General features: G+C 48.7%; 1 protein-coding gene across 2 annotated transcripts; it reads left to right on the plus strand.

Annotated features, from left to right (window-relative positions):
- Window positions 1–13,600: 13,600 nt before the first annotated feature.
- Col15a1 (collagen type XV alpha 1 chain) lies at window positions 13,601–116,447 on the plus strand. 2 transcript variants are annotated; one of them, XM_052176461.1, is made up of 40 exons: window positions 13,601–13,701; window positions 13,785–13,873; window positions 49,855–50,402; window positions 51,989–52,063; window positions 53,622–53,702; window positions 58,636–58,780; window positions 61,953–62,062; window positions 63,468–63,602; window positions 64,654–64,782; window positions 66,497–66,940; window positions 67,350–67,478; window positions 73,486–73,578; window positions 74,649–74,774; window positions 75,288–75,350; window positions 83,470–83,505; window positions 83,880–84,011; window positions 84,197–84,262; window positions 84,853–84,888; window positions 84,982–85,065; window positions 86,579–86,644; window positions 88,836–88,871; window positions 91,352–91,414; window positions 93,769–93,837; window positions 93,946–93,981; window positions 96,282–96,335; window positions 96,433–96,492; window positions 97,173–97,241; window positions 97,356–97,397; window positions 100,055–100,100; window positions 101,858–101,938; window positions 102,419–102,468; window positions 102,911–103,003; window positions 103,630–103,774; window positions 107,391–107,455; window positions 110,044–110,172; window positions 110,326–110,385; window positions 111,208–111,267; window positions 113,709–113,894; window positions 114,129–114,244; window positions 115,423–116,447. In XM_052176461.1, the coding sequence occupies exons 1-40, from the start codon at window positions 13,691–13,693 to the stop codon at window positions 115,634–115,636; spliced, it is 4,272 nt and encodes a 1,423-aa protein (XP_052032421.1). In that variant the 5' UTR covers window positions 13,601–13,690; the 3' UTR covers window positions 115,637–116,447. The 2 variants fall into 2 exon arrangements, with proteins under 2 accessions (XP_052032421.1, XP_052032422.1); XM_052176462.1 differs by lacking the exon at window positions 64,654–64,782.
- Window positions 116,448–133,689: the final 17,242 nt, after the last annotated feature.

Genomic DNA, 133,689 nt, shown 5'->3' on the forward strand with positions numbered 1-133,689 from the left:
ACTCTATAAATAAATAAGCAGACAAACACAATAAACAAAGGCTCTATCAGTCTACAGCACCACCAACACAGAGGACCTCCACCTTCACACTCTTTTCTGCAATGGGTCTCCTGCCCATGTCCCTCCTGTTTACAGTTTCCACCCACTGGACGTACTTAAAGTGATTCTGTAGTGTGCCCTAGATGGTCCCCAATCACTTTGCCTTGAACCTGGGCGGCCTTTAGTGCCCTTCTTGATTACTGTTGTGGGGTGGAAGCAAACATCTTTGACGACTGAGAGGAGAAAGCAACAAGGAACCTTGATGCTCCTGCCCGGGACGGTTGGGATGCTCACTGCAGGGCTGGCAGCCACCATGCGAGGGGAACTGCCAATCTGAGGATGCTCCAGCAAAGCCTTGGTCTCCTGCTGGTTGTCACCTAGTGTCCTCAGATGCCACAAAGACCAAGAGAACCACCCGGCTGGGCACCTCCTGACCCTTGATTGCTTAGCCTACATCAAATGTATCCAAAAACTCTGGGATTTTAGGGTGCTTTTGTTAATGCAGTGGCAGATAACCAGGAGAGAGATCTTTATTTCCCTCCTCTTAAAAACAGACAAAAACAAAACAAACTACAAAACAAACAAAACAAAACACTGCTTGACTGCTTGATTGTGGCACTTGTGTGGAGGTCAGAGGAAAATTTGTAAGATTCAGTGACCTCCTTCTACCATGTGGGTGCTGGGTATTGAACTTGAGTCATCAGACTTGGCAACAAATACTTTGCCTGTTGAGCAAACTTTCCTCCAGCATTGTTTAGTCCTGGGGTAGAACTCTGACCGCCTCATCCCTGGAAGACCCTCTACGTCTGCCTTCTGCCTGTGTCACTGAACTAGAGCTTCTATGGAGGAGATTTCTACTCCAAAGCTCCCTTCCTGTTCCCTCCGTCTCCAAAGTTCCTAGATGAGATCTTGGACTTACTTCCTACATTCAGTATCCACATCCAACTGATGAAGGCACAGAGAATGCTGGGGATGAAACAGAAACTCTGAGACACTCAGCATCCTTTCAAAGCTCCCTGACAAAAAGGTCCTTGTGTGTGTCTCCATAGCAACCAAAAACACAGAAATAAGTGATTGGTTAGACACGAGATGGGTTCTGCAGTAATGGAATCTGGTGTTTTTGTGCCTAGAACAAAACTACATTTAAAAATATTTCCCTTTTTTTGCATACATTCGTATTTACCTCATTTTAAAAATTGGGTGCGTTGAAATGACGATTAAACATGGAACAGGCAGTTTTTCCTCCCGACTTCTAATCTTATTATTGATATTTTTCCTGGATAAATCACTAACAACATCCATTGCTTTTTCTTACAGAAATTTCAACTGTTATGAAAAAGTGGAGATAAAATAAAAGGGAAAATTGAAAACAAGGTACAAATCCATAAGCCTACCACTTTGACACAGTGACAACTACATTTTTACATTTCCTTATTGCTTTTACAACATGGGTGCATTTGAATATTTTTCCAGGAGTTTCCACCTAATATTTTATCATAGGCATTTTCTGTGACCCTTCATGAATGTTATACCTCTCATTTTTAATGGCTATAGAATATTTCTTCAAGTTTTAGACTTAACAGCCCTCCTTCTCCTTCACTGAATATTTGGGTTGACTCCAGCTTTTAACTGAGTAGCTCTTTGATAGATATTTTTCTGCATATGGCTTTTACCATATTTCAGGGTATTTTCTTAGGCTAGCTTCCCAGAAAGGGATTATTGAGTCAAAGCCTATGAACATTTTTATGGCTTCAAAGTATCTTTTGAAGAAGGTAGGTGTTCCATTTCATGAGGTCCCCAAACATGAGAGAGGAAATTTGGCTTACAAAAAAAATCCCTCATCACATGTGCATGTAAGCATTTTGGCAAAAAGGCTGCTCTGATAATTTTCTGAGTAATTAAAACTTGCCTTTCTCAATGAAACAAATATAAAAAGTTATGTCTTATTTTATTTGTTTCTGGGGGCAATCTTTTCTGAGACACTTTGTGCTTCTGAGTTTTTTCTAGTGCTCCAGAAGCCCTGTTCTTTCCTAGGTACTCATAGACCACAGGCAGGTTTGGGCATGAGGGTTGGGAGGGGGTGGGGGCTGACCCCATTCCAACCACAAGATACCATGTCAGTCTCAGTCCCTATGGGATTCTTTGGATCCAGCATGTTGGTAGAAAAACTCCAAAGCTGTCTTTCCTAGTGCTGTGTGGACAGTGAGGTGGACCCGGTCAGTTCTGTTGCCCTTCTGAGAATGCCTGTGAAACAGAATGAATGAAATAGGAACAGGAAGGCAGAAGGCTCTGCCCTTTATCCACTAACTGACTCTGAGAGGTTAGTGTTATTGGCTTCCTCATCTCTGCCACAAGGATGGGGGCACAGCTGTGCTGATCCTTTAAGCTATGGATGTCCTGATGGTCCCAATTATGTAAGCCAGCATCATCTCATATAGGTTCTAAGAACAGAGGCCATAGCAGAACCAAGGCCTTCCTTTGCTAGCTTGTTGGTGAAGAAGACATGAAGTGGGGGCACTTGACTAGGACAGGGTTCCCAGGCCAGAAGTGGGAGAGAGGGTGGGGATTGGTGTGTGCTGCAAGCATGTGGTAGTGCCACACAGGTAGTGGCACAGGGGGCGGGGTCAGGCAGTATTTTTGAGTGGGCTATCTGTATGGGAACACAGTCACAAGAGTGAGGAAGCCAAGCCAGGATGTGGGGGCTGTCCAGGGTGAGGAGCTGGGCTTCATTTTCTGAAAGGGTATCTTCCAAACATGTTGATAGAATGCTTGTTGAGAACAGTGTTACAGAGACATTGGGAGGAGGGATGAGATCAATTGTGATAGAGACTTATGGCAGCAGATTGAATGTTGGTGGCGAAGGCTGGGAGATCTTAGGGACAGAGATGGAGACCACCACCCAGCGTGTCCAGGTTCTTGTTACTGCTGGGCAAAGAATTTAGAGAAAAGACAAACTAAGGAATTGGGAGCCAGTTTACCTCAGAGCAAAGGGCAAGCTCTCAGGGTGACAGGGAGTAGAGATTGTGATGATGGGGAGGTGGTTATTCATGCATTAAGGTGGGGAATCCCAGAAGTGAGTAGGGATTTTTCCAGAAGAGTGTATTCTCGTTCTTGGATGTGACATGGTGTCTGAGGCACGAAGGGAACACACAGTTTGCAAGTCTGATGATGTGCAGATGCCATTATAATGAGGCAAAGGGAAGTTAGTGGGTCTCTCTGTTGGCCACACTGCCCCCGATGATCTGTTTATTCATTCATTTTGAGGGGTGTGTGTGTGTGTGCGCACGCACATGAGTGAGGTGCCCATGGAGTCAGAAGAGAGCATCAGTTTTCCCAGAGCTAGACCTATATGTAGTTTCAAGCTTCTAAACTCTGTAATGCTGGCACTCAGATTCCTGACGTCTGTAAAAGCAATGGGTACTCAAGTGCTGAGCCATCTTTCCAGCCCTATGAAACCCTGTGACTTTTTTTTTAAAGTCAAGCATGAAAGCAGAAGAGTGATTCTCATCTTGAGAATTGCCGAACATTCTTATCCAAAGGCTGATTAAATACTTTGAAATCATCACATGGGTCATTGCTTATTTGTGGGTCATGGAAACAATTTAAGGGGTGGGTGATCGGCTGATTTATCCCTTTAATAAAATGGGGCAGAATAAGGTAGAAGATCTCTGAGAATTATGTGGTAAGGAGAAGTGTTTCTGCATGGTGAGTGCAGATAGGATTGTGATCCTGATGGTCTCTATCAATAAAGATCGACAGCTGCAGTCTGTGGGCATCTCTCAGTGAGCACCTCTGCTACGTCCTGCTGAAATATTTCATGTTTGGGTAGACTACCTCTCTCCTCACAGAATATGGCACCTTTGGCCTAACAAGCATTTATAGCATCCAGTTTTGTTGTAACATAAGAGATTTCCTTTAGCATACCCCTTCTCCACTTGTGAATGTGCTGAGCACTGCTGCGTAGGCTGTAAACCTTTGAACCTGTAGGGCTGAGGGAAGAGGAAGCTACAGCCTGCTGCCAATCCCAGGGACTATTTTCTCTTCCCAGTGGTACCCAGAGGAGTCAGGTTCTAACAGCCAGAGACGAGAGATAGTGTCAGACAAGGTGTGGGCAGAGAGATGGCATGCCGCTGCCCACTCTCAAAAGCAAGGTGAGGCTATGCCATTTATAAAATACCCATCACTTTGGATCAATGTCCTGTTCCCCTCTCTGGTTTAGTCCAAGGACACATTTGACAACACTTATACTTGACGCAAAAATAGTGGTCCCACCTAGCTTATTCATATTTGCCACGTGCTTTTATAGTATTCAAAGACTGGCGGCCATTGTCTGTGTATTGATGGGGGAGCCGTGTAGAAGGGAGGGCAAGACGCCTGAAGGTGTGGGGTTGTTTGCATCATATTACACAGGCTGCTGCCCGATGACAGCCAGAAGATTCTTTGTCTCTTTTAGTCCTAAGTAGATTTCTTAGATCCTAAGAGCCTTAGTTCAACAAAATGCATTATTTTCTTATTCTTCCTAAGGTGGGCGGGTGATGGACTTCATCTAGAAGCAGTACTAGCAGCGTGTCTAGGCTGGAAACATTGCTGAGACACTTTTTGAAACCTGAGTGTATTCTCATGTGAGCAATTTTAGGACAGAGTTCAGCAAGCAGGTGCTGCACAGTGACTCTAGACCATCCGTGACTGTGCACACGAGGCCTCGGGAGAGCTGAGCTCTAACTCGAAAGCCTAGCATGAAGCTCCCGCCCTGATTACACAGAGACTGGGAACCTGGACTTCTTACCTTCCTCCCACAAAGCAGTTCTGAGGCAGGCACTGCCCAGCCTAGAAAACAAACCAACCGTGGCTGTCGAGTGCTGATTGTTAGAGCAGAACCCTCTCTGGCTGGGTTTAACAGAGCACATAGAACCTTAGGACATCTTAAAGGTACAAAGCATGCATTCTCAGTTCTGATGTGCAGCGGCCTTGACACCGCGTGTGAGAGAAGTGGGCAGAGAGAAGGGCGAAGTGGTCAGGACTTTGGATTAACTGTGATGCTGGACTCGTCCCTCCCACTCTGGATGCTAGTAGAGCTGGTGTTGAGGGTCTCTGGGTATTGTGCTTGAGTTGCTCTTCTATGTCTCTGAACCCAACCCTATTATTAGTTTGGAGAGACCAAAGCATGCAACGATACAGTTGATACACCAAAATACTCACTGAATTGTTATGTGTTTGAATCACTTAATTAGGGGCTTCTGGCACTTTCTATTATTATGACTACTTTTTCCAATTCATGGCATTTGAAGAGCAGAGAGTACTAGTAACTTTCCTAAGGTCACACAGCCTATAAGGGCCTATATCTGAATTTAAAAGTCTGTAGTCTAATTTTTGGATACTTTACATTGGTCATCCATCATAAAGTTCCCACTATCTTCTTGGAAATAACCATCGCCTTCCTCTATTCTATGGCTTTTGGAAACCCAAAATCATCTTCAATATTTAAGCAAGTTCTCAGAGGCCAGTATTCTTGTGCCTACCTTGGGTGCTGGCCTCCTGTGTCTGGTAACAAGTTATAGACATGGTCCCCGAGAGTACAGTCTTCTTGCTTCTGGTCCTGGTTTTCGCTCATCGAAGTGTGTGCTTGTTCTGTTTTTTGTTTTTTGCTTTTGGCCAAGATACAGAGATAACTTATCTCTCCATTAATGCTGTAAGACTCCATCGCCCTAACACATCTCTATGTTGGGTAGACCTAGCAAAGTCACAAGGTTGTCGATTCTGGAAGAATTCTTGGGAATGGAGGGGCAGTAAACTGGGAAAGAGGAAAGAGAAAATGAGCATCTGCTACCAATCGGGTTGTCTTCCTCACGCCTTTAAAGAAGCTGCTTCTCGGGTCTCATCCGGGAGAGGAAGGGGAATATATTTATTCATCCATTGTTTCTGCTTGCCATTGTTCGAGGTTGTCCACATATTATTTCCTGTGCCTTTGCAAGGGGCTTATGTGTGCACAGTAAACGAGCCCCCCCTCAGCATCCCGCACTTCCGGCCTCATGAAGTCCTGTGGCAGGAAGGAGAGGTGGCTGAGAGCTAAGGCACTGTCAAGTTGTGCACATGGCAAATGGTGGGTACTGCGGTGACCTCAGTCGCCAAGGCTCAGTTACAGTGGCTGATGGCTGCCTGGAGGCAGGAGATGATAAGGTGGGGGGGGGCTCCATGAAGCAGACGAGGCCAGAGCTGTGCACCAGGTCATCCTGTGAGCTGCGCAGAATTGTTCCCAGTCAGGAACAGATACTGTTCTTGAACAGAGGTCCTCAACTCTCTGTGCTGGTGATTTTCGCAGTTTCAGGTACCTGCAGTTAACCGTGGCCCCAAAACCTAGATGGAAAATTCCTCAGCTTCCATTTCACACTACCCTGTGCACACCATCTACCTCACTTCCTGTCAAAACAAGACATTGAACCATTCCATGTCATCCAAAGAGAAAGATGGAGTATGGACTAAGGAGAGAGCAGGGGAGAGGGAGAGGGTAGGGAGAGGGTAGGACAGAGAGAGGAGGGGAGGGGGAGGGGGAGGGGGAGACAGAGAGGGAGAGAGGGAGCGAGGGAGAGGGAAGGCTACACCCGCAGGCTTTTATTGGACGTGTTGATGTAACTGCTCTCACTTTATCTTCATTTCATGCTTTTGACTCTTACCGTGCCTAATCCATATAGTACATTTTTTCAAAGTCATACATTTGAAGAAAAAAAAGAAAGAAAAAAAACAAGAAAAGACAAATTGTGTGTAGAATTCTGAACCATCTGCAATTTCAGGCATCCACTGGGGCTCTTAGAATGTACCCTAGAGATACGAGAGGATGGCTGTACTGCTACACAGGGCCTTTAATTTTATGGGAACACATTGTTCTTCACATGTTTAAGAAAAGAGATGAAAGTCAGAGTCCCTCGTGAGACCACAGCTGACTGACATCTCTGCAAAGCCAGAGAGTAAAGGCGACTGCATCCCCAGCTGAGCCTCCCGCCTCCTCCTCATCCTCACCCACTCTAGATTCCCTTTGTTCTCAGCACACACTTCAGATGCTCTGGCCAGCTTGCCTGGAGAGATGGTCCAGACTTCTTCATCCTTTTGAAGTTTGGTCTCATGCTTCCTTTGACTGCTCTTGGGCCACCTGGCCTTCATCCTGAGATCCAGAAGCACCAGAAATCCTCAAGGTTGTTTCATTATCTATACGTGTCCCTCGCCTGTACAGAGTAGCAGCTACACTGGCTCCTGGTGTCCATTCCTCCCCCTGCTCCCCGCCAACACACACACACTACCTTTTGCCTCTTTGTCCACTCTCATGAGAAACTCAAAATGGTGCAGTCGAGCCATGACTTCAAGATTCATGGAAGTACCATTGCATTGGAAAAGCTTTTCTGCTGGATACCAACACCCTGACCTGTGATAGCCCAGGCTTTCAGTGCTTCTCTGGACAAGGAGAAAAGGCTTAATCCCAACACCACCCCTTGATTTTCAGACGCAGGTGTGTTTAACCCTTCTATCTGTGGGTTCTGCACCTGGGGATTCAACCAAATGCAGGTTAAAACCAGACATTCTGACTGTGTACTATGTGCAGACTTTTCTTGCCAATATTCCATGAATGAGAGAGAGAGAGAGAGAGAGGGAGAGAGAGAGAGAGAGAGAGAGAGAGAGAGAGAGAGAGAGAGAGAGAGAGAGAAACGCATGTGCATACATGTAGCAATAATAACTAGAGACCATGAATTTGAGAGGAAATAAGGAGAGGTCTTGGGAGAAGTTAGTGGGAATGGAAGGAAATGAGATAATTAATTATATTTTGACTTTTAAAACTAACTAAATGAAATATATAGTAGAGTTGCATAGATATGCAAGTATTATGCCATTGTATATGAGAAACCCAAGCAGTTTTGGATTTGGGTATCAGAAGGTCCAGTCATCTGTGGATACTGAGGGACAACTAAATCCTGATTCTTGAGACACACGGACCCATCAGTGACTGTGTCTCCTACATTCTGCAGGTGAGTACCACAACTCTTCACTGGGCTGTCCCTAAGCTGGCCCGGTCGCTGAGCCTTTAACAAACTTTCTGCTAGCGGTGTTCTGGTGCCCTGGCGCATGCTCACACCAAGGGGTTCCTCAAATGGCCGTTCACGGTCACGCTTCTGCCATAAAATGGTTTTTTTTTACTTGAACAGCATCCTCTGGGCACAAGGTGGACGAAACAGGCACTGTCTGTTTGGGGATATGGCGGAGCAGGCAAAAGGTGCTCAGCCAGGGAAGGCAAACCAGCTGCTTGGGGATTGGTGAGGAAGACTCCCTCCATCTCTCTGTTACCAGGGTGATGGCTGGGCTTTCTGAGGGGCATCATGAAGATCTCAGTGTGGACATTTGTGGCCAGTGGGATACACAATCAGCATCATCAGTGGCTAGACATGCTTCAGAGGGGAGGAGTCTATGCTGTTGGACAAGAAGGAAGACTAACTGACCTGCTCAGGACTTGGTTGCAGAATTGTCTTTGTGGTACATAGTGTCTAGTGAGCAGTGTGAGATGCAGGAGGCGTTGGGCTTATATAGGTCAGTCCACATCCCTCTTCCCTATGTTTTCTTGTGTGTGTGGTTGGGGTGGGGGCTGGTGGTGTCTAAATGTATGCTTGCTTGTGTAGAGATCAGAGATCAACTTTGGGTGTTCCTTATTTTTTGAGACAGGGTCCCTCACTGAACATAGGTCTTACCATTTGCTATTTCGTGTAGTCTGGCTGATCAACAAGCTCCCAGGATCTACCAGCCTCTGTGCTGGGGTTATAGGTGCTCACACCATGCTGGGTTTTTATATGGTTTCTAAATTCCAGTCCTCAGGCTTATACACCAGGTACTGGAGCTGTTAACGTCTCCTCGGCCCTCCCTGGCACTCCCTGTCCTGAATCAGCCATCCCTGTCTTTCAGATTCCTGCCCATCATCCAAGACCTGGACCAACTTCTCAGACCTCTCTCTCTAAGTGGTCTGTAAGGCCACTCCTCCCTCCTTCATAGAGGTGGGCCAGCGCACAATTTCGGGGTGCAGCTAGAGGGAGGGTTCTCATTCCCTCTGTCCCTCACAGTCACTACAGGACTGTATGTCTACACTCCATGAGGAGGGCCTGCATAGCACCATCATTTACCTGAGACATGTCTTCCCTCTCCCCTTCTCTTGTTCACAGGTTACAGAAAACCACCCACAAAGCTGTAGTTGGGAATTAAATAAGGGTCCTTGGTGTAAAGCAATAGATGACAGGAAGAGGCTGCCTACCTGTTCCCATGGCTTACCTGTGTTTTCTGTACCTTTGGGACCTAATCTCAAGTACCTCTATACCCTGAGCTTCCGGCAGAGCCTTTACATCAGCAACTTGACTTCTGTAGGAAAAGTCAAGTGGGCATTCTTGAGACTACTTTCCAACTTTGAGATAGCAGAGCAGAAGCAACCCAGACCCCAGGAAGTACTGAGGACATCAGAAGCAGCACCAGGACTTAAAAGGAGAAGGTGTACGAGCCCTTGGAAAAATCCAAATGGACCGTGGCATGCGATGGCAGCTTGTCCTGAGCCTGGTAGCATTACTGGCAGCTGCAAGGCAGCTGCAGTGTATTTACTGGAACTGATCAACACAGACTTTGGCAGTGAGTTACAGTATGATCCAGAAAGCGGGGTCTCAGGGAAGGTTTCAGAAAGTGTACTTTCACATGGTAAAGATGAGCATGCACTCTAGTGTTTTATCCTGCAGGTACAAGAATGCTTCAGTGTGTGCTATCATGTAACCCATAGGAATGCACCTCTGTAATGTCTGTCCCTCTTGTATGTTGATAACATCTTGCTAACCAGAGCCTGTGAGCAGTGAGTGATAGGCACCTCAGATACTGGGGCGAGGTGCATGAATATGTAACAGTGTGGAAGAGGAATTCCCTTCTCTCATCCTAGGCTATCCAGACCACAGAATCTGGGATGAGTCTTAGGTGGCTCTGTATAGTGAGAACCATCCTATGGAACAGGGGTGAGGGAGAGGGGCATGTGGCAGGGAAGGGGAAGAGCCTGGAAGAGGCATTAGCTGTGTGCATTCTGAGAGCACATTCCAAGTGCCTTAAGAAGTTCCTTAAAATCTGGCTGGAGGTATAGCTCAGGGCAAGAGTGCTCACCTGCTGCGTGCCAGGCCCTTGGAGTATTTCCTGTAGGTGGGGAGAGAGGAAGAGACCGAGAGTGAGAGGAAGGTTAAGAACGTACTGTTTTTGAAACACAGCATCTAGAAGAACAAAAGAAGTATTCGCCATTTTCCATTGGCTAAAAAACTGATAGAATTAAAAAAAATTTAATTCTATCATGCTTGTAGACAGAATAGGCTCCAGGGCTAGAGAAAGCATTCAAGTAAAGGGATGTAGGTGTGGGCAGGGAACAATGGCCACTATGCACATAAGTGACAAGACAGGGGCGGTAGGAACACATAGACAGGACACTGGGTGTGTGCTTAGGAACCCACTAATGCACCCTCTCTCCTGTTTTCTCTTTTCCTGCTGGCTTGTCAGATTTTCAAATCCATCGTGATGTGACATGCTGAGCCACAAGTCTTCCAAGCCTCCTTTGCATAGACACAGGCAAGGTCTCGCGCAGTCATGGTTTTCTCTTCAGTATCCACGAGGCAGCCCTCTTCTCTGGCTATTTTCATAAGGTCACTTCCAGCAGGCTAGTCAAGTCTGCTTTTTCTTCTCATTAATCAGATACACAAGGCAGGCTTTGTGTATCTCCTGTGAGATACCAAAGACACGTCCTACCCTCACACTGAAGAAAGTCCAGTTCAGAATGCCATGTACTGACTGACTCTTGGTAACCTCTTTCGGAATCAGGTCTGGGCTGCTCCTTCCAGGTCCCAGTGCCCTTACGACTGCTGGAGACAGCCCGAAGAATGCCCTTGGATACAGAGCCTCCTGGAACATTTGGCTGGATTATAGGAAAATGGACAGTCTACTCATTTAGTCAAGTTCTGGAGAATTCGGGACATTAAATCCCCAGTCTCCACACGTCCCAGTCTTGCAGATTGGCCTGAACCATGGTAAACAATTTAGACTAGCTGGGGTATGACATGATGCTTCCTTTTGGCTATTTCTACAACTCCACATTGAATGGAAGGAAATCACTTAAGCCCTCACAGCACTGTCTGGCAGGAGGTGGAACGCCTGGCCTGGCTTCCTGCCCCATCAGTCCCACACCCACAGGGGACCATCTCCTGCCTCCCCTCAGCTCCTAGGCCTGAGATATGCCCTGTCACAGGCTGTAACTCCCACCTTCAGGCCAGATTTCACCACAACAATCTTGCTTGTCTTTTCCAGGTGACAGCGAAGCAAATCAGCAGTCTCGCACAGCTTCCATTTCCAGTCACCATGTGAGAAAAGACCCAAGGGGACGTTTGTCTTCAGATTCCAAGGAGTTGGGTCTTAGGCGCTTACCTAGAAACAACAAAGTCATGTGTCCACTGGACTTGTCTGAGAGGATTGTAAAGGAATCTGCTGCATTGTCCAGCATTGATGAGTTGAACCACAGTCAAGTCCCCTCAGCTGAACACAGGTATACCGTCATCCTGCAGGCAACACAGAGCTGGGGCGGGCCAGGCTTGTGGCATAAAGTCATCTTAAATGTATACCCAAACGTTATCTGTGTGTTAAATATATGCTTCTCTCCATCTTCATTCAGACATGGCTTCTCTCTCCACACGCCTTCTGTTTGCCCCTGTGGAACAGCATGGTGGGCTCTCAACCCAGTTCCACTCTGACTTAGGAGCAAAGGCAGACTTCAAGTGTGGTATTAAGTAGGACTGGCCCTTTGTCTCATTGTTGGAAGAAACAGGAAAGGGTGGCAACCATGGTGAACTGGAGAATATTGCCTCAACTTGGAATACTGGCCTCAATTCCAATAAAATTTGACCTCAAGAATGCAGGTCCCATGTCATCAGGTCTACCTGAATTTTAATAATCCACAAATTTGGGTTTTAAAGAAAGGTTTATAAATTTGTGTGCACGTGTATCTGTGTGTCTGTATGCGCATGCATGTAGGAGTACCTACAGAGGCTAGAGGAGAGTGTGAGGTTCCCAGGAACTAAAGTTGCAGGCGATTATAGGCCATGCTATGTGGGCGCCTGGAACTCAGGTTCCCTCCAGGGACACTCTATGCTTTTAACCTCTCAGCCGTCCCTCCAGCCCTGCAGAATATCGATCTCAATAAATATTTCATAATTACAAAATACTGCGATTATTAACCTTTTAATTTGGAGGCTATCACCAACCAAACTTACCTGTGGACTACGGAGGCCCAGGACACCAATTGATAACAGCTGGCTCTAACTGTCAAGCAGAACAGCCTTGGGTACTACAATCTTCTAAGGTAAATCTATCTAGGAAGTCAGTTACAGATCTGGCTGACGTGTTTTGCGAGTAATAGAGAAATCCAGACCCAAGAAAGTCAATTGCTCGTGGTTAGTAAGTTGTAACCAGTGTTACGCCCATCACAGAAGTCACAAAAGGGGAGAGTGAGAGTTCAAATCCATAGACAGCGTGAACAGATGTCAAAGCCACCTTAAGTGGGCAGTGTCCTTAGAATGCCCCTATCGTCCTTGTTAGTTCCTTTGAGCCCTCCTAGCTCCTGGTGCCTCAGTCCCTTAAAAGCCTATCAATGGCCCTGCCTGTCTTGTGGTCTGAGGATTCGATCAGCACAGTGCCGACAGCAGGGAAGACAGGCAGGGAGCACCGTCCTGTGCTGGCCATGCTGAGCATTATCTTCCTGGCCTGAGAAGGGACGTGTCCTCACCCATACTTTTCCTGCACTGCACTAGTTAGTAACTGCATGAGCTCCTGCGGATAGCATGCCCAAGAGCTAAGCTCCCAGTTCCTGCCTTCTATGTTGCTTGTTAGTTAAGGGGTGTCTTGTCCCCAGCAGGCAGGTAACACCACCTCATTCTGTGTGCCCTGGCCAACACTGAGACTTGGCTGTTTTCTCCGATGTTGGTTCTCTTGGGTGGATCACTGGGTGGATTCCTTGGTAAATTGCTCGCCTTCTCTGGGCCTCAGTTCCTTCATCATTAACTTGAGGACAGGCAGGAGGAGACTAGATCGGGTTTCTTAAGGCTGTGCCCCTTGGTCAAGATTTTGGGATTCCAAAATGTTCATGAGTCCTTCAAAGTCTTATCTCTATGCGTGACTTCTGTTCCCACAAGTGCGACTCTGGGGCATGTAAGCGGTATTCTGGCTGGTCTGCTGGGTGTGGCACAGCAACCAGGAGCGACTTAGGCTGTGTGGCTTTGGGACACTGCCACTCCCCTCTGAATCTCAGTAGCCTAGTCTGTCACATAAGGAAACCCCAGGGATCCCAGCCGGCCCTGGGTTGTGGAGCTCTGTGTCTGCAAGCGGGGCTTTCCTCGCATCTTACATAAGGCTCTGGGGTAGCGGGAAGAAGGGGGCGTGGGGAGGCGCGGCGGGGACCGGCGGCGAGGTGGGGCACCGCGCGTGGGGGAGCGCAGGGCGCGGCGGAGTCGGGTTTCAGAGCGCGGGTGACTCAGGCGCGGGCGGCAGCCGGGATCCCGCTGTCGCTGCCGAGCGCAGCCTTTGTTCCGTGGGCAAAGTGGAGCTTGGGTCCAGCGGCTGCACCATGACACACAGGTAGGAACCGCACTCCGTGCATCCTTAGCCTTGGCCTTGCTGCCCGGCCGCCGCCTCACCTTCTCTGCCACCGCTTCTTGCAGGAGGACCGCGCAGGGCTGGCGCTCGAGGTGGCTGCTCTCCATCATCTCAGCGCTGCTTTCCTCCATCCTGCAGACGCGCGCAGCGACAGGTAAGCCCAGCCGCAGTTTGCACGCCGGGGAGCTGCGGAGCCTCATTCCTGGACATAAAAGGGAGTGCTTGCTTGGCGCGGCGCATGGGCGTCTTGCCCTGGGTTCTCCCGGCCCCCCAGGCTCCTAGGAGCTGAGGCCATTGCCTCAGCCGGGGCACACAGAGGATCTGAGCTGGATGTGGCTCAGCAGAGAGGGCAGAGAGGGGCTTTAGCTGTACAATGACACCACACTGCCAAAGTTTGCCAAAGCGCAGGGGACTTCCGCGCTGAGGTCGTGCGCACTGGGCTGTGGGATACACAGATCCCATGTATTCTTAGTCCACGGGAAACCAGGTCTCCGGCGGGGCTACCTTGCTAGCCTGGTCGTTCCTGACATAACCGGACAGAGTCGCTAGCGCGTTTGGTTCAGCGTTTGGTTCACTAGAGGTCCCCCATCCCTGCCGGACAGAGGCGCAGTGGATGATGTACTAAGCCTGAGAAACTGATCTTTCTTTCTCTTCTGTGGGTCTCAATTTCCCCTGACCTGGACTTAGTCAGGGAAAATTGAGTTGAATTAAAGTGGGTCTGGCTTAGAGTGGAGTTGCCGGTGTGAATCGTGCCTCTGTTGTGTGACTGTGGGCAATGCTTTTCACTCTCAGTTTCTTCATCAAAGAAGAAGGGTTAACTAGACTCTTCATAGTTCCCAGAAATGTTGAGAAGTGTAACAGACAGATGGGAAATAATGTCCTTGGCATGCTTCTGAGTATTAGCAGGCAGAAAATCAGTGACGGAAAGATACCTTGCTCTTCACAGAAATGCCCGAGTTGGAAAGCACAGGTTGGGAGGCCTAGGAAGTGGCAAGGATGAAAGACAGAGTTCAAACCCAGTTGGGCAGGTTCCTGTCCCTGCTCAGCATTTAGCAGAACCAGGCTTTTGGAATAACAGTCCTCACCCCTTTGGACTTAGAGGAGTAGCACATAGCCCAGTTGAAAACAGTGAAGGCTGGGAAGCAGCCTATAGTCCCCCAGGGAAGCTGGGCTGGCATTGGTGGTGTCATTTCACTCCATAGGTACTTGAAAATGCTTGGTGCCATGCCGCCTGTGGTCTGCAAGGGGATGAGACGCAGACGCAATGATAGCTTTTCCTGCCAGGGTGCCCAGCCTGGTGTTTCTTGCAGATCAAAGGGCAGTTGGAGCCGAGTTCTGGCTTCTCCCAAGGATAGCCAGTGTGGTAACCTTGCAATTTCCCATATGACACAGGGCTTTGCCAAGTCAGCAGCAGAGGGCAGCTGATGACATCCAGTGCCCCTTTGGGATCTGAAGAGAGATCCGGAGCCCTGAGATGTACTGATCTTGCATGCAGTTTACATGGCTAACTTTCACCCAATCCTGCATCAGATGAGGTTTGAAGGGTTTCTATCTCAGTTGCCATCCCAGAAGCTGGGGATTCAGGACTAAAGATACCCTCTTCTGAGCACACAGAATCCAAGCCATAGCTTTCTAAGTGTCTAGAGTAGGATTTGATCCAGGTACCCTTGCTCCAGAGACTTTGCTGTCAACCATCAATCAAAAGAGTTTCCCAGATAGAGACGGGATCAGAGATGATTGCGACACCATCTAGTGACTCTATTTCTTTAAGGTCCCCTAGGTCCCAATGAATGCTGTACTGGGAGTGTCCTCCTCATGACAGGAGCCCAGTGCGCCTCCAAAGCTCCTATAACCAGCTGTGCTTTGGGTCATCTCCTTCCTAAGAGAGGAGGCCCAGGAGGAGCTGCAATTGCCTTAAAGACACTCAGTTGTTACAAGGTAGATCTGTGATAGCTTGCAAGTCTGTGGGCTCTGGGGAATATTCCTCCACGGGGCCACTGTTCAACTGGCTGTTAGGGAAAGAAGGAAGGAAGGAGGGAAGGAAGGAAGGAAGGAAGGAGGGAAGGAAGGAAGGAAGGAAGGAAGGAAGGAAGGAAAGAAGGAAAGGTTGTGCTGAACACAATGGCACCTATTTGTAATCCCAGCATTTGGAATGCTAGGGCAAGAGGATTGTAAGTTCAAGGCTGGCCTGGGCCACTTAGCTAGACTATATTTCATTGGACCCCCTCCCCAAGACTTTATAGCTTTATAGGAGTCAGCAAAGTTCACACCAGCCTCATAGACGTGGCTTCACAGACAACGATACCGAGGCAAGGTCCTTTGTCCATGAGCTCACGGCCTTCATTGGTGGAAGTCCAACTCGAAGAATTTATGCTTTTGACCACTAAACTAATGGCTAAACATGTTACATTCCCCCAGTAGTTAGGCAACTTCTTAAATACTAAATATTGATTGCACCACCATCTAGTGACTCTATTCCTTTAAAGTCTGTTTAAGTGAAAGAATCTCATAGGCCCACTCAAAAACTTTTGTGTAACTGCTACACATAATGGCAAAGTATAGAAACAAGCCGGTTCATCAACTGTTGAACAGATGAATAAATCACGATATACCCATTCCACGAAATAGTATTCAGTGATAAAAAGGAAGGCAGCACAGGACCATGCTACCACATGGTAAGTGAAAGCAGCCAGATAAAAACCTGCAAGTTCCCCGAGCCCACTTAAACACAGTTTCTAGAAAGGAAAAAGCCACTGAGATGGAAGGTATCCTTAACTTCTTAGGCCCAGGGGAAAGGTCAGAGGTGACTAAATTGGGCAGTTGGGGCCTTTGTAAGGAATGACCTCAGTCTGGAGTACGGTGGCCGAGGTGTCACACAGAAGCATTATCTCATGCAACTGTCCCCACCACGAGCTGCACATCAGGCCTTGGCAACGCTGCTTAGAAAAAAAAAAAAAAAAAAAAAAAAAAGAATGCACTTTGCAGCGTCCAGCCTCACATGGGTGAAACTTCTTGTCTGGTTCCCAACAAGCTGGACACGGAACCTGTTCATGGCTGGCCACTCCGAAGCCATGCCAGCCCCACGAAGTGCTGGCTGCCCCAGGAAGGCTGGTCTGAGTCCTGGCTGCTCCTCTGGGTCTCCAGTTCTATTGTCTGTGCTGTCCCTGAATGCTACCATGGGCAAAGCTCCTACGGTGGGGGTGGAGCACAGGCGTACAGTAACCTTCACATAGTGGGTTTATTACAAAGTAGATCTTTGTAAGCTTCCTAGTTGCCTCTTGGTGACCCAGTTTGAGGATGGGGAAATGCAGGCTTCATCGTGGACCCGTTCTTTCTGTAAGCTGCGATGACTGAATTCTCCTTCCGAGCCTCTACTTTCCCATCTATGAGATGGGATGGCAAGATTTGCTCAGCTCTGTATTTCTTCTAGTTTTGAACACTGGGAAGTAAGACAGCATTTACCCAGCTTGAGACTTACAACATCTGACTCAGCAAACAAATTGAGCACCCAGTCAGCCAGGTCTCCATCAGACTTGGGTTAGGAAGGAGCCAGGCCCAGGTCTCCCCCAGGGGGGATCTGAGTTCACAGGTAGAAAGAAAAGGCCGAATCTCACTCCATATTTACCTCATCCTGAGGGCACTCACTGTCCTTCTCCTGCATCAGCCATTGTGGCCCCTTGTGTCTCAGGGTTGGCTGCTGGCCAGCACAGCAGGTTCCCCTCCTAGTGAAATAGCTGGGTTGGAATGGCTGCTGTCTTGGAGGGTGAGCGCTGGTGCTGGAGCAGGCGCTCCTGTGCCTGTTAATAAGGTACCGCTGTGTGCAAGTCATCTGCTGCTTCTGCTCTATCCCGAGGGAACACCTTCACTCTAACGAGTGCGCCTTGAAAGCCCAGCCCGGCAGGCAGAAACAGAGCAGGAAACAGAACACCCAAGGTTTTGCTCTGCCTTTGTTAGGGGTGGGCTTCCCTATCTCTCAGGGATATAGTCACCTGGACTTTTATAGTTGTCAATTCTGCTCATTCAAAAAAGAAGAAGACAACTTAAACACATACCCCTAAATCCCTGTGCTCTATAAGCCTAAAAGACTTTGAGCCTTTTCCAAGAAGGATGTATTTTTCTGTTTCTAGTTTTCTCTGAATGTTAAGGTTTTGAGATTCATGCGTGAGGCACATAGTTTATTTTCTCTGTGGTACAATAGTCCCCTCCGTGACTATACATACCGTGAGTTTTCCATTTTCCTCCAGCAGCACGTGAGCTACTGTACCTGCGGAATCCGACAGTGGGGTGTGACTGCTCTCGTGTGCATGTCAGGACACACGTGTAGGGTCACAGGGGCGAATATCTCCATATAAGCAAGCACTGCTGACACGCCCTCCTCTGTGTTTGTACCAAAACGTGTGGGCATCAGGAAGTGAGCACCCCTGTCCTCCTATCCTGGCCAGCATCTGGCCTCATCACTATGCTTAATGTCAACATGTCTAACAGGTGCCGCTTAGAATACTAATGAAGCCTTTATTTGTATTTTCCTTACTTGTGCATAGGGTAGGTGTGTCTCTTCTGACTGGGTGTGAGTTATGTGCATGTCTGTGCACACCATCACCTTGGTTTTTAAGACACGGTCTCTCACCTGTTAGTGTAGACTGTCTGTCCACTACACTAGCCCTAGGGGCCTTTCCGCCTCCACCTGCCCACTACTGATCTTCCAAGAGCACGCTAGGGTCAGCTTCTAACACAGATGTTAGGGACGTGACTCAGCCCCTCAGGCTTGTGTGGCTGGACTCATGAACACATCACTCCGGTCTTAGTTGATCAATATTTCGTATGTTTATGAACCATTTGTATATCTTGATAAATGATATTTTGTATGGTTATGAACCATTTGTATATCTTGACTGCTAAAAGTTGACATGGAACTATTGTAACTTATGGACATGGGGTCTCTTACTGATCCTGGAGCTCAGGGATTAGGCTAGACTTGCTGGCCAGCAAGCTCCAGGGATCCTCCTGCCTCAGCTTCCCAGCACGGAGATCACTGACGTGCACTGCTGCCAGGCCTGGCTTTTACGTGGCTCTGAGGCATGAGACTGTGAAGAGAAGGCCAGGTAGCACCGCCAGACACCACCTGCCTCAAAGGCTGTGATTTTGAACATTTCCCAAACTATTCTCCGTGGTGGCTTCACCCGTTTAGGTTCCCACCAGCAACGCGTGCGTGGTTTGCACAGATCAGCGACACTTTCTCTTCTCTGCTTTTTTGTAACCACCTGAGTGATGCGGAGCAGAACCTCGCCGTGGTCTGAGTGTGTGACGTGGTCTGGTGCCCAGCTATGGTGTGCATGAGTGGCATGGTGTGTAGCCTCACTGTGGAGTGTCTGGGTGAGATGGCGTGGACTCACCCACCTGAGAACAGAATGAGGCGGATGGTTCTTGGATATGCAGATGGATTCATGCCACTCTCTGCTTTACTTCCCCTGACTGTGTCTAAGATACACTTTTGCTTCTTGCTTGATGGCCCCATGTCCTCCACAAATGAGAACCCATTGCCTTAGGCTCCTGATGGACAGCTATAGGTTCTGAGGGAGATGTCTGATGCCGACATCTTTCTCTTTGCCCAGACATTAATCCCCGTTTGAACATGCTTCTGGCAATCCACGTCTGGCAATCCATCTTCCCTTAGGATTCTGCCCTGGGAGTGGCCCCTCTCCGAGTACCTCTCAGTGACAGGGAACTCAGACTGTATGGTGACCTTTGACAGCTCCTGCATCCCCTGCTGCACAGGAAGAACCATGAGACAGAGCAGGCCTTGTCCAACTCTGAGTCCCAGAATCTAACACAGAGCCTGGCACAAGTGGATTCTATTTTAAAAAATGGAGGCGGGAGTGAATACATCTGACTTTTCCTCTAGTACCATATCTTACCATGCCCTTCACGGTACATAAACCATGCCAAACCTGTACAGCCCTGCCAACTGTAGAGTGGCTGAGTGATCAGAGACCCCTACGGGACTTGCAATCTCCTTCTGTAACTTTCATAACTAGGCTGTCTGGGATTTGAACTCATATCAGCCTGCTCCTTGCCATTTTTGAGTATATAAGCTAGGTGACACATTTATTTGCTGGCTCATTTATCCTCTTATTTCAAATGGTCACTGTAGTCAAGGGCAGAACAGGCATCTACCCTCTTCAAGCTAAATTTCTGAGTTTAACTTTGATGACTACCACCCAGTCCATTTGAAACGGGCCAAAGATAAAGGTGTAAGCTGAAGTCAGTTTTATTCAACTTGGGAGCCAGGATTCCTAAGTCATGGAGGGTGAGTTGTTGCCCCATTGTGTTGTTTCCTTATACACTTTCTAAAAAATTTAATAATATAAATTTAATTCAAATAATAATATAAATTTAATATAAACTTCTATATTACTCTTAATTTTCATTCAAAAACATGTGTGCTGCCTGTGTGTGTGTGTGTGTGTGTGTGTGTGTGTGTGTGTGTGTGTTCAAACCCACATAGCTTTTATGATTGTTGTCGTAAAGCCAGATGAGGGAAGTCATGTGTTTGTTTATTGTGCGTGCATGCGCACATGCCACAGAGTGCATGTGGAGGTCAGCAGACAGCTTTTTTCTTGGTTCTCCCTCCATCCTGTGAGCCCTGGGGATGGAACTCAAGCCATCAGGCTTGGGAGCAAGCATCTCTACCCCGGAGCCATCTCAGCGGTCCAAGCCATGAATTCTTGAGTAGGTTGGTTGTTAGACCATTGCATCAGGAAATGATTGGGCTCCTGGAGTGCACTGGTGTGGGTAAGTGAGCGCGGACAGAGTCAGCCAGTCTTATACAATTCAGTGAGAGACATCAATAGCTGAGGAAAACGTATAAATGCAGGGCTGTGTACTCAGAGCACCTGACTGAGGGGGTGGGAACTGCTGCTGTCAGCAGAGCCCAGAAAAACCAAGATGGTGTCAGAGGTCTTCTTCAGAGGAGTCAGGTTTACTAGCTGACCAGATTCTGTTCCTCATTAATGAAGGACACGCAGTCTAGGGTAAGAGTAGAACTTACAAGAAGGTCCAGGCCTATTCCTGAGCAACATGCAATGAGGGAATGATGGAGCCAGTAGATTTTGGGGAGCACAGCCCACATGACTTCTCCATCAAAACTTAGTCAATTCTACTCAACTAATCCCAAGCAAACCCCATCCAACAAAACTAACCAATTCTTCAGTCCAACTGAATCAGCATGGCACAACTGATCCCAGCTCAGCCCAAACCATTCCAACAAAATCAATTCAACCCGAACCAATCCATCCAAATTCAGTTTCAGTCTTTTCAGTTGAATTTAATGTCATCTAATTCAGTACAATCCAACCTAATTCAGTGTAGCTCAAGATGACACAACTGTATTCAACTCAATATGACCCAACTCAGACAACTCATTCCAGCCCAATTCAACAAACTCAACTCAACACATCCTAATCCCCTTCAGTCTTTTTTTTTTATCCATGGCAACAAGGGGACAAAAAAGAAAAAAATAAACTGACCTCAAAGGACTATTCTTAAGTGACCAGGACTCTAGCTTTAGGATTTAGGGAACACAGTTTTGGGTTTGGGAAGCTTGGGTGGAGTCTGGCTTGCAGATAGTAGTTATGGGAATTGACCTCCCTCTTGATGAGGGTCTCAAAAAAGCCCAGCTGAAAAGTCTCTCAATTATAGTCTCTTTAAACTAGCTTCCTCCCCAAAGGATCTCCTGACAATGTCTTCAGACGGCTTGCCCTTCTGTCATGGCTGCCTCTAGAGATTACTGCCTTCTCCCCATAATTCTTGGCTGTCCTGTTCTTTCAGGGCTCTCTGGAGTGGATGTGGGGTAGTTAGAGATCAGATTCACTGTCCTTCCTGGGAGAGACCCACCAGCCAGTACTGGAGGCTTGAGTATGGCAGGTGGCTTGTATGCTGAAGACTTGTTCTGAGTGTCCTCATCGGCTGACAGAAAGCTGTGCACTGATAAACTAGGGACATCCACTTCCACTGAAAATGGGGAAGATAGACGGGTATAAACAGTGTGTGTGTGTGTGTGTGTGTATGCACACATACATATGGAGATCAAAGGACAACTTTGGGTGTCAACCCCAGGTGCCATCTATGTCTTTTGTATTTGTTTGGTTTGAGACAGACAGGGTATCTCACTGGCCTGGAAGTCACCAAGTAGGCTATGCTAAGTGGCCAGGGAGCACTAGAGATCCTCCTGTCACCACCTCTCCAGCACTGGAATTGAACTTGCTACAGCAGTCAATGGTCAGCCTTTAGGAGGAAAGGTTTTTTTTTTTTTTTTAATACCATAAAAAGTAATTAAAGTGATACATAGTCATTGCAGAAGCCTGGAGCCAAACAGCGTGAGCACACACACACACACACACACACACACACAGAACTCAAAACAAAACAAAAGGATTTTTTTTTCGGTTTTGGTTTTGGTTTGGTTTGGTTTGGTTTTTCAAAACAGTTTTTCTGTATAACAGAGCCCTATGTGTCCTGGACTCACTTTATGGACCAAGTTGGCCTCGGAATTCTTAGAAATCCCCCTGCCTCTGCATCCAAGTGTTGGGATTAAAGGCCTGCACCACCACACCCTACAGAATTTTCTTTTTTGAAGATCACAAGCGATCCTGTGATTGTGACTCAGCAACAAAGACAGCCTGCTTACATGTGGGGGCCTCCCTTTTGCAATTGTTATCCTCCTGTGAATAGGCCGGTCTATTAGAGAACAGAGTGCTTCGTTGATGGCTCTCGTCCCTTAATAATCACCTAGACGCTTCCTCAAGACCACAAACACTCCCTGATCGTCTTTGTGATTGAACTAGCATTGCACAGTGTGGATACCACAATTCAACTGATTCTCTTGTAGGCCTTCAGCTGCTGCTGGCTCATTGTAAATCCTACTGTGGTGACCGCAACCTTGTCTCTGTTTGATGACTACTGTGACTATTATCGACCACAAATTCCTAAAACAAATCGTTGGATGCTTTGTTGTGGTCTTCGCCAGGCCTTGGTGATTTACAGTCAGGCCACTGCCGGGGAGAAAGCCTCTGCCTCCTGCCTTTGACCTGGGCTGCTGCCAGGGACCAGGTCTGCCCGCTTCCTCATGTTCTCACCTTAGCCAAATGGAGACAGGGCTCCTCTGCTCCATCTAGTCACCCATTTTTGCAGTGCCTTGTGGTACATGTTAGAAGGTTTGGATTTTTTTGTTTGGTTTTTTTTTTTTGTTTTTTTTTTTCCAGAAAATTAGAATGTGAATGTGCAGGCCACAAAGTCGGTATCTACAACCCCTACAAACACCCTAGAGATTCCAAAAGAACCACTCTCCCGGTTGTTTTCTTTCATCCAAGCTGAGATCCAGCCACCAGTGGTTTTTAAGAGCGTCTGGCTCAACCAATACTAAGGAGCAGCAGTGTTAACAACAACCAATCCAAGCAGGGCATGGTAGCTCCCATCTATGATCCTTGCACTTACAAAGCTGAGGCAGGAGAGTTACCAGGAGTTCAAGACCACCCTAGGCTACATAGTGAGATCCTGTCTCAAAATAGCAACCCCCCACCCCCCCCCCCACACACGCACATATGCACTCATGCACTCTCAAAGCCAAATCCTCCAGTTCTTCTTTTAGAAGGAGATAGTCCTGAGTCCCAGAGAGAGTCTACATTTGACCACAGCCCAGATGACATAGCTGGTACCCAGGAAGAGATTTAAGATTTGTGGTTCATGCCTCTGGGGTCCAGATTCTGGGTTCGAATCTTAGCTCTGCTGCTTCCCTTTGACTGATGAATTTCAGTTGTTCTCATTTGTCAGCTGGAACAGAAGCCAGGAGCCTGTCACTGATGGCAAAGCTCCGTGCCTCGTTACCCCCTTCTGCCTCACTAAGGGTTCCTTGGAGCTAGGACCTTTTCTTTTACTTCCCTGTTTCCCCAGCACCCAAAGTCCACATTGAGCACTTGAATTCACTGAGGGGTGAATCTTCATGGCCTGGGGCTGAGGTGATCCCAAAGAAAGCCCAGCATCCTAAGTCCTATGACACGAACATCTGCGTGCTGGAGGCTACTCAGTCATTCATTCCGGCTGTAGGGGGTGGCGAGGAGCTGGGAGCAGAGCTCATAACATAGATAAGGCAGGAAGAGTGTGTGTTTGCAGTTTGGAGATGAAGCAAAGTGTTATAGGGCTTGCGGAGCGTGCACAAAACCCTTGGTCCAATCCCCAGCACGGCGTAAACCACACGGTGGTTGTGCTCAACAGAAGTGCAGCAGCATCCTCAGCTACATGATGAGTCTGAGACCAGTCTGGGCTAACCAAGATGTTTCCTGAAGAACAATCCCTGTTTGGTTTTCCATGCTGGGAAATTATAGCTCTTCCATCCATTGGAAGGGAGAAGCCAAGATCCAGCTAATGGGTAACTGTTTCATTATACCCTGTGCTACTCCACCTTCCTCTGCTTCTCCACCTTCCCCTGCTTCTCCACCTTCTTCTGCTTCTCCACCTTCTTCTGCCTCTCCGCCTTCAGTCACACAAGGCTTGCAGCTGCTTGCCTCTGGCCTTTGGTTCAGCCCAGAGAAGTACAGTGACTAGCTCAGCTCCCTGGAGGCCGTGATACAAATTGAAAACAGAGCCACATCTACCACAGGGCCTTCTGGCTTCTAGGTCAGTGCTCTGGGACATAGCAGGCTTGGCGTAGATCTGGATACTGATAAACATGTGGCATTTTCTGTGCATTTGTATTAAAATTTGTCACATGCTATGTTTTAATCACATTCCCACTAACTCCTTTCAGACTCTCAACTCCATGTTCGTCCCAACTTTATGGTTTCCTCTCTCAGTTTCTCTCTCTCCAAAGAAATCAAAACAAGTGAAAATCAAAAGAAAAAGAAAGCCAGCAAGACAAAAACAAAACAGTCTGGCACCTTGTAATGTGGTCTCTGCTTCTCTACCCCCAGCAGAGTTTGTTTCCGCATTGGCCAGCCCCGCTCTGGGCATGGGGCCTGCCCTGGCCGTGGGGCCTGCCCTGGCCATGGGGCCTGCCCTGGCCTGTGGTTGAGATATCCAGTGATACTCCACTGGAGAAAATTCATTCCCCATTTCCTAGGAGGTATGGACTGTAAGTAACTTCCAGGTTAGGAGTGATACTCTGTGCTTGCTTTCCCTTCTCAGCGCTGGGAGTTTGTCTGGTTTGAATCTCTACAGGTTGTGTGTGTGGCCTCAGGCCCTGTGAGTTTATATGTGCGTCAGTCCTGTTGTGTCTGGAAGACACCTCTTCCTTGGACTCAGCAGCCATCTCTGGCTCTTAAAATCTTTCTTCTCTTCTTCTGAGCCTTGAGGGGAGGGGCTCGATGAATTTCTATAGTTTATATTCATACTTTGGTTACAGAAATGTATATGCTTCATATTTATCAACTCTGCATATGCCATCTGTGCAGTTTATATTTATCAACTATGGACATATGTAATTGTATGTTATATGTAGAAATTATATGCATCTGTGTTTCATATATAAATTATATATAAGTTATATATATACACATATACACATATACATATACACACACACATACATACATATATATATTTGCTTCTATATATTAAGTGTCCATATGTGTCTGGCTTTTAGGTATGCATTGTATACACATGAGTACATTGTGAATTAGTGTATGTGTGTATGTGTGTAACACACCCAACTCTCCCACCATCCCTATGTCTGGGAGAGAGTTGAGTCTCAGCTCCACAGGAGCACCCAGGTCTACCTCATCTCCTTGCTGTTCCTCTCTGCAATGCAGCCTTCACAGTCTCTGGTCCGCAAACCAGCACCACCTGGGGACATAGAAAAGGCAGAGCAGCTCCAGCCCCATTAGGAGCCCAGTAAGTCAGAATCTATATTTTAATGAATGCATGGCAGAACTTATTATCATTATTGCTGTTTCTGATTGTGTTGGCCCTGACTAAAATCTTCCCCATGATAATCACTATAAGAGGCAGAGCAACAGACTTCCAAAGGAGCCCATATCCAATGCTGGCCCTGTATCAGGCAGTGTGGCAAAGAAGACGTAAGGTTACAGGTGAGGGGACAGCCCCCTGGATTACCTGGTTGGACCGAGTACATCCACAAGGTCCTCCAGTGGAAGCGAGAGGAGGAAGAAAAGGAAGGCTAGTGTGTGTGTGTGTGTGTGTGTGTGTGTGTGTGTAAGTGAGGGTGACTTGAGTAGCCTTCTCTTAGTCTGGGAGTTGGAGGAATGAGTCACAAGCCAAGGAAAGAATGTCCAGCCTGAAGGGGCTGAACACAGCAAGGGCACAGATTTTCCCCTGGAAGCTTCTAGAAAAAAAAATCTGTCTTTGCTCCCTTATTACAGCAAGACCTGTTGGCTCTCTAATGCCCAGCTAAGTCTTTGCTGATCTGAACCACTGAGTTGATAAAAGCAGAACTAGGTAGTGAATACAATAATTAGCCTACTTCCTTTGTGGACCTACTAAGTAAGTGCCTGGTCTGGTCTCTCAGACCTTTGCTCTGAACCCTTGTTCTGAAGGCATGAGATCATGGTGAAGAGAGCAAGGCACTTAGCATTGTGCCTGGCCTGTGGGCTGAGCTTGTGCTCCCTGCTCTTGTGAAGGAGTCCTTCATGCAACGTTGCCCCAGGTTAGTGCCAACCAGGGAACCCCCGTGCCCTTCAAGCTCACCATGGGCAGGATGCAGCTATGGCCAGGAGGAAAGTTGTAGCAGAGACCAGCCAGAGCCTGTGTTGGCATTCTCTTGTTCTTTCTCTGCCCAGGCAAGTTTCTATATATCCCAGATCTCACTTTCCCAATCTGGGAAACGAAGAGGTCAGACCAGGTGAATTCTGCATCACCAGCAGCAAGAACATTTTAGCATGGCTGTGTTCAGTTTGGCCCAACTTTGTGACCAATGAGGACATCAATGTGACTGAGCAGGGCCCAGCCCAGCTGTCTGGTCCCAAGCACGTCCTCTCCCACTGATGGTCCATTCATGAGCGAGGCTCAAATCTGCCGAACAACTGTGTATATTTGGTACCAAACAGAGACTTCAGCTGCTCTGGCCACCGAGTCAAAATGCCAAATTACTCATTCTCCTGCAGAAAGCACATGGAGAAAGGAATCATTTCTTCCTGCACAGTTTTTCCATGTGACAAATTTTCTAATTTTACCTCAGGTTAAGCCGACTCTAGCTTATGACTCCATTTCAGTCTCCTGACCTCTTTTGGGATTCAAGTTTCCTGATTCAAAACCACGACTGGCTATGTTGGTTTAATAATTGCACATGTGAGCTGCTATCAGATTTGTAACCGGAACGTCTTCATCTTCTCTACTCTGTGATGCCCAGCAATGGCTTCTTGGTCTAGCTGTTTGGGTCTAGGCCTGGCCAAGCCCTCTTCACTCTGTGTATGCACACTTTTGTCTGCTAAGGGAGGGAAAGCCGGCTGATGGAGCTCACGTGGCTGGATGGGAAAGGGTGATTACTGGGTGTGGTTCTAGGGCAGGTTGGGATGGGCGCTCACACCTGCTGCCAGCTGTGTGTCTGCTTAGAGGCAACTGGAGCACTTTTAGGCTTGGAAAGAGACTCATGGCTGTGTTTGAATGCTATGACTTCTGCCTGTGTGGCCTCTGCTGCATGCCATCACTGTCTTCCACCCGCTTGCCACCCTTGGGGTCATGTCTCTCTGACAGTCGGGCGTTGCTTCCCTCTGACCTCCAGTTCATTTCAGTGCAAGCAAAAAGACTTGTCTAAAGCTCATGTCCAGTCATGTCCCTTCTTCAAATCCCTCCGTGCTTTCCATTACAGCAGTGAGCTCTCTGCTGCCTGGGCTGCAGCCAAACCCGCTCCTCTCCCATCTCTCCTGGCTTCTGGCTCCAGCCCTGCTGATCTCCTTTGCTGTTCTCTGAGATCACAGGCAGGCTCATTCCCACCCTTACCAGCCTATGTTTTTCATAGACTTGCTCCTTAGACTGGGTTGGTCCCTGAGCCAGCTGCATGGGCATTACCCTGAGCTAGTTCAGGATGCAGGGTCCTTCCTCAGATCAACAACATCGGGCTTTGTGCTTTAGATGCCCCTAGGCAATGCATTTGATGCCGAAGTGTAATCCACAGGGCTCTGTGGCCTGGGGAGTGTGCAAGACTGGCAGAGCTAGTTTGGTTTCAGGCTCCACAAGTTAATAGTTGGTGACCTTGGATGGCTTCTTAAGCTCTCCAAACCCCAGTTTCTCCATCTGTAACAGGAGGGATAAGAAGAGGATGTATCTCAGACTACTTGTGATCAGTAAATGCAGCAATGCCCCCCCACCCCCACCTCATCACAGTGTATGTAGTAAACACTCAAAAGGGTGAAAGGTCTCACAGAGTGGGTGTGAGTGGGACAGACACAAGCTGGGAAGTGTGGCATTTCTTAGAGCACTTACTGACATCGTGGACAGACATAACAGCACCGTGTGGGGGGGCAGGGGGGTAAAGGGAGGAAATCAGGACCCTTGTGTCAGAAGCGAGGGTCCCTTCTTATAACTCTCTGAGGAAGGGGAAGTTTTGCAGCATAAGCCTAGTGGTTTCTGATTCCCAGGCAAGATCAAAGAAGGTGGTAGGGAGCAGAATGTGTAGCTACCAATCCCTTTTGTGAAGTAAAACCACTTCCCAGGTGAGAGATTCTGGCACTAGGAAGTCTGTCAGCTAGGGACTCACCCAGGTGAGAGATTCTGGCACTAGGAAGTCTGTCAGCTAGGGACTCTGGGCGCCCACCCCAGAGCCTTGTTTTAGACAACTGGGAGGGAGGAAAGACTGCTGAAGGCATTGTGGCCTGAGCAGCCACTGGATGCTAGCATGACATCCTTGTTCGTCACAGGACCGAGACCCAAGCTCAGTGTCACCAAGCTCAGTGTCACCAGGAAGCCCTTGTGTAGCTTCATTCCAAGGTGGCTTACTCTGTTCGGGGACAGAATTCACCTGTAAGTCCATTTTACCGAGGACCTGGAGGGGGCTAGGTCAATGCCACTCATCATTGGAGGTTAGGGTTATTAAGCCTTCAGGGACAGGGAGAACAACTGTAATTAGATGCGGGAGAGCTGAGTCTGCTAAGCAAAGATGGGCAGACAGAAATAGTTGTGAAGTGCGGTGGTAGAAAAGGTTCATCTATCTGCGGAAGCCGGGTAGGTGTTTCAAATTCACGCATCTGTTCCTTTGCTTTCACTTAAACATTTACTGTATGCAAGGTGATGTATGATGTGCTGGGTATAAAATGATGGACAGGCAGGCCTAGTTCCACTGGGGGGTGCCAACACTAACGATTTGTTCAAAACAATCCTTTGATGATGATAAATGGCAAACAGGGTTCTGAAGAAAAATGCATGCTTTTAGCTTAGCACTCAGGAGAAGGGGGAGACAGGAGGGTTATTGGTTCTAAGCTAGCCTGGGCTACAAGGCAAGACCTGGTCTCAAGAAAAACTAAAGTGCAGTACAAGGCCCTAAAACACATACACACACACACACACACACACACACACTCAGAGGATGTTTTCATCTGTATGAGGGCATTAGGGAAGTCTTCCCAAAAAGTATGACCTGTAAGATGTGGTCCAAAGGATGAACAGATTACTCAGGGAAGAGTTCTGGGTGGGCAGAGCTGAGCAATCCAGATCTCCAGGTGAAGGGATCCAGATGGGAAGAAAGAGTTAAGAATAAGCCTGCTGGGCCCAGAGAGATGGCTCAGTGGTTAAGCACACTGAGTGTTCTTCTAGAGAACCAGGTTCAATTCCCAGTACCCACAACTGTCTGTAACTCTTGCCCCAGGAGATCCAATGCTGCTTCTAGTGGCCACCATAGGTACCAGGTCCCCACGTAGTGCACGGGCATACATGCAGACAAAACACCCATATCCATAAAATAAAATTTAAAACTATTTTAAAGGAGCAGCCTGCCTTGCCCAGAGTACATGAAGGAGAAGAGGCAGAAGGGGTCTCTGGGAGGGAGAAGGAAGCCCCATCTCTAGCCTGGCCTAGATACCATGGCCCCTGACGTCCCATACCGTGCTTACAGCCCAGGGATTGGCATAGGATGAAGGCCTTGGGTTCTGGAGGAGGGCAGAGTAGGATTCTGGGTTTGGGTACCAGCCTTGTTTCTACTTCTGCTCATAGGAGAACATGCTGATTCCAATGGAGGATGTAGGCATAAATTTTTTGCAACCTACTTTTAATAAGGGTTCAATCTCTCCTCTTGCCCACCACCCAGCAGAGGCAATAGAAGAGAGAAGTTATTAGGACATGGAGGAAATAGACCTATTTAGCAATAGTTCACTGAGGGTGAGCTTGATCTTCTGAAGCAGCAGCAGTTCAGTCTTGTAGCAAACACCAAATATGACTAGCAGCTGCAGACCAGTCCTCTCGGCAGGCAGACACCAGATATGAACTGGCAGCTACAGTTCAGTCCCTTTAGCAGGCACACACCAGGTGAAAGTTCAGTCCTGAAGAGACCACCAGGCTAGCCAACCGGCCTCGGGCGAGGCCGCAGAATGGCAAGTTGCTGTTGGAGCTTCATGAGCAGCTCTTGGGTGAATTTCTCTCAATGTCGAAGTTAACACAAGTTGAGTTCAACAGTGCTATGCAAAGTGAACCGATACAGTCCCAGTGTTTGTTAGCAAAGAATAATGAAACAGAGCAAACCAAACCAAGGCTCAGTGCTCGTCTCCCACTGTGTGTGGGATCCTATTTATACTCCTTCATCAAGCGCCCTCTCACCTGTGTGTGCTTCAGGAAAACAGTCTTTCACATGTCTGCTTTAGCAGGGCATCCTTTCACCCGTGTGCCCCAGCAAATCATCACTTGGCATAACTAACCTTCCAAAGAAACTAGAAGTTTCCACTTCGCAGTACTAGATTTCATCCTTCTTTCCCTCTCTGTGGAGGGTGTTGTTGAGAATGGAATGTGAGTGAGTCTTGGGTTCTTCTCCCTGAGGCGAGGAGGGAACTAGGTCCTGGGGGGCGGTGGGCATGTCTGTGTGGGAGGACTAAAGTGCCCCTCCCCCACTCGTCCTTTTAGTGGCTTCTCAGACTGCTGTGCAGTGGTTCCTGGCTGGCTGACAAAGGCCTGCAAAGAGCCACATTGTTTATTCCCCGGGAGCATGCACTTTATTTAGAGATTGGGAAGTTGGGATCGGAGTTTTTAAGCTCCTGTGGATTGTTGGCTCAGTCAGGCCTACAGGTGTGGGGTTCCCTCTCTCAGGTGATGAGAAACTTGGTAGAGAAGGTATCTCATGAAGAATTGAGGTTCCCAAATTGTGGAAGGGACACAAGTTGTTGTCCAGGGTGCCAAAGGACATCTGGGCAAAATTTTACTCCTTCATAGTCCTTGTGTGTTAGGGCAATGTACTGGATGGTGGCATGGAGACCAGAGGTTTGTAAGAGAACTCTCGGTTCCCAAAGGACTTGTGTCTGTCACTACTGTGACACCTCCAGCATCTAGAATGGTGCCTGTCATACAGCAGGTGCTCTGTAAATGCTTGCGGCATGAACAGCAGTGTGTGTGTGTGTGTGTGTGTGTGTGTGTGGCTTCCAGAAGCTTGCCTTCTGAGCCTGTGTTTACCTTTCCAGGAATAAGTGAGTGGAGCTGCTCTCACATGGGAAGCTTGGGTGGAATGTGAAAAATGCACCTCATGAATATGCATGCGGGAATCCAGCCAGTGCTGCCCCAAGCTCAAGATTTCGAAGAATCACCCTTTGGAGGCAGCCTCCTCCTACCCATGTGGTTAATGCCGCACATTGGCTCCCTGTGGGCGGGCGAGGGCACAGCTTATCATTCATGTGCCTTGCCAGCTAGCTCTCCTTTCTCACGGGCCCTGCACATGTGTAGCATCTGGGCCTTGGTGATTGTCTATATGGGCTTTCCCAAACCGCAGGTGGGAAAAGGTCCAGACCAGCCATCCTCAGCAATACAAGGTTTCAGAACCTAGTCTAGAAGCCTCTGCTGCTGTCTGGGTGAGTGCAGCCCTGCCCCCTCCCCCTTCTTGAAGTTTCTAAGAACACTTGGGCACAGGTGAGTTGTTTATCTGTCCCTTATCAGGAGCATGGCTAGCAGTGAGCTCTGCTCGCCATTAGCTGGACTTCAGATCCCAGCTCGGTCACTTATTAGTGCTGTGACCAGGGCACCTTACTCAAGTGTGGGATTCACATCTGGACAGAGGAGCAGGAAAGATTCTGCTGCCCAGACTACATGAGACAGTGAGTGGGGGGATGCTGGGTTTGATGAGAGCATCTGCCCAGCACGGGCGCTCCTGAGACCTTGGTCCTCGCTCTTGTGGGTAGCAGTAGGCCTGGGAGCTTCTTGAAATACCAAGGCCTGTGGCATCACCCAAACTCCCCTTGGAGCTGAGGCCAGGCACCTGTGTTCTGAAGCTCACAGGAGGGCGCACTGGCCCCCGGACAAAGCAAGGAGCTCAATGTGGACACCTGTGCTCACGTCTGACCTGTTCTCTCTGAATGTCCAGGACTGGCAGTGGAAGGCACTTTCTAATCTCCTTACATTGAAGTCCTGAGATGGAGGTGTTATATCATCTCAATCCTGCATAGAGACTTAAGCTCATGAAGAATGAAAGCAAGGTCCCCAGCAAGGAGGCAGGGTCTTACTGCAGGTCACCCTGGCATCTACTGCCATCTCTTACTCTGCAGCACGCTGTGCTGTGGGAGGCTGCTCGTCCTCTGGTCCCTGCGGTGTGCCGGTCGGTCTCTTCATTCCATTTCCTGGTGCCTCTAGCACCTTGCAGATTCCCTCACAGCTTCCCAGCGGCCACAAGTACTTCCTCCAGCAAACATTTGGACACTGTCAAGTTGTCCTTTCATCTGAGTTAAACAAGAGTCAGTCTGTTTCAAAATAGGACTCCAGGGTCACCATCTGTCCTGGCTGTTCCCTTAAACTCAAACCCCATTGCAGAGCCAGGCTGTCCTCCGGCAGCTCTCTGAGGGCTGTTCTCTGAGGGCAGGTCTCTGCATGATTGGGCCAGAGCATTTCTACAAAGATGTAGTGTCTTTGATAACAACTGCAGAGCACTTATTTTTTTTTAAATGTGCTTGGTTTATTGTCCCCTCGCGAACAGCATTCAAATCATTAGCGAGACCGCAAGCCCCTGGATGGGTTCAATGCACTCATTTCCCCAGTGGGCATCTTCTTGCTCTCTACCAAGCACCTCGCATGGCATTTTGTCATCTGTGCTTTCTCCGGAGCCACAGGTGGGCAAGGCCTGGGTCGTTTGGGAATTTGACAATCCCTGGTCTTGTTTTGCTCATCTTAGGGACCTGGTGTTTTCCAAGATCCTAGATTTCAAGGTGACCCTGCCTTTTTTTCTTTTCTTTTTTGCTTTAGAGACTATAAGCACGATTTCACCCTGCTTGCCACAGCTGGGAGCTCGTTCTGCTATAACAGCTTGCCTGCCCTGGCTGGATCCACACCAGCGCATCTGTGGGGATGCCTCAGGCTGTTCCCAGGGCATCTTGATTAGCCCAGGGCATACATGCCAAGTGCTGAGAGAAGGCAGGCAAGTGTGTCTCCTGCTGCTGCCAAACTCCCACATGCACTGTGCATTCCAAGTGCCCCAGTCCCACCCTCTCCTTGGCAAGGGAATGGAAGGGGGGGCTGACTATCAGGGCAACCACTGGAGGAGGAGAGATTCCTCCTAAAATGGTCAGGGGAGCGATCCTCAGAAGCCCTCCGCAGTGCCCTGCTGCCTGTCATGTAAAGTTAAGTCTCCCAGATCTGATGCTCAAGTGCCTCTGCTCCAGTCGGAGAAGGTGAATGGACTCTGTCTCCTTTGCCTCAACCTCCTTACCTGAAGTGGGGAAGCCATCAGATTAACTGTGCTCACGTGCTTAGCCTGAAGTTGGCCTGCGGGAGGCCTGAGAGTTCTGGCAATGGCAGTTCTTTGCCAATCTCTTTCTCTCCCTCCCGGAATCACTCAGATCTCAGCTTTCCTCACTTGGCCTTCCTTCTGGAACCTTTCCAGTGACCCCCTCTTTCAGGCCGCTTCCTAGAACTTTCAGGAGATGTCCTTGACTCACAGTCTCCAGGCTCAGGCCTTCTATGTCAGGTCTACAGGTATTGGTAGCTAGGCTGAGAACTAGGTGGGGATCAGCTCTTTTGTTTTCTCCTTGCCTTCAATGCTTGTCTAGGCCAGGTCCCGACAGGGTTGGATGAGCGATACTAGTTGTGGGCAGACACGGGCAGGATGGGGATGAAGCGAATGGTGAGAGGGGCAGCTCTTGCGTCCTCCTCAGGGCTCTGATGTTTCTGGTGACTCTGTTCTGAAGGGTCTGAGGCCTGTGGATAGCCACTCAGAAGATGTTTGCTGACTACTTAGTAGCAACTATGCTACACCCAAAGATTCAGGAGATACCCTAGGACATGTTTCACTTGCAGACGATGACACTCAAGAAAGCTCCAGAATCACAAGCTTTCTCAGACTCACCCCCATCTCTCCATGACACACCCACCCAATGCCTGTCTCTTTAATGAGCTCGGGCTTGATCCACACAAGAGGACCAGAGATCTTAGAGTTCTGCTCCTGGGCCTGGAGGGCTGCATGGTCTCATCTGATCTTGCCCGGTTGCCTGAGCTGATGTCCAGCACCAGATGGGCCAAGAGCACCCCTCCCGACGGAGGCACAGACAGGGGAAGCATGTGTTATTCACAAGCCCCACCCAGAACATTGTTCCAGGGAGAGGGAAGGTGGAGGCGGCTGGAATTTCGTCTGAAGTCTGGGAAGCCAGTGTGTCTCAGGGACACTCCCAGCCCAGCTGGATGGGAGCCCTGGGCAGCCATCTTGCAGAAGGCTACATTTTCCAAGCCTTCCTGCTAAAGGGTCAACAGAGAATGTGGGATTGCAGACTTCCAATGAGTGAATAGCTAGCTTCTGTGTGGCTATTGATGTGATATTAATTGTTACTGTATTATGTCTAGGCAGCAGAGGTCAGATAAGGGAGGGGTTAAAAAGTACATGTTAACTACATGTTGCATTGGTGAACATAGAGTGGCTTTTATAAGAGCTCTTTATGATCAACGATAATAAATATACAGTGCTAAGGTGGGCATACAGTTATTCTTGTCCAGAATTCACTAAGCTGGTTCATTTATGCATTATTTGTTCATTCATTCATTCATTCATTCATTCATATATTCATTCATGTACTCGCCCACCAACTGTTTAGCTTTTGCCAAGTCTCAGGCACGACCCTGTGCCCAGAAGCTGTAGGGGAAGCTGTAGATTTCACCTGTCCTCTGCAGCACCTGCAGGCCAGTGGGAGACACGGACAAGTGAACAAATGCTGACTGAGAAGTGAGAAACTGGGGCTTCTGGGAGACCAGGCAGGGGGAGAGTTTCTTCTGGGGCCTGGTGTGATACATCTGTGGATGAGCAGAAGGAGTCCCATGAAGAGTAGGGGGCGACAGGCCTACTTCCTGTTGAAGCTGGAGTGGCTTCCCCTGGATGTCTGTCCATATTTAACTGTATGTGGGACAGGGACAGACTGGAACCAGGAGCTTCAGTCACCTTGGGAGGAATGGGTCTGTTCTGTTCTAGACTGAACAGTCCTTCCAGGGAGCAACACCAACTCCTTGTGACTGTCTATATAACCCTTGCCCAATGGCGCCTGGATCTGCCAAGCCCCTCCTCTACCCACACACCTCCAGGGACATCCCTACATAAGCCTCTTGTCAATCACTCTCCTTCTCGTCAGTGGGGGGAGCATGTGGCATCCTCCCTTGGCCCTGGGACACACTGCTTCCTATCCATAAAATCTGGTGATTCACACAGTCAGCCTGGCTGGGAAGCCACACAGCTGCTAAGTTCCTATGTTACAGAGACGTCCTGGGCGCATTTCTCAGGACAGCAGCTGGATTCTCATCCCTGTGCTCTGAGTCTGGAGCTCGGGGTACATAGCAGACTCCTGCACTGCTTGCTGTCTGCTCTGTGACTCTAAGATTGCATGTAGGGCCACCCTGTTAGCCTGAGCAGGAGAGCAAGCTTCAAATGTGAGAGAGCGGTAGACCCTTCCAGGGTTGGCAAATGCATGGTGTTCAGGGCTCCACCCCCAAATCTGTGGTGTTTGGTGTAGATCCTAAGATCTGGTAAGTTCTCAGATTCTACGAATCCAGGCGTCACACTTAGAGAACCTCTAATGTCCTCGGAAAGTAGATGGGCTATAGGGTCTGAACCCAGGCCCTAAAGGTCCAGATTCAGCCTTCCTTAGGTGTCTGGGTCTTTCTGTGCCTCCACCTCTGTGTCTGGAGAGCAGGCTTCACTGTAACAGCTCTTCGCTGGGTTTGTGTGATGTTGACTGTGGGATGGAACTGGTGCGCATCAGGAAATATATGAGGTACCCAGAGAGCTGTTAGAACAAACGCCACAAAGTGAGTAGACTAAAACAATCATTTGTCATCGTGCAGTTGTGGGGGCCAGGAATCTGAAACTAAGATGTCCAGAGCCCTTCTCCTCTGAGCTGTTTTCCCCCTGGAGTCCCCGAGCTGAGCCCTCCAGAGCGGCCTGTGGGGCAGGCGGGATGGTGACTCATTACGGCTGATGTCATCTTCAGGAGTCAAGGCCCTGCTCACACTCAAAGAGCCTTTGTTCCCCAAGTGGAAAGCAAAGTCCTCACACAGAGAGAATTGATGGCAAACTCTTCCCCGAGGCCCCCGGCATCGCAGGTCCACGTGCCACTCGTCCCACAGCCTCTGGGGTGACATCACACTCAGGTCCCCAATCAGGTGTGGGAAGGCAGGTGAGAGGAGGGATCAAAGGCTCACACTGCAGAGCCCTGGTTCCCCCCCCCGCCTCCCCCCCCATGTGTGTGTGTGTGTGTGTGTGTGTGTGTGTGTGTGTGTGTACCTGCTAGGTGAGGTGAGTCCCAGAATGAGGAATGAGGCTGTGCTCTGCAAGCTTGATGTCCGCAGATTATTTCTTTCTGGTTCTATTTAGCCAATCACATTCTTTCCTCTGTGGCCCAGAAATGTAAGATGCTTGTGAGGCTAATCGGGGACATGGTATGTTGAGTTGCAGGGTAGAGGTCAACAAGAAATCAACTTATCTAGGCCTCTGACTATAACCCAAGTAACCCATGCGTGCCAGGCCCTGTGTGTAGCCCAATGCTCACTGAATGATAGATCGCATAGTCTCAGCCAGGGTCCATCGTGCCCACACAATACACACTCCTCAGAGAGGCCAAGTCTATAGCCACCGGACTGGTTAGTGGCAGACTCAGGACCCAGTCTGTATCTGATGTTGAAACTGGGCCTCGCCTGTGGCTGTCACCTTCGACAGGGCATCACAACCACCCAGGCCAGATCCTAGAGAATTCTACTTCCTTGAGACCAGTCAGAAGTGGGGGGGGGGTGTGCAACCATCAGTTCTTGTCATCCTGCTGTTTATGTCCTGGTTTCTAGATGTAAAGTGGGGCCAACAGTTCCCTCCACTTCATAGAGAATCAAGCAGCAGGAGGAACGGGCCTGGGCGTGGTGCAAGCCCACAGAGAAAGGCCTTGGATACTATTGCCACTCAGTTCATTCGCAGGTCACTTCTGTTAAGGCTTTGCTGGGGACGGAGAGGGGCTCTGGAGAGGTCCCTGTGGAGGTCCGAGAAGAGAAGCAGCAAATGCATTGGAAGAGAACGGCTCCGTGGAAGGACAGCGAGGTGCTGAGAGCATGGGAGGGAGCTGCTTCCTCGGGAAACCCAGGAGAACTGAGGTGGCAGCAGCGGGGTGGGGTGCAGCAGGCAGAGCTCTCGTCCAGTCTCACTGCTGATCCTCTACTGAGCGAGCTGTCCCCTCGCTCTCTAGGAAAATCTCTCCTGAGAAGTGGGAGAGTGCTTTCGCGTTGCTGCCCTGTTATGGGAGGGACAGGTGAGGGGATGACTGGGACACTGGAGAGGTTACCACTGGGCAGGTGACTTCTGCTACTTTCCAGAGAAACAAACTGTAGCCCTAAACCCCAGATCCTAGACCCTTATTAACTATCCTCTCTATGGGTTGGAACAGAAAGAGGGGAGGAAAGAGGGAGGGAGGGAGAGGCCTAGAGCAGAGGAGAGAGGGAAGGAGAGAAAAAGAGAGAGAGAGAGTTGCTTGAGGGAGTGCTCACACAGTAACTTCATTGAGAAGGAAAATTCTTTCGCTATATATGAAAACCGGAAAAAGGAAGAGGCGTTCTCAGTTTACTTGGAGAAAAATGCTCTTCTGTAATTCAGAAAAATGGGGTCTTTGATCATCGCCCAGCCAGGTCTCCTTTCTAAGTGGGTCCAGGACTTTTCCCTGGCAGGAAAACACTCTTCTAAGAAATGCTTTGGGAGGTAGGTTTGTCTAAGAACCTCTTGCACTTTGCTGTGTGGCCTGGAGAGTGCTGTGTTCATGTCCCTCACCAGGGAGTCAGTTAGTCTTGGGGCCTCTTGAGACTGCAGGGTCCTCCTGGTTCTCCTTACAGGGCGGGGCTGGTTTCTCTTATAGGCAGAGTGTGATGGCATCACCGAGGGCCTGGTTGCTTCCCAATTCTACTGAGGCCAGGAAGTCTGTGGGGGAGAACTGTGTTCTCCTGGCCACGGTAGGAGTCATTTCTTCCAGGCCTGAAGGAATCGGTGTCTAGGGTGGTTAGGAAAACGGGGAGGCAGACAAGGAGGATGCAGAATTGGAGGCACTCCGACCTGGCAGGGGCCTTGGGAAAACATTTAGTCCAGACTCTAGTTTGCAGATATTGAGCCAGAGACTTGGAAGAGGCAAAGAGATTTCTGAAGCCATGTGTGGAGCTGGTGTTTGGAGGCTGTCTTAAAGGCTGGTGCCTCTTCTAGTATCCCTGTGACATATGAGAGATCACCGTATGGAAGTTGACATTTTGTCTACCCAGGGGCCAGAGCTCTGCCAGCTGGTGGGCTGGGGCAGTCATAAGGGGATGGGCTTAGCTCCGCATGACTTAGAATCTTCTTACGGCTGTTGTCTGGGAGCAAGCTCTCCAACAGTAGAGGTGAACAAGCAGAAACCAGGTGGCCTTTGGTGGGTGTGGACTGGAGGAGATTGTCCCCAGAAAGAGAGCTTTCTTTGTCAGAAGTCTGCAGCTTGCTAAACTCCTCACGTCTTTTCTTTCCAGACAGTGAGAGCCAGAGAAACCACAAGGGTGGGGTGTGCCTAAGACACACCCAAGTCCTTGGGGTCACTTTTCTGCATGGATATCCAGGAAAAAAAAATCTTACATGGGCCTGTTATCAGAGGCCTGTATGTGGTCTCGGCTATGGGGAGGCTGAGGCAGGGGGTTTACAAGTTCAAGGCCTGCTTGGGCAATTAGGGAAACCACGTCTCAAAATAAAAAGTGAAGAAGGAAAAGGGTAGGCCCAGCAGCACAGTTTTCGCCAACCATCGGTAAAGACTTAAAGTCAATACTCAGAACTGAGAACAAAATCTATCAACAATTTTAAGAAGGGTGGGCATTGCTGCTCCCAGTAGGATAGCTGGGAAGCAACAAGGAGGGTATAGGGGTTTTCCTCCAGCCCTAGCAGGGTAGTTGAGGTAAGCAGACTGGACTGAAGGGGTCATGATAGGGTCCTAAGGACAGTCACCCCCACCTTACCCTGCGCGCCCCCTAGACTGCTTGCTGGCTGTAGCCCAGGCTACAACCACCATGGGGAGTCCTTGATCAGAGGGGCTGCACACACCACAGATGAAGCGCTCAGTCAGCTTCCTATGCATGGGTGGGAAAGGCGGCCTGTCCCGACCCGCAGGACAGTCAACAGGGTTCCTTTAAGCCACCTAGAGGAAAGGCGATGGGGGCGACAAGACACAAGAGAGAGAGGCCGGACAGCCTGTCTAGTTCTGATCAAGCTGCCTCCCCAGGCAATCCAAGACGGAAAATAGGGTGAGAGCTCTACCTCTGCGTCCAAGGCTCAGCGTGGTCACAAAGTATGACGTGATGTCACATCTCTGCTCGCAGACCACTTTCAAATCTCTGTGGTTGGAATCTGGGTTCCCCTTGGCTCCTCAAGCCAAGGGCACTCAGTATTCCTCGAACCCTGAGCTGCAAGTTCTGAGAAGCCGCAGGTCCCTGTGTGGCCGCTAGGGGCCGCTGCCGCGCCCGGTGGAGAAGCATTGCAGGCTGTACCGCAAGGCTCTTGGGACTACTCCACAGCCCAACCTTGACCTGGTGCCAGAGGAAAGCAACAAAGTCTCTTGAGGCCTTAAATGCTGACAAGCAAGAGAGCCCTGGGCTCAGGTCCCAGATGGTCATCTGTGGGATAGAGCTTTGCAAAGCCAGATACGATTCCCTAGGGACACCAGGCTCCAAAAGCCCAGACAGGACCCTGCAGATGGAAAGGCTAATCTAGCCCAATGTGCAGAAAGGGAAACTGAGGCTGGAGGGCAAAAGGAGGTATAGGTGTCCAGGGGTCTGTGACAGAGAGGAGGCGAAAAGAGGCATCTTGTTTCTTATGTCCTCCAAATGCTGAATCTACTAGTCCAGTCTGTTTCTTCACTGTTAGGATTGTTTCCTGGTTTCCATGGAAACTGGCATCTGGACCCTTGAGAAGAAAGTGGCACCCTGTGGGGACTGCTCAGATTTTCCTCTGCAGCGTTCTTCTCTAAAGCCCTCTGATGACTTCTCCCTATGCCCTGGGGAGGAACCACCCTGAAATCACTGAGGAGTCTGCACCGAAGTTTCCAAGGGCAAGAGGCCCAGGCTGTTCCTGCCTGTCCTCCCTTCCCCAGGCCACGTTGCAGACAACCAGCTCTGCCAAACCCTGCGAGCGAGTATACAGGGAGGGATGCCCGGAGCTCCGTTCATAGGATGAAAGTAGAATTCCTTGTGTTGGGGTACAACTGACCGAGCCTGGAAATACTGGTGAGAGCATGCAAATGATAGTATTGGGGTGCTGGAGAGATGGCGCCATGCTTAAGAGCACCCACTCTCTCTGGCAGAGCACCTGGGCTCACCTCCCTGCAGCCACGTTGCCTCGTAGCCATCTCTCGCTCTAGTTCCAGGGGATCGGACCTTCTCCTCTGACCTCCGCAGAAATTGCATGCGCATGGTACATGGACATAACTGCAGGCAAAACACTCATGCATATAAAAACCTTTTAAAAATAGTAGTAACTTAGCAAGCATCATGAGGAAAGAGGAAAGAAGAGAAGGAGAAGGAAAGGGGAGGATAGGAAGATGATAATTTCTGTGTCCCTCACACTTCCCTGAAGATAGATCCAGAGACTCATGTAGGCTAGACTCTACCCCTGGCCCCATATGTACCCAGAATGGAATTTTGACTCAGTGTTGAAGGAACCAGGGAGCTATCGAAAGCACTGGAGCTCGCAAACAGCGTGGATGGATAACCGCTAACCGGTCCAACACAATGAGCTTCTTAATGGCGGACGGGGCCGTTTGGGTTCAGCTCCCTCGGCATCTCCGCATCTTCAGCACTGCACGAGGCACAGCATGGGGGGGTGGACTTTATTTAAACAACCACCCCTGCATGAAACAGCTCCTATTCATTAAAGAAATAGAGGAGCAAGACTGACGGAGGGCAGCGGCGGGCAATACACAGACAGCGCATCTTGCTCAATCCGGTGCAGATAGGAGAACTGAGCTCAGAGACAGAGCGGTTGGCTCCTAATCACAGCGAGGACATGAGCTTGAGCCCCACCTCTCCTGCCTGGGGTCTCATTGCTTGCTCTGAGGCTGTGTGGCTTCCAAAGAGGCTCCCTGGGAGATGGGAGGAGCTTGCATGCCTAGATGATGGATGCATGCAGGTGGTTGTAGGGTGTGAGGCCGGAGGCTGGCCCTCCTGGTGACGCTCATTAGAACTTCAGACTCAGAGCCTGGATGTTGGTTTAGCTAGCAATTCCATCTTAGCCAAATCAGCAAGCCCCAGGCCAGTGGGAAACCCAGTCTCAATGGTTCCTGAGGAATGAAAGGTTGACCCCCTAGCATATACATTCAATCAAATGCATTCAATCAAATGTGTATGTGTGCGCGCACACACACACACACACACACACACACACACAGACAACGATGGGACTCATTCATGCCAGTTTGACCTCCAATTTAAGAACTGTATGGAAAAATAACAGAGTAGTTATAATAGTGAGAGAAGTGCACGCTGAATGTTCTAGATACAGTTTTGTTCAACACATGAAGTTGTCCCATGATAAATGTTAAAATCTGTGGAGAAGTGTGAGCCATTTCAATGACCCCAGGCCAGAGAGTTCTATTAACAGCTCCCACCAGCAGAGTTCCCAGACTTCCAGGCCTTGTCCCTTCAAGATGGAGAGATAGCTTCCCACCAGCTGTGACCTCCTTCTCTCCCTCGCCCCCAGCACAAAGCCATCCCAGGACAAGTCATGGACCAAACTGCTGAGCCTGTTTCTCTTGGCTCTCAGGCGCCTTCTTCCCACCCCTCGCTGCCTGAGCAGGTGGCCTTTCCACTGGAGGCCAGGGATAAATGAGCCAGCAGGCACAGGCCCAGGCCCAGCCCTGAGCATGGGTCACTCCAGGCCAGGGGTCGTTCCCCGCCATACCATGCCATGGGACCAGGCCTGTGGAGGAAGGCGGGGCTGCTGAGAGCAAGGCTGAGGGCTAGGGCTTGCAGCAGACTCTGTGGCTCTCCTTCTGAGGCCGAGCCCATGGAAACAGGGCCCGTGGCCCAGGGCCTGCACACTTGTCTTCTCTTGCTGGTCTGAGACCTTAGGAGGAGGGTGCGAGCGGAGAGGGGGACCGGAGAAAGTCTGCAAACTACAGCTTTTGCAGACTCTAGGCCTTGCAAGCTGCACAGCTTACTGATAGCTTGGACTCCATGTCACCATCCCATAGGACTTTCATAAGGGAAGTGGGCAGGAAGGCCCCTTGTCAACCTGGTCATCTGCCCAAAGGCTGCATGTTTGGAAGAGGCTGGAGGGGAACCCAGCTGTGAGCAAAGTTAAAGGTGTTGTCCTCCACCACAGCCTGCTTCCTCTTCATCTCCCCTTTGCCGACCGGCGCACTGTGGGCCAGTGCTTGGAAAGGCTGGGTAGCCAGGGATCCTGGGCATTTGTGATTAGGAGTCTGGGTAACCCCAGATTCTGCTGCTAGGCCTTGTGACCATGTCGCTTTCTCCTCTCCACCAGTTCCCTGATCCATAGAACAGGGAGGTTGTTTGATAGGATTATGGGAGAAAAAAAACTTTAAACAGATACCTGGAAACAGGAATTCATGAGATGGCCTTGTGCAAGCCTACATGTGCCCTCATCTGATCCCTGAACTCTACACAGAAATAGAGTGCTGGGTGTGAGCCAGCCCATTTACCCTAATGGAACCACAGCTTCTGCAGACACTGAAGCATCCCACTAGAAAGTTTCCCCTCTTCCCAGTAGGGGTGAGCAGACAAGACAAAGAAGGGGGTCACATCCTTTGGGCTTGGTCTTTTATCTAGAGCTGTGATATGGAGGGAGGAAACCGGAAACCTGAGTGGGCTTTTCCTCCTTCTCCCCCCTTTCTTTCTTACAAAGATGGCTACATCCCAATGAAAAAGCACGTTGTTAAATTTCCTTCCTTCCCTTTTCTCCTCCTCCTCCTTTGCCCCCTTCTCCTTCTCCCTCTCCCCTCCCCTCTCTCCCTCTCCATCTTTCTCTCTTTCTTAAAGATAAGGTCTCTCTATGTAATCCTGGCTATTATTGGAACTCATTATGTAGACCAGACTGGGCCTCAAGACTCACAGAAATTCATCTGCCTCTGCCCCCTGAATGCTGAGATTAAAGGTATATGCCCTACACCGGGCATGAGTCATTAAATTTCTAAAAACAGGTTCAAGGAGTTAAGAATATATAAATATCTTTATTTTTCACACCAGGTGACCGGTGTAATGTAAAGGTACCCAGTGGAGAGACATGTCTTCTATCCTCACATCTCTACTTCCTATCTGAACACAATCTCTAACCCCAGTTTCTTGGAAATCCTTATGGAGAGATCCTAATATATTCTAATGTATGCATTGATTATGCATGTGGGAACTTGATGGATAGACTCGAGTTAAAGAGCTTTGAAGCCTCTAGACAGCACCATCTCTTGGGCTACCTTACACATGTCGCTCATTGTTGATCAGAACCGTATAGAGAACATAACTGTGGGCTTCAAAATCCTTCCCATGCTTAGTGTGTATTTGCTATACGCTAACCCAGGCACTTCCTGATAATAATTATTCTGTGACTTAGATTTTTCTTTTTACTGACTGTATCCTGGTTATTGCTCAGATCATCACCTAAGGACTCATAGCATTCGAGGGGCTACATCGAATTCCCTTGCGTGAATATATTTTATCATTCGTACTGGGTCAAAGAATACATATGCATTGGTACTTTTGAAAGGTGTCAGATTGCATCCCATGGATGTGACACAATTTAGGATTTCACTAGCAGAGCAGGAGATGGGCCCCATGCTGCCTCAGCCTCTTGCCAGCATTTTCGATTAGCCAACATTCTGATTGCTGCCAATCTGATGAGGAGAATGGGTTCGCCTCGCAGCTCCGCGCTTCGTTCATTATGAGGTCAAACGTGTTCCATGTACTTCTGTCTGAGCTGCCGCCGTTATTTCTGCTGTACACAGAGCTTCCTCGCATTTTCCCAGGCTTCACTGACCTGTGGCATTACCCATCTGCTTCGCATGCTAAAGGCGCACGCTCGTTGTCTGTGACGTCAGGATTCTGCTCTGTCTGTCGGCCCTTGGTTTTTAAGCTGACATTGTGGGGTTTAATATTATTATGATTTAAAAAAATGTTTCGGTCCTCAGATCTTCATTTCTTTGTACTCAAATTTAACCAGATTTATGTCTTTAAATTATGAAATCACTATTGTGAGCCTTGCTTTGTCTAGTTGCATTTAACCAGATTTATTGTAATTTTAACCTATGCCTTGTGGGGTTTGAGCCTCAAACTAAAATTCCTTGGCATGGGTGTCTGTTTTAAAGCAGGTTATAAACTGGAGAGGAGAGCATTCAGTTGAGACTGAAGTCTGGGTTCCTGATCATCGGACACTTTCCCTCTGTTAACCTTGACTTTGCGTTCTGTAAAATGAGGAGGTCGGAAGTTTCCATCCTCCCTTCCATCCGTCCATCCATTCTTCTGTTGATTCATTAATGTGTCCATTTTTACACTCATCCTCACTGGCCGGGGTCCTGGGAACCATGAATGGTGAAGTCCTTGTCCTCATCATTCACTGGGGGGTAGAAACTAGCAGCTAATGGTGACATGGGGAAGGGGCTGTGACAGAAGACCCCAGTGTGCATGCGGGAGGCTTACGGTGCAGCTCCATCAAGAAGAACTTATGGGCAGTGAAGGGGGAATGACTGCAGGGGAGGGGGCTGGGCTGAGTCTGGAGGAGGAGGAGGGGCAGGGGGAGCAGGAGGAGTTATTCTGAAAGGTAATTGGGTGGATGGGGTGAAGGACATAGGGGCAGCATTTGGGGGAGATGTAGGTCTGTGACAGCAGAGAAACGCCTTTGGGACCATTGTAGATTATCTTAGGAGGGCAGGGGAGAATGGCTGGGCCCAGACAGAAAAGGTCTTTTAAGTCCCTGGGTGGGTGCCTGACCCTGGGGACCACAGATGTCCATAGAAGATTTCAAAGCAAGGACTCTATGTGATCCAATTTTCTCTTTAGGCAAAGAGGGCAGCCATTTTCATACATGTTGGGAAGTGTTCCCAGTGAAGTGTGTTCTGAAGAATCCTGGAGTCACTGTGATATACATTATTAATCATGGCTCTGGGGAACAGAGGCAGGCAGATCTCGGTGACTTTGGAGGCTAGCCTGGTCTATGGTGACTCACCAGGCTAGCCAGGGCTACCTAGTGAGTCCCTTTAGTAAATAATAATAATAAACAATAACAACAACAACAGTAATATGGTGATACATCCTTGGAACCAATGTTAAAAATTAAACATATCAGAGCAGGAGAGATGGCTTAGAGGTTAAGAAGGCCATATAGCGCTCTTACAGAAGACCTGAATTTGATTCTCAGCACCCACCTCAGGCAGCTCACACGACCTGTAACTTCAGCTCCAGAGCTCTGACGCCTCTGGCCCTGCCCTCATGTACCCACGCCCACACACATACACGTAATTAGGATAATAATCAAAATAAAGACTTCAAAAATTAAATATGTCACTGCAATTAAAAAGTCCCATGGACCTCTCTCAAGTGAATCTCTCTGCCCCGCCTCAACATGGGCATGCGAGGCCACCGTGGGTGTGGTCAGTGGTACAGAATCTTCAAAGAGCACTTTAGCAGCAGCCAGTGAAACCGGAAGTGAACAGGCCCATGTCACCCCAACTCCATCCCACATCTGTGCAGTGGGATGGCCTGTCCCCGTAAGCAGAGGAGGTGGGGATGAAGGAATCTGAAGCAAGTTGGTCTGGAACATCACATAAACCTTCCTCTCTGTCTCCAGAAAAGCGACCCTGCCCATCGCAGCTCATCCCCTTGTGGTGGGAGTAGGGCCCCAGCTTCAACAAGGATTGATCTGAAAATGATGATGTTGGGGGGAGAGGAGAGAAAGAAGTGAGGGGACAGACTAAGGCAGCCTGCCAGTGTTGGTGTGCAGGTTGGAGGCATCCCTGCTGGCTCTGCACTCTGTTACAGACAAGGCTTGCACAGTAAATGCAAACAGATGCACAGGAATGGTGACACTGTGGTCCCGGGAGTGGCCTGGAGAGGGTCTGCAGAGCTGGCGGGCGGCTCTTTTCTAAGGGGTGCTGGGCGGGCGGCTCTTTTCTAAGGGGTGCTGGGCATGGGCTGCTTCCTTCTGCCTGAGATCCTTTCATTTTTATTTTTTTGTACTGGGACTGGAACGGAGAGCGGATTTTGAGGACCTTGTGCCTGTTAGACACGTGTGGAACCAGGGGGTTAAATCCCTTCCCCACTCCTCTCTCTATCTCCTCTTTCCTTTAGTTTTTCGAGACAGGGTTTCTCTGTATAGCCTTGGCTATCCTGGAATTCACTCTGTAGACCAGGCTGGCCTCAGACTCAGAGATCTGCCTGCCGCTGCCTTCCGAGTCCTGGCACTAAAAGTGTGCACCACCAGGCATAACCACCCAATCCTTTCTTCTGTTTATTTTTGAAACCTGGTCTTATTAAATTACCCAGGATGGGTTTGAACTCACAATGTAACCATAGCAGACATCAAACTTACGATCTTCTGCCTCAGTCCCCTGTGTACCTGGGATTATAGGCCTGCACCACCAGGCTCAACTAGAAAATTTGAAATGAAGTATTAACCCGCAAACTTCCAAATTATCATTTGAAATCATAACCAATATGAAAATTATTAATTAGTTATGTTACACTGTTTTTTTCTTCCCAAATTGAGTCTCTGAGATCCAGTTTTCACTTAGTACAGCATGTTTCAAGGGGAAGACCTGTGATTCATGTGTTCAGAGGCTACTTTTAGCTAGTGGTTCCCACACCAGAAAAGGAGGGGTTAACATAGCTGAAGTGGAACTTGCGTCCTTTCCAGACTTGAAAGTCCATGACAGTGATGGGGAGGGCAGGGGTGAAGGGTCACTGTCACTTACTGATCAGGAGCCCTGAACCAGCATCCCACGCTGTGTCATTAAATTACCTCAGTAATCCTGTGTGATGACTTCTTTTTAAAACATTTACTTGTGTATATGAACACATGGATATGTGTGCGGTAGACATGTTTGTCTGTTTATTGGGGGGGAGGGGAAGGGAGAGAGCTTGGAGGCCAGAAGTCAAGGTTGAGTGGCTTCCTCAGTTTCTCACAGAATTTGGGGCTCACCAATTCAGTCTGTCTAGACCAGCCGGCTGGCAGCAAGCTCCGGCATTCTCTCGTCTCTGCTTTCCTAGCACTGGGGATACACGGAGAGCCATTACAGAGCCATGTTTTTACATGAAGACTGAGGATCCAAGTTCGGGTCCTCAGATTTTCATGGTAAACACACAGCTGACTGAGCACCTCCAAGCTCACATGTATCTCCCACTGTGATTAAATACGCATAGCATTTGCCACCCTGACCTTTTGATGAGTCTCCATATTACCCTTTATACTCTTATATATAACCAAAACATGTTATGGCTTAGGCACACACACACTCACATATACACAGACATATACACACAGCTAGCTACATGTACATACAGACACATACACACACCGTCAGGCACACATGTGCACACATGTGCAACTGTGGCCCTTCCCTAGGGTCCTGTTGGTGCTCAGTATCTGCCTCCAGCTGACTTTCGTCCAGAACCCTTGTGGAAACCCCTTTTCTTATCAAACTTTCCGATATCGAGTTAACTGGAAGTCACAGATCTCCTTATCACTGGCTGTGGATCCTCAGGATTCCATGCCTCAGTTCTTCATCCATAAAATGGGTTAGTAGTGGTCTATTTCCAGGGCAGACGCGAGGACATAGGAATACAGCAGATGAAAAGTGACAGTGACTGCTCCGGACAAGGAGCTCGAGGACAGAGGTGGCCCTGAGCTGGCACAGCGGGGCAGAGCCCTGCCCTGGGGAGTCTTGACTGCTGTGTAGATGTAACAGAAAGGACTGTCGTGTCTACTCTTTCTGACTGGGGGCTATAAGGATGCTATTCTACTTTATTCTTCTGTTGTGACCAAAAGCAACTTGAGGAAGATAGGGTTTATTTCACCTTGCACTTCCAAAACACTATTTATCACTGAAGGAAGCTGGGGCAAGGACTCGAGGCGGGAGCTTGAAGCGGGAGCACAGAGGATCGCTGCTGCTCCCTCACCTCCCCTCAGCTGGCTTTCTTGTATAGTCCAGGCCCCCTCCTTGAGTTGACAAAGCCCACAGTGAGTTGTTCACCCTCTACATCATTTAGCCCTCAAGAAGGTACTCCCACCGAAGGTGCTCCCACCGAAGGTGCTCCCACCGAACGCAGTCACAGAGAATTCTTCAACGGAGATTCCCGTCAAGTCGACAATTGAAGCTAACTAGGCAAGATGGTCTCAATGGTTCACTTGGGTCGCCCTTTGGCTTCCTCACGGGATAGAGAGAGAATCTTAGCCATGGGCTAGGAGCCTCTGACTGTTGGCTATAGCACAGGCGGCCACTCGGAGAGCTGCCCCTCTGTCTGCCACTGCTCTGTCCCGAGGCTTGTTGTCCGGCCTTGTCTTCTGGCTCAGTGGCACCGGGTGTGCCCGAGACCTGCATTCCTCTCTCGCTCACTGCTGTCACTTCAGGGACAGCTCAGGGATGTGTGTCCAGTCCCTGGAGCAGTCTGTAGCTTTTGCTCATGGACCCGGGGTCCTTTTCAGGCCGCTGCACTGGAGGTCTGTCAACCCCACCAAGTGTGCTGGTGAAGAGCACAAACTCAGGTCAGGGGCTCTGGTTGTGAATTTTGCATATGAATCCTGCTTGCAAATTTGTGAACTTCTAGCAGCCTTGGTTTTTCTCAGGAGTAAACAGAAATAACAAACTGGACCTAACCTTGTGGGGCTCCAGTGAGGATGAAGTAAGCTTAATTATGTGAGCAGTGCCTGGTACAGCTGGGATGTAAATGCTGCTGCTATGCCTGAAGATGATGTTGTTGATGATGATGATGATGATGACGATGATGATGATGATTGCTTACCACTATGAAGCAAAGCTCAATTGTGCTAGACTCCAGGGAATACCCCCCACACACACACACACACTTGTGTCTGCTTTACCCCTACACTCTGAGGCACGTAAACAGAAGACCTCATCAACAAACAAAGCAACACAACCCGATTCCACTTGGTTAAAGAATGAAAGATATCTCCAAGTTAGTGGAGATTTCTAGAAACATATTCTAGAAACGACTTGTGTTTTCCCAAACCGTAGATCACCGTCCATTAGTGGGCGATCCAATCAACGAGTGAGCCTTTCTCAGCATGGTTTTAATTTTTAAAAGAGAAAAACAACGATTAAAGGGGAGGGGTAAACAGTCACCACGGGGTGCTTTCTGAAAGGGTGTGTCCAAGTTATGGTGTTTTTATGCACAATGTACCCCACATTTCAGTACTGGGGCGTATTTCAGAAGTTTGAGAAACTGCCCTTCAGAAAGTCTACTTTCATCGATCCCCACGGCTCCCACCTCCTCGGTCGAGCATAGTGGAATCATGACCTCTCTCCCTCCCTGCAGGGTCAGCCTCTCAGGACCACCTGGACCTCACAGAGCTCATCGGGGTCCCGTTACCCTCGTCTGTGTCCTTTGTCACGGGCTATGGCGGTTTCCCGGCTTACAGCTTTGGGCCTGGTGCCAACGTTGGCCGCCCCGCCAGGACCCTGGTCCCGTCCACCTTCTTCAGGGATTTCGCCATTGCTGCGGCTGTGAAGCCCAATAGTGCCCAAGGCGGCGTGCTCTTTGCTATCACCGATGCTTTCCAGAAGGTTATCTACCTGGGCCTGCGGCTTTCCGGCGTGGAGGACGGCCGCCAGCGGGTTATCCTCTACTACACGGAACCGGGCTCCCACGTGTCCCGTGAAGCTGCGGCTTTCTCCGTGCCGGTGATGACCAACAGGTGGAATCGTTTTGCTGTGACCGTCCAGGGTGAGGAAGTGGCCCTTCTCATGGACTGTGAGGAGCACAGCCAAGTCCTTTTCCAGCGATCTTCCTGGCCGTTGACTTTTGAGCCTAGTGCCGGGATCTTTGTGGGCAATGCAGGAGCCACGGGCCTGGAGAGATTTACGGTGAGTTTCCGCCGGCTCTCCTCAGACCGAAGAACTCCCACATGCTAAGGAGGGACAGTGATCATTATTATTTTACTCTTATGCCCTCAAAAGGCATGTACACCGTGTGGTAAGGACTGTAGGCCTGGATGCCAGTGGTCCCGGTACTCTGCAATAAACTGGGGCGGCAGGCTTTGGGCAGTGCTGTGTGTTGGGGTCTGTGGTATTGGCTGAAAGTGGACATAAAACCCCTTTCCTCGGGCTGGGCTTTTAAAATAGCCCGGGGAAAATAGTCAGAACTACTTTGTTCACTGAAAGCCATGACTAAAAGAGTCAAGCCTGCTAGTCTCGAGTGACTTAATTTCCCCATGTGGATGGTAGTTGTGCTTAAGTTGTTTCTGTAAGACTGGATATATTTTTTTAAAGATTTATTTATTTATTATATGTAAGTACACCATAGCTGTCTTCAGACACACCAGAAGAGGGCATCAGATCTCATTATGGGTGGTTGTGAGCCACCATGTGGTTGCTGGGATTTAAACTCAGGACCTCTGGAAGAGCAGCCAGTGCTCCTAACCGCTGAGCCATCTCTCCAGCCCAGTGCTAGACATATCTGAATAATCGAAATGAGGACTCACTTCCCTGCCTTCTTTTAAACAGTATGTCCTAAAACAAATAAATCAGAAGACCGACTCTACTATCAGAATAGGCACTTTCTAGAGAAAATAGCCATTATCAGAGGCCCTAGGGTGACTCAGACACACTAGGGAAGACAAGAGGCCTGGTTCATATCTCAGTATTCAGGTTGCTGTAAGTCATGAGTTCTAATCCTGAGCTACAGAGTGAATGCCAGGTTAGCCTACAGATTGAGATTCTGCCCCCAACCATGAATTTCTTCTGAGATCTGTGAGTTCACGGCCAGCATGGCCCACCTAGTGAGTTTCAGGACAGCCAGAACTACAAAATGAGAACGTGTCTCCAAAAACAAAAGTTAAAAAAAATAAAATAAAACTAAAAAAAGAAAGAAAGAAAAGAAAAAGAGACTCTCACACCGACCCCTCGAACCAACCAACCAACCAAAAGTAAATGAAAAAGGCACCACTAGAGGGCAGAAATTGAATTTATTTCTAGCACAGGGGGGAATGCTGGGGCTGTGTGTACATGCTACATGTGTGTACACGCTGGCATTGGTGTCCTCTGAAGAGTGAGCTCTAGATCTGGGGAGTTGGGGAGGGAGGTGGCTGGCATCTCGCCACATCACAAGAAAGTCTAGCAAGGAAGTTTTGAACTTTGGGGGCAAAGGAAGGCAGGTTTGGGGGCCTGCTGCTGACCTGCAGGGGCCCTGGAGATGTGAGGAGGCCGTTGTGGCTGTCTGTATTCTGAACATATGCTTGGGGGTGGTGGTGTTTCATATTCTTTGGGAGAGACAAGAAGAGTCCCTTGACTGGAGAGGCCGAGTGGAGGGTGCCCTGCGCGCCTGACCCCTCCATAGACAGCATGAGAACATGCTGGTTCTTGCGATGTCCTCCCTCACTGGGACAGTGCCATCTTCCTTGGGCATTATCATGTACACATGTAACCTATGACTCTGTTTCTCTCTTCCTCAGGGCTCCATACAACAGCTTACCATCTATTCAGACCCCAGGACCCCTGAGGAGCTGTGTGAAGCACAAGAGTCCTCGGTAAGCCTCTGCATCTCCCCGACTCTCCCATCTCACGCAGGGTTCTGTGCCACCACCACCCCACACAGCCAGGGGAAGGCTGAGTGCCCGTCCAATTCTTCTCCCTCAGCGTCATGCAGTCTAAAAGCCTCTCATCATGGTCAGCACAGCCCCAAGTCCTATTTTGGGCTTTTGGCTTTCTTTCATTTTTTAAAGCGCTTCAGCCGTCTCCTTCGAGTGGGGGCTGTGTGTCTTATAAGGTGTTCCTCTGGCTGTGGCAGTCAATGGCCTGGTTTCCAGCCTTCCTGCCAAGAAGGGTGTCAGGCTTCTAAAATCAGAGCTAAAATGCTAAGATATTCTGGGTGTAAAGTCCTATAAAAATGAACCTAAATTTAGGTTCATTTTATGCTTGGCAAGTGAATTGATTCTTAAGTTGGGGGTGGGGTGGGGGCCAGGGAGGAAAGATGGCTCCTTCCTTCCTTCCCTCCAGGATTTGCTGGTAGTGACAGCCCCTTGTAGGCTGGGGATAAGGGGATATACTTCAAGGGCTGTCCCCTCCTCCAACCTCTGACAGGCACTTAGAGACACAAATTCAGTGAGAGAGCCTCAGACCCAACTCAGCAGGGTCAGGGAACAGAGGGGCAGGAGGCGGAGCTGGGAGCCAGGGAGGGAGAGGCAGGCGCTGTCTGAAGGTTCTTCCAGGCAGACAGGAGCATCATGCCAAAGCCAGATGCAGGCCGAGTGGCGTTCCCTGTGACTGTTGCTCTCTAAGTGATGTCAACTTCTGAACACATTAGAAGTTGGTTTCATTAATTTAGTGTTAAAAAAAAAAATCTGTGCACCAGAGGTAGCAGCATTTGGGCCTGCCTGAACTGCTGTACTCCAGAGCCAGTGCCACTCAAGAGAGCTGGGAGACAGGATGAGGAAGCTGTCGAAGATTTGTCTCTGCTCTGCATTCACGTTGAAGTATAAAGGACCCAGAGGCTCCTCTGCAGAGCCTGCTGCACTGCATAGCACTGGCTCCTGGGCTGACACAGGGGCTGGCTGTGATGGTCAGGGGACAACAGGAAGCCATCTTGGCTGAGTGCTCCCTGAATGGGTTCTAGGGGAGCACCTTGCACAAACCAGGAGCAAAGGGAGCCTGCACATGGTTGGAAGGTGAAGTAACAGATTGTAGCAATAGCAGTGTGGCTGGAAATAGAATAACCAACCATGCACTCTGCCTTTCCCAGCTTGTCTCTGATCCCATGTTTGCATACACACACACGCAGAGACACAAACACCACACATACATGTATTCATATATACATTCATATATGCATACATACCATACAAACATGTATTTACATGTTCATGTCTTCATATGCATATATGTATGTATATGTACACACTCATGCATACCCACACAGATGCAGTCAAACAGATGTGCATGCATGCCTGTAAATGCACATTTACACATACATGCAAATGTGCATGCATGCACACACAGGAGTCTGTCAGTCTCTGACCTTCTCAAGTACCACAAGCCTGTGTAACCTGCTCTCCTGCCCCGTGTGTGTCATGACTTATCTCCTCACAGGCATCTGGAGAAGCCAGTGGGCTTCAGGAGATGGACGAAGTTGCTGAAATCATGGAAGCTGTGACCTACACACAAGCCCCGGTGAGCATGGGCGCTAGCCCTGTGAGGGGGTTAACTGTCTCAGGCTGATGTCAGATTGGTGAGGTTAGGTACCAGATCCTCCGAGGGAGTCAGGTGGGCCCTTTGCTACCTCACACCCTCACCCAAGCAAGCTGTCAGTTTCTCAGGGCCACCTGCATGCATGGCTATGAAAGGCATACACGGGCAGATGTGCTCTGTGGCCTTGGAGAGTTTACTCAGACTCACTGAACTTCAGTTCTCTTCTGCCAAGTGATGATAACATCACTTGTATCTTATAGGGTCACTGGAGAGTTAGACAGGCAGTCACGACTGAGCCTCAGAAAGTCCCGGCATGCGGGAAATAACCCTGAATGATACTGAGTGTGTGTTGAGCCCACGGGAAAGCAGCCCTCACCTCATCCCAGCATCGGCATCTCTCCCACCTGGGACTGTGTTCTGCAGCTGAAGAGCAAAGGGCTTCCAAAGCCTTGAGTGGGACCATGGCGTTTGGAGCTCCCCGCCCCCTTGTGTGATGACAGCAAGGAGCATCTGAGCTGCAAGCAAAGACAGCTCCCATGCTGGGCTCATCCCTCGGTGAAGGCTTCCGATAGAGAGCAGGGAGACAGAAATAAGGCAGGGACTGTACGCTATAGACCTCAGGCAGCAGGGATGTGGGTGTGCCAGATGTCTATACCAGAGAGGGAACCTGGGCAAGCCAGGCTAGAGCACAGGTCTCCTGATTCTCCCCAGGGGTTTATGGTCTGGGTGGGATTGTAGCAGTGCACCCCCAAGACCTTGGCCAATCTTGGCTGAGAGGGTGAAGCCGAAGATGCCGGAGTCCATGCACTGCTTGGGGGCAGTATTGGAGTCCTGTGTGCCCATTAGGCTTAGCCAGCCTTAGGCACATCCTGGCACAGGTCAGTGGGCCGCATGCTCAGGGCTCTAAGCATGACGCTGCTTTGTGTATACTGCCTCATAATGTAGAGGGAGGCTAACTCAGACAGAACACTAACAACCTGGCGGTCCTTAGAGAGGGCAGAAAGGACAGTAGGGCCTGAGAGGTGAGAGGTCACAGGGGTGAGAGTGGGGCGAGAATTTGGGAGGGGAACGAGGAGACAGCCATCTTAGGACAAGCACAGAGGGCAAAGCAGAGGAGGAAGAGAGCTCATGTTTCTGTGGGTACCATGTCACTTCTTCCTTACAGCCTGCTTGGAAGGTGGCTCACCACAACATCAGCACTTCAGATACAGGGACTGATGTGGGTGTGGGCAGCATCGGCCTGGAGAGGGTGTGACATCGATCTCTGAGGACCTGGAGAAGTTATGGAAGAGAAGAGGCTGGTGCCGTGGTGCCCTTGGGGCGTCTCTGGGCACCCCACTCGCTTCTTTCTCCAGTTCTTAGGGACTTAGGAGAAGTGCTGTAGTCCGAGACCTACCCACAGGAGGTCTTAGCCCTGTTGCCCCTGGCTACCAGCCTTCCGCAGGAAACCTCATGTTTCCCAGGCTGCTTCCCCCATTAGTGCAGAACATGCCTGCTCTGTGGCTTGGCATGAGAGGTGGACAAACCGCATGGTCCAAACACTCACGTAGACCTTGGTACACAGCAGTGATGGGCGAAGACTTGTGATGGTCACTGCAGACTAGCTGGTGAGGATCTCAAGAAGCCAGGGAGCTCAGGGCCAGACTCAGTGCTGCACATGGTGGGTTCCCTGTTCTGTTTGGAAGCCCTGCCACACTGGCTTCCTGGTGTCTTGTTGTGCAAACCCTCCATGGCTGTCCTCTGCTTAAGAGAACTCCCTTAGGCCCACCCTGTTGGTCCCAAAGCTGCTGATTCCCGACGGCCACATGGCAGACGCCACCTCAGGATTCTTCTGTCCTTCTACAGTCATCTCTCCACCTACGCGTGCTGCTGAGTTTAGTCCATTTCAGAGAGGGCTTCTGAGGTTCTGTTCTATAGGAAAGGGCATGGAACAGACATGTTGTTGTTGAGGCCACTTGGCCTGAATGTGACAGAGCCACATCTTGGGCCTCAGAGCCAGAGTGCTCGCAGTCACACCACTTTGAAGGGCATCGTGGCTCTTTGTGGCACAGGGAATTTCCCTGTTGTCCTCAGTCCCTCTCTCTCTCTCTCTCTCTCTCTCTCTCTCTCTCTCTCTCTCTCTCTCTCTCTCTCTCTCCCTCCCTCTCTCTCTCTCTCTCTCTCTCTCTCTCTCTCTCTCTCTCTCTCTCTGGCTTCTTTCTTGGTCAGATTCCCACTTCCCCATTTTCAGCCTTTGTCGCTTGCTACCTACCCTCTGGGACATGGGCCCAACTGGGAAACAGAACCAGAGATAGCCTGTTCAGCCCTCCCCGCTTCCCCCGTTTAGGGTCAGCGCCTCTGCTGCCCCATGCCTCTCTCTCCTGCAGAGCCAGCTCCTGCTCATATGCCTTTGCATTTCTGGAAAAGCTTACCTTCTGCTGAGTTAGAATTAACTTCTGTTTCTCAGCTCTGGCTGTACATGTGAATCACCTGTACGCAAATGTGTGTGGGACAGACAGACAGACAGCTGTCTTTAATAAAGAGTCTCCTGGGCTGCTTCCCTGGGGTGTTCAGTGTGTCTGAGCAAAGAACAAGAATCTACATTGGCAGCGAGCTCTGAGGGTGATTCCCAGACACAGCCAGGACCTCTTCCAACCACACCTAAGGGCTCTCGGCTTCCCAGACATACCATCTGGGACTTCCAATTCCGACAGCTCTGAGCAGTTCTGTTTGCCTGGAACCCCCACCTCCACCCGCCCTTCCTTCCTTCTGGCAAATTCTTATCCACCTCAGGATCCAGGCCAAATCCTCTCCCGTGAGGCTGCTCGCTGCCATGCCCCCCTCTTTCCAGCGTGGCTCTTGCTTCTGCTGTCCTGTGTGCTCCGTGATAACAGCCTGGGTGGCTGGTCTGTGCTCTTCTGTGCTCTGGTGGGGAGCTAGGGGGAGACATAATGCACCCCAGGGCTCAGCCCACAACCAGGCACACAGCACAGCCACAGGACTCTATCTGTGAATGAGCATGTAAGACTGTGACAGTAAGGGTGAGCAAAAAGAAAGCAAGACACACAGACACGCTTCCATAATCACGTGAGAAGGCACCGAAGTCTTCAGACTAGACCGGCCTACACTGTCACAGCCCACTCTTGGCCCCTCGTCCGTATTCCTTCTGCAGCCAAGAGCCGTGTGTTCAAGATGAAATACCTCACTTTCTCCACAGAGCGGAATCTCTAGAATCTCACCTTTCCTCAAAGCGGGGCTCAGGTGGCCATGGCTGCCTGCCTAAGATTCACTTAGGCTTTGACTGAAAGGCTAGTTGGTGACTCTTACTGGGATCTCCTTGAGTAACAGCTTGTCCTGTTTCAGGCTTGTCCCCCTGCTTACCTCAGCTTGGCCTACTCCGAGTAACTGTCCTGAGGCCCATGTGTCTTACAATGTACCCTTGCTTCTAGACATCCCTGGAGGCTACAGTTGGCCTTCCCTAGTTCCATTGGGGACCCATGGAAAATAGGCTCCTCCCGTAACCCTCAGAGGGGAAGAGAACACACACCTTAGGGTGGGCCGGTTCTAGCTGGATTATACTGCTTTTCCTGGGGTTCCTACTCCTTCAGCACCCCTACATAGCTCCCGCTGTTTGGGCTTTTTCAGTGCCTGACTCATGGCTCCTGGGCTGGTCCTCAGCATGCCTGGTCTACACTCTTCCAGCCACTCCCTCCCTCAGCACTCACCTTATCCCTTTTTTAGATTTATTTTTATTTTATGTGTGTGGGTGTTTTGCCTACATATATGTTTGTGCATCATATGTGTGCAGTGCCTACAGAGGCCAGAAGAGGGTATCAGTTCCCCAGGAGTAAGAGCCAGTCGTGTGGTACCAAACAGGTGCTGGGAATTGAACCTGAGTCCTCTGGAAGACCAGCTAGTGCTCTTAACCTCTGAGCCATCTCTTCATCTTCTGTGGAACATTTTTTTATTGTCCCCATTGTACAGAGGAGAGAGCTTAGCCTTAGGTGAGGCTGTATGATTTGTCCAAAATAGGTCAGTCAGTCAACTAAACAGAAAGTAGACATTCCACTCAAGTCTGATAGTAAGGACTGAACTATGAACTCTGAAGTCACAAGCAGTCTTCCCTGTTTTGATGGGCTAAACATTCACTATTTACCCAGTGGAGTCTAACATCAAGAGCTGTGCCTGCTCTTGTTAGGATGCCCAAGGAGTGCTGCAGTAGCAAGGGAGCCTGAAACCTTAGTGTCTTAGCACAGCAGAGGTGGGCTTCTTTCCCGCATGCTAAGTACAACCTTAGGTCCTTCTATTTAACCCTCCACCCTCCAAGGTATCCTGCTGGAACTTAGCAAAACGAAGAAACTGGAAGCTGATAACCCTGGGTCTCACAAACTGTACTAGGCCTGAGTTTCCTGCCTGGATTTCTGAATTGTTTCTGGCTGTTGGGTTTTGTTAGTAAGACTGGTTAAGACCTTGCCTGGCTTTGGAGACGCTGGACAGATGCAGGAGCTTCCCTGGAAGGAAGTGGACACATCCATTGCTGTCGGAGCCTCATCCGCTGGCTGCTCTGGGGCTGGATTTATATGGTGATTCAGTGCAGCCCGACTCACTGAGATAACTGCCCACACATTCGTGAATCCAGCATCTGTTCTGTGCTAGCCTAAGACCTGGGCATCCCAGAAGTGTGGTGTCTGAGCTTAGAAGTCTTACTCTGAGATCAGTAGTGTCTCCCTGGGCAGTGAGTGGGATGGAGTGACACCCAGCACACACGTCTTTCCAACCTGGGAGGTGTGATGCTACCCAGAGACACAGCCAGTGTAGGCATTCAGAATTATTCAGAATTCCAAGGATAAATTATTTTCCTGCTTCACCTTTAAGTAAATCTTTTTTTTTACTTAAATGATTCTTTTAAAAGTAAATTTCATTTTTCTCTCTTCAGCCTAAAGAAGCACACGTTGATCCCATAAGCATGCCCCCTACTTCATCCTCTCCTGCTGAGGACACGGAGTTTTCTGGTGAGCCAGTGCCAGAAGGGACCCCAGAAACTAATGTGAGCATCGTTGGACACAGCAGCCCTGAACAAGGCAAGTCCTCACACACACACACACACACACACACACACACACACACACACACACACACACGTGAAAGCGGAGATCTATCACACGTATGCAACACACAGAGCTCATGTCATCATCCCTTCGCCATTCAAGGGAAGACTGACAGTTCACCCCCTAAAAAATAGGACAGGGAAACTGAGTCCCAGAGAACTCAGGTAACCCATCCAGGACTGCCTAGCCTGTGAACGGCACAGCCGGCTCTTGCTCTCCAGTGTCTGAGCTTGAGACTTTCAGACTTCCCTCTGCTTTCCCTATAGGAAAGCTGAAAAGGATTGTTGCAGGTAATTGAGGACCTACTGTGTGCCAAGTATGTACACACTTCTCCAGTTCCACCATGCCATCTAGTTGATACAGCTAGCTGCAATTTTACCAGTGTTCCCAAGCCCACACACAGCCCTGTCTCAGAATCTCCACTTCTTCCAACTTCTGCTACCCACTTTCTGGGTCTCAGAGAATCTGGTCAGCTAACTTATGGCCAGAAACAAGTATGGTCACCCAGTGGGTAAATGACAACCTAAAGCAGGCCTCAGGTCCCTCCTCAGGTCCCTACCTGCTGCTCCTCTGCTCCTGCCTCCCACACTAAGGTGCACAAGCAAAAGTCCAGAGAACATGTGAAATTCCCTGTAAGCAGCAGATTAACATGCGTCCACAGCCTGAGAATACCCTTTCATGCAGGGCAGTCATTTGTAGCCCTTAGCTGCAGCCAAGGCCAAGCTCTGAGATGTAGAAGCAAGGCACTTCCCAGCAGCACCGTTCATCCAAATTGCCTGTAGCAAGGATTTGTTGAGCAAACACGATGTCCTGTATCCACAGGATGGCGATGATCTAATGAGTTAGGGACATGCTGTGGAGTCTTCACCATAAGAGCAGATTTCAAAACTACTACAGCCAGCACTATGAGCACATGTTATTCGCATGTGTGGGGGATACATTACCCATTTGGTGCAACATCCAATGTGGGGAAGGATTGCAGGTGGTTTTGATTCTCGCTGTTTAACTTCTGTGTTTCAAAACATCTTTTACAGTAGTAGTGATCTTTGCTCTGTGTGTGTCTGCCATTGACAAATAAGAATTATTTTAACCACTGAACTTGGGGAGTCTGTGGGTAAGACACCAAGAGGACTAGACAGGAAAATTATAAATAATGTAATAACATTACAGTTATTAAGGAGTCTAGAAGATGTGGCAGTAGGATGCCCAGAGGGCAGAAGGAGCCCAGCTGGCTTTGAAGGAAGCCCTATGTGGCTGCCTATTTGCATTGGGCCTGGGGGTGTGACTGAGATTGCAAGTCTTTCTTAATTCTCTTTGGTGGATTGTAACCATCCTTGCTTCCTGGTGAATGAGAGGGTAAGACACACTGTGGTTTCCATGTTCCCAGCAACACAGAAACATCATCAGTCGTGGATACTGTTGGGTTGGTTCTGACCTCTGAGTAGGGCAATAGGCAGGGTGGCTTTCCCAGTCCAGGAAGGCGAGACTGGAATGGAAGAGAGACTTCCACCTGGGGAAGGCCTCTCACCCATACCCAGGAACAGCTTTGCTCCTCATCTAGCTGACAAACCGCCAAAGGGAAACCCAGAGCTAGTCCAAGCACTCCTTTTCTTGGTGAGTACACAGCCCAGATGGTGGAGAGAAGGAAGCCTGTAGCCCAAGTACCATCTGCATGGCTCGCTGATACTCGAGGCATGTGTATGCTTTCTGACAGTGTCTGCCCGGCTCCATCCAGGGTGACTCTGGGGCCAGTAGCTGCTTGCATAGCACCCCCTGGTGGTCAGAGCAGGGAGGATCCAGGCACAGGCCAATGTCAGACACAACACTCCTGAAGTTCTGAAAGGTCGCACAGGGGCTGCTGAAGACATTAGGGATATGTAAATGCTGTAGGTATGAAGAAAATCTTGCCTGGAGACAAGCCTGCTTGCCTTACAAGCTGCTCCCAACCACTACTTTTGCTGTGACTTGACTCCTCTGCAGAAGGGGAATCAGTGTGAGACAGAGTTGGTAGCACCAGCTTGTAATCCCAGCCAATTAGGAGACTACAATAGGAATGTATCATAAGTTCAAGGCTAGTCTAGGCAACTTAGTGAGACCCTTTCTCAAATACACACACACACACACACACACACACACACACACACAAAGAGGGTCAGAGATACAGCTCAGTAATAGAGTACTTCTTAGCTTGCAGAACATCCAATGCTCAGTCTTTGACACTACTAATAATAATACTAGTAATTAATAATTATTATTATTACTAATTAAACGTTGTGATTAGAGTAAGATACCTGCCTTGGGGTGTTACCAAGGAAGCTGAGAGTGAGGAACTCTGCTCTGGCAGGAGGTTGGAGGCACAGTTCCTAGAGCAGAGACAGCCTGGCGAGCAGCCATTCATTTTAGTGTGATCTCTTCTTTGCTTTAGAATTCCATTTGTCTTTTGGAGCCCTCTCCACAAATGTGTGTGTGGTAACAATTCAGCCATCGTAGGGTTGTAGGAACAGTGGTGATACCGATGACAAAATTGTAGTCTCTTCTCTTTCCACCCCTGTAATCTGAAAGAAGCACTGTGATTTAGCTGTATATACATATAAATATATAGACACCTGCACAAATAATATGTGTGCTCGGCAATAATTGCTATACAACACACATATGTAATAGAATAACCACATGGAATGATGGAACACCCGTGCACTCCTATGTAGTCCTTTATCTCTTCCGTGAATATAGAAGTCCAGTGCTGATGAGTATTTGTGAGTGGCTTGCTATATGCCAGGCGCTGTCCGCTACACACTCCTCATATCATCTAGGTCAAATAATGCAGTCATCAGGAGAGTTTCTACCCTCTGAGGTAGAAATCATGATCTCCACTCATAGATGAAGGAACTTGAGGCACAAGTTAAGTATTGGCCCCACATCACATTCTGGGGCGTGGCAAAGCAGGAGGTGCCAGAACCCACGATGGAAGCCGCCAGGTCCTAGGGCCTTGCCCCATTCTCTGGGCTGCCTCTTCCCTCCTGGCCCTGTATTGCAGCATCACTGACACCTTCCCAAGTTTCTATGTACTGTGTACCAAGTTGCCACATTCTCTTCCAAGACTGTGAAGCATAGTTATTGACATCACAATTTCTGCTTCCTGTAGGGTCTGGTGAGATCCTGAATGATACACTGGAGGTCCATGCTACAGTTGGGAACCCTAGTACTGATGATGGTTCAGGGGATGGGGCCTCGTTGACCGTCACTGACGGCCAGGTGAGTGCGTGGTAAACTTGATTTGATAGCCTAACAGGGGATGCGTTTGCTTCTTTCACGCTTGATGGTGGCTGGGCCATCAAGAGGTTTTAGTTGAATGTCATCAGCACTGGTGTCCTGTGGTATGGAAAGAGCTCCAGGGTCACAGCAGCAGGGGTGGAGGAGAAACAATCCCTGCTTGTCTTCACCCATGATTGGTGACATATGCAAATGTAGCATGCGCAGACGGCGACCGCCTTCCGTGGGATCCTTATGAAGACCACAGTCCCCTGGGGACAGAACAGGGTTAACGACAGGCGTGCCCACACTCTCCTTACCAATTGTCTTCCATAGCTACAAAGTCAGTTTGAGAAATGGCACAGCACCACCTTCTCAACGCCAGCGTTTGTGTACAAGTGTGAAGGCCTAATTGTGAATCCCCAGCACACCTGTGTAAAAGCTGGAGCGGTGACAAATGTCCGTAACCACAGTATGATGGCGGGGAGACAGAGAGAGGACCCTAGAAGCTCGGCACTCAGCCAGCCTTGCTGAAATAGTAGGCTCCAGATTTAGCAAGAGACCCTGTCTCAAAAATAAGGTGGCGAATGAGCCATGGGTGAATTCTGCCCCGCTGCTCTCCACAGGCTCGTGTGTATGTGAACGTGACCGTACACACAGGTCCATTCAGACCTACTTCACCACATGCTCATGGAAACCCTAGAAAACAAAAATAACATGCCAGCCTTCCCTCCTATGTAGATCACTCTACAGACAGGGCTAGCTTCAAACTCAGAAAGCTGCCTGCCTCTGTCTCCTGGGTGCCGCCGTTAAATGTGTGCACCATGTTCCTGGCAAATATGTCCCTTTCTATGACACCAGCAGCCATAGCTGTTCTGTTTCCCCATTTGTTCTAAGACCTTATAGACATTCATTGCCCAGAGGAAACTAAATTACAGAGAGACAAAGGCCTGTTAGCACTGGGGTGCACTGAGGACAGAATTCTGCCTGCACGTGGCTGAAGTACCACACGAGCATCGCTGTTATCCTTATGTCTGCATGGGTGTGCAGGAGTGGTCACAGGAGATCCGTGTGTCTAAACAGAATGCCCAGAGCTGGAGCCAGCTGACTCAGAAATCAATGACCTATGGTCACTGGGTATGTAAACAGACGTTGGCATGAAATGTGAGACATCAATGTCTCAGGGATGTACTCTGTCCCCTGGATTTTGCAAGTCTGGGACTGGTTTGAGACTACCGCGGTGAAGTCACAAATGTGGAGGTGCCCAAGGTCCGGAAGCTGCAGGGACGTCAGATGGCAGGGTGTGTGTAGGAGGAAGACCCAGGCACTCCGTCTTCTCCAGTCATAGACTTGTCAAGCTGAGCTAAGGGACCAACAGCAGGGTCTCTCACCATGTCCTCGTTTTCAGGGGTTGTCAGCTACAGCACCTGAGGAGGCCAGGGTGTCTGTCACCACTGTCCCAGAAGCAGAGAATAGCAGTATGCCCACTGGGAGCCCCACCCTGGCCATGTTTACCCAGAGCATCAGGGAAGTGGACACTCCGGTGAGTAGCAGAAGCATACATCCCCTGCTAGGGCTCATTCCTGGCAGAAGCAGGCACTAGCCTCCTGTCCACACAATGCAGAGTAGCAACACTGTGGGGAGAATCCAGGTGGGCACGAGCAACCGGCTGCAGGGCAGTCACTCACAGGAGAGGTCTGTAGAATGCCATGACACACCAGGCACTGGTCCTGCGAGCCAGGGCTGATGGTCAATAGGACAGGCTGAGTTCCCAAGACACAATGGTCAAGGGAGACAGGACTCCCAAAGAACCCTGAGAGTGTAGAGAAGGGGTCCATCTCCCCTCCTGCAGGTCAGAGAGGTAGAAGGTGAGCCTCAGTCTGAGAAAAGTATCCAGGCAGATGGGATAGGCAGATGTTACAGGTGGAGACCAGAGGAGCAAAGGCCCAGAGGCCGCACAGGAGCTGAAGAAGTACAGGGTGCCTTTGGGGTTTGCATGGGGGGGGGGGGGCTGACGTCATCTAAAGCTGAGAAGATGGCGACGGAGAGACCCAGTGTATGAAGGCTTCCACTGGGCAGTCTGATAGCCTGTAGTGAAGTTTCAGCCATTGACGCTCAGGAGAAGGTAGAGAGGTCTTAGTAGGATTAAAATTCTAGAACAACTGCCTTGGCTTAAGTGGAGAAAGGACGGAGGAGGCTGGCCTGCGTCCACGGGTCCAGGCTGAATCCAAGTCCAGGTGAGCACGGGTGGCCATGAACATGTCAGATCTTTTTAAAAGTTCCAGTGAGTAAGGGGCTGGAAAGCATCCGTTGATTTTGTCAGCACGATTCTGAGCGGTGTTGGAGAGGGCAATTTGAAATGCAGAGATGCTGAGTGAGGGTAGCAGGAGGCAGTCCGGTGATTGCTGGCTAGCAGTTGTAGGGTAGTGAGGTCAGAGACCATGGGCAGGTCTTAGATGTGTCTGTACTTTGAAGGTGAGAGGGGACAGGGCACAGGTCTAAGAGGGGCCTTGGCTATCTGTCCCCTAAAGCTACAGACATGGGTCAAAGAGGTGGTCCACTAGCCTGGACCTTGGGGATGTCTTTCCATTCAGGATCCAGAAAACCTAACAGTAACAGTGTCAGGGGATGGTGAGGTGCCCACCAGCACTGATGGGGATGCAGTGGCTGGCAGCTTGCCCACTGAAGGGCCAACCCTGAAGCCAAGAGAAGAGGCTACTCTGGTAAGGAGTGGGAAGAGCTGGAACAGTGTGTATCTTACACTCCACAAACCGGGGCGTAGGGGGACACCTCTCTGACCAATGCTAGTTCAGAGGTGGAACTTGCCAGGACTTCTAAGAATATGGCTCAGCCCCTGTGGTCTAGCTGGGCCTGAGGGAAGAGGCGGGTCACCTCACAGTTAGAAGAGTAGAGGGGAGTCCTAGGACTGTGTGCAGAGCCTTTTGTCCCCACCAGCAGAGGCCAGGGGTCAGGGGTATACCCTGCATGTGAGGGAAGAGACGATGCTGTTGCTGAGGGTTGGCAGGGTGCAGACAGGCAGGCCCAACAGGGTGAGGGTGAGGTCCTACTGCCTGCAGTGCAGAGAGGGCTGGACACACACATCCCAGCTGGACAGAGGACCAGTCTGACCCTGTGATATCTCCATAGAAGCTCTCTACCCATCAGATTCAAACCTGCCTCCCCCCATGCCCACTCCTGGGTTCCCGCCTCATGGGAATGGAGATAGTCCCGTCCCAGCTGCTTCACGTGAAATCATCCTCTCTCTTCCTTCTGCCCAGTATCGGATGAGAATGGAGTCCTGTTGAATTTTCTACGTAAATCTGTAATTCACTGGTGTGGACCCCGCCTGAGTAATCTTCCCCAGCCCGAGAGTTGTTCCCATTCTCTGTAGGCTCTCAGAACCTGGCTGGGTGTGGCTCCTCTTCTTTGAGGTGTTTCTGACCTCCACCTGCTGACCCAGCTCCTCTGAGAAGCCAAGCAGGGTCTGCTCCCTGCCCCTCTTGGCTGTGCCTTGGGGCTTTTGTGCCCCAGACTTCAAGCTCCTCTCAGTTTCTTCTTGCTCTGCTGTCTTCCCACACTCCTCCTCACTGCAGAGACTCCACGCCCCTTCCTTCACTTGTCCTTCAGAGTCAGTCTAACAGCACTTCCCCAGGAAGGCGCTGGCCTTGTCCTTGGAAGACCTCTTCAGAATGGAATTGGTAAAAAGGCTCCATCTGTACTGCAGGCCTGGTTCCCTAGCACATCGCTAGCCCAGTGGGGATAGGGCTGGGTTGCCTCTCTCAAGTGGTAGGTGCTGGACTAATTTGCTGAGTGACTGCATGAAGGCAGCGGGCACCTCCAAGCTCCCCCGTGCTTGCTCCCCTGTCGGGGGATAACACACGGGCAGGCAGCCTTCTGCTCTGCTCTGCTCTTGTATCCACACAGGCTAGTGACAGAATTCCCCGGGCCACCTGACTGATACACAGAAGAGCCCAAGTTACTTCCCTTTCTTCTCTTCTTCCCGTTTCTTCTTTAAAGACACAGTATGTGTCACAGCAGGAGAAAACCAGGGACCAGAGTCCAATTTTACCATGTCTGGGCTTAGTAGGAGCTGGAGCTTGGCTAGCAGAGGTGTTTGGAAACAGGAGGGCCGCCTGCAGAGCACTCCCCAGGACAGGAAGCATGCAAACTAAGCCCAAGATAAACACTGAGATGGATAGCAGGGTGGGTGGATTCCAGAGGTGGGCCACAGATGCCCAGAGAGACTATTCTGATGCTGAGCCCCAGAGGCCCGTACACTGAAGCACAGTCCTTCCTTAGTGTGTACAGGAAAGAGGCAGAGGAGCTGCTGAGATCTGATTGTGCCAGTGGTTTCCTTTCTGTAACATGGGCACAGCCACTGAAATGGGGTGGGGGTGGGGTGCCATGTGGCATCTTCTCACGCCAGCTCTATTCCAGGGTTCACACGGTGAAGAATGGTTAACCCCAGTCGTGTCCAAAGTGCCCTTCCATACTTTTGAGGAGGAGGAAGCCAGCGGGACTGTCATCGACATCCTGGATGTATTCACACCCACTGTGGTCCTAGAGCAAGCCAGTGGGGGACCTACAGACACCCAGGCCACTCTTACACCTACAGTTGTCCTTGAACAAGCCAGCGGGGAATCTACAGACACCCAGGCCACTCTCACACCCACAGTGGTCCTTGAACAAGCCAGCGGGGAATCTACAGACACCCAGGCCACTCTCACACCCACAGTGGTCCTTGAACAAGCCAGCGGGGAATCTACAGACACCCAGGCCACTCTCACACCCACAGTGGTCCTTGAACAAGCCAGCGGGGAATCTACAGACACCCAGGCCACTCTCACACCCACAGTGGCCCCCGAGCACATGTTTACTGCTGTAAGTCCCAGCTAGCATCTTCTCTGATTCACGGGGACAGAAAGGTCAGCATTCTGAACCAGGAGCCATGAGGGTCCTCTGCAGAGACACACACACAACTTCAGCTCTGTCGTGAGATCTTGGGGGACTCCGACTGGACAGGGAAGAGAGACAGTGATAAAAAGGAGCCAGGTTGCTGACTTTTGTCCCAATCTGCCTCATCCTAGTTTTGACTACGAATTTTCCTAGAGATCAATGTCCCAAAGGTGGGAAGGATTTTAAGGAGTCCCTTCTGGGACTGAGTCAAGTGTGAGGAGGTTGGTAGGTAAAGTGTCTTGACATTGGACAGTCACCACAGAAGTGACATCCACAATCACGTAGCTTTGTGGCCTAGGGTCACAATGACCCCTCCTGTGGATGTCTTTTACAGGTACCTACGGATGGAGAAGGCTTGGTGACTTCTACAGAGGAAGCTGAAGAGGAGGGATCTGGTAGCACACCCCCCAGTGGGCCCCCACTCCCCACACCCACAGTGACTCCTGAGAGGCAGGTCACTCTGGTAAGTGTCCTGGGGGTTTCAACTTAGCTAGCAGATCTTTCAATATGGAGAAAGGCTGCCCCGGTCACCTCTCAACTTGGTTTGTAAAAACAGTATTTGGCCCAACAAGTTGGAGCAGACTGTAGTTAGAGTAGGAAAAGGCAAAGAGTAAAGACAGAAGGGCCTTGCTTAGGTCTCCAATGGCCTTCGTAATTGCATCAGGATTAGCAATGTCACAGGACACAAATACTGAGTGTAGGACTGAGCAGGGTCTATAGAGGCATGGAACATAAATGCCATGTGGACCTGTGGGGGGGTGTTAGTGGGGGTCTGAGGCTGGGGGCTGCTACTCCTGACGATGAGCTGTCCATGGGTTCTGCAGGCTGGCTTCTGGTCTGGAGTCAGTTCAGAAGATCAGAACTACCCTTGCCCACATGTACGGTGGCCTGCTTAGGGACTGTCACCGATTCAGAGACGCAGGCAACTCAGAGTCAGGCTTGTGTGAAACGGGGTGAACTGCTCTTCAGGGGAAAATAGTTCTCAAGGAGAACCTCCTGCTGGTGACACACCGAGGTGTGTTAGTTCCCAGAGTGACACTCTGAAAGCTACCACTCAAGGTCCAGTGGTGGGACCCGTCAGCTGCAGTGCTCTGGTCACCTGTGCTCAGGGACTGTGGAGGTCAGGAGAGCCCCCTGAGAACCCTGAACAGCGCTTGCCCAGGGGCGTCTCCAGTGACCAGCTGGTCCCAGTCAGCTTCCTTTCTCAGTTAGCGTTGCCCTCACCATGACTGATTTGGGACCTTTCGGTTGTTTGTTTGGTTTCATTCTTTTATAATCACAATACCATCTATCTAACAAAATGAACAGTAACCTCTTCATGTTCTCTAATACTTAGGTTGATTTTGTAATGTCTCTTGTCAGTTTAGTTTGACTCTAAATCTTTTTCAGTGTGCACATTACATTGATACTGTATAAATTGAGGACATGATTTTTCCATGGTATGGTTAAGGTGTGTGTGTGTGTGTGTGTTACGTGCTACCAGATCCTCCCTCCTCTTCAGCTTCCTCTGTAGAAGCCACCAAATCTTCTCCATCAGTAGGTGCCTGCAAAAGACATCAGCAGGAGGCATACACACACACACACACATACATACACGCGCACGCGCGCGCGTGTGTGTGTGTGTGTGTGTGTGTGTGTGTGTGTGAGAGAGAGAGAGAGAGAGAGAGAGAGAGAGAGAGAGAGAGAGAGGGGGGAGGGGAGCTCAGAGGCATTTAGAAGAGTCCTGAGCAGAGAGAAAGAAAGAAGTAGACTGTGTAAGGCCAGTGGATGGGACCTGGGCAGAGCTATCTGCGAGACAGGAGAAAAGACCAGGGAATAGAAAATCAAGAAAACAGAGGGGAGAGGGGAAGAGGAAGGGTGGAGGGTGGGGTCAGAAGGGGGGAGAGAAGACATTGAGAATGGCAGTGTTATAAGCGAATGATAGCTTGTGAGGTGGAAGCTAATAAACTGGAGAGAATTTCCAGTAGAGGAGAAGGAGAGAAGGAAGTTTGAAATGTGTAACATACTTGTGATTCCGAGGGAGCCTAGTGGCCAGGCCAAGCATGCACTTTGATACGGACACCACAGGTAGCAGTTGGTGCCTTCTGTCCAGGATAAGGGAAATGGTTCCTTTTGTTAGAGGGGAACTAGCTTCACAAGTTCCTGAGGGATGCTGGCTTTTATCTAACCACCAGAGAGTCTCCTGATCTAGGAGAGCCCATTTCTGGATATTTGGGCTGCCTTTTGGAGTCTGGGGAAGTGGAGTCTCTTTTGGACCTAACAGATTCTGCTCTCAGGGGTCTTGTCATCTCTGGCTCCCTTCTGTCTCCCACCCTCTTTTTTTTTGGTTTGCCTTTTTTTTTTTTTTTTTAGGAACTGGGTCCTTGTATCCTTGAGTTCTCTGTTCTGAGAAGTTGGGGGCCAGTCAAACTGGTGGGTTGAGGGTGGGGCTGAGTGGTGGGACTTAGTGCTTCTGGGAAACTATCCACATATATTAATGACCATAAAACTGCATGTTAACAACAAGAAATTAACCACCACACAATTGTAACAGGGAATTTGGGTTCAAGCATCCTCCTCGACGGAGATAGCCTGATATGTACCAAAGGATTTGTTTACTAGGACGTTAACCTTAATATCTGTCCATAATAGAGGACACTTGGGACTGATTTAATTAGCTAGCCAAAGGAGACTAATTGAATTAAAGTCTATTCAAATCATGGGAACATTAGACATTATTAAACTTATTCTCATTTGTACTGTGTTGGAGAAAATGCTTATGGTAGCATGCTAAGTGAAAGAAGATGGTTACAAACTTTAGTGTGCTGTGTGGTCTCCACTGTTTGGAAATACATACTCTGGAAGGAAACGCCCTCCTTAATGTTAGCAGTGTTGCTTCAGACTGGTAGGACTGTGGCAGTGTGGTTAAGTTCTTCTTATGGCTGTTGTTTTTTGCTATGGAACTTTTAAAGTTTTTACAGTAGATTTTTCTCCTACTGGTGCTTGTCTAGTTTGTAGTGCTGAATCTAAATCCCTGTGCTCACTAGGCCAGCTTTCTATCATGGAATGACATTCTTAGCCTTTATGACAGAATTTTTAAAATAATATTTTAATTAATTTATTTATTTGGAGAAGGGTGGCGGCCATATGTACATGAGTGGAAGCCAAAATAGGCTACCAGCTGTCTGTGATCATCCTTTAGCTATTCTTCTGAGGCAAGGTTTCTCTCTCAACCTGAACCCCCTGCCCCCCTTTTCTCAACTAGACCTGAAGCCAACAATCTGTACGGACCCTTCTGTCTCTCTAACCCCCTGCAAAACAAAAACAAACAAGCAGACAAACACAACACTACAGTTACAAGCATGTGACAGATGCCCAGATTGCCGGCGAGTGCAAGCTGTAATCCCTGGGATTGGGTAGCAACCAGGAGTATGGCTGAGACATCTCTCTAACCCCAAATCTCTAAGGAGAGGATGAGGAGGAGAGGTGTACGGGAGCAGGGAGGGAGAGGAGGAGTGTGGGGAGGGGAAAGAGAAGAAGGAAGCCAAGCAGGAAGAGATGGGGGTAGGCAAACGAGTGACTGAGCAAAACACAGCACCCTGGCATGCAAGTCCTAGAGACAGATCATTGCCAAGCGTGTGTCGGGCACCTGCTATGAACAGAAACCGATGCCCCACTTTCTGCGTGGAGAGCTGAAGCTCAGCCAAGAGACACCTGCCCTGGAATATTCTCGGAATCTTTTTGAATCACAGAGGCCATGCAGTTCAGAGGGTACAAGGCCCTGGCTCTGCTGCTCACCCACAGCCAAGTTCTCCATGTCTCCTCATTCCATGCCACTGCAAAGGTCAGAGACTACAGCGCGCTTCGTTCCCACCGCATGAATTGTGAGATTCGATGAGTTCTTGAGTGGAACACTTTGCCTAGCACGTCATACCTGCTCAATACGTGAGCTACATGCAATTATGTATCACATGAAGCTCAGAGAGGGTTATGCTCACAGCCCTGGAAGTAGGGATGGAGGGAGAGCATGGTTGTGATTGAGGTTTTGCAGTGTCTACAGCCAAGCCACCATTAGCAGACATGACCCAGAAAGTAGTCAGCGGAGCCCACCCGGTTTAAAACGAAGTCCTTCCATTGGCTGAGTCCTTTGACCTCTATGGGTGCCAGCTTCCCTGTCTGTTATGGAAGGTCCTTCTGTGTCACATGCCCTGACCCTGGTTTTCCTCTTGAGAGGGAGTGGAAGAGGAAGAGGACACTGGGCCCGGGTTGGCCTCTCTGCAGCTGGAAGATCTTAGAAGATCTGTAGGCTGGGGTGATGGGGTTACCTGAGGCACAGCTGCTTAGGCAAATGCTTAGACAATGCTGCCTGAGGTCCATCACTGCAGAGTTAACCTGGTGTCTTCTGGAAGAACTGCTAGGGCAGGCTATTCCAACATCACTGTGACCCCGACTGTGATTCCCCAGGGCTCCTGCTCTGGCCCCTCTCCATCACTGCCCCGGTTCTCTGCTTTCATCTCTCTTGGAGAGCAATCTCTAGGGCAGCCAGGGGCCATAGATGAGGTGTCCTCCTTGGTCTATCTCTGTCACTTCAGGGAACTTCCGAGGCAGCAGAATGGGGTTCAGGGAGCCCAAGAAGAAGCCTCCCAACACCCACGTTGGGGGCTCAGTGTCCCTCTGCACTGTCCTTTTGCTCAGCTGAACCGTTCGTTCATCTTATTTGTCAGGACAGTCATTGCTCTGGAGGCTTCCTAACAGCTGGCATCTCACAGGCTCTCTTTTCTCCTCCCCCCTCCCTCCTCCCCCCTCCCTCCTCCTCCCTTCCTCTCTTCCTCCCCATCTCTTTCTCCCCCTCGCATGGATACTACTGGCCTCTAAAGGCATTTCTTTAACACCAGTTATAGCAGGCTGTGAGGCTGGAGGGGCTCCCTGGAGAAACCCATGGTTTAAGGACAGCAGATCAGGGAGGAGTCAAGACCTAGAGAGGCTTGTGGGCAGCGATTGAATGAGCAGCTCACTCGTTCCAGACACCAAACCTCTGGCAGGGCCCAAGCAAGGGCAGAGGGAATCCTCGGGCAATGCCTGGCTGTGTGAAATGTGTCTGCGTGTGCAGCTTATCCTACCAACTCCTTCTCTTACCAGTAGGACGCAGCAACAAAGGGCCACTGAGCCCCGAGAACCAGCAGAGTTGTGGTTGCAAAGGGCGGGGTGACAGGGTGTGCCTTGGGCCATCCGTGTAAAAGAAAATGCCTTTCTTCAGTTTGAGTTTAAAGATTAAAGGTGAACAGTTTCTACAGAGAGGAGGGGAGGAGCAAGAGGTGTGTCATTGATCCTGTGGGTCTCTTTAGGATGATGCTGTGGAGGAGCGGGACTCCCTGGACCTCCAGACTCCATGGCTCCTCAGTCAGACCTCAGGTTTCCACTGATCTGGAGCCCTGTAGGATTCAGCTCCATCTTTTACTTTTATCATTATAATTTTCTGGGCCCCCGAGGGAGCAAGAGGGTACCCCAATTAGTCCCTGTCTCAAGACGTGATTCTTTCCCTGGGCTTCCTATCTCTAGGATTAACACAGTAAACAAACCATGAATGTCCTCAATGGATCCCTCTCTGCTTCCCATCTAAGCCACGCCGAGTTCCCCCGAGTTTAGCTGTGAGAAACTCCCTCCTCCATCAGATGAAAGCAACAACCTTCAGTGGGCCTCTCTACCTCCAGTACTACCTCTGCCTTATTTACTGATCTATTAATGGAAGGAATCACCATGACCAATGCAGCTTATAAAAGAAGGCATTTAATTGGGGGCTTGCTTACAGATTCAGAGGGCTAGTCTATTATCATTAAAGAAACATGGTGGCAGGAAGGTGCTGGAGAGAAGATGAGAGTTTACATCTGATCCTCAAGTTACAGGCCAAGAGAAACTAAGATTGGGCTTGGTATGGACTTCTGAAACCTCAAAGCCACACCCAGTAACACACCTTCTCCAACAAGACCACACCTCCTAATCCTTCCCAAATGGTTCCACTATTTGGGGACTGAGTATTCAAACATGGGAACCTATGGAGGCCATTTTCATTCAAACCATAACAACCTCCTTCTGATGGCCAAAGGACAGTGAGTTCTGTTCCTAGCTCTAACCTACAACCCTGATCCTTCTTGGACTTCTCAGTAAGGGCTCGGCATAGACGTATTTGATGATCAAATCAAGCTATACCCAAGTCCTTACCTGCAGGATGGTTTCACACTGGAGGACACCTAGGAACTAATTCTGGAGAGGCAACAGGAGGGGTTAAAAGGAAGCTGAGTCCAGGCCACTTGTAGGCTGTACCTCAGGGAGGCTGGAGACAGGACTCAGCTAGAAAGAAGAGGGGAGGGGAGGGCAGAAGAAAAGTTGGCCATAGGCATTTCAAGACTATAGAATATGAGCACTTGAGGTGACAGAGCTGACTATGGAGACCTGAGGTTGGATCTGCATGTGGAAATTTCTTCTTTCTTCAGGTAAGAGTGGAGGCCGAGGGCTCAGGCCCTGTTGGGGGCTTGGATGAGGGCTCAGGCTCTGAAGACATCATGGGCAATGAGGATCTGTTGAGAGTGAGTATTAAGGGATTGGGGGAGAGGCTGGTGTTGGGGACCTGGGAGGGAAGGTTGTGGGTCAGGCGGCAGTGACTGTAGACTGCCCCTTGGGAACTGTTGACTGTTGTGTGTGGAGATCGCCATACACTTCCCTTTCCTTCTTACATGGTTGATAGTTTCACCTCACTTTCAATAAGCATTAGCCTGGATTTGTGTTAAGAACCCCATTTCGCCACCTTCCTCCTTCCCTGGAATCAGTTCTTTTCTCCTCCAAGGCACGTTTGCTCACTGACCTTCATCTTTACCCATGTCTTCCACCCTCCTCTTTGCTTGTGAAAGAATTTCCCTGGTTCCTTCTCTGTTTGGATCACAGCTCACATTCAGCTTCTGATGTAAAATCCTCTGTGGCCCCCAGTGGCACCCATTCTTGGTGCCTGTGGCACATATGGCCTGCCAAGGCTGGGCTCTGCCAGTCCTTCTTAAGTTGCCCACAGGGAAGTGTGACTGGTTCTTGATGCAGCTGGTGCCCCACACTTGAGCCCAACCCTCTCTCAGCCCTTCCCCTGAGCCCTGTGCTGCCCCAGTGTGAAGCTCCACTTAGCTGCCCCTGCCCATTACTCGTGCCCAGGGCTGGAAAGGTCCTGGACTCAGTGAATGGGTGGCATGAAAGCCCAGTGGATCTACCAAGTTGGTAAGATCTGACAGCCCAGCAGGAGGCTGATGAAACAAATCCCCTTTGGTTAGCATTTCAGGATGAGGCCAAACACGGGCTGTTTGGCTGACCTTATAGTCTATTAGAAAGCTGAATTAGCCAGGGCTCCTCTGGGATTCCAGATAATTGGCTCTTTATCGTATGCACCATTTGGGAGAAATCATAGTGTGATCTGCTTGGAAAGCGATACATTCAAATGTCAGCTCCCTGCTTTTCAACTGCATGGGTATGAGGCCTTGAGTCATGTTGTCTCCTTGAGCCTCAGTGCAAAGAGCCCCAATCCTTCTTTATCTGATTGTTTCAAGGATTGGAAAGAAGGTAAAACACATGCTTGGTATTCAGCTTGTCTCATTGCGTCTAACAAACTGTCTTTCAGGGTCCTCCAGGTCCCCCAGGCCCACCAGGATCACCTGGGATTCCAGGGAAACCAGGGACTGATGTTTTCATGGGACCCCCTGGGTCCCCTGGAGAGGATGGAGCTCCTGGTGAGCCAGGCCCACAGGTGAGCAACTGAGGCCTCCTTCCTCATGGGGGCTTCCACTGGGCTTCCTTTCACAGACCCAGCACTACCTGAGGCCGGAAACCAAAACCTTCCCCATCTGAATCATTTGCTAAGAGGCCAGGGAAGGACAGCCAAGAACATTCTGTATGTGCCAGTTTCCTGATTTGTGTGTGTGTGTGTGTGTGTGTGTATGTGTGTGTCGGGGGCGGGGGATTGCAGCCTCACAGAAGTTTTAGAATCTACCACAGTATACCACAGTTAGCTTTGGTATGGGAAAGCCTTGGAGATCATCTATCTATTCCTGCTCTGCTCCTGATGTCCTTCAAGTACAGAGCTCCCTGGCACGGATCTGAGCAAGCAACCTAGAGACCAGAGGATGCTTATCTTGGGGCTCAAGCAGCAAGCCCTGCGCTCATTGGTCTTGAGTTCCCCAACCTTCCCTCCTTCCTATGTAGGGCTTTGTGTGGGTTTCAGCAGAGATTCTGTGAACTGATTGTCATTGATATTCCCCAGGGCCCCGAGGGACAGCCTGGACCTGATGGAGCCTCTGGCCAGCCTGGAATGAAAGGAGAGAAGGTAGGGGACAGTGTGAGGTTCCCACACAGGACGCCAGCCTGGCCTCTCTCTCACCCTAACCTGAGTGTGTCTCCTCTCTTGTTCTCTTTCCTCTTCTCTCTGGGATGTTCCCACCACTGGGCTCACAGCCCCCTCACCTGTTTCTCCTTCCCACTCCTGTGTGCGGTAGCATCCGTGAACGGTAGTGACACCATCTACCCCGTGCCCTCTGACCTATGACTTTGCTGTGCATCCTGACCAGACATCCTTCTCTTCCTGCCCACCCTGTACCATTAGGACCTTCCTTGATGTCCTCTCCTCCTACAGTCATCATCTGCCTGTGCCCGCCCACCTTCAGGTAGCAGGCGTCACCTACTATTCACCTCCACAGCTCTGAGCAACAATCCAGTTGCTATATGGACCTCTCTAAAAGCTTCGAAGCCTCTGCATATGGTATCTGCCTTGTCAGGAATGCCTCCTCTTTTTTGTCATCAAGGCCCAGTTCAGATACAGTGACCCTCCTTTATCCTATGGGTTATAAGACCCTTTTCCACACATTTATATTGTTAAACAATACATTATTTCCTGTACACACACACACACACACACACACACACACACAAACATACACACACCTATTTAGTTTCTAAATTAAGCACAGTAAAAAGTTAACTGCAATAACTCATGATACAATAGACCAGTCATAACAATATACTATAGTAAAATCACTAGCACCACTACTCTCTACTTTATAGCCATCACTAGGTAAAAGAAGGGTTAATGAAGGGGTGAATAGTGGTCTGATAACTAAGATGGCAGCTAAGATACTGATGGGTGGGTAGTATATAGAACATGGATACGCTGGATCAAGAGATTGTTTATATCCTAGGTAGGACGGAGCAGGAAGAGATTGCTTATATCCTAGTAAGATTTCATTGTTCTGTTCAGAATGGTGTGTACTCTAAAACTTGTGGATTACTCATTTCTGGAACTTTCCACTTAATAATTTCAGCCTGTGGCTAATGGAATGGCTGAAACCAAGGACAGTGGGACAGGGATAAGGTGGGGGACTGAATGTCTTCCTCTTCAGTCTTTCTTTGGGGTCAGTGTTCATTTGGGATTTGTTGAGATGAAGTCATGCCACGTAGCCTTGACCTTGTGATTCTTCCACCCACCGTCTAGTGCTAGAATTATAAATGTGTTCCATCAAGCCTGAGTTCTCTCAACAATTCCAGTGCCCTTCCTTCTTCCTCTTTCTGTGAGCACAGGGTTCATGCTGCTGAGAACCTTCTTAGCAATGACACTGAAGCTGCTGGCATTCCTGTGTACCCTGAACCCTTACCCCGCCAGAGCCAAAATACCCTTCACCCTAGCACACCCTCTGTTAGTCTTTTATGAGTAAGTGGGATATTCTTCCAGCAGCATGTAAGCTGCTGTTTCTGTTTAGCCTGCTTTCAGTCTGCTGACGCTGCCTGCTATCCGTGCTGGTGTTCTCGGGGGAAGGCAGTTCATGTCCCTGAAGCCTTCCCAGACATAATGAAGACATGCCTCTTCATGCAAAGAGAGATAATAATTAAAAGCAAGACACTTCGCACTAGTCATATGTTAACAAAGGTTCACCAAACCCACTCTATACATCACCCCCATGAGCACGTTTGAAATGTCTCCTGCCAGGACACCATGGTCACTGAATCAAATCCCAGTTTCCATCCATCGGTCCTTGGGTGTGCTCAACTGAAAGAGTAACCTGATTTTTGTTGCAAATGAATCTCTCAGAAAAAGAAACAACTGTTCAATCTTAGGGAAGTCATTTGATACAAAACAACAGTTTCATAAGAAATCTAGGTCTGCGGGAAGCCCCGCCAACCCACACTTACCTTGTCTGCTCCTACAAACCAGCGACTAAAACTCCCACACTGTCTGTGCTCGAAGACACCCTGTGCTGCATACTGATGCCCCAGCTGGCTACAGCTGGTGCAGTAGAGCATCACGGAGGAAGAGCCACCCTGTCCCGGAAAACTGCTGCAGATCCAGTTCGCTGGTTCATTCCTGGGATTTGCTAAGAGGCCCACTGTTGTCCTAGGGGACAGGGGATGCTTTTGGGTCAAGCAAAAGAAGATTCTAGAAGGACTTGTGCATTTGCATTTGGAAAGTTGATGGGAAAAAAAAACAGTCTGGCATACAGTCACATGAATGACTTCATTTGTGAAGGAAATGAGTGTCTTGGAGTCCTTATGAGACATCAGCTCCAGTGATACATTTGACCCCTGACTCCTGTCACAGGGTCCTCTTTTGGCCCACACATCCTTATTGACAAGGCCTAGGCAGTACCTCCCATGGCTGCATAAACTATGGTGTAGGAAGTCTTTTCTCATGCTATAAATGCAATTATACAAACTGGGGGACAGTCCCATGCCTTCCGGGTACCCAGCCTCCCTCTCCACAAGAGCTGAAGATGACCCTGAGCTCTCATCCTCCCGCCTCACCCTCCGAATGCTGGAATTACACTTGTGTACTATCGTGTCCAGCTCAAAGTGAGCTACTTTCCCACCAAGCATAATGAATAAGACTCAATTTATTTGCCTGGGAAATGTAATACTCATATATAAAACCATTATTATCAAACGTGAACTCGTCATCAAAGTGTAGATGGTCATTAAGAGTGTAACTAGTAGATTATTTATGATGTTTAGCATAATTAGAAGCACCTTTTATTTTCCCCACATTAAGCTGAACAGCTAACCCTGACACCTTGATCCCAGGAAGGAAGAGGTGGAAATGGCCTATTTTCCCAGCTGTGGTGCACATCTGGGAGGGCAGTTGAGGAGCCTTCTAGAAAGCGGGATCCTCAGATATTATTCCTTTTGCACTGAAGCTCTGCCAGGACGGAGGCATGAAGTCTTCAGGATCCAGGGTATTCATGGTATTCATCTGCTGTGGAAGGTTCTGAGACACCCACACAGGAAAGATTCTGTACTCTGAAATTTTCTCAACTACCCAGAATTTCTGGGGAAAGTTGAGCCCCCAAGAGCTGTCTTTGAGTAATCTCACTGGGTTGAAAATGTCGACGTAGACCCAGGTTCTGTCTTTCTGTCCCTATCACTTATATATCCCAATCTGTTTTGGGACATGACTCATGTGATAGCATCAGGGTACCTTGAAGACTCTAAGGATAGACTTGCTTTTTGCCCAGAATCTAGAAACCAGCTGTGTTTGAAATCCAACACCCCACAGTGTTGACTTCTTATCTCCTCTCTTTCATTTTCAGTTGGCCTTGGCACATTTGTGTGGAAGGGTTCCATAAAACCAAAGAGACTGTAGTCTGTAGAGCGTACTGAGCTGAGATTGTCATTACCACAAAGCCCATGAGCAAAGATGGCAGACTACCCTATAAGGAAGCCCAGCAGAAAAAAAAAAAAGGCCATGTATCTGGGCTTCCATGTTTCTTTATACTGACATCTTGTAATACCCTTGATAATTCAGTTCACCACAATGAGCCAAATTTTCTACTGAATTGTTAGCCTTCTTGTTGCTGTGACTAAACACCTGAGAAAAGGTGGAAGGATTTGCTTTGGGTTTTGGTTCAGAGATTTCAACATATTGTGGTGGGAGCCCATGGTGGGGCAGTGGGCAGGGGGCAGGGGTTAGAAGCTCCGGCCATCACAGTGAGAGTCAGTGGTGGAGCAATACAGAACAGCTCACGTTAGGCAGAAAACAGAATGCATGCCCGAGCTAGGCACTCTCCTTTGTCCAATCTTATTCCACCTGGACCCCTAGTCTATGGGACATGCCACTTAGATTCAGGCTGGAGCCTCCCTTCTTATTTAATCCTCTCTGGAAACACCATAGACATGCCCAGAAGTGTGGTTTACTGATCTTGGCATTCTCGGGCCAACCAAGATGACAGTTAAAATTTATCATCAGGGATTCTAAGCGACGGGACAGGCATGGTGGCTCACACCTTCAGACCCAGTGCTGCAGTGACAGGAGCAGGAGGAGCCCTAGAAGTGTGAGGCTACCCTAGACTGCATGGTAAATTCTAGGCCAGCCAGGGTTACATAGCTGAGCCCTTGCCTCAAATAAAAAAAAACAAAAAACTTTTTAAAAAATAGTGAAGTACAATCTTGTGACACGCAGCACTGCTGTGAGTCATTCCGCTGTAGTCTCTCCATAGTTTCTCGCTTACAACCACATATCGCTACCAGTTGGGATTGCAAGAAGGTGTCTGGACTCAATGCACACAAGTTCCTTCTCATTTCGGAAGTTCAGCGTATTTCCTGAACTATTTAATCACAGTTCTCAATTTTTACCCTATTAATTAATGAAAGTTCCAGTAAGGTAGATCCTTCTATCCTGGGCTAACCTGCTCATGTTCTGAACAGTTGGCCACCATACCTGTGAGCCGATGAACCGGGCCTAAGCCCTACCTTTTCCAGGATGAGTAAAATAATGAGAGGAAAGAGAGAGAGAGAGAGAGAGAGAGAGAGAGAGAGAGAGAGAGAGAGAGAGAGAGAGAGAGAGAAAGAGTGCAGAAACTAAGGTGGCTTCTAGAACTTCCTCTTAATCTGCTACAAGATCCATTTGGCTTAAATGAACTTGAGAACACTATTGGGAATAATGCAGTTTCCCCTTTCATGGCAACAGTTCTCTTTAATGGGGTCAATCGGAAGTGCAGCTGAACCTTTTCAGAGTCGGGGCAACCTTACACAAGCTAATGGCTAGAGGTGTGGCTGGAAAGAGAACCTTTTCTTAAGGAGGTACTGAAGCAGACAGTGTGCAGTGTGTAACTGCTCATGCCCAAGGGGAACAGAAATAAGAACCTGTAGCTAAACAGGGACTCAGGAACTCGAGACACGTTTCTGCCCCAGGCCACACACATTTGCTCAGTGTGCCCATGTTGGCCATTGGTGGTGAGGGTTGGGGGTAGGGTGGGAATGGGGGTGGGACGGGAGTAGGGGTATGGGGCCGGGGTACTGTCTTTAGCCATGATCATTTACTCTGCTCAGTATTCCATTTCCTTGTGTCTCCAGCAGCCAGGACATCTCTAATGGCTTCTGGGCTAGGGGGCATTTGAGCTTCTGCAGGGTTGCCTAGGACAAGCTACAGAGGGTTCTGACTGTGACAGTTTGGTACACGCCAGCATGCTCTCCCTGCCCTGGGAGTCTGGGGCCTCCTCCGACAGGCTCAACCCTTTTCCTGCTCACATCAGCCGTCCAAGGACCGAGAGAGCAGGGTCTCCCAACCAAGGAGCTGTTACTGCGATGTGGGGCTTTTTCTCTATGCCTCTCACATGCCTCTCACATGCCAGGCACCCGTCTTCCCTCAGCACTGCTGGATAGCCCACACCCACAGGGAGCTCTCACCACAGGGAGCTCTCACCTTTGCCCTTTACCTGAAGAACTTCAAGTAGGCCCATCCCCAGTAAACAGTCCCAAAACCAGCTGCAAGGAACCTGAAAAAGTATTCAGTTCCTGGCTTCTTCCCCGTGTCTTGGCAGAGCCATGGGACAAGGAAGTGTGTTGGGCTTGGATGGGAGGCCAGAGAAACTCTGCCTTAGGCAGTTTTTGAGTGAATTTGTAGTTATAAAAGTAGCCAAGGTGGACATACCTTTCAACGCTTTCTGGGTCCATGCTTCCTCCTCAAATATTCTTGAAGGACAATATATATCCTATAGTGTTTTCAGAGCGGGTCTATGCACAGCAAACTTTATAGATTTTGGCTGTTCAATATCTTCTGTTAGCCTAGTGTGGAGATGCTAGCATTCAGGAAGCAGAGGGGGGTGGGAGTGATCTCTATATGTTTGGGGCCAGCCTGGTTCATCTAGATAGTGAATTCCAGACCACATATAATTTAATTCTGGCTTATCTGGCTGTGTATGCAATTTTAAATTTGAAACCATTTGCCCCTGGGATTTGAAGGTAAGTATCCTGTTATCAACTATGAGCTCAGATCTCGCTCCCAGTCCCAGCCTACCTAAAGCCATCGACTTTTCCCTTGGCAATTTTAGGAGTCACTTTCTTTTGCTTGGCATATTGAAATCCCTTGGTGCATTGTGGTGGATGAGGATTCTTTGAAACACATATTCTCCTACTTTGGTGCTAAAGAGCCTCAGGGTGGAGTGGTGTTTAATCTGGAGACCTCTGGGTAGTGAAGCTTCTGCGTTTTGTTTTTCCAGAAATGTTCAGCGTAGACCTCAGTCTTCTGCTAAGGTCAGGTGCAGGGATGTCCAGTTAGTGTTCATGCGGCTTGCTCTGATCTCTTTATCCTTTATTCTATTTGATCAGTAATTGGAATTCCCGATTATCCTCTGATCTCTATCTGGTCATTCTTCCTTTGTCTTTTATTATTTTGTGCTATTTTTCAGAGCAGTTCTGTATCCTGGTCTTTGGTCTTCTCTGCTGTATTTCTCTACAAGGAATGTCATTTCTCTTAGTCCCATAGAGTTTTTCTGCTTCAGCCATCATGAGTTTTTATGTCTGTGGCCCCCACTGCTCTCATGTCATCACAGTTTGTTCTTGTTTTGTGATTCTGTAGTGTCTTCCCCTTTCTCCCTGAAAGCAACAGAGCTCGTAGTGTTCTTGTTGTGTTGTGTTCTTTGTGCTGTTGCTGACTTTGTCTCTTTCCTAGTGTTTGTTGTTTTTCCTCTGATCCTGGATGTTTCTGTATGTTTACTTACAAAATTAGCATCCCAGTTAGTGTCTAGGCCTCTGTTGGCATTAGACCATTAAGGAAGCAGGCAGTGGCTACGTCTGAGGCATGTACATTTCTCAGTGGGGATGGGAAGACCAGAATGTCCACCACACAGGGAGCCTCAGAAAGTGATCTCATTTTGGGTGCCCTTGGATCTTCCCGGCTTCCAGAGCCCTGCCCTCCCTTTGCTCCTGAACCTAACTCTTACTGTTCTTGTGGTATTAAGGCACCCCCAGGTGCTGCTTGGCAGGGGTATGCCAAAAGGTAAGGGGAACTGGTGAGGGTTGACGGTTGTCCTGAAGTAGAAACTCAGCCTGTTTCCCTGTTAGAGGATCCGGGGCATCCCTACTTCCTGCTTCCTTCAGGGTTACCCCCGCCCCTTCTCCCCTCCCACCCTACAGACACTCTTGCTTTCTCTACCACCACCCAGGACATTTCAGTCTCTGTGGTCCCTCTCTGTGGCTGAGGCCTTCTTAGCTTCCTGTCTGTTTCACTTTGGCATTTCGGGCCAGGGGATTTCTGTCTTACCCGAGGATCGATATTACAGACTCACCACTTATCCTGTGGGTGATGGAGGCCATTGCCATGCATGGGATCTAGCCCAGGAAAGGGACAGGAGAAATACAGTCTTTCGTGGTTGGCACGTCATAGTTCGTGTAATGGCTTTCTGTGTGGCCACATGATAGCTGGGCTGTCTCCTGCAGGAGATCAGCCTTTGCTAGGCTCACAGTCTCAGGGGTTCAGGTCCAGCTGTCTAGCTCCATTGATTGGTCTGGGTCATGGTTGAGATAGAATCAGGGCAGCAAGGTGACATGGCACAACAAAGCTGCCAGCTCTCTTGGCAGTCGAGAGCAAGGTGGTGGTGTAGATGCAGTGCTGGCTGGCTTCCTGTTTCTTCTAACTTGACCCATGGACCCCCAGCCTATGGGATGGTGCTACCCACATTTGAGGCAGGTATTCCCCCTTATTTGATGCTCTTTCGAGAGTCCCTCAGAAACATACCCAGAAGTGTGCTTTACAAATCCTCAAGGTGCTTCTCATCCCAACAAAGTTGATAATCAAAATTAACCCCTACCCCTGCCTTGTATAAAGTTGTAAGCACCCCTTACCTCTGCCATGGCAGAAGGCGAGGTAGAGAGCAGTTGCCTTGGTGGGAGTCTCCAAGAGTCTACTTTGATTTCTCCAGCTTCTTGCCAACTGCCTTAGTTTAAACTCAAGGAGGAGGGCTTGGTTAATTATTGAGGAATGGGCTTCTCAAGGTTTGTCCCTGACTTGTTCAGTTGGACTGATTCCCATGGTAATGTGCTCAGCCTGGAGGCACCAGCCAAACCCAGACGGAACAAGCCTGTTGTCATAGCCTGTTATTCAGTCGTCGGTAATTCTGCATTTTCTCTTTGAGTGAGCCTATTGCAATGCGTCCTAACTGGCCCCTGTGTTATGTGTGTTTCAGGGAGCAAGAGGCCCTAACGGTTCGGCTGGCGAGAAGGTAACTGAGACCAGCTCTTCTCCCCTCTACTTCCCTCTCTGGTGTACCCCTGGGCCAGAAGAGTGAACCCATAAATATCACAGAGCCAAAGGAAGCACTCTCCAGAGCGGAGGCTCGGGGAAGATAGGCCAGCTGGGGATGGTGGAGAGCCAACCCGGCCACGTTCCTCCTTCGTCAAGCCTCTAGTGAGCACGTGAGCCGGGGGAAATGCCAATTAGTGAGACAGCTGTTCTGTGCCATCAAGCAGCGCCCATCAGCGGATTTCTAAACTTAATTAGCATCAAGGAGTCATTTTCTGACTCAGGTGCTCACACTGCTTCTGCCGGGGTGGGGTGGGTATTGCAGCTGGTAACTATCCTGTCTTCTCCTTACAGGGCAACCGAGGCTTACCAGGCCCCCCAGGGAAGAATGGAGAAGTTGGCACTCCCGGGGTCATGGGACCACCAGGGCCTCCTGGACCGCCTGGGCCTCCAGGCCCTGGATGTACAACAGAACTTGGATTTGAGGTACTTTTTTTCTTTCTGTAACTGAAGAGTGATGGAGGGTAAAGAGCATTGGAAGCCACTGCACACTGGGTACCGACCCCTGGGTAGAGGTTTTGTTGAGTATCCTGTGAGCTCCTTGCTCCCAGCATCCTGCCTGCCTCAAGCTTGGCAGTGAACTCTGAAATCCTCGCTTCTTCCTCCCCCAGATCGAAGGCTCTGGGGACATGCAACTGCTGAGCAAACCAGGAATCTCCGGACCCTCCTCTCCCAGTGTAGGTGGACTTTTATGAACTCTTTTATGAGGGCTGCCCTGCTGTTACCCCTGGGGGCAGAGGCTGTGGGGCCTGCTGTGATGATCCACACTCACTAAGCCTCAGGCCCCGGGCTGTGCTGCCTGTAAGGTACTCACTGCAGTGAGAAAACTTGATAGTCATCTTCGACCCATGATAGCCAGTTCCTCATGACCTCTGTTTCATGGCTCCTGTCACCACGTTAAGCTCCCAGCAGGTGCCCGCCCTGCCCATTCGCTCATCCCCAGTGGTACACCTGCATGAAGACACGCCCCTGGGTATTATCATTGGATCATCTGGAGCCCAGAGCCAAGTGCCCAGCGAGTGACTTCTAAAACACAAGGCAGCTTCTCGCACACACAGGATCTAAGGGTGGGGTCAGGAGGGCACTTCCATGCTGGGAGAGGACCTCTGTGGTTTGCTGTGTGTGGAGACTTCTCTTCCAAGCTGGACCTATCACCCAGGAAGGCATCCATTGGAGAGCTTAGAGAGAGATGCAAGAAGATAGGGTGTGTCAGCAAACAGGAGAAAGCCAAAGAATGTCTCTTCATCTGTTTGCTTATTTTTGTCAGGGTCCCAAAGGAGAAAAAGGAGAACAAGGAGCCAAGGTGAGTTAACCCATTGGGGGCAGGGTCTTTCTAGAAGCATTATCCACCAACTGTGAGCTTTGTTCTTATCTTCCTTCCCTGTGCTGTAACTAGGGTGAACGGGGAGCAGATGGAATCAGCACTATGGGGCCACCAGGGCCCAGGGGGCCTCCTGGGCGTGTCGAGGTCCTGTCTAGTGTGAGTATCGCCCAGGTTGAAGTGTTGCCACATGCTTTCTGCTTTGCTAAGGGGGTAGCAGGCAACCTGTCCCGTCAGGACTTTGAGACTGGTGGCTACACAGGGTCTGCACCTGCCAGCACGCTCGCCTGTCTGTTCATACCTCCTCCACACCACCACACTCCTACACACAACCATCTAAGTCTGCTCTTCTGCTGGGCAAGGTCAGGAGTCAGACAACCACCTAGAAAGTTCTGGAGTCTTGAGGAAGCCCCAAGTAAATGCTCCAGAAAGGCTCTGAGCTAGTTAAGAGGGCAAGTCAAAGCGGGAGACTCAGGCCGGACATCACCTTCACTGCTGGCAGAGAGAGTACTGATGGCCTTAGCCCTGTGGGAGAGCCACTAATTCCAGAGTCACTGATTCCAGCGTCAGCTCAGACAAGAACGAGAAGGACCAGTTCTGAGCATGCTCTGAACTTCCATCCGGAAGCATCCCCCATCTTCCAGAGTGGGGTTAAAGAAACAAAGAGGAGCTAAGGTTATACCCCCGAGGGCCAGTTCTTGTTGGGAGGTGTCTTCAGAAGAGATCATTGGATGGCTCTTTGTTAAAAAGAAAAGCTATTAGTAGACAGATTCCAAAATTTCACTTGGAAAGCTCACCTCATGGATGAGCAAACCAAGCCTCCCCCACTCTGACCCCCCCATTCCCAGGGAGGCAGAAGTGTGTGGTTTCCATGCCACTATCAGTCCCTATGAGGAAGCAAATTCTTGTCCTCCCATGTGCCCCTTACCTTCTGCCTGATCCCACCTGAGTGCCATTTAAATCTCTGCGTCTACCATCACCACTCTGATGCAGACACTCGTGTCAAAAGAAGTAGTCCCAAAGACCCGGGAAAAGAGTGGCCAGAGTTGAGAGGAGAAAGAGTATGATTTGAAAGTGCCAAGCCTGTGGGGAGGGAAATAGACAATCTGAGTGCGTGTAGGGGAAGTGTAAATTGCATGGCCCCTTTGGAGGGCTCCCTGACAGTCTGTTCAAACTAAAAATAGATGTCTTCCAGAATCGCACATGGAAAGCTCTACACAAGATGATTGTGTAGGGGAGAAGGAGCTGCAGGGGGTGGGGGTGGGGGTGGGGTGGGGTGGGGGGTAACAGGGCCTAATGCCATTATCTAAAGCAAAGGCATACGTGAGTTATATTACACACACACACACACGCGCGCGCGCGCGCGCTTAATATGGGCACACGCATGTATGTATGAATGTATGCATGTATGTATGTATACATATGCTTATAACTTCAAGAGAGAGAAGGAATTCATCTACTGGGTAATTTTAAAGTTAATTTAAAAGGAAAAGTGACAGGCAGGCTGGGGCCGTTTGATGGGGAGTGGGAGGGCTGGGTGTGTTTGGCAGTGACTTTGGGGTGTGATCAATGTACTCCACTCTGGGTGCCTTCAACTAAGGTCTCTTTGCCAGGAGCCAGGAGGAGCACTTATCTTTCTTTGTCCTCACTGTGGAATTTTTTTCTCTTTCAGTCTTTGATCAACATCACCAACGGAGCCATGAATTTCTCAGACATTCCTGAGCTCATGGGGCCTCCGGTTTGTATCTGCATCTGCCCTTGAGTGAGGTTTCTACCCAGAAGCCCCCTGGAAACTGTTAGGTTTTAGCTCCCGGAGGTACAGAGCCAGAGTCTATCAAAGTCGGAAAGAAGGAAACCTACATCTTTGAGTTTATACAATACTAAATCTGTGGTGCAGAGTTGTGTTCAGGGAGCAGATGTGGTCAGTCCTGTGCACCAGAAATCTGTGTAAGATCGGGAGCACCTGGAACCACCGCCTCCTGAGCAGGGTGTGGGTCCACCTGTATCTGTTCAGTCTCATTGCTTAGAACAGGATGCTGCTAACGGGACACTGGAGGATTGACACCCACTCCACCCTTTCTCACACCATTTTAGAGATTAATAAATCAACATGTGGGGGAGCTCAATGTCTTGACAAGGTCTCAAAAGAAGGGGTCCCCATGGCATCTGATGGGGACCAGGGAGGAGAAATGTTGGCCATAGGAGCCTTGGGGGTCCACTCTCATCTCTGATGACCACTCAGAGTCCCTGGTTCTCTTTCCAGATGTTGGGACAATTTATATGAGGTAGGGAAGGTGAAAGTGCTTAGCATACTGTGGTACTTGGCAAGTCAGTCTGGAGCCAGAGATGCACGCCCATAGCTGTGTATAGCAGATATCCGTTGGGGCAGCCTGCCCTGCAGCACCCAGAGAGGTCAGCCGTCCATGTTGTGTGGAGGCAGGGAAGGATCTTGAGGAATATACCTCAAGATTTCTGCAGCTATCTGGATGATGCCCCTACCCTAGCTTTCTTCTGTGGAGCAGCATCCGTGAGGCTCATTTTACTGTGACTTCTGCTGTGCTGTGTCCCATGGGGGTTCCCATCTATTGATTGCTACTGAAATGAGTAATAAAGACCCCAAAAATCCACTCACAGGGGTCTCTGTTCTCTCTAGAACTGCCAGAGAGAAGTTTAGGGTGCTAGTGGGTGGATAACAGAGAGAGAGAGAGAGAGAGAGAGAGAGAGAGAGAGAGAGAGAGAGAGCCTAAAGAGCAGCAGCAGCATCTCTGAGGTGCTGGGCCCTGGGCCCCTGGTACCCGGTTTCCAGGCCTCACCTTCCATATTTCTTCCCCATCAGTGTCTTCCCAGAGGGTGAATCCAGGTCCTCCTCATCCCTGCAGCTGGATCAACTTCTACTTACTCTGTAGCAACTTCCTCCTAAGAGGACTCACATATTACATTCATGCCCCTGCCCCATAGCCACTGGGTTAAGAAACTTGTTTCTAACTAGTTGTTTTTAAAATGTAATTTATTAACGTGTGTGTGTGTGTGTGTGTGTGTGTGTGTGTGTTTTGAAGGACATGTGATGAAATAGGGATGTGTGTGCCACAGAGCGCATATGGAGGTCAGAGGACACATTGATAGAGTTGGTTCACTATGGTGAAAACAGGGATTGAACTCAGATCATCAAATTTGGCAGCAGATACGTTTATTTCCTGAGCCACCTTGCTGACCCCTCTATGTAGTTCGTGTGTGTGTGTGTGTGTGTGTGTGTGTGTGCGTGTCTATGTCTGTCTGTCTGTCTGTCCTGTCAAACTCTTGTCCCTTTAATAGCATCAGCAACCTAGTCTTGGCAGGAATGGCAGGTGTGACCCAGTGTGAAGTACACACTGTTTGCCAGACCCTTTAAAGATCCCCATCCCTTTCCTAAAAGTCTAGCTCCCGGCAGGCACACACACACACACACACACACACACACACACACACACACACACGCACCCGGCCTCCCAGCCTATCCTCAAGCCCATCTTCAGAGCTGACTTCCCCAGGTTCCGGTGCTGTGCTGTCCATCCCTGCCCCTGGGGACTTCACACTGAGTCATCAGTCAGAGGACTCTCCAGTGGAGAACAGGAGCAGGCCTGGGGAGGGGCATGTGACTCCGGATGCTTGAGGGCAGATCCTGCCTCTCGTTAACTAGCTGTATGATTCGGGGTGGCACTTTCCTCAGCATAACTTTCTACAAAGTGGGACAGTGATCCACATTGGGTGGAAATGGGTTTGGATCCGTGACAGGTCCCACGGTCCCTGAGGGGGTCAGTGACTTTCTCAGGTTCCCATGCAATCCCTGCTGGATTAAACAGGCTCTCGGGCCTTTGCCCTCTCGAGGGATGGTGGCCCATGAGGCACAGTACTCCTGACTCTGAAACCTCTTTGTCTTTGGTGTGTTGCAGGGGCCAGATGGCGTGCCAGGGCTGCCCGGATTTCCAGTAAGTGCGGCAGTGGCCAGCTTCCACTGTGTCAGAGGCTCTGTTTGTTGTTCTGTTTACACTGTGAGATGCTGTTCCCCCCATCCCTCACGACCAAGCCTTAGCTCCAACTCAACACATTCATATTTTTCATACTCTCTGCAAATATGTCCTCTCATTTGAGACCCATAAGGTTTATTTTTACCATCTTGTAGCAATTCTTTCTGCTGTAAGTGACAGGTTCTCCTGTGTGTATCTACTTTTATGATAGCTACAGAGGGCTGGGTCTTATGTCTCAAGCCCTGGACCATCCAGCCCTGGGCAGTAGCTGGGTGACCCTTGCATATTAAGTGACAGTCTGTGAAGATAAAGTCCCTTAAAACATAGGAAGTCGCTGGCACATGAGGACAGAGGAGAGCCTCAGGACGGAGGCTGCTAATTAACAGCCTGTGTGTGCCTGTATAGGAGGGCATGGTTTTGCATTAGAAGCAATTGGTTTTGTCTGGAGTTTGTGGCTATGCAGAAGGTCAAGAGTGGTCCCAGGGAGAGAGCTGTACCACTTCTTAGAAACTCTGCAACTTGGAAAGGCCTGAGGCGCCATGTCCAGGACAAGTGAAGGAAACAGATAAAAACCCTGCAGGAGTGCTCTCCTGATGGCTGAACTGTAGATGGTCTCCTCTTATCTTTTCATACTTTTCAGAACTTTTAACACAATGAAGCTCTTTTACATTTCTAAATGAACATAAACTATGAAGAGGGTTTAAAAATATCATATCCACTAGACATTAGAACAGATGAGAGGCAAGCAGGAAACAGCCTTGCAGTTAGGAGGAAAAGAGGTCCGACCTCAGCTGTAGCCCCGCCCCACAGGTGGCTGCTTCAAGTCTGAGGGCACATTCTGGAACATTCCAACAACGCTCTTTCCTCTGTGAGAATGATTGTATGCTCTGAAGGGGAGCTGCACACCCCAGATGTGAGTCTTTATCTGACAGATTTGGCCTAGTTGTCCTTTACTTAAAATTATTTGAAAAAGAAAGATGAACAAAAAGTTCACTGCTGAACAATAACACTCAAACATTTTCAGGACGCTGCTCTGGTGAATAGTGTACCCTTTCGCCTGTCTTGCTAATTAGCAATAAAGCAATAAAATGTCTTGGGGCAGTGGACACCACGAGTGGGCAAGTCATTGTCACAAATGCTCTGTGTCTGCTGGAGTTGAGGATCATGGACTCTGGCTGAAGTGTAGGCTGTGGCTCTGCAGAGGGTACTGGGGCAGCCCAGCAAGGGGTTGGGGGTACAAGCTTTAGTGTAGGGGCAACAGGTCTGCTGCAAGAAGGTCAAAGGGACATGCTGACCTCCACGTGCAGGAGCTGAAGTGTGAGTCACGGTCAAGATCAATGCAGGCTAGGATGCTGGATGCCATCTTGTGGGGTGGATGTTAGGCCAGCGGTAGAGGATATCCAGAGCAGCTGTGGGTGAGTCAGCCCTGGGGGACCAGGTAAAATCAGGTCCAGGTCTGCCTGCCTGGAGAAAAGCTGCATTCAAAGAAGCTATGCTGTCTAGGGGAGCAGGGACAGGCTCAATTTCTCTACCAAAGAATTAAAAGGCAGGAAAAAGGTGTTACTGGGAGTCTTGGGGAGTTCCAGTAGCAGATCTATCCCATACCACCACGGGAATCAGGGTCTCCTTCTGGGGTTCCCACTGTCATTAATAAAAGACTTAAGAACATACTCAAGTATGTTGCACAAGGACACTTAGAAGGAAAACCCAGGGTAGGCGAGCTGTAAATCTCACAGATGCCTGGAGGAGGAGAAGGGAGAGGATGAAGCAGGAGACCAGCCATCTTGTGGCAGGAGACCACCCAGCTGGGCCGGGGACTTGAGAAAAAGCAAGGAAGCCAGATCTTTGGTCAGGGAGGGACTTTAAAAGCATCTTTACACACTGGCCAGCATCCAAAAGGAAAGGACAGAAGAAATACCCATCCGAGGAAAGGATAGTTGACTGAACCCCATCCCCACCCCCACCAAGGGGCCTGGGAAGGAAGAGAGGTCCAACCTCTTAGCTGCAGCTCCTAAGATGGCTGCTTCAAGACTGAGGGCACATTCTGGAGCATCCCAGCATGCCTTCCTCTGTGAGAATGACTGTGTGCTCTGAGGGGGCCAGTCTTACTGGGAGTGTTCCCTGCCCAGCTCCCTGAGATGCTCCACTGGGGCATCCTTCTCCACAGCAATGCAAGCTCTCCAGGCCTCCAATGCCCAGGTTTGCCTTCTGCCCACAGTTTCCTGCCTCTTACAGTTAGGAAAAGATCAGACCTAATCATGCCCTTTGCCTGCTTGATAAGAGCTTGTTCTGAGAGAGGCTCGGGGGAGAGACAGAGACAAAAACACAGAGACACAGAGACAGACAAGACAGAGAGAGACAGAGACACAGACAGAGGTGTTTTTCTGTTTGGGGGAAGAAGTTTTAACCATAACACAGTGCCCTCCAATGATTCTTTGCAGGGCCCCAGAGGACCAAAAGGTGACACCGGTGTGCCCGGATTCCCAGGGCTAAAAGGAGAACAGGTAGGGCCCAGGTGGGGATGTGCCTGGAATTTGCTGACTGTTCCCATCTGGCCAACTGTTTCCTCTGGAGAACACAATTCCGACAGTGCAATTTGGTGACATTTAAAAGATTTCCAATCATCACTACTCTCCAATACCAGGATGCTTTCTTTAATTAAAATTTATTATCTTATTTTTTTATATGTATGAGTGTTCTGCCTGCTTGTAACTCTGTATAGCACATGCATGCAGTGATTGCTGAGGCCAGAAGAGGGTACCAAATCCCTTGAAACTGAAGATAAAGAAGGTTGTTAGGGGCCATGTGGGTGCTGGGACTTGAACTCCAGTCCTCTGGAAGAGCAGCCTGGTGCTCTTAACCTTTGAGCCGTCTCTCCAGCCCATGGAATGTTTTTGTATCCTCCTGAAGAAATGCTGTGCCTTTTCGCAGGCACCCTCTAGCTTCTCTGATCTCACACAGAAGGGGGTTCTTGATTCTGCCTTTCCCTCATTTGATGGGAGTATGGCTCATTGCCCCCTAGAATGCTGCTCTCACGGGTTGAGCCATCCTGTCTCCTGGTTATCATATGTGCTCCCTGGCATCAGACTTTTCTGGAACTCTGGGATTAGTACAGAGTCTGGGCCACAAATGACACTTGCTGACTGGAAGAATGTAAAATCGGTGAATGAAATGAACTCTAGTATTTGGTGATTGTAAGTTGGGACATTGTATAGTTAGAGCAAATGTCATGCAAGGGACTTCTAGAGAAGCTCGGGGTTCAGAGCCACTCTTTGTACCCTTACACAGCCTCTTACAATCAACTTTGGGGTAGTTTTTCATAGCTGAGGGGTTGGGAGCATCCGTAAGTATGCAGCGAAGACTCTGGCTTATACTCCCGCATTCCCTTCTCCGACCGTGTGCTGCCTTTCTCTCATCTTTTGATCCCCTAAGGATCTTGGCAGCTCCTCATACCAAGTATAGAAGGGCAAAGGCAGGAAAGCAGCACAGATGGTCAGGGTGCCCCCTCCCCCATTTCAGAGGCTGCACATGGGTGGGCTGTACCTCCCTGGGGAGTCCAGAAGGAACATCTTTGAGAGGAGTGAGGGTTGGAAATTTCTCTGGGCTTTCTTTCTCATGTGCCACATTGCCTGTGGGATAAGGAAAGAGGCCCCAGAGACTTGGTCTTCAACACTAGGAAGTGTGTTGGGCAAAGTTTGGAAGCATGCGAGAGTGGTGATGCCCGGGTCCCTATGGTGGGCTTGCAGAGATGGTGTGGGATTGGGTTGACTCTGGCAGTTCTTGCTACCCATGTTCCTTTTTCTATGTGGCAAAGTATGTAGACCTAAGACTCTAGATCCCCAGAGGCTACTCCTGCTGCTAATTCTCTGTCACTTTAATGTCTGGGACAGACACCAGGCAGCTCTGCTCCAGCTCTTACAGCAACTGCACTTCCTGCCGCTCTGCCTCTAATGCTCTTGTGCTTGCCTCGTTCTGCTGCTCAAGACTGCCTTTCCTCACCAACGGAGTGGTAAGACCCACATGTCAGCTGCGGGCTGTGGGGATGGAGAGAGAGGCTTCCCTTCTCACTTTGGTGCCCCAGTTCCGACTGTGGAAAGGTTGCTGTATTGCCAGCCCAGTTGCCCAGGGCTAGTGCAGAGGCCTAGAAGGATGCTAGTTTCTCCACATGGCCTTCTTTTCTGCATGCATGTCTTTTTCCAAACTCTGGGGATAGTCAGTGAGCCTATTGAGGGCAGGATTGAAGAACAGTATCCTGCGTCCTTGTCTCCCATCATCTCCTTCCCAGCATCTAGGGTAGCTCTGCTTAACCAATAAGCTGTTGGAAAGAGGTCTGGAGAATGAAGGATAGCTGCACATCAAGACAGGTGGCTCTTGTGTTGAGAGAGGCGCCATGTGTATAGTGTGGTCTCGCCCAGTTTCAGCTGTTTAAACAACAATAAGGATTCTTGGTGAGGACAAATCTCAAGTCATTAGGAAAGCAAACTATCAGATTTGTAAGGAGCTAGATGTCCAGGATGCCCTGGAAGGACATCCTATGACATGAAGGATGCTGGGGCAGGATACTAGGCAGGATGCTGGGGTCTGAGAATGAGGGTCTGGATCTGTCCTCGATTAGAGACCCTGGGGTGCACTTGAACAGTTAACTCAGACAGCATGTGGAAGAAAGACCTCAGAAAGCATTCCGTCATGCAAGAGGCTTTTGCAATCCTTTAGCCAGAAGGCTTTGCTGGCGTAGCAGTGCTGGAGGGGTGGTCTGAAGGTGAGAAGCCATGGCAGCAGGATGGGGAGCTCTAAAACATGACCTCTCAGAGGCGGTGGCAGGAGGAGGCTGGACCTTAAAAGATTCTCTGCTTTGCAGGGCGAGAAGGGAGAGCCTGGCGCCATCTTGACTGGGGACATCCCTCTGGAAATGGTGAAGGGGAGAAAGGTAATTCTGTCAGCACACCCTGAGGGCGTACACGTCCTTTGGCTCGACATCTTTGGCTGCATGTTAAGCAGTGTTTTCTGAGTGACAAGTGCCTGTCTCCTGTTTTAGGGTGAACCTGGAGTTCATGGAGCACCTGGACCCATGGTAAGCTGGGTGTCTCTCCGCTGGGTTGGAACATGCGTTCAAACCTTGACCGTGCTTTGGCTGAATTAGATTGAAAATATAAAAGGTAATGCAGTAACAGGTGGCAGAGCATGTGTCTGTGTTTGTAAGAGGCGAACTATAGGGACATAGACTTCTTAGTGGTTGCCAGGCCTACATAAGTCTCTCAAAAACAAATAAAGCAGGGATGGAGGGAAGAGAGATGGCTCAGTGGTTAAGAGCACCTGCTGTTTTTGCAGAGGACCCAGGTTCAGTTCCCAGTACCTACATGGTGAATTAGCTATGTATAACTCCAGTTCCAGGGGACCTGGCACCCTCTTCTAGCTTCAATGGGACCCAGGCATGGACATAGTACACATACATACATGCAGGCAAAACACTATTACATATAGTAATAAACAAATCTAAACAACAATGAACAACCCCCCACTGGTTGACCATAGCAGTGTGTGATCACATGACCACCACCACCCCCAAGTCTATAGACAGGGAAACAGGAGTTCAAAGAAGACAAGTAATGTGTAAGAAAGTGGGAGACTTGAGGCCAACCTGGCATGCCCTGTGTCTGATGGGGCTCCCTCACCTACCTCCACCCCTCCTCACAACCTCCAAAAGATAAGCTACCATCTGTCTGTCTATCTGTCTGTCTGTCCATCTATCTATCTGTCTGTCTGTCTGTCTGTCTATCTATCTATCTGTCTATCTATCTATCTATCTATCTATCTATCTATCTATCTATATCTACATATCTATCTATCTATGTATCTATGTATCTATCTATATCTATGTATCTATCTAGGTATGTATATATGTATGTATGTATGTATGTATGTATGTATCTATGTCTGTCTATCTATCTGTCTGTCTGTCTGTCTGTCTATTGATCGAAGCATGATGAACTGTTAGAGTCGACAGGGCATCCGTTTGACTGAAGCTGGACATCGGGCCTAGGAAGAAAGGTTTGCACTTGAGTGAACACCTATGTGTTCCAAGCATATCCTTCATAAAACCTCCTGAGGCTTTTGGGTCCCTGAAGTCAGGCAGAAAAGACCGAATATAGAGTACATGGGTTGAGAGTGAAGGCAGATGGGAGAGTCTTATTCCCAACTGGTTAACCACTCAGTAACCTCCAGTTCTATGGGAAATGCAAACAGTTAGTGGCGGGGCCAGCAGGAGGCTCCAGATGGCTATGGCGGGCATCCCACTGAAGGCCAGCTTGTGCACAGCTTGCCAAACGCAGGCAATAAGGGCACCTTTTAATTTGCATAATGCTTCCATCTGGGCTAACTATGGCCCTAGAGACCAGCGTAGCTTACGACTCTTTTACAAATATGCTAAGGCTTGTTACTCAAAGTGTGGTCTGTGGATTAGCATCCCCAATATCACCTGGGAGCTTAGGAAAAGTGCAAAACGCAGGCCCAGGCCCGTATACCGGCTCAGACATTCTTGATCTGCACTTTCATGAGATCCAGGATACTCAGTGTACATGCACACATGGGAAATGTTTCGGAGAACCACCCCCCAAAAGGCCCACCCATGCCCTGGAAACTCGCTCTATTTTTGCTTTCCTCTTCCCTAAGAGTAATACATATATTAGAGATTTTTCATGCTGACCCTGCCTTAATGCATCTTTTAGGGCATGCTGTCTATGGTAATGGTGGTGGGCAGAGGGGCTTGAGGTCCTGGGCATAATCATAGCTGCCATTCCTCAGGTTCCAGTAGACAAGATGATTCCTTCAGGAGCTTGGATCAGGGCAGTGACTCAAGAAGTCTGCGTGCAGACCCAGAAAACCATCACTGAAGTGGGGTCCCTGGGTCAGGGACTCTGTAGGTGGACTGAGGCACCATGCTGAGGCCAGGCTTCAAGATGGGTGGGAGCGGGGCAGAGACTTCATCATTCAGCCAGTTCTTTGGTAAAACTGGCACAGGGACAAGCAGGGCTGATTCAGAATAGAGGGCATGGGGACCCTGGAATGTATGACCAATGCAGGTTGTATGACCTGAGCCAGCTTAGCATGTGGGCACCTGGGGTGTGAAGCTATTCTTGTGATTTCCTTCATTCTGACTGAGGTGTTGGATCCTGGGTATGCAGCCTTCAGAGAAGTTGGGAGATCTGAAGGTCTGAGCAAATGCTTCTAGCTAAGGAGAGGCAGGAGACCAGGAACCGGGCAGGCGGGTACTAATGTTCCTCCGTCACTCCCTACAAGAGCGTGCCCAGCTATCCCATTCCCTGGACTCTGAGTCCAGGGCATTTGCTAGCCCGGTGCTTGTTTTGCTCCTAGGGACCCAAAGGACCACCAGGACACAAAGGAGAATTTGGCCTCCCAGGACGACCTGTAGGTATCGATGTTCCCCAGACTAAAAGGATGGGGCATGTGGTGGCCAGGCTGGCCCACAGCAAGAGCTCACTAAGGTGTCTTGTGTGCATCTCAGGGTCGCCCAGGACTGAATGGTCTCAAGGGTGCCAAAGGAGATCGCGGGGTCACGCTGCCTGTGAGTACCACGGCCACTTCAGCACCTCATGCCCTGGGCTGCAGTGCAGACCAGATCCTGTTAGAGAGGGACCAGGATCGTGAGTGGAGCCTGCAGAATACACGCTCAGGGGAGCTTTCGTTTTTTCACCATCACTTCCAGAGGTCCTCACAGGGGGCCCTGGCCTCCTCCCCCATCTCACTCTCGGGAGGGTCCTGTCCCACCTTCAGTATTCCCATGCTGAAGAGTGTCAGTCTCCTCAACACAGACACCAGACAGAAAGGATAAGGAAGGAAAAAAGGATCTGAGCATCCTGTGTCCCTTCCTGGCTCCTGCACATGGCCCAGGAATGCAGATCTTAACCGCGCGCATTGCTCTGGGAACCAGAATCTGGGTCCCGATTTCAGTTTTCTGTAAGCTGCTGTGTGGCTTTGAGCAGGTTGTATCTCCTCTCTGGGCCTCATTATTTGTGGGTGTCAACCAGGATGGCATAGCTGTTCTGCTGTCTCCTCATGCTTTACCAACCCTTTGCAATATGGCCCAGCTGTGGGAGTGCTCTGTAAATGGACAGGCAACCCAGGAGAAGTGGGCTGTCTTCAGAAGCCCCTCCCTCCCGGCTCTCAGCCCAGAGTGTGTGGCCAATGCCATAGCTGCTGCCCACATCCTTAACGTCAGTAGCAGCTTTTCCTTTCTTCCTTCAGGGTCCACCTGGCCTACCTGGGCCCCCAGGACCCCCAGGACCCCCTGGAGCTGTGGTTAATATCAAAGGCGTAAGTCAGGATGGGGCTGGGGGAGGCTTTCCTGGGGACCCTGCAATGGACACCAGATTGGCCTCAGCTGGAGGATTCCTGATGGCTTTACTCCCTCATATTCTCTTCCCACAGGCTGTTTTTCCAATACCTGCCCGGCCACACTGCAAAACACCAGTAAGTAGCTCGCACGCATGTCTTCAGCAACAAGCTAAGTACCAGTGCCAGTTCTAAGAAACGGATCCATCTTGCCTTGGGCAATTTTCATCCCTGTATGTCTACTCCAGTATCTTCTGTCCACATATAGACCCTTAAAGATCTAGAAGTTTCTAGATAATAGACCCTAGTAATGAAATACCTGCACACTGGCTTATTTCAATATGATTGATACAGCTAGTCCTCTGTTAATGAAACCACATTTGGCTTCCTGGGAAGGAGGAGCATAAAACTGAAAAATAGACTCCCTCTTCCTTAAAAGAAGTGATTCCAACTCACGGCCTCTGAGCTGGGAACTTGGGGTGAAGATTTGTAGCTGCTTCGCTCCACCCTTCCTGTAGATTGGGTTACTGCTCACCACACAACCCCAAGAGGCAAGTATTATCTCTCCCCTTTATCATGGGAAGACAGCTACCCACAGAAGCTCTTTGGTTAGCCCAAGGTCACGGAGCATGGGGCAGCTGGGACCACAGCTCAGATCTCCTGGTCACCAGGAAGCAGGTGCGGGCACTGTGATCCCTCGCCCAGGCCTCCCTCCCCCAGGCAGTTGGCAGCACTGTCTGTAGGATTTCGCCAGTATCATAGAGAGACATTTATTTCTGTGAGGAAACACGGGGACAGGCATGAGTCATGGATCTGTGTGTAATCATTCTCTCATTCTTTCAGTAAATATTTACTGAGCTCTCACCAGTGCCAAGGACTCTGCTAGGCCCCTGGGGGACACAGGAATGACCTAGACAGACATGGTCTCTGCTTTCTGGAGTTTGCAAACGATCATTTCAAAATATTCTTTGAAGTGGGCTTAAATTGATATCCTGTGGGAATGGGAATGCTGCTGGTCTCTGATGCGTCTAACTGATGCAGGCCGGCTGGCTGTGGGTTGGCCTAGGCCTGTGTCCAAATCTGACCTTTGAGGCGTCCAAGTAGGCAGCCCAGGATCTAAGCCTACTAGCCTGGAAGGTGGAGCACGGAATGCCCTGGGTCCCGTGCTGAAGCTCCAAGCAAGCCCAACAGCAGCACCAAGGGCGTGTGTGTACAGATCACTGTAGAGAGGCATCTGCTGCAAGTGCAGGCTCTGGAGACATTCCAAGAAAGCTGTGCCTCTCCTCGTACAAGGCCAGTAGGCTGCCTAGGTCCCACTGTTTATGAGTGTGGAAGATTCCTCCTCCCAACACAGAGCCCCACCTCTTTACCCACAAACAATCCCAATACACCAAGTAGGAGACAGGACACCACAAACTTTAGACTGTTGTGGGAATGATACTGTGGATATACAACCTGCTATACTCAGGGACGGTGAAGCAGTTACAGAGCTACTTGATGGCAATGCCAGACTCAAAGTGTTTGGAGTTTTGTTTTGTTTTCATTTCCTGTGGCATACTAGGACACCATGGCATTTGGAGGCACGGATGCTTCCTATGAGGCCCTCAAAGTAGACATTATCAAACAGAAACATACCTAGTACTTTGCAAGCACTTTACAATTGTGACAGTTTATACCCTCACCACCTTGCTTAACCAGGATTTCTGTAATGGTCATCTTTAGCTTTTTTTAGAAGGTCCATTCCTCTTCCCAATATCTTTTCATGATGACCCCTAGGCAGCTTGCAGTCCCCACCTATAAGCACAGAAAGATCCCAGATCTAGGCAGAGCATAATCTGGGGAAAGATGGAGGCAGAGTGGTATGGCTACCTTTAATTATCAACACAGAACAATCAAGAATTGCCTGAGAAGAGAGTCTCTATAAGGGACTGCCTGGATCAGGTTGGCCTGGGATTATCTATATCACCTAAACCGAGACAGGAAAACCTGCCCACTATGAGTGGCACCATCCCCTAGGCAAGAGCTTCTAAGCTGTTTCAGAGTGGAGAAGAGATTTGAGCACTCACGTGCATACATTAATCCATCGTTCTCTGCTCTTAACTGTGGACTAGCTGTTTCCCTGCAATGATACCTTGACTTCATAGCAGTGATGGACTATAACTTGGAGTTGTAAACCAAATAAACCCGTAAGTTGCTTTTGCTAGGGTCTCCTATCACAGTAACAAGAAATGAAGCTAAGACAATTGACCAGTGCTATCCAAAACTTCTTGGATTCCAGACCTCTGTCATCTAATGAAGAGTCCATAAAAGCCCCTCCAATCTAATGACAGCCCAGTTATTTATCACTGCCACTGCTGCCAGACCTGTGCCTTATGCCTGTCTCTGATTATACTCAGTAGCAAAGCAAACGACTGGCCCAGCTTCAGAACTGGCCCAGAGCTGGCTCGGACATTTGGCCTCACATGTGAGCCAATCTTAATTGATAAGAAAGGAGGCCAAGACACTCAGCATTGGCTGCACTTACGAACACTGTCTGAAAGCCTTGCATTTTGCTGAGATTTTTGGCCAGAAATCTCGATGCTGTGTGCTTGAGGCCAGCTACATCATGGGTTTCCCAAATGAAGGCCTGAGAAGTCTTCGGTTGAGGGTGCTGGGGAGTATGGGGCTCTAAAGCCAAATAGAAGCCTGGCCCTGTGCCATTCCATCCTCTGCTATTTGTCCCCAGGACTGTGACTGCCCAGACAAAAGCTGGGGCAGGGCTTCCCCTGTCTGACTGTATCTTTCTCTCTCCCCAGGTTGGTACCACTCACCCTGGCGACCCAGAGCTTGTCACTTTCCACGGTACACACTCTTTTCTTCATGGTTTCTCAGAGACATTCCTGATCTAGTACCTGGAGATGTTTACATGTGTCTAGTGCTGGCCACAGATGAGGTGGTCAGGAATGGCTGGCCGGGCATGGGAGACAGTGACAGCTGAGTGGTGGGTCACACCTCTGTCTGGTTTCCTCATGGACCTGTGTGTATCCCGGGTAGTGGGAAGCACTTCCTCTGTTCATTTTCCTTTGCTAATCTGTTCAGAAGACAGTCATGGATGCCTGCTTGGTGCTGTCCCACGCCTTTCCTGCCTCCTCAGTCCTTAAAATAGTTCAAGTGACAGGAACCATTAAAACTAATTATAGGACAGGAAGGATGTCTCAGCTGGAAAAGGCAAGGCCTGAAGCTCTGAGTTCAATACCCAGAACCCACATCTAAAATAATGATGATGATGATGATGATGATGATGATAGTAACAACAACAATAATAACTGGGTTTGGTGGATCACAATGGAGGAATGACAGCCAAGGACGTCTCTGGTCTTCACACACATTTCATACACAGGCATTACACCTGCATACACTCACATATTTGTTGTCAATTGAAGAAAGATCTCTCTATGTAGCTCTTGCTGGCTTGAAACTCACAGAAATCCACCCACTTCTGCCACTTGACAAACTGGGATTAAAGGCATGACTGCCTTTGGCTTATTTGTAATTCGTATTATGATGTATATTATAGTTTAAATTACCTCTTGGTGGTGGTGGTAGGCCTTGGGTGGGAAGGGGAGCTGGGTTTGCCATTGCACATCTTCAGTTGCTTCCTGTCCTTTGAGGCTCTCCTGGGAGGAGGGGCAGGAGCAGAACTTCTTAGATGTGCTTACCCTGGTGAGAGGTGGCATTCTATAAACATGTCTGGGAGTTACCACTGCATCTCAGGGGAACACCATGGTTGCCCTACTCACTAGCTTCTCCATCACTGGTGGCTGCCGCCTCAGTGGGAGCCTACAGTCCTCTGCCTATGCCCTTAGTCTCAGAGGCAGGCCAGCATCAGTGGGACCCTTGAGGCCTGTGTGGTTGTAGTTCCCTGTTGCTCCTAGTGAGTTGGTGCTCTTGGTTCTTCTACATTGAGCAAGCCTGTGCCTACAAACCTTATGATACCTCTAGTCTGGAGAACACTAAAAGATTTATTTGCTACACTTTTTAGGGGTCATGAATTGGGTGGGCTCACATCCACCTGTAGCTCCCGTTAAGGGGAAGGAGAGAGACCTTCCCTCCCTTAGCCTCTGTCACATGTGTTTCTCTTATGAGGAGTAGAAAAAAATGGCGGGCATAGAAGTCCAATTTCTCAGACTCATTGCTGAGGCATGAGTGGGTGGCATGTGACCCACCGGGGGTGTGAGTGGGTGATTCGGCCCCCTTAGCTGCACTGTATCATAACCCCTGGGAAGTTTATCTGCTCTTCAAGACACCAGGCTGCACAGCCCCAGGGGACGTGAAACTGGAGACCTGAGTGGGATTGGGTCTCAGTCTGTACTCAACAACTGTCCCAAGGGAGAGAGAAGCCAGCCTCGCTTGGTCATAACAGTCCAGCTGGGCTCAATCCTTCGTCCCTCTTCTCTGTGACAACACTGCATTAGCAGTGATTGTGGTCCTCCCAGTCTCTGTCTGCTGGCTTCCTAGGGCCCTCCTGATGGATTTTGCTCAAGGGTCATCTCAAAAAGTTGATTTTTCCACAACCTGTTTTTCCTTTTCCTTAAGTGCTTGTGTGTGTTCGGTGACAGGTGTTAAAGGAGAGAAAGGGTCCTGGGGTCTTCCTGGCTCAAAAGGAGAAAAGGGGGACCAAGGAGCTCAAGGACCACCAGGTATGCCTGCCCTGGCTCTGGGCCTCGCCGCGTCAGGCTAACTACACAGCCATCCTGCCCACAAGCACAGTGGGGTCTAGTGAGAATCACAGACCTGACACATCCAAAGCAGAACATTGTAGAGGAGCAGGGGCTAGGGCTGAAGGGCTGAAGGGCTGAAGGGCTGAAGGGTGAGTCCTGCCTGGTGTGCTCAGAACCCTGGCTTCCAGCCACAGAACCACAGGCTGGGGATGGGGTGGGGGATGATGTTCCATCATTCATATGTAAAATACGGCACAAAGAGAATCAGGGGCTTGATCACAACTCCTGCAGTGCCTGGGTGGTGAGGCCTTGATTAGGTCTGGAGATGCTTCCAAGCCTAGAGTCAACCCTAGTAAAGCAGTGTCGCTTTTACGAAGCAAAAACCATGGATTCTAACTTGGAGACTCTTTGAAACCTCTACAGTTAAGTTGGTGAACTTACAAAGCATTTCTTCTGCAGGCCCTCCAGTGGACCCAGCTTACCTGAGACATTTTCTCAACAGCTTGAAGGTGAATGCTCACTCATTAGCGAACATTTGGTCTCTTATCCTGGTCTGTTTGCCGTTGCTGTAACTGAATACCACAGCCTGGGTGACTTGGAGAGAATAACGGTTTCCCTGGCACACGTTTCTGGAAGTCTAACAACTGTACTGGTTGGGATTCTGCAGAGTCATGAGGCTATGCAGGAATCACACAGACAGAGCAAATCTGCCAGAGGGCCTGCTTTTATGGCAAAGCTGCTCCCTCAATTACAGGCTGCTCCCTCAATTACAGGCTGCTCCCTCAATTACAGGATGCTCCTATAACCCATAGACTTCACCTCTAAGTTCTCAGGAAACATGAATTTGGGGCCGTCTGAATGCTACTGTACCTATAGCAGCCTGTGCCTCAGTTTCCTGAGTTTCTGTGAGAAAGAGTTCAGGTCAGGCTTACCGCATGGTCTCTCTTCCAGGGGGAGAATGACGATGCTGCATTCAGAGGAGAGTCCAGCAACAACCTCTTTGTATCAGGGCCTCCAGGCCTACCAGGATACCCAGGCCTGGTTGTGAGTAGTGACTCCCTGGGGACCTGTGGCATTTCCTGTACCCTCCCCACCAAACATAAGTAGGTTGGTCTAGAGTCAAAATTGGTGTTGTGCATGCCAGAGGCCAGACTTGGGCATGAGCAGGCTGTCCTGTGTCGTTGCTAGCTGGAAGGTTAACTCAGCCTCTAGAGATGCCCAGGCTATGTGCAGTGAGTGAAGCCCCAGGCACCAGCCATGCAGACTGTGGCAAGTTCACTCTGTGACCAGAACTGTCAACGGTGAGGGGTTATCTCAGAGGATGAATGGAAGATTCTGGCGATGCCTTTAGGAGGCCTCTTGATTCTTCTGATGTTTGACTGAAGGTCTTTATAAGTGGGAGGAGGGTTGGCCAGCCATGAGAGAAGATCAAGGTTTGTCCCGGGTTTCTGACCTAACTTGACTGTGGCTTGAGGTCTCGGTTCCTCCTTGTGTGGAGTGAGGAGGCCCGATTAGATCTCCAGGGCCCTCTGGATGCCTGGGCTCGCTGGTGTCTTTGGACTCCATACCTGGGCTGATGCTCGCTGGAACTGACACCACCTGGAATTACTAGATGTTGCAAACATCCTAAGAGGAGTGATTTCTCCATAACTATGTGCTTGCCTCAACAGGGACAGAAAGGAGAGGCTGTCGTGGGGCCTCAGGGACCCCCAGGAATTCCTGGCCTGCCTGGGCCACCTGGCTTTGGGAGACCCGGTGTTCCTGGACCACCAGGACCCCCTGGGCCACCAGGACCTCCTGCCATTCTAGGTGCAGGTTAGTACTGAGAGATGCCTCATTTCTGCTGCCTCTGCCTTTGGACTCAGGGGTGCATATCTAGGTGGCATGTCAGTCTCTTTGATGGAGGGCTGGACGTTGGATGGAGCCTACCATCTTGACTTCTTTAAAGTAGATACAGCTCAGATATTATAGCATATACCTACATCAAGTGCACAATCCAGTAATGTTGAAGGCTCTCACACGTTGTCTTCGCCAGCACTTGTGTTTACACTGGCTCAGCCCTGATGGCTGTGAGGTGCTAACTCACTGTGGTTTTCTGAGTCTTCCCAGTGAGTAATAGCTTTGAGCATCTTTTCACATATTCTGTTTTGTCAATGCCTTAAGAATCCTGCTGTGATGAAACACTATGACCAAAAGTGAGTTGGGGAGGAAAGGTTTATTTGGCTTATACTTCCATGCTGTTGTTCATCACTGAAGGAAGTCAGGACAGGATCTACAAATGGGTCAGGATCCTGGAGGCAGGAGCTGATGCAGAGGCCATGGAGGGGTGCTTTTACTGGCTTGCTCCTCGTGGCTTGTTCATCCTGCTTTTTCATCACCCACCATGGGCTGGGCCCTCCCCCATCAGTCACTAACTAAGAAAATACCCTATGGGTTTGTGTTCAGTCTGGTCTTATGGAAGCATTTTCTCAATTGAGGTTCCCTTCTCTCAGATGACTTTAACTGACAAGTTGACATAAAACTACCCAGCACAGTAGCTAAAGGACCAGTATTAATGGTCACTCTTGGTGTAGAATTCCATTGAGCCCTGAGAATTTCTAGGGTGCAAATGTGAATGAGTTAGCCAATCATTGAACAGTACCAAGTACCAGGAAGCATACTGACCAGTTTCCTACAGTTTTCTGGGAATACAAGAAAAGTAATAGCAAGGCCTGGGAGGTAACTCGGTCCATAAAGAGCTCCGGATACCAGCCTGAGGATCCAGGATCCCAAGAACGTATGCAAAACAATCAGGTTTGGTGCACACTCACAATCACAGTGCTCGAGAGGTGGAGACAGGAGGCTTCCTGGTGCTCAATGTCAGTCAGCTTCAGGCCACTGAAAGACCCTGTCTTATAAAAAACAGGAGGCAGCTGAGAGAGACTAACATCTGAGGTTGTCCTCTGGCCTCCACACACCCTGGGTATGTATGCATGTGCAAACACACACACACACACACACACACACACACACACACACACACACACACACATAAAGAAGACTAGTAACTTCATTTTATAACGAGTACATGGCACCCACAGAATCAAAGCCCAGACACCCACAGCTCTAAGACCTCTGCTTTTCTGAATGTTTACTCAGTGGGCATTCCATGGTGAGCAATAAAACCAAACATCCCTAGTCCCAGAAAGTTCAAAGTTTGAAGTACTCTGGTGCCCAAACCCTTGTACTGATACAGTGCCACAGGTAGAAACTCTGTACCCTGAAACTGTTTAATGTCCAAAATGACTACTGAAGCATCAAGGGCCTGGGCTTTATGCCAGTGAAAAGGTGTTTCTCCAGCATGTCAGAAGGCCCGAAGTCAATCCCAGAACCATACCAAAATTAATATATAAAATTATTTTTAGTTCATGATTCTGGGCCTCTCCCCAAGATATGCCATGGACATGTAAATATTCTAAAACTTAAAAAACAAACAAAACAAAACTCTGAAGCACGCCTTCATATGGCAGCAGCACTGGGGAGTTTCTTGCTGATCGAATTGGCATGAGCTGGGCGTGGTGGAACACATCTGGTGGGATCCCACAGAGCCTTGGTGTTGGGGCGAGCCTGTCAGAGGGTGGCCTTGGAGTTGGCACCAACATGGCCTTGGCTCTCCTGGTTGAAAGCAGAAACAAGGCTCAAATCAGGTGGAGAGGAAGGGATGCTTGCTGGCTGGAAGGAGGGGCTAAGCAATCAGTGTGTGAGATGAGTAGTCCAGCAACTAGGACCCAAGAACAGCCTGGACCTACGACTGAACCACTGATGGACGCTCTGGCCAGCCTTCTCCTCTCTTTGTGTCCCAGCTTCATGCTAGCTCTCCGCAGATCACACCCGCTGCACAGAGGGGAAGAGGGTCGCTTCCACTGTGAGCTGGAAATCACGGGCTTCTTTGTCGACCTTAGTCTAAAATGTCCTGGGATAGGACAGTTCCAGGAAAAGATTTTAATTGGCTTGTCTTGAGCTCGGTATAGACTTTGGACCGATTATCTATAGTCAAGAGGTAGGACCACTTGGGAACGCAGTAACTCTGTCAGGAAATGGTTGTGGGCATGAAGGGAAAGACCTCAAGAGGAAAACCACAAGGACTTTGATCATGCAAAGACAGGTGCTGGGTAGATAAAACCAGATGTGGCTACAGGGCCTTGTTGGATGAACAGGCAGTGCAGCAGATACAGGGTGGATGCAGGAGCCAAAGCATCTGTCATACAGAGAAGCACCACTTCAGGGGATCCAAACACCAATCTATTCTTTGAGCATAGATTACCTTTCCTGGGATGCATGACACGTCACATTTTATGAAACTCTTTCATAAACACTATCCACAGTCTTCTCAGTGATGCTGAAGGGAGATGAATGGACTTTATTATAACTCCAAGGAGGCAGGCACAGAGCCTCAGAAAGGATATAAGCCTTGTTCAAACTTATTCATGCTTGGGAGACACATAGCTGGAACCAAAATCCAAGTCTTCCCCTGACCCTGCACCCACTGACCACTATGTATGGACACCCAAGCCCTGTGTTGGAACTGAAGATTTGCTTGCAGTGGCCTGAAGAATTAATGGATCCATTTTCTAGGATTTACAGAGACATCCTTCTACCTGCCAAGAACTTTGCAGATTCTGAAGGGGATGGGCTTAGAGAGGCAGAAGAAAAACGAAGGGGAAATTCCAACACTTCTGTGTTTGTCCAAGGCAGGGGCTTTTCAGCTGGACACTCCTGACCCCTCATTTGTTCTGAGATCAATATGGCAGCCTTGAGCTGATTTCTAAGGGTCCCGTGACAGTACAGGAACTAAGAAGCCCTGGGCAAATTGCAATATGCACACCTCTCCTGAACTTCCTTGGTTCTCACCAACATACCCATAGAACGTTGTAGTGGAAGGGATATCTTGGTGTCTCGCAAACAACCTTTGAGAGCCTGCGGCTTCCAGAAGTCTGCAGCCCGCAGTTAGCAACCTGGTATTTTCCTGGCCCCAAGGCCAGTGCTCCCATCTGCACCAACCTGGTTTCTCCCCACAGCCCAGTCCTTTCTCTTCCTCTTTGACGCCCACTTCCTCTAAATGGTGGTCACACACTTTGTCTCTTGAAAATACTGTACGAGTCAGGGTATTTTCAAGGATGTGACAGAAAATGACTCAGCCTGGCTTTTATAAGTAACCACTAATGAGTTTTACTTACATTCCTGACAACTACCAGGCACAGTTGGTTCATCCAGGGTGATAGTGAACAGTTTCATCTCTTCCCCCACCTCAAGCCAGTCAATATGGCTTTAATCTTCACGTGGGTAGCCCATAGCATGGAATGAACTGTGAGCACCCCTCTGGGGGGTCAACAGAGTCCCCTGTGCCAGACACTGTGCTTTATGTCACTTCTTTCTTTTTGTCTCGTCCCAGCTGTGGCCCTTCCTGGCCCACCTGGCCCTCCAGGACAGCCAGGACTCCCCGGATCCAGAAACTTGGTCAGTACCTTAAATAGTAGCAACTCTACACTGGATAGATTCACTGGCTACTGTGTCTTGGTGGAGGGGAAAAGGCAGGGGGAGGGGGAGAGGAAGGGAAGGGAGGGGGCGGGGCCAGAACACCTTTTATGTTTGAATTAGAACTCTGCTAGGGACTGGGGTGTACTTCAGTTGGTAGACTGTTTTCCTAATGTGCAGGAGGCCCTAAGTTTGATCTCTAGCACCACATGAAACCAGGCATGGTGGCACATGCCTCTTGCCCTAACACTTAGGAGGTGGAGGCAGGAGGATCAGAAATTCAAGGATGTCCTCAGAACATAAAAATTAGAGACTCTATGTCTAAATAAATGAAGTTCCCATTACCATAAAAATGTTATTCCACCAATAGTAGATAGTCATTTACTTCCTATTCCAGTTCAATAAAGAGCTAAGAAAACAAAATGACTCACTGACGTTGTAGCCTATGAACCTATGAGCACACACACACACACACACACACACACACACACACACACACACACACACACGTAAACAGCATACGCAGGTGCTTTGCCGGCCACACTTGCTTTGGGTTGCTGATCTGGAGCACGGCTCAGGTTCATTCACTACCCCACAGTGAAGTGCAGCGGGTGTGGCTTGCCTGGACTGTTAGCAATGCTCAGAGAGACAGACAAACGCCCACCAGACCTAGCACAAATGCCAGCAGTCCTAGGAACCTCTTTGGTGGTTACTGGGTTTCATTCTTAAAAAGATTGCCTTTCAGAAGAACTGTCCAGCAGATGACAACATTTGGCTGTTTGGCTACCTTGGGGAGGTGGGGGGGATTTCTATGGCATTTTGATTGATGAGTATTGTTATTGTCAAGGTGAGATCATTTTTTTTCTTTTTCTTTCTTTCTTTTTTTAATATTTTTCCTTCAGTTACAATGAGACTCTGGGCTGGTAGCTTCTTGAGACTCAGTGCTATTCAGAATTTTTTTTTTTCAGCTTCAGCTTCCTGAATCTGCTCCTAGATATGCTAAACGGCTGCCATTCTTATTTTAGGCAACTTTTTGAGACAGAGACGCTGCAAGCCCCTGTTTTTTTAAACACATATTTAATATTGCAGCCATCCAGCTAGACTAAAGACTAAGTGCTAAGTATAATTGCCCACTTGCTTGCATTTCTTATCCCAAATGAAAGTGAATTTGAAAGTCACTAAGGAACGGGAGCTGACGCCATTAGCCAGTGTAGCTGCTGCCGAGCTGAGTTTAAAATCAATGCAAGTGGCAAAAGAAAGCAGCATACTGATGATTTTGCTAAAACCGAAACCCAGCAAAGACAACCCTGTTGCTACATCTTTATCTTCACAGGAAATTATCATTTGTGTTTTTATTCATTTTTTATAATTTAGATTTGTAGTTCAAAGCAATGCATGTTTTCATTTCATGGAAGAACTCCCTTAGCCAAGCACGACAGCAACTCCTGAAGTCCCAGCACTTGGGGAGACTGATGTAGACAGATTAGGAGTTCAAGGCATGTCCTGGCAACATAGTGAAAACTTGCCTCCAAACCCAGGGGTCAAGGAGATGAATAAAGTGCCTGGCACACAGGCATGGGGATCCCAGGCAGACCCAGGACCCACTTTAAAAAATAAAACTCTCTGTGTAGTTGCACACTACCATTGTGACTGTAGCGCTAGGGGGTGGCAGCAGAGGCACGTGGCACACCAGAGCTGACTGGACGGACAGTGTGGCCAGTCGGTCAGTGCTGGGTTCTGTGAGTTACCCTGTCTCAAATGGTAAGGGAAGAGCAAGTGATAATGGAAGATACCCCCATGTCTAGTCCCAGCACCTCCCTACACACACACACATACACACACACACACACACACACACACACACACACACATGCACCTGCACATGCACATGCACACGTGTACACACACACACACACACACATACACATGCCTACACACACATATGCAGTTATACTCACACTCACACACACACACACTCTAAATCACACACACATACACACACTCACACTTATATTCACACACTCATACTCTCACACACACTCATACACACATAGACACTCATACACAAGGACACATATACATACACACATTCACACACACACTCATACACTCATACTCACACACACTCATTCACACACACACTCATACACAGAAACACATATACATATACACATTCACACACAATCATATACACACTCATATACACACACATGCATACTCAAACACATAAACACATATACGCTCACACACATGCATACATATACCACTTATATACATACACACCAAGAGAGAGAGACAGAGAGAGAGAGAGAGAGAGAGAGAGAGAGAGAGAGAGAGAGAGAACAGCCACGGTCTGATGTCTGATGATGTAGCTCAGGGGTTGAGCACATGGCTAGCATACAGGCTCTGGGTCTGAGCCAAAACACTAAAAACAAACTTTAGTTATTAGAAGACTACCATTGTCCGATGTAATGGACCCTTTTCTTGAATAAGGGATTATTTGTAGAAGGGTGGGTGCATCACACTTTGCCACTGCTTGGTAACAGTTTTAAGTTTAAATGATCTGACAGGTCACAGCGCTCAGCGACATGGGCGACATGCTACAGAAAGCTCACTTGGTTATAGAAGGGACCTTCATCTACCTGAGAGAAAGTGGGGAGTTTTTCATCCGTGTTCGAGATGGTTGGAAAAAGTTACAGGTAATTTTTAACCTTCCATACTGCCCCCTCCCTTCCAAATACCCCCCCCCAACATAGAGAGCATCCGCCCCAGCAGTGCCAGTTCCTGGGAGCACTTTCTTGGGAGCACTTTCTTGGAGCTATTTCATTGACAATATTCTCCTTCTCTTGCAGTTGGGAGAACTGATCCCCATTCCTGCTGACAGCCCACCACCACCAGCACTTTCCAGCAATGTGAGTAGCTCCCCTGCCCCCTTAGAGGGCCCTGCACCAAGCTCTCTAAATCTGTTCTGTGTGACTTAGTACTTGGGAGAAACCCAGTAATATTTGAATAGGACACCAGTGTGTGGGGAGAGCTGGATGCTGGAGACCTCTGGTCCCAACTTTGCCACAGGCCATCTAGAAGAGTCCCTCCTTCAACCCCTCTCTCTCTCCTTCTCTCTTTCTCCCTCTCTCTGTTCCTCCCTCTCTTCTCCTTCCTCTTCCTTCTTCCCTCTCTCCTTTCCTCCTCCTTCCTTCCCTCTCTCCCTCCTTCACTTATTTATCTTGAGACAAGATCTCACTAGTAGTTCTGGCCAGCCTGGATTCACCTGCTGCTGCCTCCTGAATGCAAGGGTTAAAGGTGTGTTGCCACCACACCTGCCTGGCAAACACTTAACTTTTAATGTTATGTTTCACTATAACCGAGCATAGACAACTGGTGTAATCTGCTGTTGGATTCTATTCTGTTGGTTGCTGTTCTATTGCAACCCTTTGAGACTCTGACCATCACCCCATTTTTCAGATTACAAACTGAATCTTTAAAGAGCAAGACATGTTGGCTTTTCAGCTGAGGTCCCCTGCTTCCCCAGCACAGGGATCTTACAGATCTTGAGGGCACTTCCTCTTTTCCTGGTGGCTTTTCTTTTGGCTGTAAAAGTCCTCCCATGTAAGAGTCACAGTTAAAGGCAATGCCCAGCTCTTTAAGTATCGTGCAAGGGTGCTTGTACCTCATTGTACTCTGGAGAAGAGATTGGATGTGTATTCATACTTTAACCTTTCCCTTTCATGTCACAGCCGTACCAGCCACAGCCTCCACTGAACCCCATTTTAAGTGCCAACTATGAGAGGCCTGTTGTAAGTACAATTCATACATTTCCTTTACAGATAATGAGTGTGTGCCATAAGTACTAAGGCCTATGCTTGGTATCTAGTTTTTTATTTTGTTTTGCTTTGCTTATTTCACTTATGAGTGTTTTTGCCTACATGGTATGGATACCACGTGTGTGTCTCTGAGGTCTATGGAGCTCAGAAGAAGACATTATATGTCTTTCTAACTGGAGCTACAAACAACTGTGAGCCACCATGTGAGTGCTGGGAATCCAGTCCCAGGCCTTTGCTAGAGCAGCCAGTGCTCTTAACTGATAAATAGTTCTTACTACCCAACTGCTTACAAACGAGCCAGGAGGGCACTCACCCCAAATAGACAATGGTATCACCATGTGCTAAGCTATTTGAGTGAGACCAACCCAAGATGCTGGGGTTCCCAGAAAGATGAAGGAAGTCACTCTGAAGGAGGTGACCTCTAGATTCAGACCTAAAGAACACTGGAGTTCAGGAGTGAGACAAGCAGGGAAAAACAGACGAAGGAATTCTGGGCAGAGGGGAAGATGGACTGTGGGAGGGTGGGATGTGTGTGCGTGCTGATCCTTCCTGTGCTGAGTTTCAGACTGGGTGGAGGAGTAGACTTGACAGCAAAGGTAGACGATTTTGGTTGTAGATGTGAACAAGGACCAGAGCTAGGGAGTTCGCCCCTCTCCTGCAAGTGATGGGAGCTGCCGGTAAGTTGAAAGCTGAACAAGGGTATGCGCTAAGACTGGTGCTTTGAAATGACTTTGGTTTGAGTGCACAAGAGGATTGGAAAGGGCAGAAGCTGCAGAAGAGGGCTGGTTGGAGAGATATGAAGAGACAGCAGAAATCAGTTTGGTTCTGGTTGCCATGGGAATGAGTGAGCCAGAGCTGATGTCGAAATTCCCACCAGGATGATCCAGTGGTCACAGGCTCCCAACCAGGCATCACCTGACATGAAGGGGTTGCAGACTTAGCCCCATGCTATCACTCGCATAAATAAAGATCCTATCCCTGTCACCCAGAGATGTCATAAACTTGATCACACGATGTACAGCGAGCCTGGGAACTCTCTTTTCTGTCTCTTTGATATTTCCACAGACCCCCTGGTATAAGAATTTTTCTTCCTTTCCCCATCTACCTCTTACCCATGCAGGCACAGCTCAGGGTTGCCACAATGCTATCTCATGCCCTAACTCTCTTACCTTATGGCTGAAGAGCCCGATTCACCTAAGTCAGTTTAGAGTCTTGGGAGAAGCACTCCCTGTGCTCTATCTTAGATCGACTACTTATTTCCACTCCAATAAAGAACAATCTGGAGATAGAGCCAAAGGCCTAAGGCCTTCAGAGAGCAAGGTGTTCGGCAGAGCAAGTCTGAAATGGTCCCAGGACATTCAAATGAAAGTAGGGGTGAGAGAGAGAACTAGAAATGTCTGAAACCGGCCTGGAGAACTTCAGCAGTGTCCTCAGTGCCGTGGCCGCTGTAATGGGAATGGGGAGTCCCAAAGAAGCTGTGTGGACTGAACCAAAGGGAGACTGATGGAAGAAACCCGAGAGGTAAATGAGAAACTTCACCCTCCCGAGACAAAGAAAGAAGGCCAACAAAGGACTCGGGTATCCAAGGCTGCCAGGGGAAACAAAATGACTGAAAGGCAGATTCATAAGAGAGAGCAAAGCATTTATGAAGCCAAATGATTTTAGAAAGCTGAGGAGAAAATGCTTAGGGGAGAGAGAAATAAATTTAGGTGAACTTTCAATGAGCCCAAGAAGAAGTCGATAAAGTGACCAGTGGAGTTTTAAAGCAGAGTGTTGGTTTTTACTTTCTAAATATTATATCTATCTGTGTGTGAGATGCCGTGACTCTCTGTCTCTGTCTGTCTGTCTGTCTGTCTCTCTCTCTCCCTCTGTGTATGTGTGTGTGTATGTGTGTGTGTGTGTGTGTGTAGGAGTTCATTTGGATGACAACGCAAACTTGTCACTCCTTAGATGCAGCTAGAGAGTAAGAGGATGATCATCCTCAGACCACGAGCTGCATCTCATATGGAATGTTAGCAGAAAGGGCTGGAGGGAGGAAATGGACGCCAATGTAATATACAAACCAAGCCAAATTCCCGAATGGCTTTGGATTGGGGCTGATGAACGAGGTGACAGGAATGGGAGCCTGATCAAAGCCAACTGAGAAGCCATGCTGGTGACCGGGCTGGAGCCTATCCTGTGCTCAAGCAAAGCCTGCACACTCCCAGATCTCACAAGGGCTCCTCAGTCTGAGGAGGACGTTGCATCCTTTATTAAATCTAAGAAAGACATTCTCACCCCAGCGTCTGTTCCCGGGTGCTAAGGCTGTCTTCACTGAGGGTGGACAGTTGCACCTTGCAGCAGGAAGCGGGCCTCTTCCTCTGAACGGGAGGTGGTGGGTGGTGCTGCTAACCACACTGTCTTACTCTTTTCAGCTGCACCTGGTTGCTCTGAACACACCGGTGGCTGGGGACATCCGAGCTGATTTCCAGTGCTTCCAGCAGGCCCGGGCTGCAGGACTACTGTCCACCTTCCGAGCGTTTCTGTCATCACACTTGCAGGATCTCTCCACAGTTGTGCGGAAGGCTGAGAGATTCGGCCTTCCAATTGTGAACCTCAAGGTAAAGATGAACCCTGTCGTCGCTGACTTCAGCCCCACCCTACTCCCGCCCCATTCCCAAGTAGCCCAAGCATTTGCCACTTCATCAACCATCAACTTGGAGCAATCAACCATAGCTCCAAGCCATACCTTTTCTCTTCTCAAATCACTTTCCTCACTGAGCTGGGGACTCCAGAAGTAGCATCAGAATCATGAAGAGGGAGCCAAACCCTAAATGTGTCATTTGTTTTTGTAGGGCCAAGTGCTTTTTAACAATTGGGACTCAATATTTTCTGGTGATGGAGGTCAATTCAAGACACACGTTCCGATATACTCCTTTGATGGTCGAGATGTGATGACTGATCCTTCCTGGTAAGTGCAGGCTTGGGCCCTGTGATGTAACATGATAGGCATCTCTAGGATGTGTCCTGACAATGAGACACCATTATCGGCTACCCCCTGGGACACTGCCAGCGTGAAGTCACAGCAAGGCAGCTGAGTCATGGGAAAGCCATGGCCTTGGAGCCAGAAGCCCCAGGTCTAGTGGCTCATGATAAGGCCTGGGCAAAGCACTTCACTCTAGAGTCTCAGTGGCCTTGCCTGTCAAATGAGTACAGTCATAAGTATATCATAGGACAGTCATGCATATGACTGTGGATGAAAACACAGTAGGCAGTAATGCTCAGTGTCTATGCTACAACACATCTGAATCCAGGTCTGGAAAGCACAGTAGTGCACCCACACGGCCTACACTTTAAGGGCTCTTAGTGTCAAGGGGCAATAGGTAAGAGACTATGTATAAATGCGGACAATTTTGTAGTTTTAAAATAGAAAGCTGATAATAGGACAGAGAGGAGGCATTCATTTTCATGGGTGAGAATCAAAAGTCCTGTAAGAGGGGGGCCCCTAAGATGCAGAGTCACAAGTCTGACCATGAAAGAAGCTACCCAACAAATGACCTCAGGAGCAATGGTCCAGATGTATGAAACCTAAGTATGCCATTGAGTGATCACTGCCACTGGGTATAGCTGCAGACAGAGTGTATCTAGGAAGCAGGTAACAGCCACAAGGCTAGAGAAAGGACTTGACGTTGAGTCATGGACGGACGAGGAGGAACATGTCTCAGTTTGCTACACTTATGCTAACTTCCTCACCATGAAATACCACAAAAAGAATGGTAGCTGGGGTGATGGCTCAGCAGCCCAAGGATAAACATGGCAACCTGAGCTCAGATCTCCATCATTTATCATAGCCAGGCGGGGCAGCAAGCATCTGCAGCTCCAGCACTGAGTGGTAGAAATTAGTAGGTCCTTGGGGTTTGGGAGCCATGACATTTAATTAAATTGGCAAACTCTAGGTTCAGTGAGAGACTGTGCCTCAAAATTATGGTAGGCAATGATTGAGGAAGATATCCAGGGTTGAGCTCTGAAACACACACACACACACACACACACACACACACACTGTAAAAATAAAATAAAAAAAATAAAGATCTTTGTGTTATTAAAAAATGCTATTTTAAAAAGTAACACTATAAAATTCCTTTCTAGGCCCCAGAAGGTTGTCTGGCACGGCTCCAACCCCCATGGTGTCCGTCTTGTGGACAAGTACTGTGAAGCCTGGAGAACCACAGACATGGCAGTAACAGGATTTGCCTCCCCACTGAGCACAGGGAAGATTCTGGACCAGAAAGCTTACAGTTGTGCTAATAGGCTAATTGTTCTGTGCATCGAAAACAGTTTCATGACAGACACTAGGAAGTGATAACCTTCCCATGATTCTTAAAGAGGGTTCTAATATTTCTTATGTGAAGAGTTGACACTGAAGTCTAAAATGTTGTAAATATTACAAGTTTGTTGTTTTTTTATATTACACATCTGTCAAAAGAGAAACCAAAGAAAACATACCTCAATATACTCAAAAGGAAAGACAGAAGGGACTCCGATCCAAGTCAAATCCAATCCACATATTGGTGCTAGATTCTGCAGGAAGCCTCTCGCAGTGTGAACACGTCCCTGACATAGAGTAGCTCAGTGCATTCTTCAGAAAGTAATTTCTTCCTTCCAACCATGGCCGTAGAGTGTAAGATGTCCTTTGAGTTTGCTTACAACATCAACTTTTAGACACACAGCCCCTTCCTAACTGATGTGTGAACCAAGTGCTTGGTGGTTGCATGCACGTCCATACAGCCAGAGAAATGGAGCTGCTCACTCCTCCTCCAGCGTCAGGCTTTAATAAGGACCCCACCAAAATGTTACTGCCACCATGCTGTAGACTTCTGTGTGCTTACCCACTCACAGTTGAGTACGGCATCTGTTGATGTAATTCCGACTTGCTGGGAAGTTAAAATTCTAGGAAAGAAACAGCACAGAATCATTCCCTTCGCTACTGCCCCTTCCCATTCCCCGCCCCCATCTTAAGATTTCCATTTGGCAAGTCCTGAATTGACTGAATAGACTGCAGCTGAAACAGATTCGTTGAGATGAATTTAATGAAGAAAAAAAATCTGTATCATTGTGCTATAGACTTTGATATCTTGTTCCGTGTAAGAACATAAAGACATCTTTTCCAGGTGCTTTCTTCTGTTTGATGTCTTTCCCTTGGGTCCTTCATTTCTTGCCACTGAGACAGAAGTGCCCTGGGTGTGTGTGTACTAATATTGTCACCAGCACTGGGCATGACTCACTGAAGAATTAAAGAGGGATGGAGGTGAGGTGGGGATCACTGTGAGTGGGAGGCGAGCTCTGCTGTGGTTGCATCAGGGTCTCAGTGCGTGACTGTGGGCTCTTCTGTCTCAAGAATGGGACAGACACGCTCAGCATCAGCTTTACTCAATAAATGTTGATCATCAGTAAATGACATTCCCCAGCTCTGCAAAGTGGGTACATTTGAAACCTCTACTTTACAAATGAAATAAAAACAGAAGTGGAGGTTCTGGTCCTTTCTGGGTCCAGTCATATAGCTGGCTTCAGATGCAGCCCAAAGTCCTTTCGAGGCACCACTAGATACGGCTGCCTGTTGGTTCCCTCTCTACCCCAAGTGCGTGATTCTGGAAACATAATCAGTAGACAAGAAGCATGCTGAGATATTTCCTCCCGTTCCGTGGGGCTGGCCCAGAAAGTCTTCATAGTGATTACATCCTCCTAAGTCCTTGAAGTAGGAAGGAAATTCAGAACAAAAAAACAAAAATAAAACAAAACAAACAACCCAGAGCCTCCACTTCAGAATCCACAGCAGGAAGAGCGTGGAATCTTTCTGATGAGTCACTAGCAGAAATGGCTACAGGGGAAAGCCCAGGGGTGGGTGGCTGGGGATGGAGCCAGTGCTTAGTTACAGGTGGGGAGTGCTGGGTGTAGGCACAGTGGCAGGAGGAAGAGGACAGGAGGGTCCTGAGTCAGGACGCAGATGCCACCCACACCAGTCAGAGCTGACAGTCCCCAGACCACAGAAAGGACAAGGTGGAGCCAGGAAGAGAGAAGCCACTTCTCCTGACCCTAGGAGAGGGCAGTTGGACTTCCCCGCTCTGCATGCACTAGAGGACCTACCCTCACAGACAGAGTCACCTACAGATACATGCACTCTGACTAACCATCCCAATCCGTGCCTGGCATTTAAGAGACTTCACTGAATGTTTGCCTCCCCCTAATCTTTCCTATCCCATGCCCAAGTCCACCTGTCTGGTCTTTCTCATGGTCTCTGAGGCAAACCACATAGAGTCTTATGATGGGCCACGTCATCATGCCTTGTACCATCTTAGCAAAGCCTTAATCATTAAGTGTCCCTTCCCTTCCCACAACACTGCTGTGACATTCCCTAGACCTACCTACTTGGTATCACACCCCTCTCACTGGATACCTGGTATGCTTCACATCTGAAATACATCATTCAGCTAGCTAAAATTTAGTGGCTGAAGGGTCTCCAAGCCTTCACTACCCACTGGCCTGGAAGTCTTGGGGCTTTAGAACCTCGCTCAGCCAAGCACAGGAGAGAACACTGGGTGTGTACAGCTATAACCGCTCTAAGCTGGAGGGCTTTGGAGGTGCTCTGTGTCTATATCAAAGACCTTCAGGTCTTAAGCTTATGGCTTCGAGCTTCTGGGGTCATCCATCCAGCAACAGCAGAACCAGAGCAAAAGGAAAGGCTGCAACCCATGTAGGAGTGGCAGCAGATCTTAGGGGGACAACAGCTTGGGAAGGACAGAATAGGAAAAGAGCTGAGCAGCTCTGGGGGGGTGGGGGTGGGGGTGGGAATGGTGGTGGCAGGGTGTGGGGGTGTGGGTAGGGGGTAGTGGTGGTGGTAATGGTTGTGGTGGGGGTGGGTAGGGGTGGGATGGGACAGCACCAAGAAGGTCTGGAGAGTCTGATGTGACTCCATGGTGTGGCCTGAAACAGACCTGGAAAGATGAAGAAACTGGGTCACAGGACCTACCCTCAGGTCTCCGACGTCCTCTGGAACCCTTGACTGAGTGCTATGTCACCTGGACATGAACTGGATAGAAGCAGAATCGTGAGAACTGTCAACAGCCTGGTATCATGGCTGAGTATTAGTCAAGGTTCAGGAAAATAAAAAGTAAAAATAAAAAGAGGAATGAGTTTGATCATGGGGCTGAGAAGTGGGACAGGAGTGCAGACTTCATGTGGTAATGTCGCACTTGGGTTAAGGTCATCTTCCCATCTGTCTGGCTGTCTGGCTGTCTGGCTGGCAGACTGGCTTCTGCTTTTCTCTGTACATGTCTCCTTCCTTCCAACGAAAGACAAGCTGCCTTCACGGGGCAGGGTGCAGACAGCTTCAGACCTGCGTTGCCCTCTGTTAACCAAGAGCACACCCACAGAGGGAAGAAGAGGCTTCCTCTCCTGGGATTACATCAGTTCCTAAAAATGACCACTGCTGGCCTCACTTGAGTTGTGTGTCCAGGGCTGTGATGGGCAGCCTCACCAGAGAGGAGGCATGCGGGAGAAAACAAAACTCCCTCCCTCTAAAATGCCTAAGGTTTCTGAAATGACCAGAACGCTGAAAAGATTAAAACACAAGATTCATGCCACCCAGCAAGAGCGATGGAATGGTGTGGGCAGGCAGGAGAAGTGAGAGCACATCAGCCTTGAGTCTACAGTAAGGCAGCTAAACTTCGTCTTACAGTGAATAGGCCGGGCACATCGGGAAGATCTGAAGAAGGGGGGTTGGGTCAGCGCCGTGGTGGTCAGTGTGCTCATCCTCTCAGAAGTGTCTGGGATAGTCGTCTTTTTACTCCTGATCATGTTTCACTGTAGAAACTCAAACAGAAATGGTGGCTTGTTCTTCCAATCCACCAACCCCTTCCATTAGTTTTTATTATCATTTTTAAATTTCCTTCCTCCAACTCCTTTCATGATCCCTTCAGATCCCTGGCCTCTTCCTCTTTAATTATTATCTTGTGCATAAATATATAAATACAACCTGAGCAAGCCATTTCTAATGCCACAGACTGTTCTGAGTTCCATGACACCCCTCAGTCCTCGGGACCTCTACAGTCAGGACAAATGTGTTATCCAGGTCCTCCTTGACCTAGCAGCTGGAGGGAGACTTTTCTGGTTACTTCTGAGCTACTGAGTCACCAGGGAACCACTGAGCCTGTTCAAAGCCTTTAACAGTCGGTGACAGCTTTCCTGGTCTTGACCTCCTTCTGCTCCTCTAATTCATAGGGCAGTCAAGCGCAGAAAGGTCTTTGCCTGAATCTGGATTTTGACTCTGCTGCTTGCAAGTTCTCCAAGTCAAACTGAATATAATCCCTGCACTTAATCCTTCCCTACAACTCAGGGTTTTCCTTTGACAAATAGGGGGCACAGGAAGTACCCTTCATGTAGTGCTGGGAGTGATGTTTTAGCACTTCAGCATGTCTGACCAACATCCTTGGCCTGGCCAGGTGTCTCCAGGAGGGGCCAAGCTTTCTTCCCTGCTGTGCTGGGTGGTTCCTCCCAACCCACCTGGCTTTTCTAGTCATCTTTTCTCTTTTTTTTTTGAATGTCTTCTTCATTTACATTGCCAATGGTAAAACCTTTCCCGATTTCCCCCCCTCCCTAAAGACCCCCAACCCCCTGCCTCCTCCACATATATGCCCCTCCACCTGACACACTTCCACCTCCTCCCTCCTCGGTCTCCCTTTGTTGGGGCATCGATTGAGCCTTTACCTGACCAAAGACCACTCCTCCCACTGATGCTGGACAAGGCATTCCTCTGACACATTTTTGGCTGGAACCATGTGGACCCCTTGGCTGATGGTTCAGACCCTGGGAGTCTGGGGGCGTCTAGGTGATCGAAGTCATTGTTCTTCCCATGGGGCTATAAACCCCTTCAGCTCCTCTGGACCACCCTCCAGATCCTCCGTTGGGGACCCCACGCCCAGTCCAATAGTTGGTTGCTAGCTTCTGCCTCTGTATTTGTAAGGCTCTGGCAGGGCCCCTCTGGAGACAACTGTGACATGCTTGTTTTAGTATATGCTTCTTGTCATAGTGTCGGGGTTTGTTGATTATAGGATGAATCCCCAGGTAGGACAGTCTCTGGGTGGCCTTTACTTCAGTCTCTGTTCCACACCTTTTCTCCCTTATTGCTCCTGTGAGTATTTTGTTCCCTGTCTCAGAGGAACCAAAGCACCCTCACTTAAGTCCTCCTTCTTCTTGAGCTTCCTGTGCTGGGTGAATTGTAATTTGTTTATTTTGAGCTTTTGGGCTAGCATCTGCTTATTAGTGAGAGCATACCATGTGTGTTCTTTTGTGATTGGGTTACCTCGCTCAGGATGACACTTTCTAGTTCCATCCATTTGCCTAAGAATTTCATGAATTCATTGTTTTTAATAGCTGAATAGTACTCCATTGTGTATATATACCAGAGTTTCTGCATCCATTCCTCTGTTGAAGGACATCTGGGTTCTTTCCAGCTTCTGGCTATTATAAATAAGGTAGCTATGAACATAGTGGAACATGTGTCCTTATTACATGTAGGAGCATCTTCTGGGTATATGCCCAGTAGTGGTATAGCTGGGTCCACAGGTAGTACTATGTCTAATTTTCTGAGGAATTGCCAAACTGATTTCCAGACTGGTTTTACCAGCTTGCAATCCCACCAACAATAGAGAAGTGCTCCTTTTTCTCCACATCCTCTCCAGCATCTGCTGTCCCCTGAGTTTTTCATCTTAGCCATTCTGACCAGTGTAAAGTGGAATCTCAATGTTGTTTTGATTTGCATTTCTCTGATAACTAGGATGCTGAATATTTCTTTAGGTGCTTTAGAGCCATTCAAGTTTCCTCAGTTGAGAATTCCCTGAGCCCAGGGCTGATTCATTGTGTCCTCCCTGATTACAACCCTGACGCCATTGATGAGTATCCACTTACCCCAAATACTCTGGCTGCCCTGCTGTCCCCTCCTTTTTCTACAACTGGGTAACTATAATGCTTTTTATCATCTTGCTTAGTAGGGACTCCAGATCTCAGTTCTGAGATGAGGGCTAGATCCCTTTGGGTTAGCCGGGATACATTATGAAGTAGACATCCCATCTCCTGCATGAGCCTGCCCAGAGCTGAGTCCTAAGAAGGATCCAGAACGTTGGTATGAAGAAACTTCCTCCTTTTGTTCTTCTTTTACACTTTCTCTCCCTCTCAGTGAATGACACCACCGTCTAATGGGACCTGTAGGGCTGATTATTTACCCATTCATTCAAGAAGTGTTTGTATTATTTTAATTGGTGCAAAATAATCATATATACATGTGATGTGTTTATGACATGTGTGACATGAGAAGAACAAGGATCAGATCACGGTGATGATATTCACATCTCAGATACTTCTTCTTTCTTTGTGTTGCAAACATTCAAAATTCTCTTTATGAGCAATATATCTCGTTCAGCACTTATTGATTGAATGTTCCATTAGTAGTTATGACATCAAGAAACACTAAGTGCTTGCAACTTTAATGTTATTTAGGGTTTAAGTCCAAAATGTTTCCCACAGGCTCAAGATCTAAATGCTTGGTCCGCAACCTGTGGTATTATTGTGAAGGTTGTGGAATCTTTAGGAGGTGGGCCTGGCTGGCAGAAGTAGATCACTGGAAGGTTGGCCTTTGAAGGTTATGTCTGTCCATGAGCCATGGGAACAACCTCTGCCTCATGTTCCTGCCTCTATAGACAGAGCATTTCTGACCACCATGCTTCTATACCACAATGGGCTGGAACCCCTCAGAGAGCGTGAGCCAAAATAAACCTTCCTTCTTTGGGGGGAGGGAGGGGAAGGCAGATGTTCCCTTTCAGCAACAAGGAAAATGACAAGGAGACTGAACAACGTGTAGCTACTTAAATGACCACCATCTGAATTTTTTTAAAATATCTATTTAACTTTTAGTTCTGTATATGTGCATTTATCTCTCTGTGTTTGGGTGTGGGGCAAGCGGGTCATGCCACCAGACAGGTTCACTCTGAATAAAATGTATGCATTCACATTCACCATCTAATAAAGCCGTTTAATCAAGCAAGGACCATTTCTTCAACAGGATATATATGGGAAGGCCTTCATCTTAAAGAGCCACACTTAAATCTACTGTGGAAAGCCTTCTCCTCTAGCCCCTCCAGACTGTAGACACTCACTGGGAATCCGACTGCTTCTGCCCTCTGGTCCCAGGCTCTGTCTTCCCTTTCCTGCTCACCCTAAGAGAAGTGTGGACAGGGGACACCAATTCCTGACTCCCAGGGGTTTGCCCGGGGAACACAGCATGAATCCCAGCCCCCACTATTTTCCCTTCCAGTCTTGCCAAGGAAAACACGGAATGTGCGCCTCCTGTTTCGGACTTTGTTCAGCCTTCCCCTGGTGGCATGCCAGCGATGTTGATGTTCTGGGCACCCCAGGGGAGAAGCAGGGCACAGTTTGACACATGGGCATGTGTAAACAAACACTGACAAAGGCCAAGAGTGACGGATGCCCCAGAGCTGTAATTACAGACTGTTATGAGCTTCCCGACGTGGGTGCTGGGGTCTCAACTCTAGCCCTCTGAAAAAGTAGCAAGCATTCTTAAGCCTACAGCTGTCTCCCCAGCCCCTCCTGTTGACTTTTAAGTGTTTAAGTGCCTGGGGCTTTCTGGGTCTGATTCATATGCTTGTCTTCCCTTGAGCTCCCGCTGTGCTGGTCCCCTCTTACCATTGGTAGCCATGATGGCTGCTCTGATCTCCAAATCATCTCTTCCTGGACTGTAGCTTCTCTCCTAGCTCATTCTTCACAATGGAAGAGACAGTTTACCAAACAGCTTACTATGCTACATCCATCTGATGTGTGCCCCCCTTTAGAGGGGATTCATTTGTAAACATCTTACACAGGAGAAGTGCTTCCCCAAACCCTTTACAGAACTAGACAGGGAAAAAGAATGTCAAGGCATGGGGTACAGCCAGCTTGAACAGTGGTAGCTGGCTCCCACTCTCCTCTCGGGAGCTCTGGGACCTGTCTTCCAGAACCTCAGATTTTCCACCACGGTAAGACCGCTGTGGTATTTATATATTTGTGGATTCAGCTTTAAATGACTGCATCCATTTTGAGTCAGAGCCACCATGGTTGCCCCTAGTAACTCTAGTTGGGTTTTTTTTTTTTTTCCTGCTTAGCTTTCCAGCAAACCATAATGGATGGTTCCACCCTAGTCATGTATGGAACTTTAGAGCTGAACTGTGTTTTCAGATATGTTCCTGACTACTCTCAGATCTTAAGAAAACCCAGGCACACCCCATTTCATCCATATCCACCAATCTACCCTCTTTCTGACTCAAATTTTGGGGACCCAATTGATCATGCTGCCTGCGAGGACCCTATTTCTATCATTCACTTAGTGGTTAATAAATTGTCCTAGTTGATCTTCCAGCGGTTTGCCTCTCTTCCCTCAGTCTCAGGGCATACTGGGATCAGTCTTGGAACACCCGGGCTAAGCTGTTCTAGAATAACAGATGGATTCTAACAAGTTCCTGAAAGGTGGGTGGGCAGGGGCTGGGGTTAGGGCGCTGTGTCACACGCCAGCTGGCCGCCCATAAGCAGAGTGGGCTGTGATGGACAGAGTAAGCTCTCAGGCAAGACGTGCATTACAGGAATGCAGAGGTTTATGGGAGGTGCCTGAGGGCTTACTGTATCATGTTCAGTTTGACAGGAAACCACTCAGGCTTGATTTCGAGATAACAACTTGAGCTTACAACAACTTCTTAGAACCTCATTGAGATGAGAAGACCCAAGGGGAGAAAGAGATGGTGGAGGAGGAGGAGGAGGAAGATGTGGTACAGGAGAAAGTAGTGGAGGAAGAGAAGAGGAGGAGAGGGAGGAGGGGGAGAAGGAAGAGCAAGGTAGGAGGAAGATGTGGTAAGGAGGTGGTGGAAGAGGAAGAAGAGGAGGGGAGAGGGAGGAGAAGGGGGAGAAGAAAGAGAAGAAGGAGGAGTCAGGGAGGAGGAGGAAGAAGGGGAGGAGAAGGAAGAGGAGGAGAAGGAGGAGGAGGAAGAGGAGGAAGAGGAAGAAGGGGAGAAGGAGTAGGAGAAGGAAGAGGAGAAGGAAGAGGAGGAGGAGGAGGAGGAGGAGGAGGAGGAGGAGGAGGAGGAGGAGGAGGAGGAGAAGGAGGAGGAGGAGATCAGCTGCAAGTCACTGGTAGAAAGGGAAGGACACCATGAGCCAGAGCTGTGACTGCTTCCTGGGAAGCACGAACCTGGCATGGCTGGATAGCTAGTAACCACAGCCAAGACCAGGCCTGGGCCCCACGTGTTCTCTGACTGCAGTCCATGAAAACAGGGGCTGAAGTCAGAGATTGCTGAGGAAGAGCTGGAGGCTCCCAGACACCTGTGCCACAGACCATCGCCTCCCTAGGCAGATTTGCTGATGCTTATCTCTAGATTTTCATATTCATGAACATCAGCAGCAACAATCACGTCAGTCATCTGAGGCGTCCCGGCAGCTCTCAAGTGGGGACGAGCAGATGGGTCAGAACCAATGGCTTCTATTTAAAAAGAATGATTATAGCAAAAAGGAGACAACTTTGTAAATTCAAATTTGTATTCTCAGTGAAATTTTAGAGGATAATAAATTAGATAAATTTAGGAGGATCAGCCCTTGGAGATAAAATAAGGTGCCAGGGAGATGGCTCAGTGGATAAAAATGTTGCTGAGCTAACCTGATGACCTAAGTTTCATCTCCAGATCCACGGTAGAAGGGAAGAACCAACTCTAAAACGTTGTCCTCAGACCTACACACACACACACACACACATACACACACACACACACACACAAACACACACACATGCATACACAAACACACATACACATACATACACAGAACATACATACACATACATACACAGAGACACCCATGTAGACACAGATACATGCACAGGCACACACATACATGGATGCCTTCACATACACACACATGTTCACACACATCGAAAAACACACAGATACACACATATAAACACAGACATACATGCACATATATATGTATATATATATACATGCATACATGTAAATATGCATACACACATGGGGGCATGGATTTCAAAATTACAATATCTAGATACTCAACCTGTGGAAAAAATCTTTTGGAAAATTATAACCAAATGAAAATTGATAGAGAATTGAGATCTCACACAGTAGAGAACAAGGAACTATAATAGAAATATGAGAAAAAAGTCACACTATGCATTACAGTTATGCTCCAACTGGTGTTTTCTAACATTATTATGTGTATGTCATCTGGATTAAGGTGGCTTTGGCTTTATTATTCTGACATGTTTAAAAAGTGTCCATAGATATCCAATTCACAATTTCATATTTATTTTCATTTAATATGAAACTAAAAGGAATACATGAAAAAGCTATAGCGTGTTTGTTGAAGGAAAGATCTTAGACAACTAATGGCACAGGCTGTGTGATGTTAGGGTGTGCGTTATTAGGCTCCATGTTGTTGGAATGTATGTGCTTAGCATCTATATTGTTGGCATGGCAAAAGACTAAGTTTGTGCTTCTGCTTCTTGGCATGGAAAAAAAGCAAGCAGGTATGTCTCGAGGTAGACTCCTAGCAGCAGGAGTTGAGTAGAGCCACATCTCATAGTGGAGGCTGCAGCAGGGTCTGGGTGAGGGCTGACACAGGCAGTGTCTACTACACCTTCTCAGCAGGCCAAGCCCAACCTTGTCATCGGGGGCTCCAGGCACCATTTTGTTCTGTCCAGTAATTCCTCCTTATCTATGGGTTTTTATTTTCTGTGGTTTCCATTATCCATGGTCACTCACCATTCAGAAATATTAAATAGAAAGTACCAGCCTAAAGTATCCATAAGTTTACACTGTGCATTATTCTGCACACCATAGCTAGCCTCCTTGTGCTGGTTGCTTTTAACAATCACCTTGGCACATTCTAGGATCACTGGAGAATAGAATTGGTGAGGAATTGCTTAGACCAGATGGGCCTGTTACAGGCATGTCTGTAGGAATTTCTGTCTGTATATCTATCTATCTATCTATCTATCTATCTATCTATCTATCTATCTATCTATCTATCTATCTATCTATCTATCTATTCATCTATCTACCTATCTATCTATGCATCTATCTGTCTATCTATCTATCTATCTATCTATCTATCTATCTATCTATCTATCTATCTATTTATCTATCTATCTATCTATTCATCTATCTATCTATCTATTCATCTATCTATCTATCTATCTATCTATCTATCTATCTATCTATCTACCTATCTATCTATTCATCTATCTATCTATCTATCTATCTATCTATTTATCTATCTATTCATCTATCTATCTATCTATGCATCTATATATCTGTGCATCTATCTATCTATCTATCTATGCATCTATCTATCTATCTATCTATGCATCTATCTCCTTTATATATGTATGTATGTGTGTGTATGTGTGTGTTTCCTTTATATATGTATATCCCTAGATCTCCATCTCTATATCTATCTCTATCTCTAATGTGTGCAAGTCTCTTGCCTGTGTGCCTGTGTATATGTGTGTACTATGTACATGCCTGGTCCCTTGGAGGACTGAAGAGGTTGTCAGATCCCTGAAGCTGGAGTCATAGATGGGTGCTGGGCAGCAAACCCAGGGCCTCTATGAATGCAAGAAGTGCCCTTAACTGCTAGGCCATCTCTGCAGCCCCATCTCCTTAGTGGAGCTAACTGAGATGAGAAGCCCCACCCCGAATGTGGCTGCACCTTTTCCTGAGCTGAGCCCTGAGCTGTGTGAGTGGAGAAGGTGAGGTAAGCGGGCAGGATTTTCTTCCTGCTGTTGACTGTATACGTGACTGGTTGCCTTTGGGCTCCTTGATTTCCCCGAAATGACACTGTAAACTAGACGTGTAAGCCAAGCAAATCCTTCCTTCCTTAAAGCTGCTCCAGTCAAGAGTATTTCATTACCACAAAGAAGTAAAAGCAGGGCACTCCCACTGGTCACTTAATAGCCATCCCAGTATTAGAGTGACTGTCAAACATCTACTCACCTTTATGTTAACAGCCTAAAGCACAGAATACTCACACAAGTCTGGCAAGCATAAATTATAGTGAAAATATAAACCACTGACATAGAAGCCATTTTAAACTAAGAAGATTCTAGGGGGGAGTTGGAGGCAGGTATGACTAAAATACATTATATACGCATGTGAAGTCCTCAAAGAGTAAGCAAATGGTACTGTAAAACTATGCAAGATCCTATGTACAATTTATAATTTTGAATTTTTAAGATGCAGATACAATGAATTATATGCTATGAAAATGTCACAGGTACAATTGATGCGAACGGTCTGAACATTTCACCACCTATAAATTAGATCAGAAGGAATATTTTTTTAAAAATCTGCTCAGCTTTCCACATGTGGCATGTGTATTTATGGGTAGTATTGGGGACAGTTCCTCAAGGAAAGAAAGACAGTACAGACACGAGAAATACGAAGGAGCAGGTGACAATTAATATTGCCCACTGAGTCTGGAGTAAAAAGCTTGCTTACTGGCCACAAAGTCCTGGATTCAGTCACCAGAACCACATAAACTAGGAGTCACAGCACAGACCTGCAATCTCAGAATTGGGAGCTCAAGGATATCTTTGGCTACATAGCAAGCTTGAGGCCAGGCTAGACTACATGAGCTCTGTCTCAGAAAAAAAAAAAAAAAAGGCTGTCCATTGTATCCTACTCCTTGTGTTGAACACTACACATACAGGCACACTACACACTGCCCCATTAACAAATGCAAGAATGTTCCAACTCAATAAAACACACTCACTGCCTCTTTAAGGATCGCCAGTCACAGTGACATGAAGCCATCAGCTATCCAGTCCCGCTGAAGTTCTGGTGTCTGTGATGAGGTCCATTCCTCTTAATCAGGTCCTTGATGTTGATTAGATTGTGATTAATTAATTACTGGGAAGCGCAGAAAAAGGGAAACTTCCCTTGAGTGTTTATGTCCCTGTGGAGTATATAGAATACGCATGTAAGCAAGTGCATTGATTGAGTAATTCAGACAGTCCCCGAAAACGTCAAAAAGACAAACTGACAGGGCTGAGTGGGGCTGGGGAAGGGAGTGTGCCCTCTTCACTGGTGTGCAGAGGTTGGTGTGAAAAGGTGACATCCAAGTCAAGATGCTTGCAGATGGCTTATTGAAGTGTCTTGATTTAGGTGTAAATATGAAGTGACTTCTTGCGGTTTCTGTCACAAGTTCCATCTCTGAGGCACAGTCTCCTCTAACATAGACTTTAAAGACCCCTGGGAAAGTACATTAGTTAAGTCCATACAAGAGACAAACGGCACTTTCAATAATTGAACTAAGATGATTTGATGTGAACAATTAATTATAGGGATAGTAGAAAAGACAGGACATGAATAGAGGGCAGTAATGTCTGTCCCGGCATTATAAAAAGACAGGCGAATGGAGATGGATGTGTTTAAGAGCTCAGAGGCTAGGAGCAGAATACAGAAACTGGCTTGTGCTAGGCCTGGAGTCATAAGCGATAGACATAGCCCACAGCAAACGTGTTGCTGGAAACGGGAGGATGATGAGTCCTTATTTACAGGACTTGTCTACGCCAAACATGAGTCAGCTGGCCCAGCATCTTGGAAACTTCAGCCTGTAGGAAAGAGGTCCCTACCCCTTAGAGAGCATGGGTGAAGAAGGGGAGGGGCCAGCGACACAGAACAGACACAGGAATATTGTGTAACTTCCTGGTTACTACGTGCCTATCTCCTGTAAGAGCCAACCTTAACATCTCCTTGTAGGGTTTCTCCCTGGCCCCTCCCTCACACAGCTCTCTTGAGCTGGCATCCGTTTAGAAAGGAAGAAAGGTGTGTGACCTGGCCTGAAAACTCCTCTCTCTTCCTTCTTCATGACCAGCTTCTCTCATGTGTCTGAGGTGGGCAGAAAGGGAAGAAAACAAGACTAGAGTCTCCACTCCCCTGGCTACAACTACGGTCTTTTCTGGGTCTGCAGTTGCTGCTTCTCTGACTAGTTCAGGGCACTAATGCCCTCACTGTGATGGGCCTTCAAATGGTGGAAGGAACAGTTTATGGGCTCAGGCCTCACCACTTCCTGCCTGATGCACTGTGTCTAGCCAGACTCTCCAATCAGCTCCCTTTCCCCCTCATCTTCACCTTGACACAAAGACCACTTATTTTTCTTATCTCAGCCTAAAGCTGAATACAATATGGTCTCAATCGGAGAGCATCTCCTCTGCCCAGGTCTGCCCCCAACATGCTAGATTTTTGGGGACTCCGCTTGAATGAATGGTCCAGATAAGTGCATATAGTGATTTGAATAGGTAAGGCCCCCATAGACTCATGGTTATGAATTCTTGGCCCATAATGAGTACCATTATTAGCAGGTATATCCTTGTTAGAATAGCTGTGGCCTTTGGAGGAAATGTGCCACTAGGGTTGGGGTGGGCTTTGAGGGCTCCTAGCACTCTAGCGCCATGCAATGCAGAAGAGAGAGTCTCCTTCTGGCTGCCTTTGGATCAAGATGTAGAACACTCAGCTCCTTCTCCAGTGCCATGTCTCCCTGGATGCTGCCATGCTTCCTGCCACGATAATGAGCTGAACCTCTGAAACTGTAAGCCAGTTTGAATTAAATGTTGTCCAGTACAACAATAGCCTTGGTCAGGGTGTCTCTTCAAAGCAATGGAAACCCAAACTAAGACAGTGCATATGTTTGAGTACTTGGTCCCCAGTTGGTGGGACTATCTGGTAAAGATTTGTGACCAGCCATGGTGATATGCCACTAGGATGGTCTCTGAGGTTTCAAAAGTCATTGCCGTTCCAGTTATCTATCCCTCTCTCTGCCTCCAACTTGTGGATGAGACGGAAGCTCTCGCCTACTGCTCCAGGTCAACCCTGCCTGTTGCCATGATAGTCGTGGACTCTAACCCTCTGAAACTGTCAGCAACTTCCATTAAATGCTTGCTTCATAAATTACCTTATAAAGGTCATGGTGTCTCTTCACAGCAATAGAAAAGTAACTGAGACAGTATCTTACCAAGAGTTGACATCATGAGGAGGGTTTTCGCTGATCCAGAATCCTGAAGTATTCTAAAGGCAGACGATCATGACTCTTTCTCCCCCTCTCTAATCCTGTTCCAGGATTCTCATGAAGACTGGGCAGTACGGCCAGGGAGCTGCACTGGGTGTTGTGGCTGGTAGGTGTAGTCATTATTTTTCTCACGACTGTTTCTTGTTGGTGTGAGCAAATACCCAACAGAAACAAGCTAAAGGAGGAGAAAATTATTCTGGCTCATGGCTTCAGGGCATAAAGTCTATCATGGTGTTGAAAGTGCAAAGGTTTGAAAGATTGCATTGTAGCAGAGGGAGCACAGGGAGGCCGCTCCTCTCACCAGACCTTGCCACATCAGGAAGCAGGGTACCACAGCCAGAAGCAGAAGCACATATCACCTTCGGAGCCTACTCTCGGTGACCCATTTCTGTTAGCTAGGCTAGAGGACCCAAAGGTTCCACAGCTTCCCCAAACAGCGTGACCATTGATTGGTTTTCCCATATGTGACCATCTTTCAAACACATAAGCCTGTGGGCCACACTGAGATCTAACCATGGCAGCAGATAGCTCTCTTGAGAAGGTGGGGTTTGTTTGTTTGTTTTGTTTTTCTTTTAAATATGGGTAACCTTGGAAGACTTTATCAGTCAATGAGAAAATTTAAGGAAGCTGAAGAAATGCACATAAAAGCAATTCAGATTAAGGAGCAGCTCCTTGGTCAAGAGGATTACGAAGTGGCCCTTTCAGTGGGACCCCGGCATTTCTATATCATTGTGTCATGAATCAGTATGAAAATGCTGAGATACTGTACATGCCGTCCATAGTGATTGGGAAGAAATTGTTTGGTGAAGGCTACGGTGGACTAGAATATGATTCCTGGGGCCTCATTAGACTTTACAACTCCATTGGAAATTGTGGAAAAGTGTTTGAGAATCACAACGTTCTGTCGAACTGGAACCAGTTGCGAGATCGACAATATTCAGTGACCATTGCCCTTGAAGACGTCAACAGCAGCCCGCAGTCCACTGAAGAAGGGGTGCCGTCCTTCCTGATGTCTCAGAACGTTGAGGGAACAAGCTGCTGAGGGACAGCCTCAGCTAACAATGACTTTTCCCAGACTCCGGGGAATTCATACTGTGAAATCAAAACCGTGCTGTTTTTAGGGCTGGTGTTTGCATTGAAACACTGGTCCAGTCCGTCGAAGATCCTATTCTGGATGGTCCAACCTAAGTGCCTGGGAGAGCCATTTCCACAGACAGAAATCTGCTTGTTCTCATTCACCTCCACGGAAAAGACGGCTCCTTCCATTGCTTTCTTTAAGGTTCCACATTCTTGGTCATTCTAGGTCCTGAGAGTACACCAGGACTTCTCCTCCTGGGGTTGAGGTGGTCAAAGGCTCTTCCAGAGGGGCTGAGTGAGTTCCAGTCTCTGTGCTATGGCGGGTTGCTCCAGGTGAGCCAGCAGTCTCTCTTCTCACCTTAGTGGACCCATGCACAAGCACGGTACCAGCAGCTTCACTCGAGTAGCTTTTAATGCCTGCTGTCACCGGATCCCAGCCGTTCACTATTTTGGAAGTTCTTGTTCTCTCGATCCTGGAGATGGCATTATCTATTTCTTGATATCAATAATTCAGATCTGGATAAGTTCCAGGTTCTTCAGCCTCATTTTCTAGTAGTGTAGTATCCTTATCTCTGAATTCAATCTCCACGCGGGTTCTCAGCACGCTGTTTCCTGCCTATGAAAATCTTGGTTATGCCCGAGGTGTTTTACTGACAGCCAATTTTTTTGACTGAGCTTTAGATGGGATTTCCAGACAACAGGAAAAGTACTGTGGAACATCCCTACTTTTGAACAATGGAAAAGAGGAAGGTTCACAATAGTTGCTCTAAAAAGTACTATTGATAGCTTCAACAATTAGACTTATTTTTTTAAGTGTGTGTGGGCAGTCTGTGTGTGTGTGTGTGTGTGTGTGTATGTGTGTGTGTGTGTGTTGGGCATGGGGTGTGTGTTGGGCGTGGGGGTGTTCAGGTACCTACAGAGGAGTCTGGAAGAAAACTCCAGATTCCCTAAAGTCAGAGTTACAGATGGTTGCCGGTGGTCTGATTAGGGTGCTGGTAACTAAACTCGGGTTTGAAGAACAGCATGTATCCTTAACCATTGAGCCATCTCACTAGCTCTGATTCTTTTGAAGTATTGAACATTAAACTAAGACCTTATGGATGCTAGACAAGCAGGATATGACTGGGATATATCCCTAGACCCCCTCTCTTTAATTTAATTTGAAACAGGCTTTTACTAATTTACCCAGACTACCCTTGGAGTAGTCTGGGTAAATTATAGTTCAAGCAGACCTTGAGCCCTTGAAACCTTTGCCCCAGCCTCTCAAGGGACTGGGATTATAGGAATATATCACCAGACATGGCTTTGTTTTATTTATTTAAGTTTATCTGGGGCTCTGTCCTAGTTAGGGTTTCTATTGCTATGATGAAGCACATGACCAAAAAGCAAGTTGTGGAGGAAAAGATTAATTTATTTGGCTTATACTTCCATATCATAGTCCATCATTGTAGGAAGTCAGAGCAGAAACCTGGAAGCAGGACCTGATGTAGAGGCCATAGAGGGGTGCTGCTTACTGGCTTGCTCCTCATGGCTTGCTCATCCTGCTTTCTTATGGAACCCAGGACCACCAAGCCATGGATGATACGACTCACAATGGACCACAATGGCCCTTCCCATCAATTACTAAGAAAACACCCTACAGACTTGCAAACAGCCCGATATTATGGAGGCTTTTTTAAATTGAGGTTTCCTCCTCTCCAATGACTTTAGCTTATATCAGGTTCACATTAAACTTCACAGCACCACCTCTCTCCAGGGTCTCATGTAGCCCAAGATAGCCCTGAACTCCTTCCCCTGCTCTTCCTGCCTCAACTTACAAATGCTGTGATGACAAACCCATACCATCATGCCCAGCTCCTTATGACATTGTCTATTGTGAGAAAAACAAAACAAAACTATCCTTGGAGGTTTTACACCTGGAGACTGTCTCACAAACCACACACCTTGAGTGACATGAATTTTATTTCTGAAACAGATATGCCAATCTGGCTATTAGATTTTATCTGCTCCTTTGGGTTTAGTAGGACATGAACTGGTGTGTGTTTGGGGTGACCCGTGTGACTTCTGTGTGCTGCTGGGACTGTGGGGGAGAAATGGAACCACTGATTGATGGTTGCAGTAATGGCCCTGAGAGATTATGATGATGCCTTAGGCTAGGATGAAGCAGAG

This window comes from Apodemus sylvaticus, chromosome 3 (assembly GCF_947179515.1).
Source record: "Apodemus sylvaticus chromosome 3, mApoSyl1.1, whole genome shotgun sequence".
Taxonomy (NCBI): domain Eukaryota; kingdom Metazoa; phylum Chordata; class Mammalia; order Rodentia; family Muridae; genus Apodemus; species Apodemus sylvaticus.

Excerpts from the sequence above, each read along its gene's own strand:
- Col15a1 (XM_052176461.1), top strand. Across the intron at positions 100,101-101,857 it reads AGAGCTTGTCACTTTCCACG|GTGTTAAAGGAGAGAAAGGG; the intron begins GTACACACTCTT and ends GTTCGGTGACAG. Across the intron at positions 102,469-102,910 it reads ATTTTCTCAACAGCTTGAAG|GGGGAGAATGACGATGCTGC; the intron begins GTGAATGCTCAC and ends TCTCTCTTCCAG.